This window comes from Pseudorca crassidens, chromosome 4 (genome assembly GCF_039906515.1).
Source record: "Pseudorca crassidens isolate mPseCra1 chromosome 4, mPseCra1.hap1, whole genome shotgun sequence".
Taxonomy (NCBI): domain Eukaryota; kingdom Metazoa; phylum Chordata; class Mammalia; order Artiodactyla; family Delphinidae; genus Pseudorca; species Pseudorca crassidens.
The window spans coordinates 17,202,102-17,346,280 of record NC_090299.1 but is presented as its reverse complement, the minus strand read 5'-3'; the positions used below and the strand labels follow the sequence as shown (position 1 = coordinate 17,346,280).

The following is a 144,179-nucleotide window of genomic DNA, read 5'->3' as shown; positions in this document are numbered from 1 at the left end:
AGTGGTTTGAGTCTATTTTTATATTCTAAAAGAACATGTGAAAGATAATTCATTAATTATCTTTATCAGAATGCTTCCTTTTTAATATTTGATTTATAAACTTATTTGGGAAAATTTTCAATATTGAGCAGGGACAAAAAACATTTTTTAGCCCTATATTGAGAAATGAATAAAAATTCTCTCTCCACTTGTATGTAATTTACTTGTATGTAATTTATGTGAGTGAAGGGGAAGAACATAGGGAGGTTTAAATTAATTCTTCTTGAATCTGTGATATCTATAGTTTTCAAGGCTTTCTGCTGGGTTTTCACATTTCACTACAAGGGACAAGTCCAAGATATAAACAATCTATTTCTTTTTTGTTTTGTTTTGCTTTGTTTTATTTCTTTTTTTTCACATCTTTATTGGAGTATAAATGCTTTACAATGTTGTTATGTTAGTTTCTGCTGTACAATAAAGTGAATCAGCTATATGTATACATATATCCCCATATCCTCTCCCTCTTGAGCCTCCCTCCCACCATCCGTATCCCACCTCTCTAGGTGGTCACAAAGACCCGAGCTGATCTCCCTGTGCTATGCAGCAGCTTCCCACTAGCTATCTGTTTTACATTTGGTAGTGTATATATGTCAATGCTACTCTGTCACTTCATCCCAGCTTCCCCTTCCCCCACCCTGTGCCCTCAAGTCCATTCTCTACATCTGCATCTTTATTCCTGCCCTGCCACTAGGTTCATCAGTACCACTTTTTAAAATCCCATATATATGCAGTAGCATACAGTATTTGTTTTTCTCCTTCTGACTTACTTCACTCTGTATGACAGATTCTAGGTCCATCCACCTCACTACAAATAACTCAATTTCATTTCTTTTTATGGCTGAGTGATATTCCATTGTATATATGTGCCACATCTTTTTTATCCATTCATCTGTTGATGGACACTTAGGTTGCTTCCATGTCCTGGTAATTGTAAATAGAGCTGCAATGAACATTGTGGTACATGAATCTTTTTGAATTATGGTTTTCTCAGGGTATATGCCCAGTAGTGGGATTGCTGGGTCATATGGTGGTTCTATATTTAGTTTTTTAATGAACCTCCATACTGTTCTCCATAGTGGCTGTATTAATTTACATTCCCACCAATAGCACAGGAGGGATCCCTTTTCTCCACACCCTCTCCAGCATTTATTGTTTGTAGATTTTTTGATCATGGCCATTCTGACCAGTGTGAGGTGATACCTCATTGTGGTTTTGATTTGCATTTATCTACTGATTAGTGATGTTGAACATCTTTTCATGTATTTGTTGGCCATCTGTATGTCTTCTTTGGAGAAATGTCTATTTAGGTCTTCTGCCCATTTTTGGATTGGGTTGTTTGCTTTTGTGATGCTGAGCTGCATGAGTTGCTTGTATATTTTGGAGATTAATCCTTTGTCAGTTGCTTCATTTGCAAATATTTTCTCCCATTCTGAGGGTTATCTTTTTGCCTTGTTTATGGTTTCCTTTGCTGTGCAAAAGCTTTTAAGTTTCATTAGGTCCCATTTGTTTATTTTTGTTTTTATCTTCCTTACTCTAGGAGGTGGGTCAAAAAGGATCTTGCTGTGATTTATGTCATAGGATGATCTGCCTATGTTTTCCTCTAAGAGTTTGATAGTGTCTGGCCTTACATTTAGGTCTTTAATCCATTTTGAGTTTATTTTTGTGTATGGTGTTAGGGAGTATTCTAATTTCATTCTTTTACATGTAGCTGTCCATTTTTCCCAGCACCACTTATTGAAGAGGCTCTCTTTCCTCCATTGTATATTCTTGCCTCCTTTTTCAAAGATTAGGTGACCATAGGTGCGTGGGTTTATCTCTGGGCTTTCTCTCCTGTTCCATTGATCTATATTTCTGTTTTTCTGCCAGTACCATACTGTCTTGATTAGTGTAGCTTTGTAGTATAGTCTGAAGTCAGGGAGCCTGATTCCTCCATCTCCATTTTTCTTTCTTAAGATTGTTTTGGCTGTTTGGGGTCTTTTGTGTTTCCATACAAATTGTGAAATTTTTTATTCTAGTTCTGTGAAAAATGCCACTGGTAGCTTGATAAGGATTGCATTGAACCTGTAGATTGCTTTGGGTAGTGTAGTCATTTTAACAATATTGATTCTTCAAGTCCAGGAGCATGGTATATCTCTCCATCGTTTATGTTATCTTTGATTTCTTTCATCAGTGTTTTATAGTTTTCTGAGTACAGGTCTTTTGCCTCCTTACGTAGGTTTATTCCTAGGTATTTTAAACTTTTTCCTGCTATGGTAAATGGGATTGTTTCCTTAATTTCTCTTTCTGATCTTTCATTGTTAGTGTATAAGAATGCAAGAGATTTCTGTGCATTATTATGTATCCTGCAACCTTACCAAATTCATTGATTAGTCCTAGTAGCTTTGTGGTGGCATCTTTAGGATTTTCTACGTATAGTATCATGTCATTGGCAAACAGTGACAATTTTACATCTTCTTTTCCAATTTCTATTCCTTTTATTTCTTTTTCTTCTCTTCCTGCTGTGGCTAGGACTTCCAATACTATGTTGCATAATAGTTGCAAGCGTGGACATCCTTGTCTTGTTCCTGATCTCAGAGGAAATGCTTTCAGTTTTTCACCATTGAGAATGATGTTTGCTGTGGTTTTGTCATATATGGCTTTTAATTTGTGGAGGTAGGTTCCCTCTATGCCCACTTTCTGGAGAGTTTTTATCATAAATGGGTGTTGAATTTTGTCAAAAGCTTTTTCTGCATCTATTGAGTTGATCATATGGTTTTTATTCCTTAATTTGTTAATGTGGTGTATCACATTGATTGATTTGCGTATATTGAAGTATCCTTCCATCCCTGGGATAAATCCCACTTGATCATGGTGTGTGATCCTTTTAATGTGTTGTTGGATGCTGTTTGCTAGTATTTTGTTGAGGATATTTGCGTCTATGTTCATCAGTGATGTTGGTCTATCATGTTCTTTTTTTTGTGATATCTTTGTCTGGTTTTGGTATCAGGGTGATGGTGGCCTCGTAGAATGAATTTGAGAGTGTTCCTCCCTCTGCAGTTTTTCAGAAGAGTTTGAGAAGGATAGGTGTTAACTCTTCTCTAAATATTTGGTAGAATTCGCCTCTGAAGCCATCTGGTCTTGGACTTCTGTTTGTTGGAAGATTTTTAATTACAGTTTCAATTTCAGTGCTGTGATTGGTCTGTTTATATTTTCTAATTCTTCCTGGTTCAGTCTTGGAAGGTTTTACTTTTCCAAGAATTTGTCCATTTCTTCCAGGTTATCCATTTTATTGGCATATAGTTGCTTGTAGAAGTCTCTTACGATCTTTTGTATTTCTGCAGTGTCAATTATAATCTCTCCTTTTTCATTTCTAATTTTACTGATTTGAGTCCTCTCCCTTTTTTTCTTGATGTGTCTGGCTAAAGGTTTATCAATTTTGTTTATCTTCTCAAAGAACCAGCTTTTAGTTTTATTGATCTTTGCTATTGTTTTCTTTGTTTCTATTTCATTTATTTCTGCTCCAATCGTTAAGATTTCTTTCCTTTGACTAAGTTTGGGTTTTCTTTGTTCTTCTTTTTCTAGTTGCTTTAGGTGTAAGGTTAGATTGTTTATTTGAGATTTTTCTTGTTTCTTGAGGTGAGTCTTCCACTTCATTCTCCCTTTTATCATCCTAGCACTTGAATTGCTATGAACTTCCCTCTTAGAACTGCTTTTGCTGCATCCCATAGGTTTTTGGATCATCGTGTTTTTGTTGTCATTTGTCTCTAGGTACTTTTTGATTTCCTCTTTGATTTCTTCAGTGATCTCTTGGTTATTTAGCAGTACACTGTTTAGCCTCCATGTGTTTGTGTTTTTTTACTTTTCTTTCCCCTATAATTGATTTCTAATCTCATAGCGCTGTGGTCAGAAAAGATGCTTGATATGATTTCAATTTTCTTAAATTTTCCAAGGCTTGAGTTGTGACCCAAGATGTGATCTGTTCTGGAGAACATTCCATATGCACTTGAGAAGAAAGTGTATTCTTCCGCTTTCCTGGTGGAATGTCCTAAAAATATCAATTAAGTCTAACTTGTCTATTGTGTCATTTAAAGCTTGTGTTTCCTTATTTATTTTTTGTCTGGATGATCTGTCTATTGGTGTAAGTGGGGTGTTAAATTCCCCCACTATTATTGTGTTACTGTCAATTTCTCCTTTTATGGCTCTTAGCATTTGCCTTATGTATTGAGGTGCTCCTACGTTGGGTGCATAAATATTATATAATTTTTATGTTTTCTTCTTGGATTTATCTCTTGATCATTATGTAGTGTCTTTCCTTATCTCTTTTAACAGTCTTCATTTTAAAGTCTATTGCTACTCCAGCTTTCTTATGATTTCCATTTTCATGGAATATCTTTTTCCATCCCCTCACTTTCAGTCTGTATGTGTCCCTAGGTCTGAAGTGGGTTTGTTGTAGACAGCATATATAAGGGTCTTGTTTTTGTATCCATTCAGCCACTCTGTGTCTTTTGGTTGGAGCATTTAATCCATTTACGTTCAAGGTGATTATTGATGTGTATGTTCCTATTACCATTTTCTTAATTGATTTGGGTTTGTCTTTGTAGGTCTTTTTCTTCTCTTGTGCTTCCCGCTTAGAGAAGTTCCTTTAGCATTGGTTGTAAAGCTGGTTTGGTGGTGCTGAGTTATCGTAGCTTTTGCTTGTCTGTAAAGCTTTTGATTTCTCCATTGAATCTGAGTGAGATCCTTGCCGGATAGAGTAATCTTGGTTGTAGGTTTTTCCCTTTCATCACTCTAAATATGTCCTGCCACTCCCTTCTGGCCTGCAGAGTTTCTGCTGAAAGATCAGCTTTTAACCTTATGGGGATTCCCTTGTATGTTATTTGTTGCTTTTCCCTTGCTGCGTTTAATATTTTTTCTTTGTATTTAATTTTTGCTAGTGTGATTAATATGCGTCTCGGCATGTTTGTCTTTGGGTTTATCCTGTATGGAACTGTCTGCGCTTCCTGCACTTGACTGACTGTTTCCTTTCCCATGTTAGGGAAGTTTTCAACTATAATCTCTTCAAATATTTTCTCAGACCCTTTCTTTCTCTTCTGCTGGGACCCCTATAATTCGAATGTTGGTGCATTTAATGTTGTCCCAGAGGTCTCTGAGACTGTCCTCGATTATTTTCATTCTTTTTTCTTTATTCTGCTCCCTGCCAGTTATTTCCACCATTTTATCTTCCAGCTCACTTACCCGTTCTTCTGCCTCAGTTATTCTGCTATTGATTCCTTCTAGAGTATTTTTAATTTCAGTTATTGTGTTGTTCATCATTGTTTGTTTGCTCTTTAGTTCTTCTAGAGCCTTGTTAAATGTTTCTTGTATTTTCTCCATTCTGTTCCCGAGATTGTGGATCATCTTTACTATCATTACTCTGAATTCTTTTTCAGGTAAGTTGCGTATTTTGTTTTCTTTTTTTTGGTCTTATAGGTTTTTACCTGCTCCTTTGTTTGTAACATATTTTTTTGTCATTTCTTTTTTTTGATGGGTAGGGCTGTATTCCTGTGTTACTGGTTGTTCTGCCTCAGTGGTCCAGCACTGGAGTTTGCAGGCAGTTAGATAGAGCCAGGTCTTGGTGCTGAGATAAGGACCTTTGGGATGCCTCACTCCTATTAATATTCCCTGGGTTCTGAGTTTCTCTGTTAGTCCAGCAGTTTGGAGTTGGAGCTCCCAGCACAGGAGCTCAGGCCTGACCTCCACCCTGGGAACCAAGATCCTGCAATCCATGTGGTGTGGCAGAAAAAAAAAAAAAAGAAAAAGAAAAAAAGGAGCAGTACAATAAAAAAGAATAAAAAACAAAATAAAATTAGAAAGATAAAAAATATATTAGGAAAAATAAAAATATAATTGAAACAACTGGTGGCTTGGGGTCCCTCCCACCCCCTTAGGTGTCCATGGTCCCCCACCGGTGCCTGGCAGGTGCTTTAATTGTGTGGAGACGCGAATTCCACACCTTCCTAGTCCACTATCTTGACTCTGCCCTCCCATCTATTTCTTCTAATCACATCTTAGCATGTTAGTAATTTAGTCTGATTCCTGATATGAGGGAATTGCTAGAGGTTGATTTGAGAGGTAGCAGGGAAGCAAATCAATCTCTGGCCGTTGTTTTTGTTAAGTCTTATATTTATTTTCAGAAGTATCTGCAAACTTTAGACACTCGTTTAGTTTTGCCATCCTCAATGTTCTGTTTTATTCAGTCTCACTCAAGTCCAAAGTCAACCACTTCTATTGTGCTTGTTTTTGGTCAGATAAGATTGTCAAGTAAAGGAAGAGTTTATCTCTAGACCTCAAATCTCCTTTTCCCATAAACATACACACACAAACACACACACACACACACACACACACACATGTGCGCACACACACGCACACACACAGACACACACACCACTCATATACCAAGAGATGATTTTAGCATTTAATCATTTTCTCTCCTACACCACTCTTGAAACCTTCCCTAAGGAAAAGAGCTCCTAACTTTACTTCCAGTAATACATTATTGACTGAAAAATCCAAATTTCTACTACTGAATCACTAGATTTGAATTATGCTTCTTAGGACAAGGATCTTGTCTCTTTTACTCACTGCTGTATCTTCAGTAAATAGGACAATGACTGGCATATAATATATACTCAATAAATGTTTGTTGAATGAATGCATACATTGAAGATAAGGTCTTCAGCCAAACTAATTGAACAACTGCAGGCATCAGGGGAAATTTTTAATTTCTGTCTTTTTTCCTTTCCCTGAAATACCTCTCTCAAAGCTGCTTCCAGTTTTATATAGTGTCATACATGTAGCATTCGTCCCTTCCTTACTTCCTTATCCTGATAGTAAACAGTAAAAATCTTGACCTCTACCTGAATCTATACACAAACATTGGAAACCCCTCTGGGAATACTAGAAATGCAGTGTGTTAGGTGAGTTTTGGCAAAGACTGAATTGCTAATCTTCTGAGTTCCCCAGTCCCACCAAGCCTTCAACTGCTGAAGATTAGGCCCTTGTTCAGCACAGCAAAACCTCTGTGGGGTGCATGAGATTGATAAAAGAAAAGTAACTCTGTGGCCCTCCTAGGACCACCTATTAGAGTCTTCAAACTATTTAATTAACTGCACTGCAAAGGGACCACACTGAGGCAGAGAAAGTGGGATTTAAGTATTTCTTTTTGTGCCACTGGTTCTTCACTCCTGAATCAGAGGAGCCTAAGGGAAGGAAGTGTCAAGAAATCTCGTGGTGTTGATCCAACCAGTTGTATGAGAGGAACTTTTACCATTGTCATGTAAGTGGCAGTAAACAGTCATGGGACTGGCACGCACTCACAAACTCACAAAGCAGTCCTTTATTTTCCTACTGATTTCTGGGACTAAATTCCCCCTCCTGCACCACCGCAGGACCTCCAAGAAACAGAGATACTAACATTCAAGTTCAGTGTTTTCTGGCTCAGATTACAGCCATGTAAGCCAAGTTTTCTTTTCCATAACAAATTCTAATCTTGAGTGTCTATTCATCTTAATATACCACACACACACACACACACACACACACACACACACACACACACACATATTTATGAGCCCATGGAGTTAAGCCTTCTGCCCAAGCTAGCTTTTAGTCAGTTACTGACATCCTCCCTCCCCTTGCACTGTCTGAGAATTGACAGCAGGAGCTCTTAAATGAAACCATTTCACACACACAATGGAAAGCCTTGAAGTCCCTGAGTGTCTGTGTCTGCTTTTGTCAAGGGGAACACAGCATGTTTGTAAACATGTGGCATGGAAAGAAGATTCAGGCAATGACAGCAAGCCTGTGGCCCACTGATTTCCTGTTTGTCTCTGATAGTGTGTTACCCATAGCAACGGATGGGGAAATAATCTCTGAGAGAACAGTCAACACTCCTTTTCCTTATTAAAAATTCCAAGTTTGGCAAGTAAGGTAAAATAAAACCTTCTAAGTGCGTTCTTAATTGCAGGAATTTTGTATACCCCTCTTCTTGTCTTCATTCACTTCCCTCTTTCCTTCTCTCTCAAGAAAGGAAAAAAAGAGATAGAGAGGGAGTGGGAGAGACGGAGAGAGAGGGAGATGGAGGAGAGAGAGGAGAGGGAATTCTGCTTCAATATTTTGATCAGCTGAAAACTGTACTGCATTGAGTTTATATAGGAGAAACTTTTGAACAAGATCACATGGTCCCTGCAGAGCTACAACAAATAAGCTCCACCTCCACCTCATAAAAAGTAGCACAGCTGGGTAGATCAGCGTACCTTGGATGCCTTTTATTTCTCATATAGACAGACAGAAACAAGTCACATAAATCCATTCATTCATTCAGTTGGCAGTTGCCGTGTAGGAAGCACCGTGGTCACATACATTATTGTATCCCCTTTGCAGTAGAGTTTAACCCACCGGGAAACAGAACATGAAGAGGTGAGGTAACTTGCCCTTGGTCACACTCTGGCAGATTCGGGACCTCGTCTGTTGGATTCCAAAGCTGGCATGGTACCCATACTATGAAGTGTCTCCGTACAGAGATGCCTAGTGTCTGAGGTAGAGCGGAAATTAGATAACACAGATTTTGAAGGGAATAAACCAACATAAGGAAATTATCACTGAGAAAACTGAGCAATTAAATACTTGACTGTCTTGTTCACTGCTTTTTTAATGACAGGCAAGAAAAAAAATTTAGTCAGAGGGTGATGGCTAATGACCTTTCAGAATCTAGCACATGTATTTAGTGTAAAATGGAACGAGTATTCAGTAAAAATAATCATTTGACTCATTTTTATATTTATATTCATAGTCACACAAAACAGTGCACAAAATCTAATTTTGGAGTAGTGATTTTCAGACTACTGTGTCATTAAACATTTTATATTATCCATCTCACGGCAGCCATTACTTAACAAATGGCAGCCAAAAAGACTTTACCTATATGTCAATTTCCTCTTAGTATATGTCATGTCTTTGCAGAAGTCCTCAAACAATATTGAACAATATTGCCTTATATATTTTGGCCTATTTGATAGCTGCTGTTTGTACCGTCAAAGGGTTATCTTCATATTCTGAAAACTGCTCAGATTTCTCATTATGCTGGTCAAACACTTAAACATTTTATTAGTTAATGGGTCATTTGCTCCACAACCTCAGCTGTAGGTAGTACCTTTTAAATTTTTAAAAATTTAATTTGGGGAATTTATCCTTATATTAGAATCCACTGAATTTTAAAAAATATTACCATTCCTTCATAAAAATCTTTTCTTAATATTATTAACATTACCATTCATAGTTTATATTGCTATGATACATGTTACTAAAATCAACTCAGGTCATTAATTATATGTTACATAACCAAAGAATGTCTATCAGGATGTATCTTAATTATTAGTATTAGTACTCTAAATTTTACATAAATCTGTAGCTTCACTAGTTTGTTAAATTTAGTGGAGGCAAATTGACCATGATTTAGCCTTTCACTTACACAGGCTTCTTGCCAGAAGGATTCCTAGAAACATTCACAAAGCCTTAATAATTTCTGTGCTATTTGCCTTGGTAAGACATTTTAACCACAATTGATTAAGACTGCTGTTTCCTTCCATATTAACTTTCCCTTCAATGTCAGGCAGTGTTGGAGTGGCCACAAACATATTTGGAATCTGGCTAAAGAAAAGTTACCTTGAGGATACTTTGTGTTTAGTGGGATAGATTTATGTGGTTCACGGTCCCTTAAGTGTTCAGGTAAATAATCGCTAACAATGTGGATGCAGAGATGACTTCCGGGAATCCTCTTAATGCTCCATGGCTCAAAGGAACAGAGTTAGAGGTCCTTTGACTGTGGCCAATTCAAAGAGCATCATGACTACACTGCTTATGGAAACTTGAAATGCCCTAAAATTGTAAGGTCTTATATGAGAGACACTGAGTAGAAATTTCTCCCTATATTTGACAGCAATCTTTATAATGTTATTAACAGTGATATATGGAACTAAGAGAAATTTTTAAACTATCAAAAAACACATCTTCAACTGTGCTAAAACAGAGACTAAATTATCTTCCTATTCTCTCCAGAAAATATTACAAAATTATTGTCATATAAAGAGTACATCAAAAAATTAGGGACAGACAATAAAGTAATAAAACTATTATGCTTTTGGGGGATTTTGATGCTTATTGTATTTGTAATCTTGGAAAAATTGGGGCCTTATTGTGAGTCTTTTCTTTACATATAACTAATTTTGCATTTGCAGGTTTGTGTTATCTTTCTTTGAGGCATCTCCAATTGTATAATCTTCCATACCTGCAAAACCTGGATTCAACCCTACATGACAGGAAACCAAAATAATTCAACATATTTTCCTAAGAAGATTACATATTTATTTCAAATTAAATTTAGTTACCAAAAATAAAGTTTTTTAAAATTTTTCCCTCTTTAATAGAGTTTATCAAGATGAAGGATATTTATATAGTTGCTCTTCATATAGCACTTCTGTTATGTTGTTTCATAGCCTGGCAAACTAATCCAAGCAAATGGGTTAGAAATTTTCAAAGAAAGACTCAGTATTGTTATCTGATAAATGGGTAATAAGTTAGATTGCCTACTTTCACTTCCCTCTGGTCTCTTTGGTTATGCATTTTGCTACAAGAGAAAAAAGACAAATATCTGTCACAAATAATATACAGTAGTATATTATGATATATATTAACTTAGGACAGGTTTCCAGTTTCTCTGTGGTTTAACGTTTTCAAAAATAATGTGGGACATGGGACTTCCTTGGCAGTCCAGTGGTTAAGACTTCACCTTCCAATGCAGGGGGTGCAGGTTCGATCCCTGTTCAGGGAGCTAAGATCCCACATGCCTCGTGGCCAAAAAAACCAAAAAAACATAAAACAGAAGCAATATTGTAACAAATCCAATAAAGACTTTAAAAATGGTCCACATAAAAAAAAATCTTTAAAAAGAAGAAAAATAATGTGGGACAATTGATACATGCCTCACAGGGGAGCTTAGAGGGTTAGTAACATAATACCAATATAAAAGGCTTAGAAGAAAAGTGGCCCCTAGGAGTGAGGTAGAATTATACATGATGTGTCCTGAGCAAATTGGCTTATTCCAGAATGGCTGTAGGCCCTAGTTTCATGAATAATCCTTTAAAAGCAAAGAGAGAAATCCTGGAGGTTAAGTTACAGCTTGATGAAATATTTGAAATGACCAAATTTGGAATTCAGACTTTGTTGTACTTCAGAGGTATGGAAGAGCTACAACTACCATTTCTTACAACTTGTCCAGAATAATGTCTTATTATTCTCTCCTCTCTCCATAAATTGGTGTTTATTAGGCTAAGCAACTTTTTACATAAGTTCTGCAGGCATATACAGTGGCTGCTACCAGATAAAAGGGGTGAAGACATTTTAATGCACTGCTGGTCATGGCCTTAAATTCTTCATCATTTCTATTTCTTTCCTACCCATCCAATATCTTTGTTAAAATAACAAAGCACAGCAGTTAACATTGTAAACATTTACTCATATTACTTATGTATTATAAAGTGATAATACTGGGAACAAATTTCAAAGAAGTAAAATTTTTCAGTACATATTAATTCTTACCAACTATTGCAAATTTAAATCTTGTTCTAACTCATTCAAAGCATTTTCCTAAATTCAAAGTCATTCATTGACACTCTGTGGACTCCCAGAACTAGTACTTTGGTGCTTGAGAACAGCTTGGATAGAAATAGCCCTCACAGAAAGCTCTCTTTAAATTTTTTGGGGAGAATAAGTTTTATCTTTTATAAATACCACTCACAGCTGATCAGAAACAAGGTATTAACATGCTTTTTTAGGACTAGCTGTTAGTTCACCTGGACAGGATTTCCAGATTTTTATAGCTTTCTGTTCCATGTGGCCTCAGTTTCTAAATCATTCACCTCAGTTTCTAAATCTTTTCAGGAGGCAATACCATACCCTACATTTGCCCAAACCTCTCAGAGAGTCTCTTTCAGGTAAAAAAAAAAAAAAAGTATTTTTTTTTCTCTAATTTCTCTGTTTTTCTAAGAGATTCCTATCCTTTAAAATGACCAACTGGCATAAAAGCTAATATATACTAAAGTACTTTCTTTTATAAGTTCTTCAGGATTTTGCTATTTCATAACTATTCCTTTCTAGAACCTTCTGGCACCAATTTACTTCTTAAGGGAACCTTAGATTTTTATCATAGCCTTTATTTTAAAGATGACTTGAACAGCAAACTCAAGTTTTGAAGAGTTTATATAAGTTTCCTCGCTTAACTAAAGAGCCCATAGTCTAAACAGAAACTCAAATACAAAGGCTCTTTTGAAAACCAGAGAAATGATATTGCTGGAAATTGTTTAAATTCTACTGATAATGCAACCCATTCCCAGCAAAACAAAATGAATGTTCATATGGATATTTTGTTATGAAAATAGGTTTCCTTTTGTTTTCCCTGGTATTTATTTTTTTGACAGCTCTTGGTAAGAGAAGCACAGCTACATCTAAGGATATAATTTTCTTTGATGTAAATTTCTCTTCTGTTATTTCCCTTACCTCCCATTTGCAATTTTGTGTTGCTTTATGGAGCATCTGTGATGCTGTTAACTTTATTTCTTCAAACAAATAGGGTCATTTAGTCTAGATCTGCTCCAATAGCTTAAAAAGCCCCATTAAACACCCAGGTATTCCTAATTAAAGAAAATACCGAACTCTTAAAGGGCCATTGGAAAATTCCACTGATGTTTGACACTGTGGGCAAATCAGCAATGAGGGCTTCTGCTTAAGCTTCTTTAAACTACAAAGGCATTTCTTAGAATGTAAGCCAGGTACTTAACTGGTGCAACTTTTCCAAAGCATTCCAGAAGTAACTCTTAGCTTCTTGAGTTGATAAATCAAAAGCTATAACTAAGACCTTATCTTAGGAAATTATTACTGGACGCTTACTGCACAATATTTTGTTGTATAAACAAACAAACAGTTTCGAAGGAAAAGACATCCTGAATTCGAACAAACCTTAGTGTGGGTATTGAAAATGGTCTATCCTGAAACTCTTAAAAGAGCATCATCTCAACCGGTATATTTTTATTGATTCAAGTAAACATGACCTCTGGCATAATCCTGGTTATACTCCCATTAATGGAGACAGCCAGTTGCTTTTGAATCACCTCTTCACTTAAGGTAATCATGAATAATGCCAGAGAATAATATTTCTCTTCGGGATGTTAACAAGTTTTCCCCCAAATGAAGAAAACCTGATTGCTGGAAAGGCATTGTGCTGATATAATTAAATGCCATTTTTCTTCAACGTAGGTCTATTTCAAAGTAACAATTAAAATAATTGTAACAAAAATGTACACACACACAATACCAAAATAAAAATAGATAAAAAAGAGTGGCTTCGTCGGTTTGGGCTGGTATAACTAAGTACTATAGACCAGGTGGCTTACAAACATCAGAAATTTATTTCTCACAGTTCTGGATATTGGAAGTCCAAGATTAAGGTGTCAGCATGGTTGCGTTCTTCAGAGGGTCTTCTTATAGATTGCAGAGTGCCAACTTCTTGTGTCCTCACATGGCAAGCAGAGAAGGGGAGCAGGTTCTCTCATGACTCTTACAAGGGCACCAATCCCATTCACGAGGGGCTCCATCATCATGCCCTCATCTAATCCTAATTACTTCCCAAAGGTTCCACCTCCTAACACCATCACATTAGGGAGTAGGGTGTCAACATATGAATTGAGTCCACACCCAATCAGTTCAGACACCCAATCAGACACAATCAGTTCCTACCAGAGAATAAAGTAAAAATGATGTCTACCCCACTTTTGTCCCCCATTGCTCCTTCCTGGAGGCAATTTTACCAGTTTCTTATGTATCCTCCCATAGAATTCATTGTCTCTCTCTCTCTCTCTCTCTCTCTCTCTGAATTGATCATGGTGTTCTGCCTTAAACTTAGAATGTTTGCTTGATTTGGAAGAAATGTTGGTTTTCCTTAGTTCATGTAACTACCAACAGATTCCTAAATCCATCAAATATTATCTTCAAAACAAGTAAATTTTCAGAGTGATGTTATACATCTTTGTCCTCACTGCTTCTGTTCACACACACACAGTGAGAGGACTCTTTCAGAATCTCTATAGCAGACAGAATAACAAAAAACACTGGAATTATCTCTTGAGCGTCTCCAGCGTAGCCGGTATAGCATTATATCAGGCAATCTCTATATGTTATATTATTTAATCCTCACAACAAATATAGAAATTATTGCCTCTCATCCCTAGATGCAGATTGAGGTTTAAGATTGAAAGGCTGGCCAGTAACTGAAATGCAGTTCAACACAGGTTTATCAGATAACAATTTCAAGTAGAATCTGAGGTTGTGGAGATTAAATGACTCTATTATTTTGCTCTATCACTCTCTTCCTTCTTTCGTTCCTTCCTTCCCTCCTTCCTTCTTTTTGCAGTTAATCAATATCATTATGTCATTTAGATATATTTTAGGTTACTACAGAATTATTATAAAAAATACAATTCAAGGAATATTTCTAAATAGTTTGGGAAGAAAAAATCCTAAAAATGTTCTGGACAAAATTATCCTTAATAACTCACTCCTCAATTTCAAAATCTCTAGAGATAAATTTTAAAAGTGTCCTGGAAATTCAGATGCAGTAAATATCACTTAAGAATTTTAGGGTTGTAGGCTTGTCACAAAAGTATCATGAAAGCTGATTCCTTATGAATAACCAAAAATTGATAAAAATCAATAAATACTCAGAAAAGAAAAACTAGAGTGCAATGCAATTGACCTTTTGACTTGCCTGAGTAATTGACCCGGAGTACTTTATGAGCTCTTCTTCATCTCTTTCAGTTGTTCTGTTAACACGTTGAGATATATTTAAAGTTTTGTTTTTCTTATTTAAAATTTAACTGCCGTAACAAAGTGAGGCATAAACCTAGTATTGATGTCTCTATCATTTCTCTCTTTTTAAGCGTGAGGCAATAATTAAACGATTATATATTGATTTAGCAGATATTTAAAGAGACCAAAGACAAGAAAGTATACTAGAAAATGTGTTGATTCAGTCCCAGAATGACATGAATTAAGCCTTTATTTCTATATTCCTTTAGTCTGCAAATTCATTCCATATATAAATAGGCTAAATCTATTTAGAATATGACATAGACTAAGTCATTATATATCATTATCACTGTTATTATTTTGCACCTTAGTCTCTTTATCTATAGTGAGCATTGTGCCAGCTGAGCAATCTCCAAGGTCATTTCAAGGACAAATGTTGCATCCTATTTTTGTTTTGAGAACTTGTGTTTTTAGACTCTGTGAAAGTTGGGACTGCTGGGAAGAAGGAGGATTTTATCAAAGGTGCACATGGAGCTCCCTAGCGGATAGACTTCCTAGCTTTACAGCTTCCTTGAGTTCTCAGATTGTGCCGGTTACTGAGTCCTCTTTGCTGCCTGGTCTCTAATTAAAATAAGATCTGTGATATCAGAGGAAATGAGGAACAGCGGGTTCTGGCATGAAAAGCGTTTCACATTTCCTTTGGACATTTGGGACTTTGAGTGAGTTGTGGGACCTCACCTCTGGTGACTTGATGACACCATCCATTCTAAACAATGTGCTCTCTTCTCTTTATAACACAGAACTACCATTTCGGACGTTGTTGTCTTATCTGAAAGATAGCTATGACTACCAGGATTAGCCCTGCTTTGTTATAGAATTTTTATGAAACGTGTTAAATGTTTAAATTCAGATATAATGGAGGCTTTTCTCTAACACCACATCTGGTTGCTAATCAACTAAGAAATGTTGATGGCAAAACATATAAAGCTATTATTAGTGTAATAGTTTATTCTAAATAGTTTGCATAAGAACAGTTAATGGGGAGGAATCAAGGCATTAATTTGAAAGACTAAAAAGAGATTTGACCGTCTTGTTTCTCTGAGCTGAAGAAACAGCCAGATGCCTAGAGGAGAGGCTGTCTGCTGTCCTCCTGCCATTGTGTCTTCCTACTGGAATTTCATAATGAGAAATGGATCTATGCTTACCCAGAAGACGCAGAACATCCAGAATCAATTCCTTGAGGATAAGATTAATTTGCAACATGTCAAACTCTATCACTGGAAATTTGCCACAGACATGGGATCTTTCTTCACATATTTCATACTATCTTTTATCCATAGTCTGAATGTTCTGCCAAGTATTTATTCAGTATCATTACATTGATAAATGGTCTTCAAGATATTTTCCACAAGCATTCTGTAAACTCTGCTGAAATAGCCTTTCCCAGAAGGGAGAGCTATGAAAGGCATTAGAATGCCAGTCAAATGTTAAGATTTAGCCAAAAAAGAGTTACAGACATTTAAAGCTATGAATTCTACCAAAGGCAATCTTTTCACTTTTTCCTTTGGAATTTTTAGTTTTCTTTCTGAAAGATGCATATATTAAAGTTGTACGAATGTAATAAACTCAAGTCAGTGTGGTGATATAATGGAATTACGCTTTAAATTTAATAATTGACTGGTCTTTGTGGACTCACCATGACAAACTACAGAAACTAGAAAGCTGTGTTTTTTCTATTGTGTTTCACTATGTTTCCTCCAGTGCAGTTTGATTTTTATCCATAGGGTGTTGACATCATTTCCTTTCTAAGTGGCCATTGTTTAACTCTGGTGGAGAGGGACAGGAAGAGGGCAGTATATTTATTTATATAAAAGGTTCTTGTCAGGAAAATGTTTTCGTGGGTACTTTATTTCCTCATTGTCAAATGTAAGGTTCTTATAAAAAGATAGTGGCAGTGTTTTACATCTAATACAGAAGCATGGTAGTTTGTTTCTGTTTGTGGAGATTTTCCTTACCTTCATATCACTTTTAATAGACATGTTTTATTTTGGATATTACTTTTTATCCTCTCATAAATTCCAGAAAGATATTTTGACACTAAGATTCCCTGAAATTAAAAAAAAGAAAAGAAAAAACAAAAATCAAATACACTCATGTTTAGTGAAGATTGAGTTGTCTTCCATAATTCAACAGTCTATTCTTAGAGTAAATCCAGCTAAAATGGAAAGGATTAAACTCTGAGTTGATCAAAAGATTGGAGGAAGCTTGGGGTTTCAGTTCAACTTAGAGGCTGAGTTCGAAAGCAGTGAGAATGGAATAATAATGGAAAAGTATATGATTCCCTGAAGTATGCTTTAATCCCTTTTTTCCTTCCCTTTGCCAAGGTCTTTTTTTTCAGAAATGGGGTTTAGAAAATAAGGACAAAATGTGATCTTTTGGATCAGCATAGAGGTCATTTTTCTCTATATTTTTAATGATAGTGTAGGAAGTATTTCCTTGGGCATTAGTAAATCTAAGGTTAATTTTTTCAAAGAGTAATATAAACTTTACCTGACTCCTAAGGTGTTTTAATCACTCAACGAAGTACTTTACTATCATCAGTCATTATATCCTCACAAGAACACTGGGAAAGTTTGGTTCAATTATCAACCCATTTCAGAGGACAAGGAAAACTCAGGCTTGCCTAAGATTTTGCAGCTGGTAAATTGTAGCGCTGGTATTTTAAACCCAGGCAGCCTGACTTCAGAGCCGGCACTCTTAACACAGTTATACTGCTTGCCTAATGTGAGACACTATTCACCAAGCATACTTGTTCTCAATGAACATTACTTTAAATATATTTAAGAGAACATAATATAAAAATATATGTGCTTCCATCCTTACCATCACCTCTACCTTTAAGAAAACAAAACATTTATCACCAGGGATCCAGGCACTGTGCTAAGCCTTAAGAAACACAGAGATGAATCACATAGAGATTTTTTTCTCTTACATCTCAAAGCCTGGTGATGGAAGAAACTACTCTGTTTACTTATTTGTTGGATTGTATGTTTTTTAAAATAATAACTGCAGGTTCATCTAAGATAATAAATTCAAATAATTTCAAGAATAGTTCTTAATTGACTTTACATGTGGCCAACATGAAAATCTTATTTTTTATGCAATAAACATAAGTGATGTCTATGCATGATTATGTAATGATAAATTATTCATATTGTTCCATAAAGAAAATGTGCCATTTCTTCAAGCAAACTATAATATGTGACTGACAGGTGCATGGTAATTTTAGTTCTCATAGCATCCTAATGAACTTTTCCTTAACTCATAGCCTTGATGACACCACAGGTACTGACAAAGTAGCCTTATGATGTGGAAGACATTGCAGTGGAATAGGAAAACAAACATAGGCTTAAGGATCAGAAAGTAGTGTTTTCATACCACTTCTGACCTTACAAGTACTGGGACTTTAGACTGTGTCTTCATTTGTCAAAACATAGATACATGTTTCCTATCTCAAGGACTAGGTAGTTTTAAGATGAAATGAGATATAAGGAAAGCACTTTACAATATAAGGGGGCTAGCACAGTGGCTGTCATAGCTTGGGCTGTCAGTCAACACCATTCACTTTTGCTAAGCCCCCAAATCTTTTAGTAATCGTGGCAACAACTAGGCTGACTAAGTAGAGTTTCTACAAGGAATACTACCGTCACTATCATAGTGGAAATGTATTTGATGGGAATAATATTACAAAGCTAAAGTAAAGCAGACTAGTCTCATCTCTCTTGTTTTGTATTCTCTCCAGATGCCTAGAGGAGAGGCTGTCCACTGCCCTCCTGGCATTGTGTCTTCCTACTGGAATTTCATAATGAGAAATGGATATTCAGCTGGTTATTCCTAGCTTTCAGGGCACACGGACAAAGACTCTATTTGGATGTTTCCTCTGCAGATATTGTGCCTATAAGGAGAGTATTTCAAAAGATTAAAATTAAAGAACACACACAGAAGAGAAGCTCTGGCCTAAGCCCTCATCAGTTCATTCTCTTTCCTTCTCTGTGACCACAGAATCTTTTTCAGAGGTTTTAAAATCCAACTTCTCATGAAAGCACAAACCCAGAAATAGAAAATGACTTGCTTAGAGCCTGGTGTGCAACCCAAGTGTCCTCACTTCCAAACCATCTTTCTTCCCAGGCAACACAGTCTCAGCAATGTCTACATTACTGCATACAGCTAAGCAGACCTGTGGTCTAATCTCTGTACTGTTCACATTTAACAAGATATCAGCCCAGGGACTTTGAGCAATCATCTCTACCTTTACTGTGATTTTCCCTTTGGAAGAAGTTCAGAGGATTTCTAGGGCATTTAAATCAACACATCTTCTTAAATATCATCTGGAGACATTTCTCCCATCTCCAAAGTTTAATTTTTATGACAGGAGCTAAAATTCTGCACAACCCCTACCTGCCATCCCCATGAATTGGGTTGGCCAAAAAGCTCCTTCGTTTTTTAAGTAAAAATAAAAGATACATTTTTCATTTTCACGAAGAACGTTATTGAGCAACATATTCACCGTTTCGTTCCACTACTTTGTGCCATTTTTCAGGCAACTTCGTAATTCCATCTTCCCAAAACTTTTAATCTTTTTGAGCAAAGAACTGTTTCAGGTGCCTTTTACAGTCTTCCAGGGAATTGAAATTTTTTTCCATTGAGAGAATTTTGTAAAGACCGACATAAATGGAAATCAGAAGGTGCGATGTCTGGTTAATATGGCGGATGAATCATAACTTCCCAGCCAAGCTGTAGTAACGGTTTTTGCCTGGTCATCAAACAAACATGCAGTCTTGCGTTATCCTGATGGAAGATTATGCGTTTTCTGTTGACTAATTCCAGACGTTTTTCGTCGAGTACTGCTTTCAGTTGGTCTAATTGGAACAGTACTTGTTAGAATTAATCGTTTGGTTTTCTGGAAGGAGCTCATAATAGAGGACTCCCTTCCAATCCCAGCATATACACAACATCACCTTCTTTGGATGAAGACCAGAGTTTGGTGTGGTTGGTGGTTGTTGATTTCACTTGCCCCACGATCTCTTCCATTCCACATTATTGTACAGTATCCACTTATCATCGCCCGTCACCATTTGTTTTAAAAACGGAACGTTTTCATTATGTTTCAGTAGAGAATTGCATGTAGAAATACGGTCAAGAAGGTTTTTTAGTTTAGTTTATGTGGAACCCAAACATCAAAGCAGTGAACATAACCAAGCTGGTACAAATGATTTTCAATGCTTAATTTGGATATTTTGAGTATATCAGCTACCTCCTGCATAGTATAACGTTGATTGTTCTCAGTTAATGTCTCTATTTGATCACTGCCAACTTCAACTGGTTTACCAGTTGAGCATCATGGAGCATCGTCCAGCAAGAAATCTCCAGCACGAAACTTTGCTAACCACTTTTGACATGTTCGATAAGTCACAGCACCTTCTCCATACACTGCACAAATCTTTCTCTCTTTTTAAAAATATTTTTAAAAAATACTTATTTATTTATTGGCTGCACCGAGTCTTAGTTGCCGCACGAGGGATCATCGTTGCTGAGTGCAGGATCCTCGTTGCGGCACGCGGGATCTTTAGTTGCAGCATGCAGGCTCTTAGTTGCAGCATACGAGATCTAGTCTTGCGTTTCAGTTGCGTTTCTACCTTTCTTGAAATAATAAAGCATGATATGCCAAAAATGTTGCTTTTTTCTTCCATCTTCAATATAAAATGGCTACACAAAAATTTACCAATTTTGATAATTTTTTTTTAAATGCATGCCGGTATGACATCTGTCACTATACAATCTACTAAAATTGTTTTGAATGAAGTTAAAAACAACTAAGTGCTACTAGAACCATGTTACGGAGAAAAACGAATGAACCTTTTGGCCAACCCAGTATATAGCACCTCATCGCTATTCTTCTCCATCCCCTTCCATTTACTTCTCACTCTTAACTTGTCCCACTCCCTCTAATGGGAAAAGTCATCCTCCTCTGAATCTAATGCTCTTATAGCAAGGAACACCTCCTCTATAATCAGGGGAATAGTGTCCTTCATCATCTTGTTATGGTGACTTATAATTAGTACTTATTTCAACTCTCTTCTACAAACTCTTAAATATTAACATGGAAAATAAAACTAGTCAAGTAATTATTTTCTCAGGCAATGGTCAGGGCAATGTAGGTTGTTCCAAGGAAACTCCCTCCACTCACCTGGAGCCACTAAAACCTCACTTTGATTCATTGTTGACAAAGAAATAAAACATAGCTTATAAGAGTATACTCAGGGTTACTAAGGCATATCTGGCTTGGAGTCAATACAAGTTACTTTGTTTTCTCTTTATTTTTTGACTGTCTTTCTATGTGTTTGTTTCCTCTGCTGGACTGTGAGATCCTTGGGGCAGGACTGTATCTTATTGGTTGTTTTGTGCCACAAGCCTGGTATTTTACCTACAATAAATTGGCCACTCACTAAATGTTCAAGAAAGAATAAATGGAAGAACAAATGAAAATCTCTATGGAAACTAAAATTTTGTAGGTATTGAGTACAGGGGAGAGCAAAAGGAGAAAGGATTGCCCTCCCAACTTGCTAACCCAAGCTGATGCCAGAAATCTGAGTTGAGCTGTGTTAAAGATATCCCTCCCTCCCAGACTCAATCCACTCATCTTCCTTTAAAATCCATACAGGGACTGGAGCAGAGCCGTCTCATTCACTGTCTGGGAACATCAAGGCAGCTTTCCTTTGTGGTCTGTGGTTGGCGACAGCAGAGGCTAACAGATTCCATCTGCCTGGCTCTGGGCTGTAATCCCCTTTGCTGGCCTCTCCACTGTGAGGACACGGCCCAGCAAGGCCAGCGGGGAGCCTTCATGCCTGCTCGTCTCTGCTGCCTGTTTCCCTGACAGGTTTTTATTACTTCTTCTCTGCATAAATAGCTAGTCTACCAGGCCAGCAAGTTCTTTAGATTTTACACATTATGCAGTGTCAAAAGTAGCATAAATCTGAGTCTCCCTCACCTGAACTCCCCCCATCCCCCACCCCCACCATCACCAGCTAACACAGGGTCTTTCTTTACATTGAAAGCTGCCAGCTGTGCAAAGGGAGAGAAATTAGCAGCTCTCCCAGCCAAAGACCTCGGTAAGGATGAGTGCATATTGATAAGATGGGCTGTGGCTATATCACCTAGATTACACATCCAGTTTGGAAATTGCAAAGGTGCCTTAATACCATAAGCAAACACTGTAAACTTAAAAAAAATTCCATCTCTCTTATCTGATTGAGACCGATCCAGGTTATCTCAACAGCTAAATGGCAATGCATTTTAAATGAAACAGGAGGCAAATCTAGGTACTTTGTGTAAGCAGAAGAACAGAATTGGGGGAAAAAAACACTAGTGCCTTATCTCACTTACAGGGTCCCTCGGAAAAAATAATGCTACTCTCAAAGAAAAATTTTAGCTGACAAGAGTGTCCAGTTGATAATTCCATGGCCTTTAATAATTTATGTACCTAATTTTATCTTTAAAATGCAATAAATTTAATTTTGAATTTGAGTGTAGTTTAAGATAAACTAATAAAACACAGCAAAATAACTCCCAGTGCTCTCAAAATTGCTTTTCCACCGATATCAAAATCAAAGTGAGATTGAGCATTGGATAAACTAATTTGAATTTATAACATTTTGCTCCCAAAGAGGCATTCTCCTTTTATAGATGAAGGACTAACAGCTGCATATTTATATTGTGATGTGCACTGATGTGATTTCAAGGGTTTCTCACCTGGATGCATAGCAGATATACCTGGCCCATGAAAATTCCCAAGAAATAGGTTTTTTGTCTCCTGTCTTTTTTTCCCAGTCTAAAGTTAACAATGTTGCATTGTTTACAAAAGCAGTGGTTCAGTGAAGAAGCTATTACCTACATTCAAAGAAAAGTGTTATTGAAGAATTAAATGTATCATTATGGAAGAGACAGAATCCAAAAGCCAGTCATTTTCAATGCTAACATAGTCGCGCTCTAATTTAGATTTGTTTATAATCATCTGCTATGATTCATAGTCATTGAGATAACATATCACATTACTAATAACTTTATAAATCATCAAATGTACAGCATAAAGAAAACCTATCTAATTGAAAATAGAATTAACAAAAAGCAAAGATATTTTTAACTGTTGGTGTAAAGAAATTGTGATCATTTTATGTTTTTTAAAAAGTCATTGGAAGCAGAGGTCATTTGTAAGAGCAATTTTGTGCCATACGCAGTGAACATGAATAAAAGGAAAGACACTTGATTTGCATGCCGTATAGATCACTAAGTAATTTTAGAGAACTTCTAGTCTCTGGTGCAATAAGAAAATGAGCATTACAGTCTTGAATGAAATTCACAGAAATAGTCTCAGGACAGTAAATTGCCTATAAACTCTTGACTAGTAGAAAGCACTCTGAAATACTGAATAACATCAAAGAAATATGTATATATCATGAGTTCTCCATCCAAGAATCTAAAATTGACCTACTTATCAGTTCCATAATTCTTTCACTTGATGATAATTACTTTTCACATTAACTTAATTCTTAACTCTCATCTTCAGGTCTTTTCATCTCTATCTGCTCTAATTTCTTTTAAGAGAGTTTTTCCAAATCATGTCTCTGTTGTATTGTGTTAAAGTAAATAACTATTCACCAGCCAGCTGTATGGCATTAAATGATGCAGTAACTATCTGGACCAATGTTTCTGGAGATCACTGCCATCCCTAAAACATCAACTGGCAGTTCTACAGCTTTTCCATAATATTATTCTTCATAATGATACCCTATAGGTGGTACAGGATTCTCAAATATTTTTATTCCTTTTCCAGTAAACATATGTCAGTTACCTGATGTGCAAAGGCATAATATTGGTATTATCACAGAAAGACTAAATTACTTTTAAATTAATAATTAAATAAGTCTTATAATTTGTGGAAAATGCAAAAACATGGGGAAGGTATCTTCGATTTTGATATTAATCAAATAATTTCATATTTTAAAAATGAGTTGCTGTTGTTTAAGTATTCCCAGTGATTAAACAAAATGCTGCGTTTAGGAGCATTTGAGATTATTATAATTGGCCCAGCGTTCTTGGAGGAGCATTTGGTTGTATGTTTTAAAGGCACGAAAATGTGTGCTACCCTAATCCACAGATCCCATCTCTAGGAATATTTTCTAAGGCAACATTAATAGGTATGCAAATATATATTTATAAGAATTTCATTAAAGTTTTATTTATAGACTATAAACATGGATATATATATACATGTGTATATATATCATGCTTCATTCAAATAATAACGTGATGTGATGACAAGATAACAGTCTGGAAGTTTATACATTTATTGGTAAGGAAGGATGTTTATGTTTTGTTTTGACTGATAAGAGTGGCTAATAGCAGTTGGCAAATTATAAGCAATTTGTGTAAAAATTGTTATACATATAAGGGGAAGTGTCTAAAATGTATACACTAAAATATTTACAATGGTTTTCTCTGAGTAATTGAATTATAGAAGATCCTATTTTTTTCATTTCTGTTTAATAATAGTTTTGGATTTTCTACAGTAACTATGGATGGTATGATTTTTTAAAACATTCTAAAATAAAAATTCACTTAAAAATAGGAATTTATTACTGGCATATTTGTTCATTATCTACTCATTAAAGATAATGAGCAAAAATATTTCATTTCTCAGCTAAGCTTGAAAAAATTTCTGTATATACTCATTACATGATATTGTTCCACCTGGGTGACAACCACATCCCTTACTTCTAATGGTTATCCTTAAATTCTCTTCTTCCAGGTAGTCTGTGTGGAACAATTTATAGGAATCACCATTTGTAATTGGAAGGGCAGGCAATAGCAAAAGTAGATCAACTCCAAGGAATATGAGTGTTTTGAAGGAATTAGTGCAGGGAAGAGAAAACATATTTCCAGGGCTGTGAGGAAACCCTTCAAGGCTGCCATCAGTGCTACAGCGACTCTTCAACATATTTCAGTAGGAAATGGGCCACTGTCACTAAGGGACATGGTAAGGAAAAACAGTCCAGTCATCTGAGAGTCCTTGGTTGATTAGTCCAAATCCATCATCTTTATTAGTAAAATGAAAGCACATCCTCTGCATGTGGTCAGCTTGACCTGTGAAGTACAGCATAGCATTCTTTCCTCAAGCATTGCTCCCATTGTCCCATTCACTGAGTGCTGGACATTTTCTCATGATGAGACATGTTTTGTCTTTCTAAATAGAATTCATGGAGAAATTTATACATAAATGCTGAGCACTCCTTGCGTCTATGTCACGGCACTCTGTCCAAGGCAATGCCCCTGTTAACTGCAATCTTATAGTTAGATTATTCATCAGAAAATATGTAAATTCTACAAGAACTGGAATCATGTCTTATCCACCACTTTATATCTAGCACTAGATACAAAGAAGACATTCAATTAATGCTTGTTGAATGAATGAATGGTGAATAATGAATGAGAACATGAGTTAAACAATAGTAATTGAAAGTCAAGTGTTTATACATGAACAGTCATGAAGAACTATGAAAAGTAAAAAACACCAGGTAGACTTAATTATATGTGACCATTTAAAGCATGATGAATATGATATCAGTAAATAACAGGGAATATTAAAATTATTTTCTAAAAGGTGCTAGGTTAACTAGATAGCAATTAGATAAAGCAGTTTAATCCACATTATACACTACACAACAAAATTCCATATGATCTAAAGTGCCACAGAAAAAAAGAATATTAAGTTTTCATCAATTCTCTGAAGAAGAGCTAATGAATATGTAAAATGATAAATACCTAAGCTTCCTAACATAGAAGCAGTAGAAGAAATGCTAAACTAAATAAACATTCAGTGATACAAGAATTCTAAACTACTGTAAAAGTTTAAAAGTAGTAAAACTTTGTATTTTTAAATACAAATTGATTAGAAAAAAAATTCTCCAGTGACTAGGTATAAAATATGATTAGACAATTCCCTCAGGAGAAAATGCGCTTAGAAAACCAACATACTGGGGGCTTCCCTGGTGGCGCAGTAGTTGAGAGTCCGCCTGCCGATGCAGGGGATACAGATTCGTGCCCTGGTCCGGGAAGATCCCACATGCCGCGGAGCGGCTGGGCCCGTGAGCCATGGCTGCTGAGCCCAAGCGTCTGGAGCCTGTGCTCCACAACGGGAGAGGCCACAACAGTGAGAGGCCTGCGTACAGCAAAAAAATAATAATAATAGATAAATGAAAACCAACATATTGAAAAGTCTGCAATCTCAATAATAAGGAATCAGTAGAATTAGAAAAAAACCAGCATGGCACCATTTTTCACCTGTTGAATCAGCCATTAAAAACTGTTAACAGCTAATGCTGTTTCAGAGCATACCAAAAATGGTAAAGTAAGTCATACTTTGCCCACAGCAAAGTAAATTAACACTATCCTTTTGGAAAACAATTTGGCAATATGTTTCAAGTACTATAAAAATGTTTGCATGCTTTGTTCTAATATTCCCATTTTGTAAGGCTCACCCATTTGAAAATAACACACAAGAAGTACCTCTCTGTATTCATTGCTTTTTATTTATAGAAGTGAAAACTGAGGCAAAAATGTCCAAGAATAGGGAAAAAGTTAAGTAAAAGTTAAGTAATTTTGGAACACCCATTCAAAAGAGTATGAAGGAGCAATTTCAATGAGAGCTATGGATATGAAAAAATTATGGATAAGAAAAAATACAACATTATATACATAATATGATTGCAGCTGTGTAAAATACATGCATCTGGGAAAGGTGGGATGGAATTATTTTCATATGAGGAAGGGGGAGGACACTTTTATCTCTTGCTTCTTCCATCCTGTTGTCTGGAATAGAGATTTATGAGTTCCAGAGGCTTCTGTCACCTTCATGTAGAGGGTGGCACTGAGGAACAGTCAAGCCTCAAGCTTGAAGTCTGAGGCCCTGCAGACACAATGAAGCTGCCACATCAGCCCTGGGTGGAATACTTCAGATTATTTATCTCAGCTTTTATTATTTAAGCCTCAGCTGTTTGGGGTTTTCTGTTACTGTTTGTTAGTTTGTTTTTGCTGAATGCATCTGAGCCTAATCGTAACCCATGTGTAATAAAAAATGTCTAGGATTCATTCTATATTTAGCATGAACAAGCAATTCCAAGTTCTAATTAAAATTTTAAGCTAAATATTAATATTTTTATTCTGAACATAGTCTGTTATACTGCATCATTGAATATCATACATTATGTTTTAAAATGTCCTATTTATCAAGGTGTTTACCAAAATAAGAAATGGTACACTGCAATATTTTGTCATTATTAATAATCATTAAATTCAGAAGTTTCATAAGTAGTTAATCTGACTTGATTCCTATTTTTTCTTGTTTCCAGTTTATTTCCCACCCTAACAATGAGAGCAGTTCTCTGTTTTCAGTTTTTTTTTTGCTTTGTTTCAGAACCGTCATATTCCTCTCACGGGAACTGCCTAACTCTGTTTAGTTTTGGCAGCCACAAAATATGTTCCCAGGACAAATGGCCCATGTACACTGTGAAGTGTACACAGTTCCCAGGTCAGAATAATGCTACATGCTAACAAGCAGATGCATACAGCTGGCGTTTTAAAAGGCTTGGCAAAATTCACTCTTTGTTCAGCTTTCTTAACAATCCTTATAAGATTTTTCTGAATATTTTATACTGGCCTTCTTTTATAACATCTAAATTGAGAAGAAAATTGAATACAAACACATGATACATATACAATGATTAAGTTCCAGGGCTTTATTTTATTTTTTTTTCACTTGGGTCATCAAAACCTCAGTGTCATCATTTTTAGAATTAAATATTGTGGATGATACTTATAACAAATTAGGTGTAATGAGGCATTAAGAAAAGTCAGAATTGTTTATTAACATAAGTGCTAAGTCAATGAGATAAAAAGCAAAAAGTATATTTTATTTTGGCTGGTCAGCTAGAAAATATGTGAACTGAAGAAAAGCAAACTTTGCAAAGTTCCCATTTAACCATACACAAAAAGAATAGCATGTAGGGCTTCCCTGGTGGCGCAGTGGTTGAGAGTCCACCTGCCGATGCAGGGGAAACGGGTTCTTGCACCGGTCTGGGAGGATCCCGCATGCCGTGGAGCGGCTGGGCCCGTGAGCCGTGACCGCTGGGCCTGCGCGTCTGGAGCCTGTGCTCCGCAGCAGGAGAGACTACAGCGGTGAGAGGCCCACATACCGCAAAAAAAAAAAAAAAAAAAAAAAAAAGAATACCATGTAATTTAACATATTCTTCTGTACCAATTCTGTGCTACATGGTCAAAAGAAAATAGCTTCTACTTAAGGATTTATAATCCTTAGGAAGGAAGGAAGGAAGAAAACAGGTAATGCTACGTTCAAGAAACATACAGTTAATTTCTCTAGCAAACCTATTTGAATATCCAGTAAATTCTAAAGACAACCATGTTTTATATCTATATATATACATGTACATGCATAATATACATATGTGCATATATCTCTTTGGAAGAACCATAAATGTATTCCTCATAATTTTTAGGTTATATATATGAGCAATTAAAAAAAGAGGTTCAGTTCAAAAATGGTTGATGAAATCTTTTTTAACGGGGTAAATTTTGTCAAAAATTGTACACAAGTGTCTGAGTCAATTGATTCCGCACAATTTTTCATGATAGAATATTTAGTTGAGAAACTATTCACTAGGAAGATTGGTAACTCAGTAGTCACTATTTATATCAAGCTACACTCAGGAATTTTTCAAAACTACAATCAGGAATATAGTCAGAAAAAAGTAAGACATAGGGTAGTCAGAGTTAAAGTCACAGGTTAAGGTCAAATGACCTCTTCTCTAAAGAGCCTATTTTAACAGCCTGACCTGCTTCTTCTGAACAAACATGGCAGTTGGTCGTGCCTCTGATATGATTCCTGAGTCTTCTAGCTCACGTTGTAATTTTTTGTGTAAGCCTACAGAGATTATTGCTCCAATCTCCTGCATGGTTCCTCTTCCTCCAGTCTTGCTTCTGTATGATCTAGTGGTTCTCAGACTTGAGCATGCCTTGGAATCATCTGAAAGGCTTGTGAAACCACACATTGGTGAGTCTCCTTCTCCACAGGTCTTGATTGAGTAGCTTTGGGGTGAAGTCGAAGAATTTGCATTTTTAACAAATTTCCAGGCGATAACTATTCTGCTGGTTTTGAGAATATTTGGAGAACCACTGACTGGTCTATTCTTTACTCCACCAAGGAGACAGAGAGAGCTTTAAAAACAAACACCCAAGGATGTTTAAAGAGCTCTAATATCTTAAATAGTCTATACTGCAAGATGCTTTCATTCACATGGCACTTCCCTACTGGAGCTTATTGCATTTATTTGTTTGTTTGTTTGTTTGTTTTTTATGGCTGTGTTGGGTCTTCGCTGCTGCCCGCGGGTTTTCGGGCTTTCTCTAGTTGCAGTGAGTGGGGGCTACTCTTCGCTGCGGTGTGTGGGCTTCTCACTGCGGTGGCTTCTCTTGTTGTGGAGCACGGGCTCTAGGTGCACGGGCTTCAGTAGTTGTGGCTCACGGGCTTAGTTGCTCTGCGGCATGTGGGGTATTCCCGCACCAGGGCTTGGCGGGCGGATTCTTAACCACTGCGCCACCAGGGAATTCCTGGAGCCTCTTTCTTACCAGTTCCCTCCTTCACACTCCAGAAACAGTCATGTTAAACTTTTGAGATTCTCAAATGTAATTAGCTTTCTTTCTCTTCAGGGCCTTTATGTCTCTTCTTCCTGGCACAGTCATTTCTTCCTCTACCTGGCTAACTCATACTTCCATTTCAGGCAGCACATTTTTCTTCTTTCAGGAAGTCTTTCTGTCTCCATTAGAGGTGTTGCTCCTATGTATCCCCTGAATGCTCAACTTCTATTTCAGCCTAGCGATAATACAATAGCTCCTCACTCAGTTAGAGAGTCTATAATGGGCATTGGCAGCATCTTTTTAGCTCACCACTGTCTAGCACAGGACTTAACATGTGCCAGCTGCTCAGTAAAGATCTGGAATGGGTGACTAACTTAATGAATGAATGTCCTGGTTTACCCATCAGACTTTAAGCTTGTGGGATAAGGATTTAGTGCTTGGATCTTCGTCTTCCTCATGGCATCCAGTATAGTCCCCTGCCCATGGTAAGCACTATATAGTGATGATTTGGCTAAAAGAAGAGATGAATGGATATAGGGATGGATGAAAGGAAAAGGGGGAACACAGCCAAATACCTAGAAGTAGCTACAGTATTTGGAAAGGTTAAGTAGGAATCTTCTTATATTTACTAAAACAAACAAACAAAACAAACAGGTAAACTCTCTGACATGGATTCAAGGAAGCTAACCCATAAAAGGAAAGTAATGGCAAATATCTATTCTAGAAAATTGAAAAATAAATTTTTGAGGGGTTATTCCATCATCTGAAAGTTCAGTATTAGAAGACATTAAGCCTTACTAGAAAAGTATTCCTGGAAAATGTGTAGGGAGAGATGTTCCCAACAGAAACAACATTCATATTAATAGAGGAAATGGCAATATCACAATACATTTGTGTAAGTAAAGAGCCATAACACAAGAATATTCAGACGTTAGCTTCAGCTGTGGCTGCCATCTGGTAGGTCACAGTGTGGGAAAAATGAGAGCTGTGACACAGGAAAATAAATCATAGGCCTGGGAACTGGAAAATCAGAATTCTGTTCTTGATTTTAGCTGCTGAATTGCTACATGAACTTGAATATGCTGAGTGCTTCAGTCTCCTCATCTATGAAGTGGGGCTAATAAAATTTCCAGTAAGACTATGCATGAATGAACAGATATCTGTCAATACAGAAAGCCCTCTGGACGTATTACTATTTTGAAGCTGCCTCAGATACTATTTTTCCCCAGTCTTAGTCTTCCCCTGTATTCAAGTATGGCTAAACTTCCTGTTATTTTGCGGTTTTGTGGAGTCTGTGTTTTATATAAAGCTGCATTTCCCAAGCTGCTGAGTGCAGTGATTATTCTTGCCTTCAGTGAGAAATTCTGCAGATAACAGAAATAATTGGACTGGGGCAGCTGCTAGCTTTCCCATTTTTTTAAACAATTATGAATGGTTTCATTTTGTGTATTATTTGCTTCTCTTACATTCTCTTTTCTTGCTGCCTAGAACTGAAGACTTTCTGTTATAAGCCTGTAGAGATTAAGAACATAATTAAGAAGTAGCAGAACTTGTAGTTGGCATGACATCCAGCAAAGATGTCAGAAAAAACGCCACTGAGCAGGAAAGACCACTTAAACCAGCAATCATCCACAGAAAGACAGTGAAAATATAGGGGGAAAGGAGACCTGGAGAAAAATATTTGAAGAAAAACTGTCCAATCCCTCAGGGGGAACTCAGCAACAGAAGCAGGCAGATGCAGCCGATATATAACTTGGGAAGATAAAGGTGGGCTTTTCCATACACCTCTAGCAATGTCTATATTGATTGTCTTTGACTTTGTGGCTCTTCAGGTGGGCAAGTCTTGCAGAGCATTTACTGTCTACCAGGTAGAACTTTTCAATAGTAGCTTTGCTTATGTGAGTCCCCTAGCCTAAAATGCCATTTCATTTCCTCTCTTTTCCCTAATTCTTCAGCATCTCGGTGGAGATGTGTCAAACCTTTCTCAGGTGGAAATACCTGTTCTGTCCTGATGTCTATAACAGAACAAGAATATCATTATGTCAAAATTATTTTCTCTCTCCAGCCTTATGTGAGCTTCTTGAGAATAGAGATCTTATTCTCCTTCATGTCTGTACTGCTAGTTCCTCACCCAGTATTCCTGCCACATAGTAGAAGCTATATAAATGTTGGGTAGGATCTCAACCTTTGGATAAAAAGAGAGAATGCGTGACCGTGACTCAGTGCCAGCTGACATCATCAAGTGCCACTGTCATTACCTGACATAAATCTAAGCACATCTCTGTTTTATCGGGAGTATCATCTGTGTTTATGGAAGCCTGTGTACTGCCTCTTTCAGAATTCATAAGTAGCTGTTCTCTCCTTATATTACTACAAAGTCAAAACAGTAAAAGCATCTTACATCACAGACTTGGCATTGGATTAGCTTAATGAGAGTGTTTTCCATATAAAGATCAATGAAGAAAAATCCAGAGCAATTACTAATTAAATGGAGAGAAAATGTTTTTCTGACTCAGAGCCAATCATTTTCATTGGCAAGATGTTCAGTGTCTCCCTTCATCAAAGTGCCCTGATTTTCAGGGAACTAAGGTTACTGAATTTTTAGAAAGACTTGGGGCCCCCTAATTTAGGAGATGAATCTGGGGCAGGTAGATGTCCAGATTGGGGCAGCACAATGCTTTGCTTTTTGTAGTGGACACTCAACAGATCCTTAACAAATAAATATAATATCTAGAGGATACAAATGTTTTGGAGAAAAAATCTGTTTGGGCTAATGATCTGGGTGATTTCAAATTGAAGCTACCAGATACATTACAGTCTTCAGCCAAGTCACTAATGGCAGCGTACCGTGCCAAATGCTGAATTGTAGAAATTATGACACTTTATGAAATGATACCCACTAATAACGCCCTGGTTTTCAAGAATAACTAAATAAACAATAACACTGGCAACTTGGCAACTTGACCAAAATTGCATCCTATCACAATTTGTCAGCATTAAGAGACACAATTCTACAGAAGTGACGATTTTGGTTTTTTTACATTTTTCTAACTTTTATCACATCTTCAAAATGCCTACGTCCTATGCTATTTGGGCCTCACTGCTCTCTTTTAAGTAATGATGAGCAGTAAGTTTACATAGATTTCAGCTAATGTCTAAACTAGTTTTTGTCTGTTCAGGTGATTCCTGGAGAAATCCAAATTTCTCCGGAATTGGTTTGGAACTGAACCCACAGTATCTCTGAGTTATGCCTGTATAGCTATGACATTAGTGAGAGTCTGCTTAGAATCACATTACTCTTTTCTGTGATTATATTCTCCAAGCATTAAAACAAACAAAAATCCTGGGTGGATGGTGAAGTGAGGAGGAAACCAGAATTTGGATCATATTTTCTGACATTTTCACTGGATAAAACAAGTTTTAGGCAGCAGCTCTTCCCTTTCTGTCTCATTTGGGTTTGGCTTCTTAACCTAAGGTGAATTATGATTTATTTCATAGAAATCTTCCCACAAATCTACATTCCTATTGCCAAGTCTATGATTAAGTAACTAAAAATTTTTTAATTGGAATAGGTGTTTTTCATCTAAATACATGCATACACACATAACATTCTATAATCCTAAACTTTACATTAAACATTATGCTTTCTTAAAATAGTAGATGAGCCTTAAAATAAATACCAAACCGTCAGTTGTGCCAATTATGATGTTTTCTGACCCAGATTTTTTTAAGTGAATCTTTCTTTCCACACTTTTACTGCCAAGCAGGTTCTTGTTCTGGCCAAGAAGGGTAAAGAAACCTCCATGAATACTTTAGATATTTAAGTCACAACAAATATACCCCCCAAAAGAACGAAAAGTAAAGAAAGACTTTTTTAGGTATAATGTACTGATTTTTCTCTATAAAAGAAGGGAAAACCTCCATGAAACTCGATGTTTTTCAAACCCCTTCCCCAGTTTATCCAGTAAACTCAGCACATACATGATATGGCAGAGCCTAAAAGAATACACTGCCTAATTCCTCACACCACAATCTTAAAGCCCTTGTGAATTTTGATTTAGCTTTCTTTATCTCTCGCATGGCTAAATAAAAAACAAACAAGCAAAAAAAACCTCTGCCCTGCAAACCATTTTTAAAATATACTTCCTTTCCTTGTCACCCCAATTCCCATTTTCTTAATCTTTACCAGCACACACACACACACACACACACCCCGTGATGAAAATGCAAGGGGGCACAAGACAGAACAAATAAGCAGATCTGATTTCCTTCTCCACAGACTGCAGAACAGGATACATTTGGAAATTAATTTCAGTTAACTCACGTGATCATAGCTTTTGGGAAGCGGTAGCCTAGAAATAAATCACTTTCCCTATATGTAATGTGAGAAGATTCCGAGAGACAAAATGCCACTATTAGAATAGCAAGGAGCATAAGGGTGTCTGGATGAAACCTGTCCGGAATCCCTAATGTGTCTGAAAAGCCCAAGTGTTGTTCAGCAGCCCGAATCGGTGGCTAACCTGAAAGAAGGATTTAAAGCCTGCATTTGAAGCTTCCAGAAATCACCTTGTGAATGTGTCATGGCTGAAAACTTTTTTTTTTCCATTCTGTAGTTTAAAACAGAGCTGGCAAAAACCAAGCAGAAGTATATCATAAATCAAAGCTACAAGCAGGGTACAAGTTCGAGTCAGGCCATTGTGATAAGAATTTCCACACCAAAAACCCAGTCCATCAGAATTCAAATAGATGAATGTAATCATTAACATGAGCACTTAAAAACAAAATTCTCCTGATTTTTCAATTAGTGCTTTCACTCACAATTAGAGCTATTGTGGGAATAAACATCATACTCCCAGAAACTCCATTCACAGTATGATGCATGAATAATCCAGTAGGAGAAAGAGGTGGGAACTTTGCATCTCAGTAAAGAACAAAAGTTCTTGTCTGTTTAATCTACACTGTGTCACTTATTGAAGGAAATTAGCAGAAGCAATTTTCTTCATGTCTCCCTACCCCAAAACAGGAAAACACAACAATTAAAAAATTAAAAATAGCAAAATCTGCATCGTCTCCCAAATCAATTGAAAAACTGCCACATGTTAATTTCAGGTTTAGTTCATATCTGGGCCATCAGAACTCTTGGGGCAGTCAGAGAGTGGGCACTAGCGATTTCAGCAACCCTTGGCATCTGCAAGAAGATGGTTACAGCATTGAAGGTGGCAGGGCATGTAGGGTAAGAAAAAGAAGTCCTTGAGGACCTACATTTCTGTCGGTGCACTAGAGTCACCTCTGAAGACGAACTAATGGAGCCGTCCATTATTAGTCCTGAGGTGTCAACACAATGTTATTCTAAACCAGAGGTCAGAAGATATGTTCTGTAAAGAGCCAGATAGTGAGTGTAGGCTTTGCAACCTGTATGATCTGTGTCACAACTGTTCACCTCTGCCATACGTAATACATAAATCAACAAGTGCATTGTGTTCCGATACAATTTTGTTTAGATAAGCAAGTGGCAGGCTGGATTTAGCCTGTGGATTATGGTTCACTGAGGCTGGTTCTAGACTGTTTTGTCCTGAGCATATTTCTCAGCGCTACTGAAGAAAATTCTTTATGAGTTTTCTCCATGTCCCATAAGGAACAGAAGCAAAAAACATACATACAGCATGCATGCATACAGCAAAAAACAAATAACAACAACAACAAAAAAAACGGACAAAATTGACAAGTATTTTTAAAATTGTTCACTAATGTTTCAGTTCCTTTTTTATTTAGCTCATATTTCATGACCAACCACTATAAATACTTCCATAGAAGCATTTTTATTTACCCATCTTTCTGACGGATTCATTTTAGAAAATCCTACAGGAATTAAATCCAACTATGTGCTTACTCCGTAACTGCCTATATTAAATAACAAGACCTGGCTAGAGAAAATTTTGCATTTTGACTCCACACCCTTCAAATTTAAGAGCAAAATTTCAAAAGAGCAATTGAAACCAAGACAGTCTACCTACCTAGTAACTTCACTTTCTTACTCTCTAAAACAACTAATTTTTTACCTTCTCTGTTTGGTAGATTAGGAAACCATATGAGAAACCAACATATAGAAATCTGTATACAAGATTGGACCAAAAGCTTAGGCATCACCTAGAAAGAGATAGATTTGTGGATTAGCACATACTTAAGGGTAATGCTTAAGTACACAAGCTGCCTTTTAAAAAATGTCTGTACATAGATAAACTCTGCTCTTCTCCCAGGGAAATGCATGAATTACTAAAGAAGCAGCTGTAGTTTTAAGGACTATGGCCAGCAGCTGGGCATAATACAAGCATGAAAAATAAACCACATTGTCTTGTAATGGAAGCAATTTGATAGTTTTAATTTCATACACGAGCAATATATTCTCTAAAAATGACCACGGTACTTGAAGAATACTTTTGTGGGTATTAGATAGTTGTTCTTTTTATAAGATTGTGTTTGCAGTTAGGCAGTCTCCTGTATCCTGCTTTTCTTCTTGCTTCCTGCTCCTCCATTTCTGTAACGCAGTCCATAGGGTAGAGACAGGCAGAGTTCTCTGAGTTTCCACTTTATGGTTATACTAAGATCCATCAGGCTCTTAGACAACAAATACTTGCTGGAACTCAGAAGACAGAGGTAGTTTTCAGGCTTGGCACGTTTTGGAGATGGCTTCCTTTGTTTTTGTTTTTGTTTTTGTTTTGCGGTACGCGGGCCTCTCCCTGTTGTGGCCTCTCCTGTTGCGGAGCACAGGCTCCGGATGCGCAGGCTCAGCGGCCATGGCTCACGGGCCCAGCCGCTCCGCGGCATGTGGGATCTTCCCGGACCGGGGCACGAACCCATGTCCTCTGCATCGGCAGGCGGACTCTCAACCACTGCGCCACCAGGGAAGCCCGGGATGGCTTCCTTTGAAAGAGACTTTCTGGGTAATATAAAGAAGACCAGCGAAAGGAGGGAAAGGAAAGGGAAACACCTCCACCTAAGCTTATAGAAACTGCACTCTACCCTCTTGTGAGTATAAGCAGGGGCTCTAGAGCTAGACTACCTGTGTTTGAATCCTGGATCTGGCACTTTTTTGTGACCTTGGTCAACGTAGTTTTACTTCTTTGGCCTCAATTTTCTCATCAGTAAAATGGGAATAATAATAAGGTTTATTTTCAAGACATGTTATCAAGATTAAATAATCCAATATTTGTAAAGTTCTTAGAATAGTATCTAGTAAGTAGTATGTACCACTTAAGCGTTTGTTGAATAAAACAAATATTTTTTAGCAGTATAAAGTGCAGGCTACTGTGAATATTATGCAACAGGTAGACAAGAAGGTAAGGTTCAGCCGAGGTCCTACCCAAATCAGGATCAGTTATGAACAATAACCATTGCTGTATCCTTGGGTACTAGGATTGTAGTGATCCCGAGGCTTGAATTTGGGCCAAGCAGCTACCATTTAGTCTGAAGCCAAAATTATAATCATTCAGATAAAGCAATTGAAGTGCTACTGCACCTAGGAGCAAAATCCTGAAGACAGATGTTAGGACTGGGTGATGAGAACTTGTGCTATGTGCTTATGTCACAGGAGATTACCACAAACCCAGACAGGCCCAGGAGTAGGAACAGATGGGAATTAAAGCTGGAACACAGTCAGGACAAAATGAAGTCTGGTGTTTGATGAGCAGTCAGCAGCAGACACAAAATAATACAGTCTTGGCACTTATAAGGACTCAAAATGTCATTTAAGTGTGTTTCTCCTTGTTCTTCTAGCAATGTCTACATATCCCAAAAAGTGGACATGCCTCCTTGGCTTGATTCTTTCCACATATAGGAAAAGTTCCTTCCCAAGGAAATATGCTTTGTTTTCAGATAATTTGAGTCGGTAAAGTATTATTTGTTTTAATATGCTAAACCCTAACTCTATATATTTCATTGACCCATTTTTCCTAGTTCTGTTCTCAGAAACTTCAAAATATAGCAAATATCTTTCATATATTTGAAATTACATGTATAGCTATCTTGTTTTCCATAAATCTTCTTTTCTCTAGGCTGATTATTCCCTGTTTATTTACTTCATTCAACATGGCTTCTTTGCAGCCCCTTTACCTGTCCCATCACTCTCTTCTGGATAATTGTTAGTGTACCCAGAAAAATGTAGAACCTGGAACTGAAATGGTTAATAAGAATAAAACCAAGAAATAATTCAGAAAACATTGGGAGTGATTATCTCCCTATATGTGGATGCTCCATATATATTAACAAAAACTGTCAACACAATTTTTCTGTAAATATCCTGGTAGTAAATGTTTTAGGCTTTGAGGTCCATAAAGTTCTATTACAATACTCAATTCTGTTGTAGCATGAAAGCAGCCATAGACACTGCAAATGAATGAGCATGGCTGTGTTTCAATAAAACTTTATTTACAGAAAGAGACAGTGGGTTTTGGTTTGTTAATTCCTGTATTAGATATTCATATGCTTTCAGTCAACTAAAACTCTTAAATTTTCTTCACTTCATGCCTCTAAGCTATAGATCTTCATGGTTTACCTTAAAAAGACTTTATGTTTATCCCTATTAAAATTTTGTATGATTAGATTTAGGTTATACATCTTAAAGTACCACAGTCATTTGGATTCCAATTCTGTTAGTCATTGCATCTGAAGACTCCTCCTCTCTACAGCATGCCACTTGCATATTAATTAACTATGTCCTGTCTTCATTTTAATGCAAATTATTGACTAAAATGTTGATTGGGACAGGACCAAGGAAAGAATCTTCTGTATGAAACTCTGAGTTAATAGAAATCCATTAATAAACATTCTTTGGAGACATTTCTTCAATCAGAATATTATGGGTTGATTTTACCACCCACCCATATTTTCACATCGTAGTAGCTCAACAAAAGGATTTAAATTTTCTCTTTCTTTGTAACTTAGTGTTAAGTAGCTCAGTAGTCAGGTATGTAAGTTCTTCAGTTTTCCCCACCTGTTTATGGCAAGACTAAGTGCAGTGCTTGAAATTTCAAGACGTCAAATTGCGGCTTATACAAAGAACAAGTTTCTAATAAGTATTTAGCATTGGAATGGATTGTGTCACGAGGAAATGGGGTTTCCAGTCATTGCAGGTATTCAGAAGATGAAAGATAAAATTTGAGGGTGACTTAGAGAGATTCATGTATCAAATAAATAATGGAATAGATGACAAATAAAAACACATCTACCTCTGAGAGTCTGTGAATCTGAAAGTTTGTTCGGCCAAATAATTATCAAGGATTTAGCAAGGAAACAGCCTCTTGACTCTCTGCTGATATTCAGGCTGGAAGGGAGGTTAAATACACAGCAAATAGCTGCAGCTCATACCTCACTTTCATTATCAATGCCTTGTTATCTGCAGCTCCTGAGATTGTACTGGCAATGGCCCCAAAAGACAGGATATACAATGAGATTGAATTTCTGACAGTCTGAAAGTTCATGAAATATTTATTTCTACACAGGAAAAGAGGAAGTGGAATGGTTCTTTTACTAGCTTTATTAGAAATGTAGCCATTTAAATTATGCCTTTAGCCTGAATAGGATCAGTCCACAAAGGACACCATATATCCCCGCCTCTACTTCATTTAGAATATTTCCCTGATCACAACTTGCTTCAAGGATATTGTCCTATTTTAAATAATAACACTATTGTCTGAATTGTGTGTAACATTTTGAGCTACGAGAATGGGCTGAGATAAATCTTTCATTAAGATGTAAAACTTTGGCTTATGATTATGTATAAGAATATAACTTACACAATCACTTCTCAAAGTTATTTTCATCAAAATCCATTCATTGGGTGAAAAGAGATTCTTCTAATAGCAAAATAAACACAATATATATATACACTCATTATCTACACCCTGAAATTATGACAACATTCAAAAGCAACATAGTAACATGATCATGATTAAAACGCAGTCATGAATATAGTTTTATCAGAATTTCTAACCGAAAAAATTCTGGTTGATTGCTTATTTTTTTTTTAATTCATGTAATAAGATAGACACTTGGCAGCATATCTTCTGCAATTATTTTTACCATCCATGAAAAAATCATGGTGTACATTTCCTGACAGGGAAAATGTTTTTTACTTTAGTATTTCCTCCTCCTCCTGCCTCCCACCTGAAGCCCTTATACCAAGTTCTTCAGTGTTACTACGTATCAGAGAAGTCATCATTCATAAAGTTCATGTGTAGAGTTTGGAGTTTGAATCTTGTTATGATAACAATCATGCAGTGTAGAACAAGGAAAGAAGTCAAAACAATGAGAAGACTATAACTTCATTACTGACTTTGCCATATCTTGAATGACCAGAACATCATATAATTCCTTTCTAAGAATGGTGAGCCTGATTCTGTGAATTTCTGTGAGAACTTGATTCTGATTCCATTTATCATTCATGGTTTGTTCAGAAGAACATTGCTCTACTTTGGGAAAACTGTTTCTTCCTGACTCCAATTAAACGGGCCAGGTGGAGGCTGCCAGGCACAGTTTTACTCCTCTTCCATCTGACTACAACCAAGGGGCCACATTTTCTTATCCTAGAGGTTGTATAGGACATGAGTAGATGATCCAGGTTCTGTTCATCTAAATTTATTCTAGGATTTTATGAATTAGGAGCTATGTCTTCAATAAAAGATCTGAGGTCAGAACTGGGAGCCATGAATTACACTGAGTGGAGAAGGGTTTCAGTTAAGATGCTCTTGGTTGTAATCCAGAGGAAAAAAAATAAACTCAAATTCTTATACATAAGGTGGCAAATGGGAGGTAACATCTGGGAAAGGCACAGTAAGAACCTTCAAATATTCTCTGCTCAATAAAAGCAATAAGAACACTGGCAAAAAATTTTTTAAAGAATTGTGGAAATTAACCTAAAGCTTACAACAATCCGGGAAGTGTTTACTGGGGGAAAAATGCCTGAATTTAGTAACAGCAGTGAGCCTTGTAGCATTTTAGTCTGCCCTGTTCCCAGCTCCCTCTTCTAACTTCTATGGTAGCCTTGAAAACCAACAATCCCACTCTCATGGTGATAACTAGCAATCTAGTAGCCACTGAAAGGGGCAGCATGGAGCTAGAGCACCTTTAAAGGCCCATTCCCAGATAACTGTCATTATTTGATTTACCTGGAATTTCCCTGGAAAATCCCATCCCAAAGCGTACTTTATTTAATCAGAATCAGAATTCATCCAGTGTGAACCGGGTTTTTCCTGGGTGCATTTGATAAAGATAATCATCAGCAGCAGTTCTGATGTGGCAAGACAACTGGGAAAACAACAAGGTGATCAGAAAACTTAAAAGAAAAAGCTGGAGAATGGAGTGTGTATAAAGGGCTTTTAAAAGCTCCAACATGCTCCTGGGAATCTAGAAGGCTACGTGTATGCCTAGGTCTGCGTGCATGCCCAGGAAAGATGAAGAAGGCGCTGAATGACCTTGAGGCTCTGTGTGAGCAGGAAATAAAGTCTAAGGCAAAGCTGTAAACTGCCTGTCTGAACATTGAAGGCATACCTCCACAGGTATGCAGAGCCAGTCAGCAAAGTGGGAGACTTACTGATTTGAGTCATTTAAGGAAATCGCTCTACAGTTATTACCTGACCGCTAAATTAACCATCCAAAGATTCCAGAGGCTACATACGACAAAGAATATCAATGTTAAAGAGTTAGTTTAAGAAAGTCACTGAACAAACAGTCACAACAGCAAGCAGCCACAACAATAAACTCTGCAGATGGGAAGGAATCTAATTTCCAGAGTTTCCACATTGTATCATTTAAAATGTCCAAATTTCAAACAAAAATCATAAGACATGGGGAAAAAGACCGAGCATGGACTCTACATAAGAAAAATAAATGTCTAGTCAATAGAAACTGTACCTAGGGAAACCAAGACATTGGATCTACTGAATGAAGATTTTAAGTCATTATTTTAAACATGCTCAATGAACCAAAGAAAACTATGTCTAAAGAACTAAAGGAAAATATGGGAACAATGTCTCATCAAATTGAGAATATAAATAAACAGAAATCTCAAAGATAGGTCCATTGAGATTATTCAGTTTGAGTGTCATAGTACATTAGGGTTACTGTTTAAAACAACAACAACAACATCTATTGGGTAGCTTATAAGCAACAAAAATTTATATCTCACAGTTCTGGAGGCTGAAAGTCTGAGATTAAGGCACCAGCCTGGTGAAGACCCTCTTCCAGTTGTAGACTTCTCATTGTATCCTCATAGGGCAGAAGGGCTAGGCAGATCTGTGGAGTTGCTTTTATAAAAGCACTAATCCCATTCATTAGGGCTTTACCCTGGTGGCCTAGGCGCCTCCCAAAGGCCCCAGCTGCTAATATGATCATATTGGACATTAGGATTTCAACCTATGAATTTTGAAGATATACAAACATTTAAGCCGTAGCACTGAGAGAAAACATAATGAAAATTGTACACTAGAAAAATATATTTAACACAATAGAATGTAGTGAAGGAAGAATATAGGATAAACAAAGATATATAAAAAGAAATAGCAAAATGGCACACAAATTCTACCTTTTCAGTAATTACATTACATGTAAATATATTAAAATCTCTAATCAAAAGGCAGAAATTGGCAGAATAGGTTAAAAAATATTGTTCAACTATATGCTGTTTGTGAGAGATATACTTTAAAATCAAATACACAAGTAGGTAGAAAATAAAAGGATAGAAGGAAATACACCATGTAAACAGTAACTAAAAGAGAGCTGTATTGGCTATGGTAATCTCAGACAAAGCAGAATCCATGATAAATTGTTATTAGAGGCAAAGATTGGTATTTTATAGTAATAAAATAGTCGATCCATCCAGAAGACAGAACTATTATAAATGCACCTGACAAAAGAGGCCCCCCAAAAAAGCATGAAACAAAAGCTGACAGAATTGAGCAGAGAAATGGACAATTCAGCAATAGTAGTTGGAAAAAATCAATACTATATACTTTCATAACTGATAGAACAACTAGACAGAAGGTTAGCAAAGAAATAAGAGATTTTAACAACACAATAAACCAACTAGACCCACGTAGCCATCTATAGAACAGTCCACCCAACAAGAGCAGAATACATGTTCTTCTCAAGTGTACATGGCACATTTGCAAACCCTATATCTGATAAGAGACTAGTCTCATACATAAATATTCATACAACTCAACGATAAAAATACAAATAAGCCAATAACAATGTGCAAAGGATAAGAACAGACATTTCTCCAAAGAAGATACACAGTGACCAATAAGCACATGAAAAGAAGCTCAGCATCATTAGCCACAGGGAAATGCAAATCAAAACCGCAATGAGATACTATTTCACACCCACTAGGATAGCTAGAAATAAAAAGATGGACAAAAACAAATGTTAGTGAGGATGTGAAGAAATTAGAACCCTCATACATTGCCAGTGGGAATGCAAAATAGTGCAGCAGATTTGGAAAACACTTCAGCAATTCCTCAAAAGTTAAACATAGAGGTGCTATGTGATCCAGCAATTTGACTTCTTAGTATATACTCAAAAGAAATGAAAACATGTCCATTCAAAAGCTTGTACACAAATATTCATAGCAATATTATTCATAGCACCCAAAAAGAAAAAATACTCAAATGTTCATCAACTAATGAATGGATAAACAAAAGTACATAAACTAGAATATTATTTAGCCATAAAAAGAAATGCAGTATTGACGCATGCCGCAACATGGATGAAAACATTATGCTAAGTTAAAAATACCAAACCCAAAAGATCTCATGTTGTATGATTCCATTTATATGAAAGTTCCAGAACAGACAGATCCATAAGAGACAGAAAGTAGATTAGTGATTTCCAGGATCTGAGGAATGCAGGGGAATGGAGAATGACTGCTAATGTGTAAAAGATTTCTATTCAAGGGATCTAATGTTCTGAGATTATCAGTGGTAATGGTTATAGAACTTTGTGAGTATAATAAGCACTGAATTTTACACTGTAAAAGGTGATTTTTTGTTATGTGAATTGTATCTCAATTAAAAAAAGGAAAAACAATCTTATACATAAAAGGTCAGTGGTCTAAGAGTCTAATAGCACAGTCTAAGGCTCCCTGCTGTCAAGTACATAAATTTGAACCTGGGGTGGAGTTAGCATTTCCAGAACCACACAGATTGCCAAGCAAATCTGGGAGAAGGTGACATGCTGGTGAAAAGAAGGTCCTAAGAGACTGAAGAGGACTAGCAGTTAGAAACAGAGAAAGGGACATAGAGAGGAAATCTGAGACTAAAGACTGGGTTCAGCTATTGCATTCTTTTTCATGGTTAGTTTTCAGAGCCAATAAAGTTTCCTTTTTTCCACTTAAGCCATTGGGTTGGATTTCTGTCACTTGCTAGTAAAACTCTGGAATAATAGCTGTATTTAAAGAAAAACACTACTCAAAATAACTTAAACCATTATAACACTAAAAATAGGAGTATATTGAACAGTGATGAGTGAAAGTGAAGATACAAGAGTGTTGTATTTCAATACCATCGGCCAGAAAGTTGTGAATGGATAATTTAAGCTCAAATCTTTAATACGGTTATTCTGAAATGTGAGTAAAAACTCTTGATAGGATCAAAGCTCAAAATGTTCAGGAAGAATATGATTGTGAATTATCAAGCCTGATTGTTATAAGCAACCTGTGCTTGACTAATCTCTATGTTTTAATGCAGTGATCAAGCTCTTATATTACTGCTATTGAATTATTTTCTAGGCTTCAGAATAAAGTAGCCCAAACAGTGGATATCTTTCCACATATAAATATGGTTTGTATTTCAGTTTTTTGAGAAATGAAAATTTATTTTTCACTATTACTTTCTTTACTAAATTATTTCACTTGGCAGAATTTTTAAAAATCTTCAGATATTTTCGCTATTAAGAAAATCAGTTAATCTAATGAAATAATCCTAGGAATTTCCATTATTTTTCCTCAAAAATTATACTTAAGGGATCCTGAGGGACTTCCCTGATGGCACAGTGGTTGAGAATCCGTCTGCCAATGAGGGGACACGGGTTCAAGCCCTGGTCCGGGAAGATCCCACATGCTGCAGAGCAACTAAGCCTGTGAGCCACAACTACTGAAGCCTACGAGCCTAGTGCCTGTGCTTCGCAACAAGAGAAGCCACCACAATGAGAAGCCCCGACTCGCTGCAACTAGAGAAAGCCTGTGCGCAGCAATGAAGACCCAAGGCAGCCAAAAAAAAAAAAAAGAAAAAAGAGTATAGGGATCCTGGTTATCAAATTCATTATTTTAGTATCTATTAAAAGGTGCCTGAGGAATGAAATTATAAATTATTTACTTATAGAATAATCCCTTTTATACTACATAGGTACAATAAATTTTAAAGAACAAAATAATTGAATTTTTAGGCCCCAACCCTGTAGGAGGAATCCATGATATCCTAAATTGGCCTGATCAGTTTTCTAGTAATAAATGGGTATTTAATAACTTCTTGTACCTAAACAAATAACAAATGAAATACAAGAAAGGAGTACATTCTCTTAGTTGACAAAAGAAAATGCACAGTTACCTGATTCTAAATGATATCTAGAATAAACAATCACTGATAAATGAATACGTTAATGCATAGATACACACCCACAAAACAGAAGCGGATTTGTAAATCAACTATACTTCACAGAAGCAGATGTGTTGATCAAATTTTAATGAATTATAGAAGCTCTATAAAAGAAGATTGTCTTCCCAAACTATCTAGATTAACTGAAGATCAAAACCTAATTTTCTATAAAGATACGTATGTGAGTGTTTGAGAGAGAGACAAAGACATACAGAGACAGAGATAGAAAGATAGAAGAAAAGAGATATAGAAGAGACCAGTCACCCCTCCCTCCATATCTACAGGTTCTGCATTCTCGGATTCAACCCGCCATTGAAGATGGAAAATATTCCGAAAAAAAAAAAAATCCAGAAAGTTCCAAAAAGCAAAACTTGAATTTGATGTGTGCTGGCAACTATTTACATAGCATGTACATTATATTAGGTATTATAGATTAGCCTAGAGAAGATTTAAAGTATAGGTGAATGTGTGTAGGTTATCTGTAAATACTACAAAGTTTTATTTATTTATTTATTTGGGCATCCATGAATCTTGGTATCTGAGGGGAGTCCTGGGACCACGATTACCAAGGGTGACTGTATTTTGAGAAATAAGGTTTTCATCCTGGGCTTGATAGGATTCCTGGATGGCACCAGGAAGTTCCTAATAATAATAGTCTGACAATACTGGCTAGACTAAAAGTACAAAAGATCCTTTACTTTTTGTAGGCAGAATATACTGCAATTTGGGGTAAACACACTATTTTATTTTTTAAAACATATTTGAACACTATCTTCCTGAAGTAAATTTCTCACTGTGTGCCATGTAAAGTAATTTATTGGTATCTTGAGGGTTCTGCTCCTATTTAATCTATGTGTATTGACTGATTCATACTGATTTTTTAGCATTTGGCCATTTTTTATGAAATTGAGGGACCAGTCTTCTGGTCAATTGGAGTGAGTCTTTAACACATAGAATATTTCTATTTAGTTGGATTTTTTTGTCAGGAAATAGGTTTAATTTATATATTGTGTATATTTGGGCCCCACAAAGAGCCTGCTCACCCAAGACTTCCAAAAGTTAGACTGACTCTGTATAGGTCCATGGTAAGCTTAATGCAGCAGTAAAAAATTGAACAGTACCTGTAGCATAGAAAGAATTGCCTTACATATTGGTAAGAAGAGAGCTGAGTGCTAAGGTGGCCCCTGTCCCAACCTAATGGATGGAAACACCTTCATTTCTTGGCTATTATCACTGGGCAGGATTCTCAGTACTACCTGTGGGCTGCCAGCTCCTAAACCATGAGCATGTCTCCTTAAGAAATGGAGGGTGGCCTTGCAGAGCCATTTCTAGTCAATTATTTGTATCCTCATTTTGTGCAGTCTTTGCACTACTTGTTTGCTGTTTCAGTGGTAAACTGAAATGAGACACCACTAAAGCCAGTCAGAATTAACATTCTTGCCAATCTTCAAATCCAATCCAGCAATTTGTGGTCTAACTCAGCTCATTTTTCCATTCCACAAAGTAAGTAGGATTGGTTAAAATCATTTTGTAGCCTCACTGCATTTGTCACAGTGAAGTTCAAATAAATAATCACAAGCTATATTAAGGATAACAATCATATAAGTCTAAACATACTTTGATGGAGCAAATGATGTAAGTCATACAGGGAAACAAAAATGTACATCTAAGGAGTCTTCAGCATGCTAGATGCATCTACTAGTGAAGAACATTTCTGTAGCTTTAACATCAGCAAAATGGTTTAATGAATGACAACAAAAGAAATAAGGTCAACATTGTCTCAATTTTGCCCCTGTGATTTAATCAGCATGAAAATATTCATAGAAAATCTAGCCCCCTCAGATTATTAACTACCTAATGCATAAGGGGTAGAGATGGCTTATGTCTCCTACTCTGTAGATATTGTATATAGGTATAGGATATTTATATATAAGTATAGGGTATTTATACATAGGTATAGGATATTTATACACAGATATAAGATATTTATACATAGGTGCCTTAGAGTAAGCCACAAAACAAGTCTTAGGTATCCTCTTGACACATCAATTTTAATCAAGTATTTGGTAACAAGCTAAATATTTTAACTCATCTAATATACTATGTATCAAATATTTTCTCATCAAAATCAGCATAAATATATGTGGAGTAGAAGATGACATTTATTTGAACTTTAGAGATAAAACACAGAATTTCAAAGAAATGCCAGATGTTCAGGGAGCAGTTTGCCTATGCTTCACAATATCTACTCCCTATGATATTAGAGATACATCAGTGAAATGTTTGAGAAGCATTAATACAGGATTTTAAAAGTAATATTATTGGGACTTCCCTGGTGGCACAGAGGTTAAGAATCCGCCTTCCAATGCAGGGGATGTAGGTTCAATCCCTGGTCAGGGAACTAGATCCCACATGCATGCCACAACTAAGAGTTCACATGCCACAACTAAGGAGCCCGCCAGCCACAACTAAGACCTGGCACAACCAAAATAAATAAATAAAATTATTAAAAAATATAAAAACTAAAAAGTAATATTATCAAAGAGTAATTAGTAAATACCTCTATTACTAATTAGAGAGACCAGAGAAGAATTCATCACCTTTAGTAAAAAAATACATTATAGCAGATGCGGGTGGTGCCCCACCTAGATGTTCTTTACTAGACAGTAACCACCCTGCCCAGCTCTTATAATTACTGATTGCTAGTAGCTCACAGATGCCCCCCTATCCTATTGTGGACACCTGCTCTCAGCCAACAAAAGCCATCTTACCTGGAACGTTATGGTGGCTCCCAGGCAACGGCTGAAAGCTAAGGAAGGGCCAACTCTGTGGTGGGATTCCTGTTCCAGGACTGCTTCTGCAGGGGTCAGGCTGAAGCTAGACTCCAGCTGAGAACAAATCCATGCCCTATCCCTCTACCCCTCATTCTCTTTCTCCTGAGAAGATTCCCTCAATAAATCACTTGCACAAGAATCCTGTTCAGGCTGTGCTTCTAGAGAACCAATCATAGGCATCACGTTTCTGCCTCCACACCGCTTCTCCCAATAATAGTGTGAAATGCTTAAAATCTCCACAGTTTGTCCTTATTGTGCCCAGCCAGTGTCTTCTGAGCTTTCGCCTTTCTCCTCAATTGCATCCTTGTGAACCCTTTCCTGCAGGAAATTGCCTGGATCCTTATAGTCTCTTTATCACCCTGTCTTTGACTTGGTTTTTCCATTCTCTTTGTATTAGATTGGGAGGGACATTATCCTCATGGGTCTAGAAAGGAACTTCAGAGATAACTTCAAGCAGAAGAGTATATAAGTATATGGAAACTCAACCCACTTCAATGTTTTAGCATCCTTAAAATTAGCACTTTTTTCTTTATGTCCAATAAAAATTTGCCCTTCTTTACTTCATACCCATTTTTTGGTTTTGGATCTGGTCTTCAGTGGACATAAAGAATAACTCCTTATAAAGTATTATACTTCATAAACAAAGACTACTCACATAATCTAAGACAGTCAAAATTGACCCACTAGATCTGTATCTAGGTCATTTTGCCCAAAGTCAGTTCTTTAAAAGCCACTTCACCAAACAGGCAATCCTCAAATGACCAATGCACCAAAATACTTATATCTTTAACTATTTAGTTTTAAATAGACGGTTCTTGTTTGGTTTTCAAAACAGGCCCAGGGGCTAAAACAAATAGAATATTTCTTATACCATTATAACGAGGCAAAATGCAAAACAGTCAAATAAAATTAAATGCTTAGAAGAAACAAGTAAATTCTGCAAGTTGATCATTCCAAGGATTGTATTTGGCTTCTGGGAAATTGTTGACTACTTGGCTTATATCTGTTAGATATCTAGGCTACATATACTTTTTTTTTTTTCATTCCCCAAAATTTTAGAACTGATTTCCATTCATTCATAATCATTTAAATGTCCTTAATGTTGAAAACATTGGGAGTTTATCTATCCTCAAATAGGTTTAATTTCCTGTCATTCTTCCCACTTATTAATATATAAATCACTTCCACCTTAAATTGTAGTGTAACCTGTAAGTGACTACTTGAGAAATCCGAGTTAAAGATTTTGTTTTCACCTTTAGAATTTTTTTTTTTTTTTTGACTTGGGAACGGCACTCATCCACTGATGGTAGGAATAAATAATACTATCAATGGTCTTGAAAATAGTTAGGAAGCATGTATCAAAAGATTTAAAAAATGATCTTTCCCTTTGAAACATTAACCCAATTTCTAAACTAAATAATCAGATATGTTAGAAATACTCCTATGTCCTGTGCCTTTCCTTCCTGTGTGTCTCCTTTACTCTCACACTACTACCACACTCATCACACTTCTGACACCAGATGTGTGGAGGTTTGTCCCCACACCAAGCAATACTCTGACACAAGCTGGAAGTCCTACAATTTATTGATAGCTCAATTATAACCCTATCTACCTGGAGATAGTGTTAGATCCCACAGGTTAAGGACTGGTCCCATAAGACTGCTGCCACCCTTCTTAAGATACTGATCACAAGTAGCAGGTTCCCAGGGTAACCACAACTTCTATTTACTTGACTACAAATCAGAGGTTCCCACAACCTCCTCTTCCTTTTGATTTAATTAATTTGCTAGAGCAGCTCACAGAACTCAAGGAAACATTTATATTTACCAGTTTATCAAAGGATTTGATAAAGGCTACAGAGGAAGAGTTACATAAGGCACATATAGAGCGAGGTCTGGGAGGAAGGTCCCAAAGACACGAGCTTCTGTCCTTGTGGAGTTGGGGTGTCTTACCCTCCTGGTATGTAGATGTGTTCACCAGCCTGGCAGCTCTTTAAACCCCATACTATTGGGATTTTTATGGAAACTTTATCACATAGGCATGATAAATTGTTAACCCCATTTTTAGCCCTTCTCCCTTCTCAAGAGAATTTGGGGGGGTGGGCAAGACTAAAAATCCCAAGCTTCTAATCATGGCTTGGTCTTTCTGGTCACCAGTCCCCATCCAGTAGCCCACCAGAAGTCACCTCATTAGAACAACATACACTCCTATCACCCAGGAAGTTAAAGGCTTTCAGGAGCTCTGTGTCAGGAATCAGGGTCAAAGGCCAAATATTAGAAGTGCTGTTATCACCTAGGAACTGGGGTCAGAGAACAATATAGATTTTCTTTTATCTCACATCAGACATGAGTACAAAATAAATTGCTGAGATATTAATTGCAACATTTTTAATGAAAATTTAAATGAAAAGGACGGAACTAGGACTAGTTTTGGAAATGGATGGACTCAGAATTCAAAAATTGTTGTCAAGAATTAAACTTTTCGGGCTTCCCTGGTGGTGTAGTGGTTAAGAATCCACCTGCCAATGCAGGGGACATGGGTTTGAGCCCTGGTCCGGAAGATCCCACATGCCGCAGAGCAGCTAAGCCCATGCGCCACAACTACTGAGCCTGTGCTCTAGAACCCGCAAGCCACAACTACCAAAGCCTGTGCACCTAGAGCCTGTGCTCCTCAACAAGAGAAGCCACCTCAATGAGAAGCTCGCGCACCACAACGAAGAGTAGACCCCCGCTCAGAGCAACTAGAGAAAGCCCGCATGCAGCAACAAAGACCCAATGCAGCCAAAAATAAAATAAATAAATACATTTACTTTTTAAAAAAAGAATTCAACCTTTCTTTGCCTCTCAATTCTGTTCTTCTTTATTTTTTATATGGTGGTCCCCAAGACAGTATTTCTGTGTCTACCATTCATTGACTCAAAACATTCAGATGTCCCCCCTTGAACAATTTTGTGGCCAGGGAGCAGAGATCTCTTGATTAGTTTAAACCAATAGGCTCTACCTCTGGCCCTTAGAGTAGAAACAACTCCACCCAAATCATGAGTTTAAAGTAAAGGAAATTTGATAGTTAAAAGAAAATTTATCATAAGAAGGAAGAATGTTTTCTAGGTGACAGAAACTAAAGATACCCCCTCAATGATAATTTGAAAACATGATAAATTACTATCTATATATTAAAAGTCATATTGTTAAAATATATTTTGTTATATGAGAAGATGCTTAAGGTAAAATGTCACAATCAGAAAGCAGGGGGAATAGCAAATGTGAACACCTGAGGCAGAATCAGTTTTGACCTGTGAAGAATGAAGAGTTAGATGAGCTCAAGCATAATAAAGAAGGGGAAAAAATCTTTATAAACAAGACTGGAGAAATAAGCAGAGTCCAGATCATGAAACATCTTGTAGACAATAGCACTGATTTTAGTCTTTTTCCCAAGTTCAATGAAAGACATTGTAGGATTTTTAGCAAGAAGTTTGCATGACACAATAAATATTTTTAAAGAACAATGTGACCAGTGTGTAGAAAATGGATTAGAGAGGAGCAAGTGTAGAAGCAGGAACTAACAAGATTTTTCTGGGAAAATCGGCAGTCTTGTATCTGTTTGGTTCTGTATTTAATCCATATCCAATGATCTCACCACCCCTTTATTACCTATGTTCTCCCATTTTGTACTCCATCATTTACACACCAATTCCAGGAGGACAGGGACCATGTCTACCCATACTTTACACCTCTTTCTGGACCTAAGATATACTAGGCAATGCTTGCTTGTAAATTCTTTGTGTGTGTGAGCTTCAAGACAAAGTTCAAGATGGCAAAGACTTTATAACTCTTCTTTATGTTTTATTAAAACACTGTATTTAAAATATTAAATACATTTACATGTTTTCCTATTAGCAAATATAAAATAACAAAGTGATTCCATCTTACTTAACAGGGGGTCACTTTGGATCCTAAACTATTGATTCTGTAATTTTTGAGAAATTACTGGATTCAGAGTATATTTGTGAGAATTCCACCATGAATAGTTTAAAAGTAATAGATAAGTGAAAATTGACTTGAGTTACTGCATTATCCCTGATGTTTTTCTGTGATTCACGAATTTTTTACAGACAGATTCAACGTAAAATCACCAAAAAGATAAATAAAACAGTTTATTTTTTATTGGTTCTCATGATGTTTAGGTTATTTTCCTGATATTTAAGCATATATGTACAGTTAATTTTGATTACTTCTATATACATTCAAATTTGAGAACAGAAATATTGAATTTCTTCTAAGCAAAAGGCCTCAACACTTAATATTTAGCAAATTCCTTTGTTTTCAATAGTAGATAGTAGTATTCCTATTTTTAAAAACAAAAATGTAGAAGATGAGAAAATTTCTCAACTCATCTAGTTAATTTGTGAATTTAACCTTGTACTGTGCATATATTCACAAATCATAATTTAAAACTCAGTGTTCTTGCTGTGGTTTCAGATATTTTCAGTGAGCATTAAGCATCTTTTATTGTCTAACACTGGGATTAGATGCTTCTCTTCCGAACTCATAGCATTTCATTCATACCTCTGTCACCATAATTTTACTGCGTTTTAATAACCTGTTTACTCTCTGTCTCCCAACAAGAATATGAACTTGAAAGTAGGGGTTGTTTCTTAGGCACATAGTAGACACATAATAAATGTTTTAAAATAAATGATTATTTTAAATAATTTATTTTTCCATAGTAGCAGATAGGAACAGCAAAGCCTTGTTAGTTATGGAAAATCTTCAATGACCTAGAATAATATAATTTGCTAGTACTACTCTCTGGAAAGAAGGATTTATATTAAAACACATACACACATGCAATAGATGGCATATGTATTTTTTTGAAACATGACGATTATGGTACTACTTTAACGAAGCCTCCTTGGGGCTGATCTCAAGTACATGTTCTTGAAAAAAAAAAAGTGAGATTCGGGGGATGAAGTGCATATACGCAAATTGGCATCATTTGTCTTTGGATAGAATTTCAGCCAAATGAGACTCAAGACTACATTGACATGGCCAAGTATCATTTAATGCCACTTGTGGGCATTTCAAAAATTTCATGGAAAGTATAGTTCTCAGGTTTCTTATTTAATAACATGGGCAGTTGCCAGTGATGGGAAAATGCCAAACCTATTTCAATTTTGAGGTTAAAAAGTCTAATTTACTCAAAGTCAAATTTTATCATATCTCCTAAAAACAGTTGCTACTGAAGACTTACAGAAGTGTGTTACTTACACACACATTTATACTTGCAGAAATAATGCTAAAAACATTTCAGCCTCAGTATTTTTCGTTTATGCAATCAAATTGAGTTTAAATGGGTTTTGGTTCCTTAGCAAAAATATGATACGTAGGCAAAGGAAAGGTGACGTTTCTAACGAGACCCTAGAAAACTCAGGTTTTGAGTTAAAAGACATAAAATTAATTTAATTCATTCAACAAATATTACAGAGTACTTTAAGTTGACTACCTATAAAGTGTTGCAGTTCTAATTTAGTCAGTGTGTGCCTTTTAAATCCTCACCTCATACTTTGAGTACTCAACTAAAGAGATGTTAGTATCAGAACTATGTTGTCACAATTTTTCACTTATATATGGGTTATTTCAATTGGATATGATTTTGATCTGTTGGAATAAAATTGAATACATGGCTGTTTATATGGATGTAATATTTTTTTCTCACAAAATAACAGTCAATCACATGTATTCCTCAGACTGCTCCAAGCCAGAAAAAAAAAAATCTCGTTTGGAGATTTCCTAGTAGCCTCTGAGGAAAGAATTTGGTGGAGTCAACCTCCATCTAACATTCAAATTACTTTATTATTTTCTATTTTTGCTTTATTTCCCCTTTCTTCTGGCTTTCAAAGGTCTTTTGATTGTTTGTTTTCTTTATTTACTGTTCCTCCTCCTCTATGTGTTACGATTTCTGGGGAATCTTGGATTAACGTATCTATAAAGTACTGTGCACAGCACAGACTGACCAAAATCATAAAGTCATTCAATAGACAAAGTCTGTAGCTGGCATGCTTTGGTTTCCTCGATTTTTCCACAAACTGTCAGTCCTGGGTGGGGCCCCATAATTCTCATGTTTTCTGTCTTTTGTCGTTCCTGGAAGTTTCTCTGAACTAATCCTACTTCACAGGGTTTACAGACTAAATTTCAGAACAGACGTCCTCAGAGCTGACTGACAGGAACAAAGGCTAGCTAGGAGAGAGCTGAAGACAATGACGGTAATGGTACTGCTCTTTTTTCTCTCTTTTTTGTTTACTAACTTCATGAAGCACACACCCTCCCTTCACCCTCTGTGCAGAGCTGACTGCAAATTTTCTCTAGCCTCATCCAAAATTGGGCACTGGGTGTTTTGACTACATAACTTTATTTTTGTCAAATCAGGTCACTTTGTCTGAAGCAAAGGCTCCTGTTAGGACACATTTTCCACCCTGACTTGTTTAATAATGTGTTTCTCTTTCTTATTCCCAGAACACACACACACACACACACACACACACACACACACACACACACACACACACACACACACACACACACACACACACACACACACACCCCTTCCTCCTAATGTTTTCACTCTTAAGGCAACCTGCCACTACAAAGACTAGTAGTGAAAGTTTCTTGCAATTCTACGTACTGGTCTGTGATCCTTTGAAATGTCACGGTCACTGGAATTTTTGGAGAAACCAATTCTCTGGGTTTTCCCACACTTCTTTCAAGGTATTTCCACTAGTCCTTGGGGTTGCTACACATACCCATCCTCATTTGTTTGGTGGTTCATTCTGTCAGCTTCCATAGCATTAGCTACAATCCTATTGAACCGCTTTGGCTATAGCGTAATGATTGCATTTTAACTGTTGCCTTCTGGAGATGGAAATCTCAGTTTTGATTTTCAAGCCAAAATAAAGGTTAATTTTTTTAATTCAATGTACTGGAAGAGATAAAGTTCATCTGTATCTTTTTAAATCACATCATGTAGGTAGAATTCATATCAGCTATAAATTACTAACAGGCATAAAAAGTAATAAGTATATGAAGTATTTTTAAAGTCTTCTAAAAAGTTAAGAAGGGGTAATATTACAAATGTGAGTAAAATTTCTGAGCTGCAGGATGGAAAAGGAACATGTCTAAGATGGATGCTGTAGCAGTAGGCTCTTAATCAGCTTTTAAAAGTAAATCTCTTACTTCCTCAGAGTCTCAGTTTCCTAAACTGTGAAAGGAGGATAATAGTTCTGAAGCTTAAAAGAAATCATTTTTATCAAAGGCTCTGAGAAAACAAACATAAAAACTGTCTGTTGTTATTTAGCAAGTAAGTTTAAATGACCTAGCACACACAGAGTACAGTGCTAGCCTTACTAGCAAATAGAATAATAGAAATAGATCAAAGCCCTCCTCTATGCAGATATTGTACTCACTCTAGTGGAAGAGTCAGTGTATGAAATTTCTCAAACACAGCACAGGACACACGATAGGAGGACCTCTAACAGAGGTGCTCTAAGCTGCTATGGGAACCGAGGCTTGGAGGGAGAGTGATATTTCTTGGGCTTCTGGGAAGTTTCACAGAGGAACTAATTTTCTATCTGAGCCTTAAAAGGGAAGGAGATATGGGGTAGGAAGTTTATTTACATAATGACAATTAAAGCCAGCATGCCAATCATCTCAAAATGATGAGAGCTAGCTGACTGGCTCCAGGCAGCCAACATGCTGTCTTTATTATTTTCAGGATAGAGCTGAGACTGGCATAAGGGAAAAAGACTGAACTGAAAAAAAGTGTTCACTCATAGTAAATATACACATGGCATAGTTAAAGGATCAACCAGTTTTGACAGACTTGGTAGAAACTAGGTTGCCAAATTTAATAGAATATTCTTACAGAAATTATTTGCAATAGTAAATGTCACATCATTAGGTCATACAGTAGAATAATTATACAGTAGAATAATTAAATAAAAATGGTGAATAGGTGTATGTGTGTTTCTGTACTCATGTGTTTATAATGGATCTATTTCTAGTCCCTGCTCTGTGTCCATAGACATAACTTAGGCTACTATGTCCTAACAGCCAACTGAATAAATTTGCTTAAAATTGCTTTAATTACTTAAACTAATTTTCCAACTGCAGTATGTGTACAGTGATTTCCTTTGCTTTCATGCTGAACTTTTCCCCAAGTGGTTTGCTAAGAAGCAACCTTTTTTTTCCGATTCTCAGAAAGTCCTGTGCTGGCCTATATATCTCTCCTAACAGTCCTTGAGTTCAGACAATTTGAATCCCACATGTGGAGGAAACGTTTCTAAGTGAAAACTGATCTGACCCTAAACAAACCAAGCAGTACAGGCAAGGTCTTCAGAGGGAGAGGGAAGGGCAGAGCCCAGAAAGTGGGGGCCAGGCTCTTGGACGGTGTTTCTCAGGGCAGCTGCCTATAGATTCCAGAATGTATATGTGTACACTTAGGTCGGTATATCCAACATGTATCTTGGCATATGACATCAACAGGCCAAATCTGACACCGAAAAAGACAATCCTGAATCCATTGCCACTTTTACTTTGAGGGGGGAGGAAATGCTGCAATCTAAGCTCACACCATTGTCCCAGCTGGGGTGGGAGCGCATATGGAGTAATATCCAGGTGTGTGCAAGCCTTTCTTCTTCCCTCAGTGATGTCGTTTAAATCATTTAAAATGTTCATTCTCAGTGTTCTTACATTATCATGGGAATGATATTTACACCAGTATAATAGGGCTGTTGTGAATACAAAATGTGTGCAAAGCAGTTAGCACAGTTCCTGGTACAATAAAAGTCAACCAGCATTATAAAAATTAAGTATTAAATATAAATATCATTTTAATGACAGTACATAAATGCAGGACCTATATGTTGGAAAGATAGGACAAAAGATATAACTTTGGGGAAGTTATATGGTGAATGATACATGGGGGAGATACCCCCTCATTCTGCTATTGAAGCGGAGAATATATATCAGTTATTTACCCAGAAGTAGATGTCTGTCATGCTTTAATTTTGTCTTCCTCATTACAAAAATCATATAAAAATATTTTTGGTGCTAATTAAATAAATCTATTTGCAAAGAGTTTTTAAACTAAATTCTAGGGAAATAAGAGCATCCTTAGGCATGAGCTTTAGAGATGAAGCCACTAACTTTGAGAAAATTACTGTCTTCCAATTTCTTTTTTTTAATTTTTATTTTATATTGGAGCATAGTTGATTAAAAATGTTGTATTAGTTTCAGGTGTACAGCAAAGTGATCTAGTTATACATGCACATGAATCTATTCTTTTTAAAATTCTTTTCCCATTTAGGTTATTATAGAATACTGAACAGCGTTCTCTGTGCTATACAGTAGGTCCTTGTTGGTTATCTATTTTAAATATAGCAGTGTGTACATGTCAATCCTAAACTACCAATCTATTCCTCCCCCCCACTCTTCCCCCCTGGTAACCATAAGTTCGTTCTCTAAGTCTGTGAGTCTGTTTCTGTTTTGTAAATAAGTTCACTTGTATCATCTTGGAGGGGAGGGTGCATCGCGTGGCATGTGGGTCTTAGTTCCCCAACCAGGAGTCAAACCTGCACCCGCTGCCGTAAAAGCATGCAATCCTAACCACTGGACCACCAGGGAATTCCCTGTATCCTTTTTTTTTTTTCCATTCCAAATATAAGCTATATCATATGGTATTTGTCTGACTTACTTCACTTAGTATGATAATCTCCAGGTCCACCCATGTTGCTGCAAATGGCATTATTTCATTCTTTTTAATGACTGAGTAATATTCTATTGTATATAAGTACCATATCTTCTTTATCTGTTTATTTGTTGGTGGACATTTAGGTTGCTTCCATGTCTTGGCTATTGTAAACGGCACTTCAATGAACATTGGGGTGCATGTATCCTTTCAAACCATGTTTTTCTCTGGATATATGCCCAGGAGTGGGATTGCTGGATCATATGGTAGCTCTATTTTTAGTTTCTTAAGGAACCTCCATACTGTTCTCCAAAGTACCAATTTACATTCCCACCAACAGTGCAGGAGGGTCCCCTTTTCTCCATACCCTGTCCAGCATTTATTGTTTATAGATTTTTTGATGATGGCCATTCTGACTGGTGTGAGGTGATATCTCATTGTACATAGATACCTAACTAATTCTAATAACCAATAATAATTGCAATATTTCAACAATGTTTGTTATTGTTCTGGGTGAAAATTATATAGCGTCTTCAAAAAGTTACAACTTATTAAAGGCCTTAGACTTCCCAATGTATTTCCTCCAAAAAAAAAACATCTGCTCAGAATGAAAATGTTAGTGCAGTCATCATAACATCTGAGATTTTTGAAAATTAGGAGAGACTGTATGTTGAAAGTACATTAACCAGGTACATCTCACTCACTGTTGCTTAGCAGACATCTCAGGAGAAGAATAGTGGCAAGAGACCTGGCTGACTGAAACACTGAGAGAAATCATACACAGAGGAAGTGTTCTATTTCCTTTGTTCTTTATGCGTTCTATAAATATTTCATGTATTTATTAAAGCTGTGTTATTGCTGGAAGCCAGCCTTCTCCCTTGTTTAAATCTTCCCCCACCCTTGAAGGATAGAAATGTTTGAAATATAGGGAGTCTGCATTCCACATACATGTTTTCTTAATAGACAACACATGAAAATTAGAGAGGAAAATTTCTTAAAAGAAAGAGAAGGAGAAATATTTAGGATGATTAGAAAGAAAAGTCTCACAATACCCTGGAGGTGACCTTGGAGCAATGACTTTTATCAAAATTCTATGAATTGAAAATACATGCAGTTCCAATAGAAATGAGAGTCAGCTTTTTCTTCTCACAGCTATGTTTGTCTTCCTTGGCCCATGTGGCAGGAAAGTCATGGTTTGAGGGGCTTCATTAGAAAGCTGCCTGCGGGTGGTTCATTACCAGTTATATTTATTTCAGTGTTAAAAGGGCAGATTTCCTGTTTAAATAGTATTCATCTTTAAGGGCGAGGCACCACTATTGGAAACATCAACAAAACCATTCCATTCACTAACATTTAAACCCAAAAGCTGGAATAATGGAAGGGATCAATAAATCAGAGGTCAACATGGAGTTCTCTTCCTTTGGGGACCCTGATGATCCTGTTGTTTCAATCTTGTCTGGGCTGTGAAATGAACAGAAACAACTGGGAACATTCCATCTGGTCTTTGGCGAACATAGGCTTCAGCTTCTTTCACTCATGAACATCACAGCGGGACTATGTGCTATTCTATTTAATCTCAATGTAATACCACTTGTTTCCTAAAACAGAGCATTGATAAGTTGAAAAGCTGTGATTTGCTTCACCTTGGGGGAAAAACAGTGCAGTACAAAAGCAGATACCAAAACTAATTCACACAAATTAAAAAGTGTCAAAATCTATGACGAATTCCCTGCTGTGTTGTGTCTTCTGTAGAAAGTATCTATGCTACTTAATATGTGCCAGACAATGTGACCAGCACTGAACATACATTATCTCATTTTTCTTCAAACAATTTTATGAGCCTCAGTTTTACTGAGAAGGAAACTGAGGCTTAGAGAGGTTGAGCTCCTGTCCAAGTTCCAGAGTTAATACATAGGAAAGCTGAATTCCAGGACTGTCGGATTCAGCACCTGAGCACTCAGCCACTACACATCCTCTAATTAGAAGTTATGTGGCTGTACTTGTTTAAGAACAAGGCTGGTTTAACCCTTAATACCAAAGTTCTACTAAAGACATCTGTCCTCACTGAGAGACACACCTATATCCTGGAATCGCAGAATCACAGAAGCTCAAAGGTATTTAATAGTAATGCTATCATATAATGCCCAGTCTTCCAAACTGGGACACTTTTGCAAAGTGAAGAATGTGCTAATAATACTTTGCTGAGAAAACAGGTATAAACCAGGATTGATCAAGTGAACTTGGAATGTCTGTGCATTCTACTTGTAGACAATCTTTACCAATCATCTTATGATTAATGAATTTTCTAGCATTATACTAATATTAAGAACTGCAATATAATGCTTGCTGCTAAGACCCAGATTTGTTTATATACATTGTCTCCATCATCTGCGCCGATTCTTCAGGTAGAGATTATTACCTCCATTTTGCCGTTGAGAGAACAGGGATCAGAGCAGACAGATGAGTTGCAAAAGGGCATTTAATTGTTAACAGGCAAAACTGGGATTCAATACCAGGTTTTGAACGTTACCCCTTACTGCTTTTCTTTTGTTTTCTCTTGTTTCCTATACCCCTAGGAAAATTTTAGTCATGTAAAATTCATTCCTTCTCAAGGAGGGACTTTGGTAGATAATCCATTTAAAACATTGTATCAAAATGGCTGAATAAGCAAATGTGATTATCTTCCTACCCACTTCAAATTCTTAGAAATGACAGAATTGAGTTTTTTAAAAGGAATACATCAGTATTATCACTGGCAAACTACAAATAGTGCCACCAGCAGACTAAACGTTTTGGGAAATTTTGTAAAACATGGAGTAAATGAGATCAGATTGTCAAAAGACCCGCAGCTCAAACCATTTTGGGGACAGGGCTGCTGCAGAGGCGAGTGAATCTAGGGCACAACATGCTCCGAGACAAAGGATGCAGAGCAGAGGGTTCCTTTTGGCAATTGTCAGGAGGAATCACTGGGGATCTGATTCAGAAACGTTAATAGGCTGGCACCTATGTGTTTGCTGATTGATAGGCCATGGAGGTTCCCTTCCAAGTTAAAGCAGAGAGGATGTGGCCACCTGGGAGGAAGGACAGTGCAGGACTGATCTGCAGCTGGTACAGACCAGGTAGACCAGTTGTTTAAATATTGTAGGATTTCTCTTCCAGTTATTTAATCGATGCTGCTCTCAGCCCCCTAAATACCTCCACTGCCCCAGCCTCCCAAGCATTTCTTCCAGGACCCATAGGTCCCCTCAGCACCCCAAGGGTACGTCTGGCACTACCAGGGGCTGTAAGACCCCAGTCTGGTGCTCTGGTCAGTGTCCATTCTGACTGCTCAGTACCTATGGCATGTAAGGGAGAGTAGATAGTAATCGACTTCTCAGATGTTTGCTTTCTCCTTTCTCAGTACCTATCTCTTTATGGCTGTAAGTGGCTATATGACTTGCTTTGCACCAGTAAAGTGTGTAAGGAAATGACATGTATCACTCCAGGATGGAAACATTTAGAAAATGTACTCTTCACCTTCCATCATGAACCCTGAAGCTTCATGTAGAAGTGTTAGCTCACAACCTGATGGAAACCCTGTCAGCCTGGGTGCTCAAGGGACTGTGATAATTATTTGTCATTTGATGTCATTGAGATCTAGGGAATGACTATTAAAACACCAGAACAAAGCCTGACTTAAATCTACTAGCAGTTAAATAATTTGTAGCATCCAATACGAAGGGGGTTGCTACTCAGCCAGAAGCCAGGGTCAGTGACATCAGCAGCCTACTCTGCTTTTCCACTGAAATAACCCTTAGTAGTGGCATCCACCAATGATCAGGAGTTCTCTAGTATAAAAATAGCCAGTGAATAAACAGCAACAAAAAGAGATGAAAAATATAAGGAAGGCTTAATAGACTGTGAGGTTAGATTCAAAAATTCCAACATCCATTTGAGAGACATCCAGAAGGGTTGAACAAAGGATATGAAGCAAAAGAAATAATTCTCAAGGCTCAGATAAAATCTAAGTCTTTGATTTAAAATGACCCTCTAAGAGCTACACAATATGAATAAACAAAGACAAACTCACTTATACATTCTTAAGGAATTACAAAAAAATGATAAAGAGAAAATTCTAAATGCTGCCGAGGAGCCTGAAAAAAACTACAGGCTCGCCAAACAAGAATAAGCTGTTGTTTCTGTTGTTTTATTGGAAGCTCTGGAATCTACAAGACAATGGTTTTCAATTTTTGGTGAAAAATTTTGATCCTAGAAGTCTATCCCTAATGGTGATTGCTATAGTTCCACTGAATTCAGCAGCAATAAGTCCAGCGACTTGAATAAAGGTTCGTAGTAATGCAACAACTTCTCAATACCATTAGTATCCCAAGCTCATTCTGTCTAAAGACCACTATCCTTTGGATGTGATTTTTCACCATCATAGGCATCTTACAGTCATAAGATGGCTGGTCATTCTTGTTTCACATCTGCATTCCAGGAAAGAAGAGCAAAGTAACAAAGGGAAAAAATCTTATCCTACGCTGGAAACTCTATTCAATGTGGTGCCGACATTGAAAAGGAAACTTTCCTGGACATGCCCAGAAGACTTTTACCTACAACTCTGTGGCAAGATCTGTGTTACAAGCCACACTTTGTTTCAGAAAAGGCTGGAAGTTAGGCTCTTTTAAGAAGGCACGTTCTACATTAACACAGTTGGGGTTACAATAGCAAGGAGAAATGAGAGAGTGGATATTGGGTAGGAAATTAGCAGGGTCTGCTTGTGATTTTCCTTAGCATGAGTTCTGATCTTCCTCTCCTTCAGGGCGCACGCTATCAACAAATGTTGGAAGGATGACCTGCACATTTGGAAATAAAGTTACATGACAGTCTCACAAAATACATAAAAATAATTCTTTTTGAATCATGGAACAAAACAAAGTTATGAAAATAGTATAATTTTAACATGAAGGATTTTACTAAAAAAACCCAAAACTCAGAGCGCTTAAGTAAAAGGATTAACACTCTTAACACTGACAAATATAAAACTTCTCTACAACCAAAGAAACCAGAAAAAAATGTAACTTGGAATGTTGAAGAAGGGTTCTCACATTTTTTTTCATGTACCTGTTGCTGTTTGAGTATTTTATTAAAGAGGACATATTCTTGTATTCTTTGTGTAATTATTTTAAATACAAAACAACAAACACACAAGCGTTTTATTTTACTAGGTATGAACCAACATATTTTTCCACCATCTCATCTATTTTAGTTATACAGTCTAACACTGGGTCAAAACAAATCTAATGTATTTTGTAAATTGATGGCCATCCTTCAAATATTAGATGAACACAATTATAATGTCATTCGGAGTTTCCGCCTGTCCAAACCAAACATTCTTAATCTCTTCAGTCATGGCTAATGTGGATGGTATTGAATTGCTTTACTCTGCCCTGAATGTAGCAGCTCTACCTCTTGAACCACAGAGGTTCAAACTCACACGTCAAGTGTGGTTTTTTTCAGGGGCAGAATAAATCAGGAGTATCACTCCTCTAATTACAGGTATAATGTTTCCACTAATGAAGGCTAATCATGCATTTACTTTTTAAAGCAACTCAATCATGCAGTTAGTACATGTAAAATTTACTGGTTTTGCCTTAAAGTTCATTTTCTTGGTACTACTAATTAGCTGTACCTTTTCCTTGTATTTCTCTTTATGGAGATAGTATGCTTTTCTGTCTTTCCTCAGCTACTCTATGAAGATTCACTGCTGCCTCTTATATACTGAAGAAGCCTGAAGGCCAAGTTTCTTATAATTAGAATTGAGCTGGCCGTACCCTCCAGAGACTGTGCTTTGATGTTTTGACTGTTTCTTTGAAGTCCATATTTGCATCTGGGTCAGTTCTGATGTCTCCATGGTTATCAAGGTAGGTTCCAGACCCCTGACTTTTGTCCCTTGCTTCACGTTATTGTGTGACCAATCTGCATTGCATCCAAAACAGGCTATGATTTACATATTATGTACTTGTGTAATTGGACTTTTTGCATATAAATATAGGACCTTTTATTTATCCCTGTTTAATTTCAATTTTTGCACTTACAATAGGTAGAGCTTCTTATTCTTTATAATTCCCAACATTGTATCGGGACTGTTCTTGATAAGAATTCTCAATATAAGTACATCCAAGTTACTGGTATAAGCACTGAGCAGAGGCAAGGCCAAGGACAGAACCCAAGAGCACACCCAGCAAAAGCTTTCTCCAGGGAGAGATGTGTCATTTCAAGCACTTACGTTTACTTATATTCTTATAAGAATAGGTGTATATTGGATTTATATTTTTGTGCTTCTTTTTCCTATTATAGGAGAACAACTCATAAAGCTTAACTTCTGGATTATATTCTGACTTATATCAATCCCAAGATACTGATGTGTGTTAGGTTTTATTAGGCAAGATGTTTTGGGAGAGTATACAGCTCCAAATTGAATAGTAACTTCAAGACCTCAATTTACCTATTTTATGATAATATTCTGCTTCTTTAAACTCTAAACTATTGGTTAAATGATGGATATAAATTTTCAATGGAATTTTCCCAATTGTTTGAAGAAAATCCGATTGGAACTTGGCACTTACCTGAATCAGAGAAATTCTGTCAACTGGTAAAAAATAGCATATTAATTTTCTTTTTTTTTTAACCAGTTATTTTAACATTGCATAGATATAGCTTGATTTACTTTATTCACTTGGAATGCTTAATATGATTAATTGGTTACATGCTTTATTTTGTTTAATCCCCACAAAATCTTACAATGAAGCAAATAACCCAATGAGGTAAAGTCATTTATATAAAGTTGTACAATTTGTGTTGGAAAAACTAAGGGTCAGTTTGAGGTGGGTGACATGAGAACAGTCACAATTATTCGCTAAACCATTGGCTCTTTATATACATTATTCCTATTAAGCTTTAGAACAGTTAAAGTGGAATTTTGTTATTGGTTTTGCTTTTCCAACATTTAAGAGACTTACTCTGTTGGAAGAGTTCCTCACCCTCTGAGCCTTGCTGGGAACAAGACAGCATTCTTGGTCTGTAGGAGCTTAACAAGCCAGAAGCTCTCTTTCTAGCTTTCCCTGCAGCCTCCCGTCCAACTTCCCTACTCACATCCAACCTCACCAGTGTCCGACTTAGGATGGGGAACTTGGTCCCTGGGATGGTAGCAGTAACAGTAGCTGCTGATGAAGTCGATGGGGCACAGGCGGAAGTTGTACGGGAAGTTACAGTGGTATAAGTTTACAAGCTTAGAATTGAGGTTTGGTGGCAGCAGCAATGATATCCTCATCACCATGGTTTTGAACATTGCTTCCGGCTGCTTCACCTTGAGTCTGATATACCAGCACCCCTCACATTTCTGTGAGTTACCCAATATTATTTTAATAAAGACTCAGTTTAGAGTATTCGTTAAGACCATAGGCCCAGATCTGCTACTTCCTAGCTGTGTGTGACCTTGGGTAAGTAGCTTAATTCCTGTGTGCTTCGATTTACTCCTCTGTGACAAGAAATAATAAGAATGTGGGGATTCAATGAGTATGGTACTTTGAAGACTCTGTGGCAGGTGGAAGGCACTCCATAATTGCCCACTATATTACTAGACTAATTTTCTCATTAATCAGGCAAAGTCTGTTTCTTTCAACTAAGAACTATGACTGATAATTATTAATATTTGTGGTTTTGATGAGGATACAGGCTCAGAAGAGTTACTTAAGGTTATAAATTTGTAAAAAAATGGATGCAAGAATTTTAGAATAAAATTTAGCTCTATCTGAACTCAAAACTTAGTTCAGTTCTTTGCATTTTCCTACTTAATAGAGGATGGCTTAAAATATCCTTATAACAAACAAGTAGAAAGGTAGTCATTCAAATGCAGTTGACTGGGAAAGAGAAGAGTTTGACTAGAAAATTTATCTTTCTCTATCATAATTACATATAGGAGACCTTCTACCAGAATGAAATTCCAATTCTCAATTAAACCACAAGAAAAATGTGTCTGTGTATATGATATAGCATGAACTCAATAACTTAATAATTCTGTTTATTAAAACTGTCTTGAAGTTAATCCTATTATAGATATCTAGTGCCCTGGAAGCAGACAAGATTACTAAAACAGACCGAGTGTAGTTTTTCTATAACAACTTTTTTTTTCCTTCCATCTCATTTTCTTGGCTTCAGAATTCAGTAAGCTGCAAATCTCCACTTTCTTTCTGATACTAAATGTAGCAAGGTTAGCAGAAACTCTTGATATGAGGGCTTATCTTTCTTCTTTACACTCACCAGGCAGAATTTCATCTCTCTCTCGGTGTGGCAGCAAAATAAAAATGTGTCTTCCAATCAAAACAGTCAAGCATTTCACTTTCGAGCTAATCTTCTTTTGCTGTAGTAGAAAACTCTTTGTACCTTCATCGAGGAAATCATCAGAAAAAGGGCAATCATTTTCAACCTGATATTTTCCTTTGTACAAATCTAGCCTCAAAGGAATGCATTTATCTTTTTAAAATGCTGCTATAATTTATTTCATGTCTCCACAGCTAAATGTGACGATTTGATGGGAAACCCAGGAAATAGCTTCTGATAGTACACATTATAATTGCATCACTTACATACTTGTATGCAGAGCTAATCATCAAGCATCAAATACCAAATTTTTAAAAAAATTATTTCTTTTAGAAATTGGGATATGGTTCTATTCTTTTTTTATTCTAAATTCATGTTTTAATTTTAACAGAATACCAAAATATAGCATTTCCATTTCTATCTAATTGTGTGTAACTTTGAATATGTTTAAATGGGTATGCATATTATTATTTGCAGTTTCTCCATGTCATGTGGTATTATTTTTCATGTATTCTTACAATCACCAGTAAGGCATACATTTGATAACCAAAAGCTGATAAATCCTCAACTTATTAAACCAAACCAATATAAATTATTTAAAATATTAATTTTTGTAAAGCAACTGTGAAACACATTTGTGCATTATTTGATAACGTAGTATTCCTGGAATAGAATCTGTTTTCTCTTCTATGACCTTGAAGAATAACTGTGTTGTTTGCCGTGGGTTTAAAAATATATAAAGTGCTTTTACATTGATTTTCTCATTTAATTCTAACAAATATATGAGCTGTATATAGAGGGTTTTATTGTTGCATTATAAAGTTGAGAAGATTCTGAGATGAGAGGTTAAGTTGTATCGCACAACAGGAGGGGGCGGAAGGAGACGGCAATAACTGCTGGGACTTGAATCCATTATTCTAAAGTGCGGATCCAGTGTCTTTCCTGTTACAGCCATTCCTCTCATTCTCTCGCTGAGTCGTGTTTAAGAGTTTGAAAGCGAAATGAGTTAATTTATCTCAGGAAACTTGCTCTGGCTGCTAGCCTTGCAGCAGAATGCGCAGTGCTAAGTCTCAAGCCCCACTGGAGACAAACCCCTCTCCCCGGACCCCTAGAGCCGAAAGTAAGGGTGCGTGTGTGTGCGTGCGTGTGTTTTCTCCCAGCTTCTCTTGTTGGGCCTGAGAGGATGGGGTGCAAGGCACAGTGGGAGCGCCAAGTACCTGTCCGGTGTCTGGTTGTTAAATGAGTAAGTGATGCCTGGACATGCTTGGGATCTCCTGGAAAGAACACTCGACTGAGATTCAAAATGTTTGCCGGAGGCTCAAGGAAGCCTCCCGAGCTCTGTGTTACGATGGAATTCTTTCTCTCTGAGTGGAAGTTTGCTCATACATGAATGAGGCTTGACGGAGACATTTAAATATGTTATAAATGTTATGATGTTTGTAATGGTTGTATGTCAGTTAGGGAGTGCTAGTCAGGGTCTCATTTTACCCTAGAGGTGAGCAGTCTTTTGCCCCATTCATTTATCAGGTAGTTTTGTTTGTTTATTTTACATAATGTCCTTCCCCCCTCACCTCAGCAGTGTGGAGATTACTTTGATCATTGTTTCTGTGTTTGTGGAGCACCGGGAAAAGTAAAAACTTCCCATCTCTTAGATCCGCTCTTATTACTTTTATAAAATGAACACTGCAGGCTAATTTATAAGGCTGGGTTTACCTGGCTCAGTGAATAATTTCTGCATCAGAAAACTGATATTTTGTTAAAAGGTGTATTTTAAAAATGGACTTACTGGTCTTGGCACTGCTTTTGTGTTAAAACACACACACACACACACACACACACACACACAAAACAAAACAACTCTTTCCTTCAATTTAATTTTTGGATGAGTGATACAATTTTTGCCATAGTTTAAGAGAAGTTCACACTAATGCCTGTAACATAAAAATGTAAGACAGAGTTAGGCTTTTGAGGTATGAAGTTGCTTCTGTGTTTTGAATGGCTGAAGTAAATAGATTGAGCACAGTAGTACAGGAGTTGAATAGGATTTCAAGTTTATAATGTATTTGATGCTGTGTTGTATAGCAGATAAAAGTAGAGATCATAGGGACAGATTTCTTATTCCTGAGAAGAATGGTTTTCTTTACATGTCTCTTTATCCCTATAAACCAGCCAGGATTATATATCCTCAACCTATTTTCCCTTCTGGTTCAAAAGTGAATCTTCATGTGACAACATAAAATTCCCCATTTTAAGTTATAATTGCACTACCTTCCCACAGAATCTTCAGAAACAAAACATATACACCTTTTTCAGAAAGAAAACATGGAATCAGAAATCATTTTCCTCCTTGAGAAAGAAAATAGCTCCTAGTCAACAAATTGCCTCAATAGGTAGATTTATGACAACCAAGGATGAAAAGATAAGGAACTTCTAATGACATATAGAACTCATATGTATCTATTATGAAGTACACATTATAATCATTTATACTTATTTGAAAATTCGTTTTAAGTGATTACATAGTCATAAAGTGATAGCTAGTTGTTTAATAGGAAAATTAGTGATTTATATATTGATTCTAGTTGATACATAAAACCTTCCTAGGCTCCAGTTTTCTTATCTGTAACATAAAACCTTAAACTAGATGATTTGTGTATACCTTTCCAATTCCAAACTAGAGTGATTAATCTGTCTTTCAGAAGAGCAAGTTAATTTTGTGTTATTTTCTTGTATTGTTTGTTAAATACTTCCAAGAGAGGGTATCATGTATTCTTGGAAACCTCATGAAGCTTGTCATTCATATAAAAATCAACAAATGTTAATAGTATATTAATTATGTATAAAACATTGTAAGCTATAAAAGACCCAAAGAAAAATAAGAAATCATTAATAACCCTAAGGAGCATACAATCTAATTTTAGAGACACGAATACAGGAAAACTCAAATAATACCGTACAATCATTAGATAACTGATGTCACAAGGGAATTAATGAGTATTGTCTAATTTAATTGTATGTGTAGGAGGAGCTGAGTTCATTCATTGGGGCTGAATGGAACTAGGGATTCTTATGAAAAAGTAATTTGATCTCTGTCTTGAAGGATGGGGAGAACTTGATTAGGTAAAGGGAAGAGCCATGGCCATCACAGCTATATTACTCTTAGAGCTTTTACAGTATGACAGGTGCTTTCACACAGTAACTGGACAAGATATTATGACAAGTATTCTTATACCTATTTTAAATGAAGAAAACGGGAACTATAAGAACTGAAACTCATATTCTGGTCTTTTGATTTCCAGTCTTCTGTTCTTACCTCTACTTTTACTGTAATCTTGAATATGTATTATTTAATTCTACTATTATTTTGTTTTGTTTTAGTTTCGTTTAGGAAGGGATTAGAGAATTAGTGTCTGAGTTGTCAACACTTACCCTGCATTATCTTTTTAATATAGGTGAATGTAGTATTGTTATTCTTATTTAACAGAAGAGGAAGCTGAAACTAAAGAAATTAGGCATCAAAATCAGGAATGTGGAAAACTGCACAGCATTAGACTGTGAATTTTGTCTTAAACAATTTATAGAAGGAAAAACTTCCAGAAGAGTTGATTGTAAGCTTCTCTTTCACAAATGGCTAATTGTTATCCTTTTGACCTCAAAGAGTTCATGAACCTTTATAAATCCTTAACATACATGCAAGAACTAATGTAACTAACTAGGAACTCTAATTGCTATTATTACTTAGAAATCAATAAGTAGTTTTTAAGTGCTAGCTTTGTGCCAGATGTCAAGCTCATTGCCCTCCCATCATCAAGAAAAAATCAAGAGTTGAATGATTTTTAAAATTATTTATCCATATGTTCTATAATTACTTGGAAATTTTAGTTTCCAAGTAATTAGCTATGTAGTGGGAGAAAAAATATTGAAATAACAAACAATTCTCTTACATCATCTAGGAATTCTAAAGGTCAGATTGCTAGTTGAGTGTCTGCCTTTCCCCGGGAAAACAAAGTGGGTCCTAGAGGAGGATGTGTTAGCAGCTATTGTATACATTTACAGAAAAATACAGGAAAGGCATTTTATGAAATCAATAGCTGAACTCCTTGAAAACCCTAATGAGGGACGAATGAAATTTCCAGGCCTCTCCTCAATCAAAAGAAACAAGGGAAGTGTTACTCTGACATCAAAAACTAGCTTCTACATCCTTGAAGGAATTTTCTTAAAAAAGAAAACAAAGCAGGAAATGGAGGAGAAGCTGGGGAAATGGATAACAAAATTTCTGCAGAATGAGGTGATCAATTTTAACCCTTCCAGGTCTTTGTGATACCAAAATTTCATAACCTCGTATTTCCCTGTTGCTAAAAATTCCATAATGTACTTTTATAATTTCACTTTGAAGAATTCTTTCAGACTATAAATTTTCTTTTTCAAACCAACAATTTCTTTCTGTAATAGAAAACACATTTTCTTCCATCTGTGCTCAGGTCTACAATCAATGAAAGCTTTCTTCATATGTTTAATCAAACAATAAAGAAAGACCCAGCACAAAGAGGACGAGCCAATGAGAGCAGCTCTTGTAACCAAGGATCATTTTAATCCTCCACTTTTTTTTAGCAGCACAGAATTTGGTACACAGCACCTCAGCTGTAATAATTTACACTTAACAAGCAAAGATAAGAATAGTGTCCCCTTTTGTGCAGCGGTATCACAATTATGGGGCAGTATTTACGCACTCATGCTAGCTTGGAAAGAGAACTTTTCACTAAAGAACATTTTACAGTAGGTGTTTCACCTCCCTTTGCAGAACATATTTGGGTGTGAACAGGAACTTTCAAACAGTCTGAATAGATTTCTCCGTCTGTATGCTTCAGCAATGCTGCCTGAACTATTTGTCTATGGCAGCAGTTCTCAGACATACTGGTCTCTGGACCCTTTTGATAATACTCTTAAAAATTATTGAGGATCCCCAAAGAACTTTTGTGTGTGTAGATTTTATCTGTCAATATTTAGCATATTATAAATTAAAAGATAAATTTTAATTAAAAATAACAATAATAAACCTTCTGCATGTGAATATAAATAACATAGTTTTGTGGAAAATATCTACAATTTTCAAAACAAAAAAGAATATTTGGCAAGAATAGTGACTTTTTTACACTCTTATATGCTTTTATATGTTTACAAATTTTTTTAAACACCTGTATTTATGGAGGACAGTTGGTTTCTTATATCTGCTTCTGCATTCCATCTATTGAAATATAGTTTTGGTTGAAGTATAAGAAAATATGACTTCATCCAGATTTTCAGTTGGCAAAATAAAGGATATTTTAACAGCCTTTTAAGACAATTGCATATAATCTTCTTTGCTAATTAACCAATACTTGACAGGTGGTAGTTTCTCAAAGTTTAGTTGTACTATGAAGTCTGTTCTCATATCAATCAACTTTTTGAACTCTGTTACATTAAAACCCATTAGTTTAACCTGTTCTTTGAATATTTTACCACACATGATTTTGTAAAATTATACATTGGTGGTACAGAAAATTTACAGAGCTATACAGATCTTCCTGATGTTGACACATTTCATTATATAATATAAAAAGACCAACCTTATTTAAAACGTCTAGGTATTGGAAGCTGTGGAACCATGGTGAGAATACAAGTTTTGCAAAATTCTAATTTTTACTTGATAGCTTGAATTTATTCACTTGCAACAAATGCTGTCAGTGTTTTCTTTGAAGGTACAGGCTCGCTTTATTCATTTTTGAGAAAATATCTGCCAGATACAGGTATATATATCTGAATAATCATAGTTTGTCTGCCTGCTATTCATTCAAGAAAAAATGGTGTTCCATGAAAAAAATAGCTAGTGCAACTCAAGCAGTTACACTAGTGCTTTTGCTTGTCCAACTGTTTCTTTGTGTGTCCAGCAGAAGTGTGCTCTATTCATACTCTAGTTTTATTACACAAATATTAAAGATCACATGTTCTCATGGATGAAGTTTTAATAAAAATCAGTCCTACTTACCCTTTCATCAAGGACATCCTCAACTGGAACCAGCATTTTTAAAAATTGTGATTGTGTGGTGATGAAGAATACAATGACTATAGTACAGATAGATGCCATTGCCTTGATTCATCATAAGGTACTGCATTTCACTCATCATTGCTTTTGCATCATCAGTGGAAATGTCACCACAATAAAATAGGAAAATAATGTCATCATATTATTATGAAAATAGTTTGAACTCACTCTTTTTTCTTTTTTTAGAAATTTTAAAGCTTTTTATTGTTTTACTTTTTTTCGCTTTATAAATTTCTTTTTAAAAAATTTTTATTGGAGTATAGTTGCTTTACAATATTGTTAGTTTATACTGTACGGCAAAGTGTATCAGCCATACGTATACATATATCCCCTCTTTTTTGGATTTCCTTCTCATTTAGGTCACCACAGAGCACTGAGTAGAGTTCCCTGTGCTATACAGTAGGTTCTCATTAGTTATCTATTTTATCATAGTATCAATAGTGTATATATGCCAATCTCAATCTTCCAATTCATCCCACCCCCCTTGGTATCCATACGTTTGTCCTCTACGTCCGTGTCTCTATTTCTGTTTGAACTCACTCTTGAAAGTGTCTCAAGAGCCTCTAGATCTATAATGTGAAAAGATTATAACTTCAGATCTATGTTCACTCAAGGAAGGGAATGAATTATACATGAGTAAGTAGTTTTCTATTTATACCTACAAATAGATATATAATACCCACATTAATAATAGCTCACAAAATTGCATAGGGATTGAAAATTTTATGAGCCTAAATGCAGCTAGACTTATTTAACTTTGAATATATCTGTTTATTATTTTATTAGAATAATGTTAATCCAAAGGTAATGCTTCCTAATTTTTTTTCCACGAGTCATGAAAAATACAGAGCAAGAAACTATTTTCTAAGATGCCCATGGTTGTTCACATTAGAGAGTTAAATAAAATATTATTCACAATTAATTAAACATAAGTGCTTTAGATACTAATTGAATATCTGGAAGAGAAGAGCTAGATTATTCCATATTAATAATATTATATTTATTTTTCAGTTGTCAGTGAGGACTAGTTTCATAAGCTCATTTTAATTCATTCACTCAATAATTGTTTGAGACCATGAATGAGCTGGTGGGAGGGAGTGAGGTTAGCGTGCAAAGATAAGGTACATCCTCTATTTACTGCCACACAGTGTTGGATATAACTTAAGGTGGTAAGTGCTAAAATAAAACTAAAATATAAGGAACTATGGAATTACAGGAGTAGAAGGACTAACTTGACCCCGCGTGGAGAATCAGAGACAGCTGCCTAGAAGAGGATAAGCTTGGAGTTGATTCATGAAAGACAAGTAATTAAAATAATAACAACTACCATTTCACTTATGTGCTAGGCCCTTTTCCAAGAAGTCTACGCTTTTTTCTTTAATTAATTTATTTATTATTTGGCTGCATTGGGCCTTTGTCATGGCACGCGGGCTTCTCGCAAGTTGTGGTGTGCGGGCTCTAGAGTGTGCAGGCTTAGTTGTCGCGCACCATGTGGGATCTTAGTTCCCCAACCAGGGATCGAACCCGAGTCCCCTGCATTGGAAGGTGGATTCTTAACCACTGGACCACCAGGAAAGTCCCAGTCTACACTTATTTACAGACTTGGTCCTCATAATAACCCAATGAGTAGGAACAATTATTATCCCAGTTTTACAGATGCTGAACCTGAGTCACAGGTGGTTAAAAAAAGCCTACCTGTAGTCAAACTGTAAACAAATATTTGAACCCAAGATGTCCAGCTTCAGAGTTTGTGCTTCTGTTCACTGTACCATTCTGCAGTCTCAAACCACATGGAATGTTTACCCAGTACGGGGATCTATGTTTTCTGTGTTAGCATTCATTGTGTGTGCAGGAGGAAAGGGCATGCTAAGCAAGAAATATTTAGAGTCTAGTGAGAGGGTGCCATACCCTGCTCCGTTTCCACTCTGAAGTAGGAAGCAAGGTCATCTTCCTTGGGAGGCAGAGGTGGGGAGATGGCTAATGTTGAATTTGAGTAGATATTAAAGACTAAGAATAGCCACTGCATTGCATGCAGAAAGGAAATAACTATTTATACATATAGATAATGTTTAAAACCTTACATTTTTAGTGGTCCAGGTCTACATTGTTGTTGATTTTTTTCCCAGTAGATCTCAGAAATTGAGATAGAAGAAAATATTTAGATTGGCTCCAGGGTTAGCAATAAAATAGGGTTTTAGGATATTTTTGAGGGAGTAGGTAAGATCATAGACTTTGAGGTTTAGATTAAATAGAAAAAGCCCTGACAGAGAAAGTGCAGAGCTCTGTTATTTTATTTCTGACTTTTCTACCTATGAGAAGGATGTTCAACCTGGAAACAGCAGAATATCACAGAAGCCCAAGAAAAATGGGAAGACTTTTATGAGTGCATAGAGTTTCCAAATGAATGTATGTTGCCTGTTCCAGAAAAGAAAAGAAAATGAGAATTGGTTCATATCTGGAGTTTCACCGCCTATGATGAAATGCCAGTTTTTGTGATAGTGAGCAAATAAAACTCTCTGTACCTGCACTTTCCTATCTATAAAGTGAAGATAATAGCTGTAATTTACCTCAGAGTGTTATTATAAGGATTAAGTGAGTTAAATCATGAAATGCACAGATAGATGCTTTCCCAGAATAAGTACTTAAGAAGTACACACTTTTATGACTGATATTGATATTGTTATTATCATAAACTCAAGGAATAAAGATAGAGAATATCTGTATGAAGAGTTCACTATACAAATAAAGACTGTAGTTCTTTTTCTTAAGATTCTCATTCAGGACAATTACAAATACATGGATTAATGTGCAATCTAATAATGCTTATGTTTAATCATCTGAGTCCTATAATATCAATAAAATAGGTAAGGATTCTTTATCCATTCGATTGACTTTTTTAAAGTTGTGCAAAATAGCTAATGCCTATAGCTGCAAAGTGTCTAAGGCAGAAAACTGGTAGAAAGTGAAGAATAACAACAAAACAACTACTCATTATTGAATGTTTACAGTGTACCAGGTATTATTCTAAGTAATTTTACATGTATTGGTACTTCTTAATAAATGGGCACTACTGATTTTTCTAACCTTAAAAATGAGAAAGCTGAGTCTGAGAAAGATTATACAACCACGTAAGGGAACACATCTAGGTTTTATAGGAAAGGAATTGTCAGGATTTTCAAATGTGATTATAATTACATCCCTGGGGATAATCTTCGTGTAGTATACATTTCTGCTATTATAATGGGACCAAGGTTATGACATATTTTTTGTTTTACATTCAAATATAGGTGATATAAAAATCTGAACAAAATTAACAACTTCTATTTTTTTAATGGCTTCACAGTATCCTAACATGGAACTTTCACTGCTTTTTTCTTTGGTAAGACCTTGTACTACCACCGTCAGTGACTTGAAGGTTCTCTTCTTTGATCAAATCATCATGGCACATTCCGTGTGGAGTCTTTAAGACATGCTCAGTTACCAAGACCTATCTTCCAAGGAGATATTTTGTAGGTAAATATAAAACCTTCCAAGGAGATATTTTGTAGGTAAATATAAAATCTTCCAGGAGATATTTTGTAGGTAAATATAAAACCTCATCACTCTATCAGTTTATCACTCTTGCAGCATTCTGTGCTATATATCCCCAATGGGTAGGCTAACTTTTCTTTCACCCGAGAGACTTTTCTACGTATTCCTTGTTAGAGTAGAGCTGGTCCATCCTCTGTGAGAGGTAAAACTGTGCTCTCAGCAGCTACCCAGAACCAAGCTTAATTTCTTCTCACCTTTTGGATTTCTGACATAATTATTTTATTAAGTGACTGTTTTTTAAACTTTTGGACTATGTCCAAATAAGTCTTCTTCAGGAGCAGTTCCTCATTTCCAAGTTTAGCTGACATGGCCATGGTCATTAAAGAGATGCTTTTCTTACTGCATGATACATTGCCTCAACCTTGATAAAATCAGGGGTACTTTCTGAAATCTAGGTTTCCATACCAATGCACCACCCCCCAGAAAATGGAGTTGCCAGTAAGAGTAGCTAAGTTAAATATCTTTATATATGTGGTCATTTGTAGACAATGTTCATGACCAGCAAGCTTCTTCTTCTGTTTCTTATGTAAACTCAGTATTTTAAATAGTCATTAGATTTCTCAAATGTGGTAAGATAAGCCTGTGACTGTTTAGGAGTTTCTCATGAATATCTAGACTTTAAACAAAGTTGAAGTAAATAAATCTATTTTCACACTCACGCAATCTTTATTATGGCTACTATTTGATAATTTATGAGGAAATTGTTGGTTCATATGTATTATCTTTAGCCTTTTAAATTGTGATTAGAAACTTAAAAATTTCCATTTCTTGAGTTTTACTTTATATTAGTTAAGATAAGAGTAATGGAGCATCGTAACTATAATACTAATTAATGACTAAAATATAAAATGTATGAAAACATAATTAAAGTTCAGATTTGTTATCTTCCACTTTAACAAAAGCAATATTCTCTGCCTTTTGACAAAGTATAAATTGTCTTATATGTGAAGTTTCTATGGGATAATATATTGAATAGAAGCCCAATAGCCAGTGGAAACAATTTTAAATTGGATTTTGTGAGTGTGAAATTTGGAAAAAACACAGTCAAGACTCTTTCTGTATTTTTATTTATTTTTTTGAAGAGAATTGAACTTGAACCTAGAAAATATAATTACTACAAAACAGCTAAAGATTGGCAAGTTAGCAAATGTTAGCACAAGAGTTAGAGCATGGGCAGTGTAAAATCACTGCTTTCTATGAAATTAGGAATCCAGTGATCCATAGAAGAAAAAATTGATAAATTGGACTTCATCAAAAAGAATTTTGCTGTTTGAAAGACCCTGTTAAGACAATAAAAAGACAAGCCACAGGGTGAGAGAAAATATATATAAATCATATATCTGATAAAGGATTTATATCCAGAATATATAAAGAGCTCTCAAATATTAATAATAAGGAAACTATGTGTGTGTATATATATATATATATATATATATATATATATATATATATATATATATATATATGATGGGTCTGAAGATTTGAAAGACACTTCACCAAAGATTTGTCAATGGAAAGGAGCACATGAAAAGACACTCAACATTATTAGTCACTGGGAAATGCAAATGAAAACCACAAGAACATACCACTACACACCTATCAGAATGGCTAAAAAGAGAGAAAAAAGAGAAAAAAAGACACTGACAATACTAAGTGTACTGGAAAGGAAGAAAAGCATTACATTGCTCTGTTTGGAATGCAAAATTGTACAGCCACTTCATCAGTTTCTTTCAAAATTAAATAGGCCATTATCATATGACCCAGTAATATTATTCTTAGATATTTACCCAGTGAAATCAAAATATATGTTCACATGAAAATCTGTATGTGAACTTATGTTCACATGAAAATCTTTATTCATAATTGCCCAAAACTCAGAACAACCCAAATGTACCTCAACTTGTGAGTTGATAAACAACCTATGGTACATCCGTACAATGCAACACCACTAGGCAGCAAAAAGGAACAAACTGTTAGTGCACACAACAATGTGCATGAATATCAAATGCATTATGTTAAGAAAAAGAAGCCAGATTCAAAAGACTACATACTGAATGATAGCAATTCTATGACATTTTGGGAAAGGCAAACCTATAATGACATAAAACTGATCAGTGGTTGCCGAGGTCTGAAGGTGGGTGGGAAGCAAGAGGGGAATTGTGGAGTGAATGGAATCTTTCTCTATCTTGATTTTGGTGATGGTTACATGACTGTATGTATTTATCATAACTCATGGAACTATATATAAAAAAGTGAATTTTACTGTGTACAAATTATACCTCAATTTTAAGAAACCAGAATCACAACTACCAAACTCTCTAAAACATGGGACAATCTAAATAAATCTATATAATGCAGGTTTATCAAAATCTATTATTCCATGGCCTTCTATTATGTAAAATTATAGAAATTGAGAAATTGTTTTGGTAATTCTAAACCAAAACCTTGATCCTTTTTAAGGTGCAAAGACAAAAGCTGTTCACCTGCCTTAAATACCATTAATGTGATTATGAAAACATTAATGAATGTCAAATACATTTTTCATTGAATAACATTTTCAGAATAAAAACTTGCAAAGATGTACTTTTTAAGGTAAAACTGCCCCCCTGACTGGAAGCATTCCACACAGAGAGGTTGGATGATCCTTTGTGGGGATTCTTTTTAGGGACCTGTCATCTATAGCCGTATGTAAATTAGATATTTTTCAGTTCTCCTCTACACTTTTCCACAATGGTCCTAGCCAATGTCTATTATCAGTCTGATGTTCAAAGAGTTTATTTAGAAATAAAAAGGATTTCTTGCCTATACCAATGAAACCTGCATTTTTTGTGCTGCCTATTATTTCACTGTGTGATGAAAAGATCACAAAATAATGTTTCTATCACTTCTTTTAATTAAAATAATTTAGGCGTATAGGATTTTGATTGTGTTGGGAAAGATGGAGAAATTGAAGCAATATTTCAGATTAAACCTTCACCAAACCTTGGCATCTCTTTTCTATTCAGCACAAACAGCACTTCTAACCAACAGCCTTTATTTTTTAACTTCTTATCAAGTACTCTGGTGTTATTTAGATATAATGTAATTCAAAAAATTAATTGGACATTTTGGATAAAACTTAGTGAAAAGGGAATGCTTAATGCAATTCCACTTATCTATACAATCAAGATGAATTTCTCATGAAGCAGGTTGAGAAATAATGCTATAGAATAGGAACTTGGTTTATGACCTTAGTTTCATTTATTCTTTATCTTTAATGAAAAAAATATTTAAAGTCTGAGTCATGGGGTTATCTCTCATCCCTAATAAATTAGAGCAGTGGTATGAAAGGTATCAGTTGAATAGACATAAGAAAGCTGAGCCTGGCAACTTTCTGTTTAAGAGTAAATAGCTCTTTTATGAATTACAGGAGAAAACTCACACATACACCCACAAATCTTACAGAAAACTTCTGAAAGTTGAATTGAGATCACAATAAATTACATTGAATTTTGGATCAATTTTTTGTTTTTCAGTTTTGAAGTAGTACAAAATAACATCTATCTTTAGGCTTACTAGCTTCAGGAGAAGAAACCTGCATGCACAAGGCATATCTTTCAGAGGGGCAGAAAAATAGGGCTGCATAAAAGACCTTGTGTGATTTATCAGTCATTGAGAAAAATAGTGCACTGTCTAGCCAGAGATTTCAAATAACCAGGCAAAGTTCTGAGAGGACTGAAAAGTCAAATTCCAACTTAATTGAAATGGATAGTTAAATAGATTATATAGATAGAAAAATAGATAGATATAGATAGATGGATAGATGACAGATAGATAGATAATGGTAAATGTAGTTTGAGTCTATACGTGTAAGCTTAAAATATCTGACAGGTGATAGTTCTTCTTCAACAGCCAATTAATAACTAGTTAGAAGTATCAGAATGAAGTTGTTTTTGTGGTATCTGAAGGGATTTCTAACTTTCTTCTTTTCTATACATTTTTAAAACAGTGTGAACAAGACAAAGTTATCCTGTTATTCTGGATACCAACCTAGCTCCTAAACAGCACCACTCTCATGGCCTAAAGAATAGCAGATTATATGGGAAATGACCTAAATGGGACATGAACTGCCATTCATTTGTTCTGCCCTTTTCCTGAATCAAATTGTGTAAGTGTTGCATAGGAGAATAGGAGAATTTGCATGGTTATTTGTACCAGAAGATCTTTTGGCTTTCATTAGTCACCAGTCAAGTATTCTTCCTCAAGAAAAAATTATTTCCAATAATTTACTCTTTTTTCTTGTATTCTCTCAGTCTTTCTTGTAATTTCCATTGTTATAAGGATAGGAGAAGCTGAAAGACTCATCCTTCTGATATATAGAAGACAAGGATTCAGGCTAAATCATCTTCAGTATTTCCAAAACGCATTTGCCAGCTGTCTTGAAAATCTAATAGAAGTAGTAATCTTTTATTTTTATTATTTTTCTGGAATTACATCAGCACAGGGTGTTTGTCATAATAATAGAAGACTAGATTGACAGTAAGAAGATTTGTCTTTGAAAGAGAAAAATGAGGAAACAAAATTTAATCAAATAAAGGCATTTTATTAGGTAGACCAGATCTTTCAACATATGGAGTATATGTGGGAAAACAAAATAATTAAAGAGTCACTGATGGTAAAAAGTTTAGGAAACATGTATTAGGCCATCTTCCTCTTCCAAAGAGGAAATGTTTAAGAGATGGTGTTTGTAATGTTGAATGAAGAAAGGGAACTTCAAACATCTATGCCTTCTTTAATTCAACAGGTTTATGGAAAACTTTAGCCTGTGCTATTATATTTTAAAATATTTATTGAATTATTATCTCAAATTTGACAAAATCAGCAGAGGGCTTCATTATTTTAATTATTTTTAATGAGTTTGAGACTTTTTGGTGTAATTTGGGTATTTCAATTGGATATATGTGATATACTCAATGCCATTTGTAAGTTTCAGATAAGTTGGAAACGTTGTTAATCAAAGTATCTAAATCATATTTTATGAAAAGAAAAATATGACATTTTTGTAGACATTTTATTCAGAAGTCTTGGATATTTAGTCCTCAATGATACATCATATATTTTCTTTTAGCTTCAAAAATAAATACAATTAATATGCATAAGTTCTTCGTGACTTAGGGTTTTAATTTTTTTATTTTTCTCAAAAACTAAAATATATGATAGCAGTGTTTTTTAACATCTTTTTTGAGGTAAAACTTATTTTTAATAAACTATACATGTTTGAAGTGTAAACTTATATAAGCTTTGCTATTTGTGTGCCCTCGTGAAATTACCACCACAATTAAAATAATAAGTATACTCTACAAGTCCCAAAGGTTTTCTCATGCCCCTTTGAGATCTCTCCCTCCACTGTTCTTTCTGCCCCATTATCCCTGAGCAACCACTGATTTGCTTCAGGACCAGCTACCTAATTTGCAGGACCCAGTACAAAATGAAAATGTACAAAACAATTCCTTTGTTCAGAAAGCAGAGAAATGTTTCTCTCAAAAGTACTAAAGTATAAAGCTTTTTCTTTTCCTCTGTTGTCTCTCTCTTAGCTTGTCATGGTGGGGTTTTTTGGTTTGTTTGGTTGGTTGGCTGGTTGGTTGGGTTTTTTGGGGGTTTTTTGCTATTTAATGTCATTCTAAGTAAAGAAAAATTGAATTTTGAGGGGAAGAGTCCAGAGATGGCAGCATAGGAATTCCCTGAACTCACCTCCTCTCACGAACACAACAAATTTACAGCTACACATGGAATAATTTTCCTCTGAAAAGGATCTGAGAACGAGGTGAACAGTGACTCCATAACAAAAGATAAAAGAGACTCATTGAGATGGGAAGAGAGGCAGAGACTTGGTCTCACCCAGAGCCCTACCCCAGGCACAGTGTCCCACAGTCAGGAGGGGATCCCCAAAGTATGGAACTTTCGCTGAAGGAGTGAATGGACTGTGTCTCACATCAGTTACCTCAACCTGGTCCAGCATCAGAAAGAGGAGCCCCCAAAGAATCTGGTTTTGAAAATCAATAGGGATTCAGTCCAAAGGAACCACAGAACGGTAGGGAACAGAGAACTTACTTTTTTTTTTTAAACATCTTTATTGGAGTGTAATTGCTTTACAATGGTGTGTTAGTTTCTGCTTTATAACAAGGTGAATCAGATATACATACATCACCATATCTCCTCCCTCTTGCGGCTCCCTCTCACCCTCCCTATCCCACCCCTCTAGGTGGAGAGAACTTACTTTTAAAAAACCTGTGCACAGAGCCACTCCCTCTGAGACCTCTCGAAAAAGCAACAGTTTGAAAAGCGCCTTGATCATATGTGAGGGCAACCCACTTACTAATCCTTAAGTGGCTTCTGAAGACTTTCCACAGTGACTTTCTTTGAGGACCAGAACGCTGCTGTCTATCAGCACCAGTGGGTGTGATCTGCATGCTGTACACCCTGCACATCAGCTGTGCCATGACTGGGATGGTTAGTACACCAGACCCTGCGGTCCCTACACAGCAGCCTCGGCCCTGCCACAGCTGGTGAGGGAAGCAGTTCACATGAGGGATGCCCCTTGAGCACCAGACTCTGGAGACCAGGGGAGATTGCACTTGTGGGACCCATGGATCATCTCCTACACAAAACCACACCTTCAAGACTGGTAGCAGTAGCTGTTTTGCCTAATTCATATAGACAAACTCAGAGTCAGGCAAAATGAGGTGATAAAGGAGTATGTTTCAAGCCAAAGAACAAGACAGATCCCCAGATAAAGACCTTAAGGAAATGAAGATAAGCAACCTACCTGATAAAGAGATCAAAGTATGGTCATGAAGATGCTCTCTGATCTCTGGAGAAGAATGGATAAACAGGTGAGAACTTCAACGAAGTTTTAGTTAGTTTAGGCAGGAAGGTAAATCAGGTCCCTGCTACTCCTTCTTGATGAGAAGCAGAAGTTCAGGTGATCTGACATTTCAATTTATAATTAAATTTTTTTTTGTTTCTTAATAAATATATGACTCCTTGAAATCACAGCTATTATTTCATAAACTTGTAAAAATTAACTGACTGATAACATCATGAAGTTGAAGTTTATTATTTTTACCCTGTGTCTTGCTCTTCTTTGATCAGAATTCTCTAGAGCTTTATTACTCAGTATAATCTGCTGACTAAAAGCATTGTGATCACTGCAGAGTAGATTAGAAAGGCAAAACCTCAGGCTTCACTTAGAGCTACTGAATAAAAATCTTTATTTTAACAACATCCCCAAGTTAAACATATTAAATTTCAAGAAGCACTGCAGGGCTTCCCTGGTGGCGCAGTGGTTGAGAGTCCGCCTGCCGATGCAGGGGACATGGGTTCGTACCCTGGTCCAGGAGGATCCCACATGCTGTGGAGCAGCTGGGCCCGTGAGCCATGGCTGCTGGGCCTGTGCGTCCGGAGCCTGTGCTCCGCAACGGGAGAGACCACAACAGTGAGAGGCCCGCGTACCGCAAAAAAAAAAAAAAAAAAGCACTGCACCATGAACCCTCTTGCACTGCTGGTGGGAATGTAAATTGATATAGCCACTATGGAGAACAGTATGGAGGTTCCTTAAAAAACTAAAAATAGAATTACCATATGACCCAGCAATCCCACTGCCGGGCATACACCCAGAGAAAACCATAATTCAAAAAGACACATGCACCCCAATATTCATTGCAGCGCTATTTACAATAGTCAGGTCATGGAAGCAACCTAAATGCCCATCGACAGATGAATGGATAAAGAAGATGTGGTATATATATACGATGGAATATTACTCAGCCATAAAAAGGAATGAAATTGGGTCATTTGTAGAGATGTGGATGGACCTAGAGATGTGGATGGACCTAGAGACTATCCTACAGAGTGAAATAAATCAGAAAGAGAAAAACAAATATCGTATATTAACACATATATGTGGAATCTAGAAAAATGGTACAGAAGAACTGGTTTGCAAGGCAGAAATAGAGACACAGACGTAGAGAACAAATGTATGGACACCAACGGGGGAAAGTGGGGGGTGGTGGGATGAACTGGGAGATTGAGATTGACATGTATACACTAATATGTGTAAAATAGATAACTAATAAGAACCTGCTGTATAAAAAAAATAATAAAATTCCAAAAAAAGCACTGCACCATGGGATATTTCTTCAGAAGGTACTTAGATCTCATTCTTAGTTCCTTAATGGGAATTCCTAGCCAAGGTTAAGGATCTTAACCTTGTACAACAGAGCTCCCCTCTTGGAATCCAGCCATTATGCATTTGCATTCCAGCTCTGAAAATTTCTAGATGTGTGACTTTTAGTAAGGTAATTTTTAGTCTCAGTTTCATCATCCACCAAGCAGAACTAATAAAACTGACCTCTTAGGAATGTTACAAAATCAAATTAGATGTTACATCTAGTATCTGGCACATAACAACCTCTAAACAAAAGATAATTATGATTATTATTAGATTATTATCTTGTAAGTTTCTGAAAGGAAAGGGTCATGTCAAGTTTCTCTGCATTTCCCACAACACCTAAGAGAGAAGATACTGATTCACTGATTGATTGATTGTGATGACATTTGAATACTTCTCTAGGTAATTAAGAAATAGAAGTTAATGAAACTACTTCCAGTGAGTAGAGTATATGACTCACCGAGCAGTCACAATCATTGAAGGAGAAAATAGATGCTCTCTACTTCATTCACATTTAAGGGCAGAATATGTTCATCCCACTGATTTTCAATGGTCATCAAAACAACTTCACGTGAAATTAATTTCACCTACTTCTTGTTCTTGTTCCATTTTAAGCAGGAAAGTCACTCTGCCTTAATGAAATTTTTTATTAAATACTCCTGCCAAACTTTAATTGAATGTGCAATGACCCTCATTGTAGTGCCACGACTCACCTGAATTTTATCGTCCAAATGATTTTTTTTGAGGAAATGACAATCTAGATAAGAGAGAAAGGAAATTCACCCCAACACGTCAAGATTCAGTGTGTTGCTCTTAAAATATAAAGATATGACTGCTCTGTGATTTCTATGACACTTATTTAAAGATTTTGGTTCTAGGCTTGTCCTCTTCCTCCCAATTTTGATGAAATATTGGAGCTAATCTACTGCAGTCTTTCAGGTTGTCACACTTTTATGATATGGGGGACGCATTTACGAGAGATTAATGAAAACTACACATATAATTGGACCATAGTGGACTAAAACAAGGATTACAACCACATTAAGAGAATAATCTAACAAATGGCCATTTTAGGTCAGAAGAAAATTTCTTAAGCATTATTCAAAACCTATGTACAAAGTAACATATAAGAAATATAAAAATGATTTTTTAAATTAATTTAATCTTTAAAGTTATTTTCTAAAAGCAAACACTATTATAAAATTATGTTAAGGGTAATGTACTTGTGTAATTATAATATTATAAACAAAAATTGTATCTTCTAATTGATGTTGGGAATGTTTTCTTTCATCTGAGAATATATCGACTTCGGAAAAAAAGATCAAATATAAAATGTATTGTCTTTAAAAGAATTACTTGGCAAAATAATTAGTAACTATTAAGTTTTTATTTGAAAACTTGGTCTCCCATAAATGTGAAAAATATGCAGAGCCCTTTCCCTGTACTCCCACTTTATTTGCATCTCCTTAGTCAAATTGCTGCTAGGGCCTATGAACTGTTAGAAATATGAGGCTCTGAATTTGAAGTTCTCCAGGTGATAACTAATAACTAATGTGGTGCTTTATCCTTTATGGGACTGACTGAGACCCTGGAGGCCAGCTTTAGAAAGATCCTAGACAAATATCAGAAAGAAGTACATCCTGGAAAGATCCAACCTTTCCTGTCGTTTGGGCTGAGACAGCGTTGGGAGCCTGGGGAGCAGAGATCCTTCTTCTCAGTACCTTAGCAGTAGCACCAGCAAACTTCTTGCCTGTACACTTCCAGCCTAAAGGAGTCGCTTCAGCTACCTACAGGACTAGTGCCATTTATAGTCTTCTAACAACTAGCTCTCATACTCCGTGGATTAACAAAGGAAAAAAACCAGCCATTTAAGGAACCCTAGGAAACAGAATGATCAGTCAGTATCTCAATCAGGGTCCAGTTAGGAGACAGAAATCATACCGATTGTTTTAACAGAATGTGAAATAAAGAATGGTTAATGATGTGTAAAAACAATTAGGTAACTTAAAGGCAAAAGGAGAACTCTGGGGTTTCATGGAATTCGCAAATTCAAGGAGCAGGTCCTACCCATAAGGCTGCGGGGGAAAGGAAAGCACTTAGAAATGTTAAACCTTGGAGGAGAGGCCTCACAGAGCTAAAATTCAGACCCCTGAGGGAGAGCCCTGTTCTACTGGTCATGGCATCTTTGAGCTGGAGAAGGGGTCCCATGGGGCTGGGACCCAGACTTCTAAGGAGGGGGTGTCAGCTGTCTGGTTCTGGTGTATCTGAGGCATGCTGACAAGCTGGTCTTGTCATAGTTGGAAAGACTACAAACAAGATTCAACTGCCACTATGGGTGAACACAGCTGCTACCAGGGTGATGAAGCATCACTAGGGCAACACAGGAAAAAGAAACTCAGAAAGCAACAGGAAGCCGGCAGGAAGAAAACAGAAAATAACAAGTCCCTTCTTACTCCACCTGCCTTATTGGCTCTCTCTCTCTCTAGCACCCCCTATTGACAAAACCTTAAGGGGAGTGGCTGACAAAGCAGAATGTAGTTAGTTGAATTGAAGAGGGTAGTTTGGGAGCTGAAATGCAATATATTAATAACTGACACAGTCAAAAAACAAACAAACAGAAAAAGAACACACGCACAAAAATAGAGCAACCCAGAGAGACAAATGGAGATGGAAAAAAAAGAAGAAAAATGAGGTAATTCAAATGTAGGGAAAAATAGTCTATAGATTAAAGAAATAATAATTTTTAAAACATGATCTTCTAAACAAATCACCTGATGAATTGAAAGAGAGAAGTTTTCGCTGAGATCTAAACTAGTGGCATGGAAAATCAAGTGAAATAAGTACCACAAAGCATAGGATAAAATATAACTAGATTGAAATAATGACAAAAAATGCAAGCAATGTGGAACAGAGATCTAAGAGAGTTAATATGAGTAATAGGAACTCTAGAATAAGTAAAATGAAGAAAGGGAGGAGAAGAAATAATCAGACAAATAATAAAAGACAATGTATTTGATCTGAGGAACTTGGGTCTGCTGATTAAAAGTTTCACTAAGTTCCTTAACTACACTAATGGTAAAACCTAGGAATAAAAGTCCTAAACCTAAGATAAAGAGACATTTACAAGTTTCCAGGGATATAGAAAAATTACCATCAAAATAAAAAGAATTGAAAAAAAAAAGAGAGAGACAAAAAGCATTGGGCTGGCATCAGAATTCTCATCCAAAACATAGGAAGATAAAAGCTAGAAGAGAATAAGAGTCTTATCAGTCAATTATGAAGAAAAAGGACTGTAACTCAAAAAGCCCAATAATTGAAGAGTAAATACAAACTCAATTCTTCATAAAAAATGCAATGATAAATAAAATTTTCAGCACCAATCAAGTAAATAAACAAGACAGAATTATCTAACAGTGAAGTATTTTAACAAAGGTGGACTCTCACAGACTAATTGGAATCCAATTTCTCAAGGTGAGATAAGGAATAAAAGAGAATCTAAGAAGGAAAAATAAAACACAAATTAGACACCAGAGGCTAGTTTATGTATCTTCAGTGTCTTCAATGTATTGATTAATGTCACAAATGTTTTTTAAAAAGAAAAAGAAAATCCTAGAATTTATACAAGTTAACAAGGTTATCAGATGTGGGAGAGATCTTTTTAATGAGAACAGAAACTCAGAAACTAAGAAAAATGTAGACAAACATTTACTCTTATATGAATATCTTTTTTTATATAAAAGGTGAGAAACAGTGCACAGAGTTTGGATGCACATCCAAACAGTGCACATCCCATTTGGATGTAGAGCTATCTGTAGAAGCCATTTACAGCAAATACTCTCAGACTTAAAACATTAAAATTAACCTCTAAGTTAGCAAAATTTGATGAGTATGAAGTGGAATTACTGTGTCATGTGTAGCTCTATTTTTAGTTTTCTGAGAAACCTTCATACTGTTTCCACAGTGGCTGTACCAATTTACATCTCCTCCAGTGTATGAGGGTTCCCTTTTCTCCACATCTTCACCAATATTTGTTATTTGTGTTCTTTTTGATGATAGCCATTCTGACAGGTGTGAGGTGGTATCATTATTGTTTTGGTTCGCACTTCTCTGATGACTAAAAGTATTGAGCATCTTTTCATGTGCCTATTGGCCATCTGTATGTCCTCTTTGAAAAAATGTCCATTCAGGTCTTTGTCCTTTTTTAAATCGGGTTCTTTGTTTATTTAATGTCAAGTTGTTTGAACTGTTTCTATATGTTGGATATTAATCCCTTATCAGTCACATCATTTGCAAATATTTTCTCCCATTCAGTAGGTTGTCTTTTTGTTTTGTTTATGGTTTCCTTTGCTGTACAAAAGCTTTTAAGTTTAATTAGGTCCCATTTGTTTATTTTTGCTCTTATTTCCTTTGCTTTAGGAGACAGATCCAAAAAAACATTGCTATGATTTATGTCAAAAAGTGTTCTCCCTATGTTTTCTTCTAGGAGCTTTATAGTTTCCATCTTACATTTAGGTCCTTAATCCATTTTGAGTTTATTTTTGTATATGTTAGAGAATGCTATATAGATAATCTCATTCTTTTATATGTAGCTGTCCAGTTTTCCCAGTACCACTTATTGAAGAGACTGTCTTTTCTCCATTGTATATTCTTGCCTCCTTTGTCATAGATTAGTTAACTGTACTGTGTGGATTTATTTCTGGGCTCTCTATTCTGCTCCACTGATCTGTATGTCTGTTTTTATGCCAGTACCATACTGCTTTGATTACTGTAGTTTTGTTGTATAGTTGGAAGTCAGGGAGTGTGATTCCTCCAGCTCTGTTCTTCTTTCTCAAGATTGTTTTGGCTATTCGGGGTATTTTGTGTACCATACAAATTTTAAAATTATTTGTTCTAGTTCTGTGAAAAATGCCTTTGGTATTTTGATAGGATTGCACTGACTCTGTAGATTGCCTTGGGTAGTATGGTCATTTTAACAATATTAATTCTTCCAATCCATGAACACAGTATATCTTTCCATCTGTTTGTGTCATCTTCAGTTTCTTTCATCAGTGTCTTATAGTTTTCTGAATACAGGTCTTTCATCTCCTTAGTAGGTTTATTCCTAGGTATCTCCTTTTTTTTATTGTTTCCTTCCCATGTCTGTGAAAAACTTTAACCGAGTTACCATTCTGCTTTACATCTTCCAATGTCTTTCTAATTTTATTTACCATTGTTCAGTTTCCTAAACATATGTAGAAACAGGAATTTGGGAGCTAGCTTTCTTTGCTGTATTCAGGAACATAAATACTTGAATTGGAGGGAAGAGACTGTTCGTTCACAATTGCTCAATGCTGAGTCCAATATGTCAATGAAAGCACTCTCATTTTGTTTTTTGAAAGGTTTTGACATGAGGTTTGTTTTGTTTTCAGTGGTAAGGGATGCCTGCTTACTTAGAAGGATTGCATAAAAAGAAAAATATAATTTACAATTTTATTAATACAAAGTTCAAAAAATTATATTGTTTTTAAGTTACATGTGAAACGTAAGGGAAAATAAATGAAAGACTAAGGAGCAAAGCCTCTAATGGGAAAGCCATGCTTAAAAATCAGCTAAGCTGCATGTGTTATTTATAAGGTGTCAAGGGCAAAATTGTGAAAAGGAATTTTGCCTTTTCCATTCTCTTTTCATCTGTTAGTTTCTTTTCTTTGTGAAGTATGTGTACTTAAATGCTACCTGGAACAGACCAAAGCAGTCCATAAAAGTAGTATTAATTACTAGGTAATCCAGCACTATACGCTGCCTCTTATATTGCTTAGCCTTTAGCCTTCACCTTCTCTTTATAGCTCTAGATCAATAGAGGATTCAGGGACATAGAATGTGTTCCCTAGGCTTTTATTTTAATTTTTGCATGTATTGCCTTCATTTTTAAGAAATAAGCAAAACTAATAAAGTCAACAATAATTATACTTTGTTAACATTGCAAAATATGTCATTCCAGACTTGTTTCTAAGCACATGTATATAAATAAATGAATGAGGTATGAATAAATGAATAGATGAGGAGTGAATGAATGAATGAATAAATAAATGACTAATTTAACAAAATGAAGAAGTGTATGTTTGTGAGTGTGTATATATATACATATATATGCATACATATATATATACACATATATGTATATATATATAATCTGTTCTTTCATTTGACCACAAACTCTGATTATCTCTTCATGCCAGTAAATTTAGAAACAGGTTATCATTAGGATACACTGTTAATGGTAAAGATTCACACATCTTTTCTGAACTGCAATCTGGCCACTTCTTACTCATGATTTGATTTTACTTGATTAATTGCATATAAAATATGTAGCTTTTATAGGCCTTTTGCAATATTAAATACAGAAACTACTCAAAATCCCAAATATTTATGCTCTCTCTTCATTGAATTCATAGAATAGCAATTTTTATTATCTAGTCCAGGAATCAGAAAACTTTTTCTGTAAAGGGCCAGATAGTAAATATTTTAGGCTTTGCAAGCTCTACGGTCTCTGTGCAATTTCTTGACTCTGCTATTGTAATGCAAAAGCAGCCAATGACAAGAAGTTAACAACTGAGCATGGATTTGTTTCAATAAAAATTTATATACAAAAATTGTCAGTGGTATGATTTGGACGGTTTTATCACCTAACTCCATTTTGCTGGTTAAACGAAGGCCCTGAAAGCTTAAAGAACTTTGCTCAAGTCTCAAAGCTAGTTAAAGACACAAGAGCTACTAGGATATGTGTCTATAAAACCCTAGTCCAGTGTTCCTTCTATATCCTGAAATATCAACTTTTATTTTTTGTCCCTCTCTAATTCTAATGGTATAACATCCCCCCAAAATTATAAATATACATTTTCATTCCCAATATTTTATTTATCAATTCTATTTTCAAAATATACTTAGAACTACTTCTAAACACCTCCCCTGCTACCATCGTGTTTTCCACACCACCATCATTAGTCCCTAGGGTAACTGCAATAGCCTTGCATCTCTGTCTCTGCTTCAGCCTTTGCCCCACTTCAGGCTGATTTTGACAAGGAAACAAGAGTGAGCCTTTAACAGAGGAGTCAGGGCCCTCCTAACCTGAATAAATCTTTATCACGACCTTAGTCCCTCCACGATCTGGCCATCTATGGCCTCTGACGTCATGTCCCACCACAACCTCATTACCTCTGCCTCAGCAACTCTGTTCACCCGGCTTTTCCTTCAATCACTCCAGGCCTCAAGGACAGATATCCACACTCCTCATTCCCTCACCTTTCTAGATGTTTACTCAAATGCCACATTCTTAGTGAGGTTTTTCCTGGTTGCCATGTCTAAGTTGCAATGCATCTCACACACACACACACACACACACACACACACACACACACACCACACTTTGTATCTTCTTTCTTGCTTTATTTTTCCTCTTTGCGTTTATATAAGTGTTTTTTTAGGTGTGTATTCCCCCACCCACCAGATTACAAGCTTCGTAAGTACAGGGATTTTCATCTGTTTTATTCACCACTTCACTAACACTTAAACCAATGTATGGCATACAATGATTGTTCAGTAAATAATTGTATAGTGAATTAATGAATATAAAAGTCTGGTTGTCTTTCTCTTTCTGACTTACTTCACTCTGTATGACAGATTCTAGGTCCATCCACTTCACTACAATTTTGTTTCTTTTTATGGCTGAGTAATATTCCATTGTATATATGTGCCACATCTTCTTCATTCATCCACTGATGGACACTTAGGTTGCTTCCATCTCCTGGCTATTGCAAATAAAGCTGCAATGAACATTTTGGTACATGACTCTTTGAATTATGGTTTTCTCAGGGTACATGCCTATTAGTGGGATTGCTGGGTCATATGGTAGTTCTATTTGTAGTTTTTTAAGGAACCTCCATACTGTTCTCCATAGTGGCTGTACCAATTCACATTCCCACCAGCAGTGCAAGAGTGTTCCCTTTTCTCCACACCCTCTCCAGCATTTATTGTTTCTAGATTTTTTGATGATGGCCATTCTGACCAGTGTGAGATGATATCTCATTGTAGTTTTGATTTGCATTTCTCTAATGATTAATGATGTTGAGCATTCTTTCATGTGTTTGTTGGCAAACTGTATATCTTCTTTGGAGAAATGTCTATTTAGGTCTTCTGCCCATTTTTGGATTGGGTTGTTTGTTCTTTTGTTATTGAGCTGCATGAGCTGCTTGTAAATTTTGGAGATTAATCCTTTGTCAGTTGCTTCATTTGCAAATATTTTCTCCCATTCTGAGGGTTGTCTTTTGGTCTTGTTTCTGGTTTCCTTTGCTGTGCAAAAGCTTTTAAGTTTCATTAGGTCCCATTTTTTTTTTTTCCATTTCTCTAGGAGGTGGGTCAGAAAGAGAAAGACAAATACCGTATGCTAACATGTATATATGGAATATAAGAAAAAAAAATATCATGAAGAACCTAGGGGTTAGACGGGAATAAAGACACAGACCTACTAGAGAATGGACTTGAGGATATGGGGAGGGGGAAGGGTAAGCTGTGACAAAGTGAGAGAGTGGCATGGACATATATACACTACCAAACATAAAATAGATAGCTAGTGGGAAGCAGCCACATAGCACAGGGAGATCAGCTCGGTGGTTTGTGACCACCTAGAGGGGTGGGATAGGGAGGGTGGGAGGGAGGGAGATGCAAGAGGGAAGAGATATGGGAATATATGTATATGTATAACTGATTCACTTCGTTATAAAGCAGAAACTAACACACCATTGTAAAGCAATTATACTCCAATAAAGATGTAAAAAAAAAAAAAGTCTGGTTGACTCACAACTAACCTTGAGTGCTGAGCATACTGAGTTTAAAGTTCAAAGTAATTTGGGGTTTGCTTCCCTTAATGGTCCAAGAAAGAGATTTGAAACAACTATTTATTTATATATTGGAAAAGGTGAAGAAATGAGGGGTGTGGAAATCTGCTCCTGAGACAGGCGTGCCTGGAGTGTTTGAGGGAAGAGCCGGGTGACCAGGGTTGCTGAAACAGAGTTAAGGACGCTGTGGTAGCAGGTGAAGTGGAAACGCAACAGGTGGCCAGATTGTGGAGGGGGCCTTAATGCAGTGATAAAGATTTATTCAGTATATGTAAATAATATTTTTAAAAGTCTCCGATTTCAGGTATTCTTTCCTAAAAAACACGTGAAATAATAAGGATGGTAGTCTGAGTCTCCAATAAACTTGAATTCTTGAAGACAGGTACATAATCCTTAAGAAGACTGTTATTTGAGAAGTAAAGAGCCTTACTCCTAACTTTTGAAGGTACATTTCTGCAGATCTAAGCGTTATATATTAATTTGAGGAGTACAGAAATCTTGAATTTAGATTTGAAAAATAGTTTCCTGAAATGTATACTAAAAACATTGCAATAATCTGAACACAGTTTGACCTTTGGGCTGAAGAGGATGGAGGAGCGTTGTAGAAATCACCCTGCAATCATATACCCTTGGTATTTTGCCACGTTTAATTTTGAAGGCATTTTCTGGCATCCCTCTCAGATTCTTCCACATACCATATTTACATTAATTATACTAAGAGACGTAATTATAACTAATGGCTAATTTGTTTTTAAAAAGAAGAGAAAGAAGCACAACAAGAAGCATGTTAAAAATAACACTGAGAATATAATTTAAGTATTAGACTTAAACCATTTAGTGTCAAAATACAGGCTTCTATCCCTAAGCTGCTTTAAATCTACATCATTACAACATGACTTGATTTGCCTGAACAATAAAAGACTAAACTTTTACAGGAAGTGACCGTTTAAAAAACGTATCTGTGCTTTTATAGTGTTTTAAGGAAAAAGATTAGCTTCATCTGAGTGTTTTCTATGTGTATATACAGTTTCACTTTTGAAAAAGATTTGTCATTCGTTATGCTTATTCTTAAGCCAGTCAGTAGCTTGCCTGAAATTAACAGATGAATTTTCAGATACGGAAATAGATTAGTTTTGCACCAGACGTGCGGTACAAAAAATACCGTAACCATTGATGTTTTTTAAAGTTGTTTGAGGTTTTGAAGTGTTTTTTTAATATCATAATACATTCAATATATAATACATTTTTAACTTTAAATTTATTGCGTAATAAATTTTTTAATCTGATTTGTGTCATTGTGCTATGTTTATGAAGATTAGAATTCTCAGTTTATGTTTTATATATGGAAGTTTTAAATTATATATTTTCACATTTAACAATTTAGTATTAACGTTTCTAATTGGATTTATTTTTTTCCAACATGTGACACATTTAATATCCTTAATATGTAAATTACTCATACAAATTGAAAAGAAAAGCATTACAATCCAATTAGGCAAAAGCACAAAAGGTTTACACAGAAAGTTCATGGAAATAGTATAATTAACCAATGAATTTAAGATACAATAGTTTTAACGGTAATCATCTTCAGGACATTTAGTCATAAATATAAATATAATACATATAAAAATGTTATGTTATGAAAATATGCTCTAAAATGAACTAATAGTCTTGATTACCTAATTTTAAGGTTGCCATACATCCGTGGATATGAACTGTGTTCTTTTACCAACTGAACCATTTGAAACCACTGCTTGCTCCTGCCAGATAGCTCCTTAGTATATATCCCTAATTGGGGGGCCTCTTTCCTTCATTCTAGAAATTAAATTTTTAAAAAGTTTGCTGTCTATACCCCAATAAAGATGTTAAAATAAATAAATAAATAAATAAATAAAATAAAAAATAAATTTAAAAAAAAAGTTTGCTGTCCTTAAGTATGGTTGCCTCTAAAACTATAGTGATATCTGTATGTGCACCCTTAACAGAATTCCTGAAAAGTCTAGTTAAGTGAAAATACACTAGTTATCAAAATGGGTAGATAATACAATATTATAGTTTTTAACAAGCTATATATAGTGCTGCATATATAAAGACATATGTAGTAGATGTATAGTGACAAATGCATAGAAATTGTGTTGATAAAGCATGTTGTTTTTTTCCCTTGAGCAAAAATTAAAGCGCTGGGTTTCAAGTTCTTATGATAAAACAAACAATCTAGTGACAATATTTATCATTTAAAAAGAATTTAACTAGGTTCATCTTCTAGTTTTTCAAATCCAGAATAAGGAACTCAGGTTACCAAATAATCAGTGATGATGAGCGTTACATCAATTAAAAGTAGGTATGTGTTGGGACTTCCCTGGCAGTCCAGTGGTTGGGACTTCGCCAAGTGCAGGGGGTGAGGGTTTGATTCCTGGTCAGGGAGCTAAGATCCCACATGCCTTGGGGCCAAAAAACCAAAGCATAAAACAGAAGCAATATTGTAACAAATTCAATAAAGACTTTAAAAACGGTCCACATCAAAAAATCTTATAAAAAAGAAAAAAGAAAGTAGGTATATGTTAAAAATTTTAGAAAATCAGGGGAAATTGTTTAAGACAAACTTGAAAACATTCTTGAACTAGATGTAATGGCACTAAAGTCACGTGACTTAAATTCAAAACTATTTGGTTAAAAAGAAAAATAAAATTCAACTAAATAAAACCCACAGGGCTCTTACCATTCCCCCCAAAAAGATGGGTGAGAACATTTTGTGTAAAAACGAACATTCTTAAAGCTGTACAGCTGGGAAGCCACTCTGTATGGATGCTGGAGAGCTGAAAAGGCCAGGCTGTAGTGCACGCTGAGACAGCTCCCTCCATACCTATTCTGTAAGCCACCCACTGAGCAGCTGATGTGGAGTTTAAAGAATTAATATCAGCTTAGGGGATAAACTTGATTGATCTAAGGATAAATATATACCTCAACACACCTGTCATTGGCTCACTTAGGTATGAGCATGTGTCCTAATCCTGACCAAAGAGATATGAGAAAACCCCAGCCAGTTCCATGATACTAAATCCAGGTCTGCGTTGGCCCAGGGCAGGAGTGTAACATCCTCTGTGTTCCTGCGTCTTGTGTGTTTGTACACTTACTTTCTTAACCAGTGTGCTAGAGGCCACCCTGTCGTCTTCTGGTAGGTGTGTGTGGGATCCTCTGTCCATACCTCCTGGGAGGGGCCCCTGCCATCTGGTCCCATTACTTTTGTCAGTAATGTATTCGTCAGGGTCCACACCAGGCATGGATGGGGGCTTGGAATGTTTTGTCGTGTTTCTTCAGTACCATGGATTTGAAATGAACTCATCCTTGCTGTGAGCATCAGAATCCCTGAAGAGTTTGTTCATAATTGGGAAACATTTGCAACGTCACCCCAGAATTAGTCAGCCTTATTCCCCTTCACTTCCAAGTAGAAGTTAAGAAGTATCAAAACAAGCAAAGAGCTATTTTTAGAAGAAATATGTTACACTCAGAAATGGTGAGATTTCTGGAAACTTTTTTCTCAAAGATAACAATGGGAAGCCATGCACTTTTTCCCACTGTACGCAAAGAAGAATGAAGCTCAGACCCTAATGCCACTGGCAGCAATAACCATAAAGTCATTCAGCCTTAGGATGAAACCAGCTTTTATATTTGAACTGAAGAATCAACTAATCCTGAAACAAGGCCTGCTTCTGGAGTACTAGTCATATGAGTTAAGACATGTCTTTACTCTTTAAGTCAATTTGACTTGTGTATTACTTGCAGCTTCAGGCATTGTAACTGATATAGAACTTGGTAGATATTTGGCTCAAGATGAGAACTAAGCATGAGTTTGTAAAAGCTATGACCCATGAAAGAAAAAGTCAGAGTAACAATTTAAAAACACCTAGAATCTGTAAAATAAAGCATGAAGTGAAAGCACATGTTCATTCTTCTCTGTAAAGAGTCCTGGAAAGCTACTTAAAGCAACAGCTGCCATTTGATCTTAAGTGATCACCAACTCTGTGATTACCTCCTACCTGGGATTTAGTGTGCAGATTCACCTCTAATCTGGATTGTAGGGAGAATTTCATGGTTTAGATTTTGAACTCTGCTTGGAAACCTCTTTGAAGATCAGCCAGAAGATTATGGTAGTACAGATAACCTGCAGAAGCTTACAGCTGTCCGCCTGTAGTTCATGCTGAGCAAGTAGTCATTTTCCCAATGTGATAAAAATCGGATTACATTGAACATCACCTTCTACAGGTTATTATGTTCTCATCACCAAAATACACTAATCTCCTCTCTAATTTTTCTGATTTTCACAGCAGGGGAGTTCTAAAAGTGTTTTCCTCTTAAAATGTGTATGTGCTTCTTACTAAGAATGAAGTGTTCTTTTTTATTTGGGGTAGCAACTGACATACATGGTTCTACAACACTCAACATTTGCTATTTTGTTTTGCCTTATGTATAGATGATTGGCTATAATATATTATAATTTTTATTAAATTGAGCTATATAATGTAATCTTTATAATGGTTTTCTTTAAGAAAGTATTATAAAGTTTTTTCTTGGCCCAATTTTGAAAACCTGTTGCTTTCAGATTGAATAAAAATGTATTTTTATTAATGCATATTTGAGTATTTTTATGAATACTATTTTCTTCAAAAATTACTTCATTTTTAAAGCCAAAATTGTGTGAGCACAGAAAACTATGAGTAGTCACAGTGGAACATGTTTAGCAAGTGTAAATGTATAGTAATTTAAGTCTAATTAAATTAAAATAAATCATAATTAAAGGTAATAAGTCAAATTAAACTTCCAAGTAATTTCAGTTACCAAGAGGAATGCCCCTTTATCACATATCAAAAACCAAATTACTCCCTTCTATTTATGTCATAAAACAAAAGTGACAATTTAAAAGCTAGTGATTTCTGCTCTTAACAACACAAACATCAGGATAACAAATAATCCTCTTAAAAAACAAAAATGAAAAAATAAACTATTTTCATAAATAAAAATAGATTTTGCACACACATTCAGGTTTCAGTGACAGAAAAATGAACATACCTCCATTTGTATTTTATCTAAAAAATAGATTATTAAAGACCAAATTTACAAAAATTGTGCATAGGAAAAGTTAACCAAACTATATAATTACATTTGTCCCTATTATATACCTCTTATTTTTGTGTTTTTTTCCTCACAGCACTAAATATGGAACTTCATTAAATCTCAGCATTTATATATTAATCATGTAAATAATTTTTTCATTATGAGTTACCACTTCATACTAGAATCTTTTTTGGGAGGGAGGAGATGCGAATGTTAGCATTTTGTAAAATACCTGGGCATTGTCTCTCTTCCATTAAAATAAATTAAAAAATTTAAAATTCTGCATAATCAGTATTATTATCTACTGTTCCCTTAAACACTGGGAAAAAAAAATACCTGAAAAGTTACTTTGCATTGTAATATTTACCTCTAGTGTGTAGAAACACAGAATCTATAAATACGAAAAATAAATATTAACAGTGAATAATTTTATGTTGGTTCTTTTACCGTCAATTAAAAGTAGTATTTTTCATATATCAAAATTTAATTTATATTAGGAGAACAGATATATAGGTAAAAATATAATGAAACAATACAAATTTTATAGGGCATTATTCATCATATTGCTAAAACTTATAAAAATAAAAATAGTGATTTGCTTGTAGTATGTGAGGCTGATGTTACTTACTCAGCCTCATGTGCTGTGTCTTGTCCTGCCAATATTGGTTAGGGGTTTCATCCATCATCTCCCATAGGGATACCTATACGCATGTGTGTCAGAATGGCTGGAAGTGGTTGTATATTCTCTAGCTAGTTTCTCCAGGTGAAACTAATGACCTCATACTGTTATCAAATCTATATTTGATAATATAGATTATTAAATAATACCACACATTAACCAAATGACTGTTGCAGTTTAGCATTACACACACACACATTTCCAAATACATCAACAAATAAAGTGCATTGCTTAATCACTAGATATATGTTAAAGTCAAAAGCATATGCATTCTAAGGAGAAAATATACATAATTGAAAACATAAGAAAACAGCAGTCAGTTGTGGGACATTAAAGAGATATAAAGAGACATTTTGGAAAAACAAAAAAACAAATTAGGTGCCTAATAAACATATGAAAAGATGCGCAATCTAATTGTTAAAAAATAAAATAACCTTCCATATTAGCAAAAATTTTAAAACTTTATAATATCCAGTATTGGTCAGGATATAGGGCAACAGTCATTAATATACGCTGCTGGTGAAATTTAAATTGGGTGCTATATTTGGGAGCAGACTTTTGACTATATAGGCCAATTTCCAGTAGTAGAGATTCCTTTACCATGTATCTTGCAAAGATATCATGTATCTTTGCAAATAAATCTTTGCAGAATTATGCCTAAATGCATATAATGAATATACTCATTCAAGATTGTTTAAAATAGCGAAAAACGGAAAAGCAACTAGTTAGATATTTTTTCCCTCTCTTTCGTTTCCTTCTTTCTTCCTTCCTTGAGTGTAAGGCTCTTTGATGATTTCATTCATCAGATATTCAGCAGAAAGTTTACTCTGTCAGGTATAATAAAAACTCATAAGGAGTCATTGCTGGATTTTACATAATGCCCTATTTTTTTTTAAATTTTTTTTAAAATTTCTAGAAGATCACTTCAGCTGCAGTGTATGTGAGAAAGCTGGTAATGGCAAGGAGATGGAAATAATGCACACGAGCAGAGCAGTTATACAAAATCAAACCTTAGGATAGTGTGCCAATAATAAAAAAATGAAGTAGATCTGTACATGTTGATTTGGACAAAGGGCCACATTATATTAAGGTTATGAAAGCAAAGAGTACACATAAATGCATGTGGAAATACATAAGCATTTCTTTTCAGAATGGTAACAAAATTTAATATTAATTACCCTTTATGAATGGAAATAAAAAGTAAAGAAACTGGAGTAAGGCAGACATTTTATTTCTTTTAATTGCAAAATTTTCTGTATTGCTCACATTCTTACAATGCTTTTGTATAACTTTTATGATTCTGTAACAGAATTAACTAGTTTAGGATTTTAGACCATTTTTTTCTTTATATGTTATAAATTAAAAGTAATTATAATTACCATTTAAAATTTGTCTCCAATTTATGTTGTTCTAACAACTTGTCTCAAAATATTCTATAATTTTTAAAATATTGTGACAATATTTTATTAGGCTTCTTCTTTTTCCTTAATTTTTCCTAATAAATAAGTAATTGACAACAGCTAAGAAAATACAACTTAAACTTTAAAAAATTAATTAAAAAGGAATTTTCATTTCAGTTTGTTTAAAGTTTATTGAGTTATCAAAGTCTATGATGACATATATACCCTCAAAATTGGGCATAACTTTTTGCAAGAATTAGATTTTACGTAGCCCCCTATAGTCCTACATTTCAGATACATGTCTGGAGTTATTTTTGTAAGACAACATAATGAATAACTTTAGTATCTTCTCTTACACTAGAATACAGGGGCTTGAAACAAGATAGATTGGCTGAGAAGGAGTTTCATGTTTAGAAAAAGATAAAATCCTAAAAAAAAAAGAAGAAGGCCATCTGCAAGAATCATTTATGTATCATTTTTGACTATTTTAATATTAATTTCATACAATATTTGTCTTTTCGTGATTGACTTAACTTGGTATAATGTCTTCAAGTTTGTTTCATCCATGTTGTAGCACTTGTCAGAATTTCCTTCCTTCTTAAGGCTGAATAATATTCCATTGTAGTATATACCACATTTTGTGTATCCATTCATCCATCGACGGACACTTAGGTTGCTTCCACCTTTTGGCCATTGTGAATAATGGTGGTATGAACGTAGGTGTACAAATACCTGTCTGAGTCTCTGCCTTCACTTCTTGGGGGTATATGTCCAGCAGTAGAATTGCTAGATCATATGACAACTGTTTAATTTTTTGAGGAAACAATTAAAAAGGTAAATTTGGGGTTATGTGTATTTTAGCACAAAAAACAAAAACAATTAATTTCTGCTTGATATAAAGATTCTTAACTCACTAAAAGGTGCCAAACTCTGATTGTGCATCAGAGAATCTCTGACAACTAAACCAGCCTAACTGCGCTTCACACAGTCTTGACTCTTCTCTGTCCTGACTTGTACTTTCAGGTCCATAATCTTTACACTGTCCAGCCTTCCCCATCCCAACAGGATGTGTCCTAATGCACATACAGCCCCTTTTTGACATAGAGAGGGTTCTACCTCCTCAGTTCCAGGAAGTTTGCTACTGTTTATTGTGTTTTCTCAGATTCAAAATAGTATAGAAGTCAGAAAGCCTGGGTCCAATTTCTATCCCTGCCTTTTACTAAAACTATGAATTTTCAAAAATCGTTTATTTTTCTTGATTTGCTATTTGCTCACCCATTCATTTTTTTAAAAAATCAGTTGAGCACCAACAATTTTCCAGGAACTATGCCAGGTGCTAAAAATGCCAAGAGATCATGATGTACCTCTTCTGTCAAGCAGTTTACAGTTACTGGGGCAAAAATAGCTCTCTAATACCCTTCAGAGGGATAAAGTAGGGAACTTCTAAAAAGTAATCCGTGAGAAATGGCTTTGTATATTTTAAACATTGAATGCATGTGGTGTGATTAATATTCACACTGGTTCCCGTCGCACTTCGGGTGCTCTCAAATCCACATAAGAAATTGGAGAAAGAGGTTATAATGGTTAAGTAGAAGAACAGCACTCCTTATTTGTACAGCAGAAACACCACCGCCAACACCAAAGAGCGCTGACCAGTAATTTATATTTTTAATATTAAAAAAATTTCACCCAATTTAAAATATTTGACGTCTCCAAATTCTTGTTTCCTTTCCATAAAGCAGTCTACTGATGACTCTCACGGTGTGTGGACATAAAGGGAAGGGCTGCATAGCTTTCTCTCCCTTTAATTAAAAATGGAAACAGGGCTTCCCTGGTGGCGCAGTGGTTGAGAGTCCACCTGCTGATGCAGGGGACATGGGTTCGTGCCCGGGTCTGGGAAGATCCCACATGCCGCGGAGCGGCTGGGCCCGTGAGCCATGGCCGCTGAGCCTGCGTGTCCGGAGCCTGTGCTCCACAACGGGAGAGGCCACAACAGTGAGAGGCCCGCATACCGCAAAAAAAAAAAAAAAAAAAGATATAGAAGCTTCTTGCTCTGGTCACTTTTTATGAAACAAGATGGGATGTGAAATACTTCTGGTCACTCTGGAGAATGAGATGGCCTCAGAGTGTGGATGAAATCTACTAATGTTGATAAAGAAAAATATTCAAAACAGACAAATCCAATCAGTGGATGTGGAGTTGGGATATTAAGAAGTGCAATTTTATTGTAATGCTCTAGAAAAATGTGTGTGATAAGACTAATTTGGGAGGAAATGCATAAACCAATAGTTCTACCAATGGGATTTAAAGTAAAATATTCCATCAAATTGTTAGTAACCGGTGCATCTTAAGCAGATGACAGACACATAAAATTGGTTTCCTTATTTGTGCAATGTAGCAGGTTCCAAAAATTTCTTTGGATTGTTGTTGACAGTAAGTGAGATATAGTGGGAAAGCATCCAGGTGATGTCTGATGCAAAGTTGATGCTTAATAAATCCATCTATAGCGCCCCACCAACCTTGCCTGTGCTCCTCCATGATGACAACAATGAAATCCTATCCAATTCCTCTTGCAGTAAAGAAAGTTAAGTGTATTTCTTTAAAATGCAAGCAAGTAGAAGTATAGCATAATAAGCCTTAACGACGTGCGTGTTGAAGTAGAGTTCAATTTTGTTTCATCTGAAATGGGAATAATACTAATTACTTTATAGAAAGAGTATAAGGAGTAAATGAGATAATGAAAGTTACTTAACACTTAGCTTATTATATAGTATGTGTGAGATAAATCTTAGTGGATAAAGGATCCTAATAGAAACAATGATAAGAACAGAATTTCCCTGAAAAAAACACAGTAAAAAATTCTTGGGAAAGAAGAATCCATTTGACAAGTCATCTGGATTCTGGCTAATTTATTCTAGATACAAAATTGGCTTCCACATAAAATGGGAATGTGAGTTTTTATAGTTCTCCAGTATTACCCTTATTCAGAAATTTTTTTTTCTCTCCCGCATCTCTCCTGTTAGTGCTATTGCCTATCCACAGTTATCACACCTACACGAGAAGGGAAGTGATGGAGTTCCTTATTGTCAGGGTCAAAATTGACCATTCGAGCTGTCTCTGTGGCCTCTTTGGGTAGTAGAGCTAGGGTGCTTTGTCATAAAATATGAAGTCTTGCCTATAAAATCTATCTAGATTGAAATATTTCTACTTGAGACAAAGTTTGATTAGAGTTCTAAACCTTGGGCTTTCAACCAAATTTGGGGATTTGATATAAATTTAATTTCCTTTTGGAAAGACTGAAAAACAGACTTCCTGTGTACTTACATTAAACCCAAACAGATTTCAATTATTCAGGTTTGCTTTATTTTGAGATCCAGTGCCTTCTTCCTGTAATTTTTCAGGTAAGCGCATCTTGCTCTTCAGGGCTCTTGTGTGCTCTGTACCTTTATTTCATGTCTTCTTATGTGTGCTGCAGCTGACTTTACAGACCCTCTAAAACTGACTCAATGCTCTCTTCTTTTGCTAAGAGTTTGCTGCTCTAAGAATAAATTGCGATTACACATTTCCTTTCCCTCCAGCTTTTTCTTTTTTGTAGTATCCTTTCTCCCCTCTATTTTTTCCTCCTTTTAAAACCATTCCTTTACTCTAGTCTTTGCATCCTCACCCTATGACACAGCATTCATTGTCTCCTCTACAATTTCCCCTTTCTGCAGGCTGTATCAACGTGCTGTTCGGTGAGCAGGTACTCATTAAACACCTACCACGTGTCAGACACATATGTCTGGAAAGACATCTTTGCCATTCTGTGGCTTCCTTTTTAATAAGTGCATATCTGGCTTCCTTTGGTTGCTTTTCCATCTTGCAGTTTCTTCCCGACTGCCTCTTTGTGGTGGGAGGGGGCTTTATTTTCTGATGCAAATTCTATTATTTTGGCGGGAAAGACACACTCAGTTTCCAAGCACAATACCTCTGACATAACCATCTCCACAGGACACTGAAATATTATCACAATTTAGGTCTCTTGGTTTCAGGCTAGTGGGTGCATTTCAAAGATGGTTGAAAAAAACCCACAATCATCATCCTACTCTTTTTGTCACACCAGGTCAAAAGTCACTCTTGGCTATAGGTTTTGGACATTTTTATTGCTTGAGAAAAAAGTCAAAACTCCTTAGTGGACTACAGGTTCCTTTTTGATCTGCTCTCTGATAACTCCCCAGTTTTATCTATCAAATATTCCTCCTTTGCCTTCAATGTTCAAATACTGAGTTATTCCCAACTCTAAGATGTGTCCCTTCTTGCTTACCTCTTGTCCACTGTACCTGCTGTTATGTATATGCTGGAAGCACTTTCGCACTCTTCTGAATTTGCTGGTATAACTTCTCTTTTTGTCTCAGTATGTGTGTTCCTTTCTCCATGAAGCCTTCCTTGAATTTCCAGGATTGGACTACATGCCTAGTCTTGTGCTTCCGTGGCAGCTGATGTGACACTTATTCTGGTGTAGAGGGGGTGTTCAGGAAACATTCTTTCAAGGAATGGGGATAAATTTTAACATTGATCATAACTAATGCATATTTTATTGTTTTAATACAGACATACTAATGATCAGTCCAAATCTAATTCTTGAAACTGAAACCAAGTAGCAAATTTGTCTCTACATTTCTCTAGAATAATACAACTAAAACATTTTGTTTTCCCCAACTGCTTCCCCCTTCTTGTGCAAGTTGATTCACTATTTGACTGGCTCAAGTTACATTGTTTTATGCTGGCTTCTCAGTGGCAAGGCATCTTTATATGTTAGCAAAGTAGTAACGAGGATAAAACATTTTAATTGTTTTAGTGCATTTTAATAAAGACCAGTGCCGCTTTATTTTGGCATTGTTTAATAGAATACCCAAGACTAAGATAATGGGGACATCTAATTGCTCTTTGATAATGGATATTAACCATGCAACTGATATTTCCATTTGACTGCATAGAAAAAAACAGACAAGAAAATTAATAAAGAATGGAAAATGTTGGCTGATTGCCACTTTTTTTATTCAACTCTTTATGTATGAGATCAGTTAAGGTAATACCCATAGACAGTGGCCTATAGGACCTCTTCTGACGTGTTGAATGTCCTCCTAAGGCGGGATTATTTCCTCTATTATTTTTTCTAATTACTGTTTCCTTTTTTTTTTTTTTGCGGTACGCGGGCCTCTCACTGTCGTGGCCTCTCCCGTTGCGGAGCACAGGCTCCGGACGCGCAGGCCCAGCGGCCATGGCTCACGGGCCCAGCCGCTCCGCGGCATGTGGGATCCTCCCAGATCGGGGCACGAACCTGTGTCCCCTGCATCGGCAGGCGGACTTTCAACCACTGCGCCACCAGGGAAGCCCTTCTATATCTTTTAAACAAAGAAACAATAAATTTATGAAGAACGTGCAAGACAAAGGGGTTTAGGCTAGGGGTAGTAAAGGATGAGGTCATAACTAGGAAGTTGAGGATTAGCTTGACATGTTTGTCTGTACTGATTTCTGGGCCCTACAATCCTCATCTCTGGTGAATGTCTTCCATCCTCCTGGTACAGGGAGGGGACCTTTCACATAACCTGTTTTGGGAAGAAGAGCAAGCGTGTGTCTGTTTGGGGGCGGGGTGGGAGGATATCACAGTGACCTTCCTGCTTCTGCCATTTTCTCAAACTCCTTCAGAGTAAGCTATTTACTATGCCAAGGTGTCACATTTTGGGGTCGTGTGTCCTGAACCCCATCACCACCCTACCCTGCTTTACCTCTCCCAGAAACCACAGCAAAGGCACCTGCATACAGTTCTTCTTCCCCCTCAGCCTCGTAACTGCACCCGGGCTTACCCCTCAGCGGCCCTGTGTGAACTGTGGGTGTGACGAAGAACTGCAGACCCTCTCCGTTTTCTCTCTCTTGATCTGCATCCATCCTCACCAAACCTCAGCCAAGGGAATATGGTCATATGGTTAGAATACCTGGCCTCTACTCCCTAAAGCAGGAAAACCTTCCCCACCCCAGTCATGACAATTAAAAAAAATCTCAAGACTGGGGCAAAAAATCACCCTCAGGGGAGAACCACTGCTCAAATATTCCCTGTCGACCTCTGACCATCCGTAGTGCTTTCCTGACATCCGTTATCCCAGCTCTTCTAACAATAGAATAAGCACTTAATTCTCAATTAAACTCTTTATTTCTGGCTTCCATGAGCTTCTGTATTCTAACCAAAACTGACTGAGAAGGAGGACATAACAGATCGATTATTTTCTGCACGGGAGTAATCCAAAATAGATAAAATTTAGCCACATAAAATATTTAAGTAGAAGTTAAAAATTCACATGGTTTATGCTTCTTCCCCGCAGATAATTTTTCAATGTAATAGAATCCTTATTTTTTAAAAGAATGCTCTCTTAATTTTTGGAAAAATACCCATCTTCTACAATCAATTGTTTTTTTAAAGAAAATGTGACCTATTTGGCAAGGTTATTTCTTGGGAGATAGTTGCTGGCTTATATTTTTAGAATGTGTTTATGCAAGAGTTAGATTGTAATTTACCAAAATGTTACATACAAAAAGGCCAAGCAAAAGTAAGAGTATGGGTCGTGGTTGGGGTAGAGGTTATTTTGTACTGTGGATGCATAGGTAAGACACACGAGAGAGAAAGTAGTATTTTCCCTTAATTGTCAATGGCCTAACTGGACTAGAGCAAAGAAGAAGTAAACAGAAAAAGTGAAGGCTTTGATGCTTCCTAAACAGGGTTAGGTCTAGTTGACATTAGATTGTATTGACAAAACAAACAAATGAACAAAAAGAGCCCCTTCTTTTTGTTTGTTTATTACAATTTCACATTCAATGCAGTTTGATTAATTTTCTCACAGATAATAGTTTTAAAATTTTATGTATTATGAAATTGTGAGGCTGCACAGACTTTGAAATTCTCCAATGAAGGGTATTATAGAGGCGCCAGGTAACTAGAGATACAATATAAATCTTGACTGAATGTTTCAAAGTATAGAATTTCATGCCTTTCTTCTCCCATCTGTGCCCTAATCCTGCCTCTGAGAAACAAAGCATCAGGGGCACTTCACAGTGTGGTGCAAAAAATATAAATAAAACTTAAAAAAAAAATCTCTTTAGTAAGTCGGCATCCACTGAAGTCATGCCAGCCTGTGAATTACAGTTTGCAGAAGCTTTAGAAATGAGGATAAATTGCAGCATATCATATCCCATGTGAAATGAAGAAATGTTTTTTCTTGTATATGCCATATAACAAAACAATACTCTGACCTAAACTGATTCACTTTCTAAAACACTATGTTTCTCGGCTTCCGAAATCTTTCATCCATATTCTTCAGTCTGCTGCGCACATTTTATAACACTCAAGCCATGGACTGAACATGGTGCCGCAGTTCTGGCTGTGGCTCCAGCCTGACCCAAGAGCATATGCATTTTAAGCTTAAGAAGGAGAAGCAATTGCAGCATGTTGAAATTTACATATTTGTTTTGTTCTTGGAATCTGTTAATATACTAGTTGCTAAATGCATGTTGTAGGTCTTACAGACTCTGAACTTGTGTAATGATGTAAAAACACCATAGCATGAAATTTCTACTAAAGGTATCATAAACAGCATCTTGACCTTTAATAAATCCCCACTGTAAAAACTTACACTTTAGGGTATGAAGAGTTGGTAGGATAATATTTTGATATATCAGCCTTGGCATTTTTTCCCCCTTCATGTAAATCTGTGGCTTCCCCACAATCCAGACTGCATTCATTACGTGAAGGAAATGATGTTACAACAGAATCAGAGACAGTTTCTTTAATGTCAAATCCCTACTCCTTGAAAAGGGTTAGAATATAACGAGCACAAAAGGAGTAGAAGAAATTCCTTTTTCTCCCAGCCTAGCTAAAGTTTTCTGGGAGGAATCTAGGAGTAAGTAGACCTTGGATGTCCCTAGGAGGGCCTCACCCTTGTCTGAGCTGAGCCCTCCACCTCTAATGGTAGGGTACAGTCAGAAGTTTTGGGGACAAAGTGAGAAACAGAGGCCCCATTGTGCTGATTTAAATAGAACCCAGTGAGGAGCAAGAGCCAGATTATCCTCCTACACTGTGGTAGGTAGCAGGGCATAAATGATCCACCTGGAACAGTCTCCCAGATTCCCCCCCCGCCGCAGGGCACAGGAAGAACCACTAAAAAGTACATTATTTTAATGTATAAATAGGTTGAAAGTGGAGATAAATGGAACATAAAAATTCATCGGTTAACCTAAGGGAAAACAGAGGAAAAAGAAGCAAAGAACGGATAGAACAAATAGAAAATATCTTCCAAGTTGGTAAATTTTAATCCAACTATAGCCATAATTACACTAAATGTAAATAGTCTAATGACATCAATTAGAAGAGACAAATTAAGTTGAATAAAAAAATTTAGACCCCAATATAGGTTTTCTACAGAAACCCAATTTAAATATAAAATACAAAGATGTTAAAATAAAACAAAATTTAAGTACTAATAGAAGGCAGGAGTAATATTAATTAACATTAAAATAGACTTTAGAACAAAGCATATGACTACATATAAAGAAGGATATTCCGTAATGGAAAAGTGGTCAGTTAACCAAGCAAGCATAACCATCCTAAATGTGCATGCACCCAACAACAAAGTCTTAAAAAACAAAAAGCTTTAACTGAAAGAACTGAAAAAAAAAATAGACAGTTATAGTTGGAGATTTCTACGTTTCTCTCTCTGATCAATAGAAATGCTAAACAGAAATTCTGAGGGATGTAGAACACCTGAACAACACTATCAACCAAATTGAACCAATTGACAATTACAGAACACTACACTCAATATCATCAGAATGAATATTCGTTTAAATTGCACATGTAAATTAACATTCACAAAGAGAGACCATAGTCTGGACCAAAAAAGAAAAAAAGATTTAAAAGTATAATTTGAAATGAAACTCAATTAAACAAGAAATCAGATAACTGGAAAATCCCCAAATAGTTGTAAATTAAATAGCACATCCATGTATAACTGACAGGTCAAAGTCACACAGGAAATCAGAAAATATTTCTAATCAAATAAAAATGAAAACATAATATATCAAAGTTTGTGGGATGTGGCTAAAGCAGGGCTTAGAGGGAACTTTATGGCATTGATTGCTCATATTAAAAAAGAATCAATGTCCAAAATGTCTTATCTTAAGAAATTATAAAAAGAAGAGCAAATTAAACCAAATGAAATCAGAAGAAGGGATATAATAAAGATAAAAAGAAAACTGGAAGAGAATAACAACAGAGAAAATCATTTAAATCAATAGCTGTTTTTTTTTAAAGAAGTCAATAATTTTGATAACCTCTAGTCTGAGAAATGAACAAAAATGAGAGAAGACATAAATTACAACTACCAGGAATAAAAGAGGTGACATCACTAGATATTCTATAGATATTTAAAAATGAACAACAGTATGTTAGTTTGCTAGAGCTGCCATAACAAAGTACCACAAACTAAGTGGCTTAAACAACGGAAATGTATTGTCTCACAGTTTTGGAGGCTAGAAGTCCAAGACCAAGGTATCAGAAGAAGTCATGCTCCCTCTGAAGTTGCTAGGGAGAGGTCTGTTGCCGAGCTCTCTCCTAGTTTTGTAGTTCCTTGACTTGTGGAAGCATAACTCTAATCTTCACGTGGCTGTCTTCTTGTGTGCCTGTCTGTGTCCAAATTCCCCCTTTTTATAGTGACACCAGATATTTTGGATTAAGGGCCCAACCTACTCCAGTATAACTTCATTTTAACTAATTATATCTGCTGATACTTTATTTCCAAATAAGGTTACATTCTGAGGTACTGGAGATTAAGACTTTGCTATGGTCTGAATGTTTGTTCTCCTTCCCCCGAATTCATACGTTGAAATCCTAACCTGCAAAGGTGATGGTATTAGTTAGTGGGGCCACTGGGAGGTGCCTAAGTTATGAGGGTGGAGCCCTCATGCATGGCGTTAGTACTCTTAAAAAAGGAGACCCGGCAGAACTCCCTTCCTCTTTCACCATATGAAGACACAATGGAGAAGTCTGCGACCCCCCAAAAATGCTCTCACCTGGCCATGCTTCCAGCCTCCAGAACTATTAGCAATAAATGTCTGTTGTTAGTTAGTTTGAGGTATTTTGTTATAGCAGCCAGAATGGACCACGACAGACTTCAACATACAGATTTGGAAGGCATAATGCAACCCATTACACACATTCTGCCCATAAATTGGACAACTCAAATGAAATGGATACATTAGACATCAACTGTCTAAGCTTTCCCAAGAAGATATAGGTAAGCTCAATAGCCCTATAATCTGTAAAATAAATTGAATTTGTAGTTAAAAAACTTTAAACAAAGAAAACTCCACACATAGTTTCCTATGCTGACCAAGTCTACCAAATATTTAAGGAAGAAATAATACCAATTCTACACATTGTTCCAGAATAAAGAGGAAAAAAACACTTCCCAACTCACTTTACTAGTGAGCATTTAACTCTGATGCCAAAACTGGGCAAAGGCATTATAAGAAAATTGCAGACCAATATCCCTCATGAACATAAAAGCAAAATCTTTCAAAAAATGCTATTAAAACAAATTCAATAATATATAAAAAGGGTAATACTTCATATCCAAATGAGTATTATCCTAGGAACTAGGCATTTGTTCAATATTCTAAAATTAATTGATATAATTCACCATTTAAAAGACTAATTAAGAGAAAAAATATGAAATTTTCAATTCAGAAATAGTCTTTTACAAAATTCAATATCCATTCTTCATCAACACTCGCAGAAAATGTGTGTTGCATATATATAGGTAGATATAGATAGGGATATATATAATAGAATTCTCAAAAGTTAATAATAAGGAAACAATAAGCTAAATAAATGGGCAAGAAATTTGGATGCTTTCCCAAAGAAGATATATGAATAAAAAATAAGTACATTAGTTATTAGGACAATACAAATGTCAAAATCTCAAAGAGATATTACTCTTAACCATATCACAATGGTTAATATAAAAACGGGAGCGGGTAATACCAAGTGCTCATCGGGATGCAAAGCACTGGAACTGTCACATAGTGCTGACAGATTTGCAAAATGGCACAGTTACTTTAGAAAACAATTTGGCGAATTCTTATAAATTAAACACAGGGGCCATATAGCCCAGGGATAGCATTCCTAGGTGTTCACATAAACTGAAATCCTGTGCCCACACCAAAGCCTGTACATTAGTGTGTGTAGCAGTTTTATTCATAATATCCTAAAACGTAAAACAACACAAATGTGTCTCAGCAGGAAAATAGATAAACTATGGTACCTCTGTATAATTGAGTACTACTCAATAATATAAAAGAAAGAACTAGTGATGTAGTCAGCAATGTAGATAAATAGTCCATGCATTTTGCTAAGTGAAAAAGCCAGACACAAAAGGTTACATTCTACATGATTTTACCCCAGATGACATTCTGAAAAAGGTACAGCTATAAGGGCAGATTTCATAATTTGTTGCCAGGGACTGTGTGTGTGTGTGTGTGTGTGTGTGTGTGTGTGTGTGTGTGTGTGTGTGTGTGTGTGTGTGTGTGTGTGTGTTTGTGGTGGGATGGGGTTGAGGTAGGTGTGGGTGACCACGCAGAAGAATAAGAGAATTTGGGGGTGGCGTGGAACTCCTTAAATCATCCTGAATGTGGTGACAGTGGTTACTCAAATGTACGCATTTGCCAAACTTCACAAAAATGTACAATAAAAACAGAAAACTCTACAGTATATAAATTATATAATAATTTTTAAAATAAGCTATTGAAACGTATAGAATAGGCATCCAAATTAGTCCCATTTGCAAAGAACTATCCTCGTGAATAGTTACTGTATTGACTTGGCTTTTCTACTAAACACCAAATTCCCAGAAAGTAGAGATTTTGTTTCATTTGTCTCTGCACCCCAGCACTCAGTATGATGTCTGGCAAAAACAAAGTTCTCAATAAAAGTTTGTCGTGCGTAAAAGTCAAGTGGCTCAATTAAGTGTTTTAAAGCTCAGCCAACAATCTGATTGACTGATTCTATATAACAATATCAGAAAAAATTAATCGATGCAAAATAAGAGTTGTACTACACATGGGTGATAGAAACATTAAACCAAATTTAAAAGTCCCAAATGGCCCTTGATGAAAGGTTTATTACAGGCGTAGAGTATTTATTTTAAGTAAATTCTGGATCTGTCACCTAAAATTGATGTGATTAACAGTAAGGGGGAAAATAATGGCTACACCTCAAGTTGGGACCTGAGAGAAGTGAAATCACATATCTTAACATAAATTATCAAGATCCTAGGAGGTCTAAATGAGTCTTGTAGAATCACTCAAACACAGAAAAGAGAAGGAGTTCTCCTGGGAAGGTGATAAGCCCGAGTCTGAAAAGCTCATGCAGACCTGAAGCTTGATGAAAGCATTTTTATTTGAACCAGCTTAAGCACAATGGGATGCTGTGAGATTCTCACTGCACAGCTGTCCTCTTCCTTCACAGTGTGTTTGATGTACAGAGTGGTGCCTGGAGCCCAGAGCTTTCAGATGCCCACTCAGGACCATGTGCACTTTTCCAGACTCATTTGCTGACGGAAATAATAGTGCTGTGAGTCAATTTAGTCGATGAGAAGCACTTTAGCAAGTTTCTTTCTCTGGAACCACAGATGAGAGGGAAAGAAAAGATTCTACTTGCTTTGGGCATTCAGTAAATTACTTGGTGAAAGAATAAATGGGTGAGTGAAGGAATCAATGAGAGAATGCATAAATGAACAGGGCTATAATTTGTGTTATTTGGTGCTGAAAATAGCAGACGCTATGAGATTAACAGTAATGATGATGAACTTGTACGAAACAGCCTTTTAGAATTCAAACCTGCTCTTTACTAATCCCCCTCATTTACACTTGGATTTGCTGGTGGCATGGTCCATTAGCCTCTTCTGTTTTTAGTTTCCAAATTCTAGAGTTATCCCTTAGGAATGCTCTTCTGATACTCTCTCATTCTCTGCATTTCTCTTTGTCTTTCTCTCCTGTAAATATATTCTTCTCGCATGACTTTTCAGGAAGAAGATTCACGCCCTTATGTGCCCATAGGCTGTTTTTGTGTTTTATTCTTATGATCCAAGGAAAACAATACAACACACTTGTTTTCTTGGTATTTAATTAGATATTATATCCACTATCTTTGTGATCGCATTCTTATTCTTACAGCTTTAAAATAAAATAGAAAGAAAAAAAAATCTCCTCTTTACAAATTTACCAACTTCATACTCCCATTTTATTTATCAAGAAGACAACTGATGATAACAGAATAGATGTGTTTGGAACTATTGTCCAAAGGGAATTCTAGTAAACAAATTAGACTCCTATGATTTCTCCAAGGTGATACAGATGGCTTCCTGCTACATATTAACCTAAAATGATAAGTACATTTTCCAGGATTTTTAATGTGTACATCCGAAAAAAGCTAATACCATCTTATTTTGATAAATATGGACAGCACAATGGTTTAAAAGATTTAGAGAGAATTTCATGACACCATTATTAAATTATCTGACAGTGAAAGATCCTTACTGTGTCCATAATGCTTTGGATCATATTTTGCCATTTCCTCCACCCTTCCATTGCTTCACATTTTCAACTTTGGCTATTGGAATAATGATCACTTCTTGTTTTTAACACCGGAAAGATTTGAGGATTTTTTTTTTTTTTACATTGTGTCTTTTCAGTGGTTCACTCCCAGAAAAATTAGGCATGTTCTAGCATTAGAGTTTATATTAAAAATGGGTCCTTTAAAAAATATATTGATGTGGGGTATGTCAAAAGGCACAGTGGCCAACTGAAAGAGCTCCCAGTGGCCAAAGCTGCAACAATTTGAGCAACAAAATAAAGTAGTGTTGGATTGTAACGCAAAGTATAAAGTAAATATTCATGAGTTCATACTGATGTGAATAAATTAATAAATGAGGGAGAAGAGTCAAATCTGTGCAGAAGAATTCCAAATAAACTATATAGATACTTCTTCATCTTAAAGAATGTAGAGCTTTACTCTACACTCCCTAAATTTGGGCTTCCGTCCAAATGAGGAAAGTCACAACCTGTCACATCCAAAGGAGAAACTGTCACTGCCAAAACACATCCTAAAGAGACATGATAACTAAACGTAATGTGGAATCTTAGATGGGATCCTGAAACAGAAAAGTATGTTAGGTTTAAACTTGGGGAATCTGAATAAACTATAGCTTTAGTTAATAATAATATATCAATAATGTATAATGTATAATAAGTTAATAATAATGTGTTGGTTCATTAACTGTCAAAGGTGCCATACTAATGTATAAGGCTAACAATAGGTGAAATTGTGTATATGGAACTCTATTTTCTCAGTTTTTCCTTAAATCTAAAACTGTTCTAAAAATAAAGTCTATTTATTTTAAAAAATTGAGTAGAGTGAAACTAACAAAATACTTTAAGCCCTGGGGAAGGTTGAAGTCAGAATATTCCACAGAGAAGTAAAGCCCTAATTAGATGACAAATTACTTGAAAATCATGTCTCCTTGTTATAGATTTTTAACATCTCCTTGTTATATTATTTTAAAAATCTTTAAATATATATTTTTATTTTACAAAATATTTTATGGTGACACTAAAGGCTGTTTAAATTGGGTGGAATAAACATCTCCTCCTTGAGACTTTTCCTGATATTACTTTTCTTTGTTTCTTTCAGTCTTTGTTTACAGGCATATACTCACAAAGTGGGCTTAAGTTTAGAAATGTCTGGCTTGTTCACTAATATTATGTATTTCTCTGTTATATATATCCCTTATAATTGTAAGTTAAATGGCTGAATAACAGTCGTTCCAGGTCATTTAAAAAAGCAAATTATTTTTGAAAACTTAAATAGAAAGAAAATGAACTGAAAGAAGCATGGTATCATTCAGGAATGAATTTTTATTTCATATGACTCTCGAAAATAAGGGCAGCATAGCTTCCTAAGGTATTTTTCTTTTGTTTTTTACTTAAGTTAAACTATGTTGAACTCATTTTCTTAATAGCTGACTGAAAAAAATTCAGAACAAGTGATATTTTTATTTACCATAGACATCAAAACATTTGTGGTCACTTTGAATTACAATCTTGCTGCTCTACTAAATAATGTTTTTGATCTCCAAATTATTCTTGTATTATTACACTGTGGGAAAATTATGGTTATAATCAACTTAGAAATATAGTAAAGAAAACAAAAGAATAAAACAGATAAAATAGTAAGTCAAGCCAAAAATACATCCTCAGATCTGTGCTTTTTTTATCATTAGACATTTATTCATATTTTCTACATATTTGGAAGATGCAGCCTTGTGTACATATTTTAATTGGAATGATATATTAATGTCATTTTTTATCTGCTCTCACTGGTTTAGTCATAATATTTATATACCGGAAAATAAAACAGTGGTTAAGTTCTGAATATCAGATGCATGTTGATTTCAACATACAAACTAAAATATTTATTTTTCAGACCTTCTTTGCGAGGCAACATTTTAAAAATGTGGCTTTTTTTGTCATTTGATATTCGATGCTTTTAGAATTTAAAGAGCATAATGTATGAATCTTAAAACTTTTGTAATATAAAATGCTCTGCTGCTATTAGCCAAAGACATTTTCACATAATCCAGTAATCTTGTGGAATTCATAAAAAATAACAATACTATTTTTTAATATGATGTGTCAGAACCTCTGATAAGAGTTTTTCTTTTTATATATTATTCTTTTAAATTTTAACAAGTTTGTAACATCTGTACTGTGTTACTCATTTCATTTTACAAATAAGAAAACTTAGGTAAGAAGGGCTAAGTAACTTGTTAAGATAATAGAGACATAATTTCATAACAGGCTGCAGGACTCCAGAGCTTACACTTTATTGCTTCACCAAATGTAAAAGTTTGAACAATATATAAGTAATTCTTTCAAATGAAAATACTTATGAAGGGCCCTGAAAATGTCTGGGCCCCCAGAATTACACAGATCACTGCCAAAGTGGTTTTGTTTCTGTGACTGACAAAAGAATGAGTTGAGTGAAACAGTGCTTAATTAAGTTCTCTGCTATTCAGTCTTACAGCATACAAACTTTTCCTTAATTACACTTTTCACACTGTTAAATTCTATTTTGATTTTTTTGTATGTTTAAGGTCTAACCTCCCTCATTGTTCTGAAAACACCATGAAGCACCATGGGGTTTTTTTGCTCACTTTTCTATTCCTATATTCTAGCAAGGTGCCTGGCCAGAGTCAGCCAAGCCACCTGGCTCATTCATCAGGACACCTTCAATTTCAAATGATAGATCTTACTAAGAGTTCTCAGACGATTAGGCACATTTAATTATTTTACATAACAAGAAGACTAGAGCCAGCTGGCTTTGAAGGAGGAGTTTGGTAGCTTCCAGGATATCAGGACACTGGCTGAGCATCTCTGTGTATGCTAGGTAGCAAGTGCAAGTATATTCTAATTGGGAAGACAAAAACAGGCTGACAGATGGTGTCCCAGAGAAGGAGAAACTCTAAAGAGTTAGAGAATCATGAAATCTTGGCTTGAGAAGGAGCATCAGAGATCTGATTGCCTCACCCAGCTTTATTCCTGTATCGTCTTTTGACAAGTACCTACCTAAGACAGCCCATGCTTCATCACTCTCAATTCAGTGTCCAGGAATGTATTACTTCATAAGTAACCCATTCCATTCTTGAACAATCCTAGCTATATAAAGTTATTACATCAGGGTGGATTTTCTTTGGTCTCACACATTTCACCGATTCTCTGATCCTTCTCTTTCCTGTCTGAACGCCTCTTTGTGACTTCACCTTCTAAGCTTGTCTCCATGGTGCATCCCTTCACTCACATGTTTGCAAACGCATTAAGTTTCCTTTCCCCTTTGTCTTTCTTCCGCACTTCCTGTGCACACAACTTTGGCTTCAATCAATTCTAACATCTTGCAGAAATCTTGAAATTGAGCAACACATAACATAAATCAGTCTGGAAGCAGCTTATTACTATAGAACTATGGGATTGCTTCTTTTATTTTTTTTTAACATCTTTATTGGAGTATAATTGCTTTACAATGGTGTGTTAGTTTCTGCTTTATAACAAAGTGAATCAGCTATACATATACATATGTTCCCATATCTCTTCCCTCTTGCGTCTCCCTCCCTCCCACCCTCCCTATCCCACCCCTCTAGGTGGTCACAAAGCACCGAGCTGATCTCCCTGTGCTATGCGGCTGCTTCCCACTAGCTATCTATTTTACATTTGGTAGTGTATATATGTCCATGACACTCTCTCACTTTGTCCCAGCTTACCCTTCCCCCTCCCCGTGTCCTCAAGTCCATCGTCTAGTAGGTCTGTGTCTTTATTCCCATCCTGCCCCTGGGTTCTTCATGACCATTTTTTTAATTTTTTAAATTATTATTATTATTTTTTAGATTCCATATATATGTGTTAACATACGGTATTTGTTTTTCTCTTTCTGAAATACTGCACTCTGTATGACAGACTCTAGGTCCATCCACCTCACTATAAATAACTCAACTTCATTTCTTTTGTTTTTTTTTTTTTGCGGTACGCGGGCCTCTTACTGTTGTGGCCTCTCCCGTTGCGGAGCATGGGCTCCGGACGCGCAGGCTCAGCGGCCATGGCTCACGGGCCCAGCTGCTCCGCGGCATAGTGGAATCTTCCTGGACCGGGGCACGAAACCGTGTCCCCTGCATCGGCAGGCGGACTCTCAACCACTGCGCCACCAGGGAAGCCCCTGGATTACTTCTTGATCATAGCAATGATGGAACAAGCTCTAAACTAAGTTAATGAGCCTCAGGTTTTATAGAGACAAAGCAGACACTCAGATTTCATTACATCACCTATCATATGATTTAGCTGAATTTTCACACATATGCAACTCAAATTTTGATTAACTTCTTTGAGAAAAGAGGGATGTTGTCTCATTGATTCACTAGGAGTTGTTTGACGTTTGTAGCTGAACTTGGATGGACCAGATTTTGTAACCAATAGAATGTGTACTGTTTAGCCACCTGAGCTACTTCTAAGCAAGTGTCCTAAACTAGTTAAAAAAAAAAAAAAGTTACTTGTAAAAAAATCCATAATGACTTTTTAAACATGGGGTGGGGGTAAGAAGAATGTCTCACTTCCAAACCTTTTTACTTACTTTCTTATTTCCCACTACACATCCCAACAATTTTGTTTTTACACCCAAGCTGCTGAGAGATGAAAGGATGAAACCAAAACTGAGTCATGCTTTCAGGTTTAGCCGGGCTTCTCAGCACTGCTCCAATACCTCCTGCATGTCCCTGGACAGAGTTCCTGTTGTCCACCAAAGTTATTAAAAATATTTACTCTTTACTCCTATTTCCTCCTAGACTTTTCATCATCATTAAAAGAAAAACACAGCGTTTGTCGTTCATTGAGAAAATTGATGCTAAAGCATAAAATTCCTAGCCCCTGTCTAAAAGCAGTGACTTTTATCTTCCCAGCTCTCAAGCCGGTGCCCCCAATCCCCGAGGAAGAGGCATATAGCATCACCCCGTGGGACACTTTCTGGTTTCCACCTCAAAGACCTGAATAAAGCACGTATTTCTTCCCTCTCTAGGATCTCAACCCCTCCTCTACGTGGGATTTCCACATATATAAATGCAATCATGAGTCTCCTATCTGAACAAATATTTATACTTGTCTCCAATTTAATCATCTGACCTCAGTCTTTTGCCTCTACCATTCCACTGGAATGACCTGGATCACGGTCACAAATGACATCTTAGGAGTTAAAAACAAAGTGCTCTTCATAATTTATTGCTCAGTAACATTTGGCACTGTTGAGCAATCTTTTCTTGAAACCAACACCTCTCTATGTAGTAGTCCCTTCATTCATCCAACAAATATTTTCTAAGCACTTACGTTCAGCAAGGGCCTGTCCTCTACACTTGGAAATGTATCACTGAGCAGAATAGTTAAGGATTTCTGCCCACATGGAGATTATAGTCTATTGAGAGGAGACAGAAACAATCAATATATATAATTGTATATATACAATACAAATAGTATATATATATACTAAACCTTTTTAGTATTTTAGAAATTGACAAGTTTTATGGGAAAAAAATGAGAGCAGAGAAAGGGTATCAGAAGTATGAAGGATGAGATTAGCTGCCATATTACATTTAGTGGCCAGTGTAGGCATTATTGAAAAAGTGAGATGTAAACAAAATGTGAAAGATGTGAGAAAGATAGTCAAGAAGAAATATGGGGGACTTCCCTGGTGGCGCAGTGGTTAAGAATCCGCCTGCCAATGCAGGGGACACGGGTTCAAGCCCTGGTCCAGGAAGATCCTATGTGCTGCGGAGCAACTAAGCGTGTATGCCACAACTACTGAGCCTGCTCTCTAGAGTCCATGAGCCACAACTACTGAGCCCACGTGCCACAACTACTGAAGCCCACATGCCTAGATCCCGTGTTCCACAACAAAAGAAGCCACTGTGGTGAGAAGCCCGTGCACCGCAACAAAGAGTAGTCCCTGCTCTCTGCTACTAGAGAAAGCCCGCGCAGAACAACGAAGACCCAATGCAGCCAAAAATAAATAAATAAATAAATTTATTTTAAATAAAAGAAACTAGAAAATCTGTATTACAAACTATAAATCTTAAAAAAAAGAAGAAGAAGAAGATATATGGGAAGAAGAACAGCTAGGAAAATGGCAAAGCTAGACAAAGACCCTATGACGCATGCCTGTGTGTTGAGGAATGACAAAGACACAGTGTCACTGTAGAGGAGTAAGGGACAGGAAGAGAAGGAGGAGGGGGGAGCAGAGAGTGATGGGGCCAGAGGAGGCAGATCTTTTTAGGCCTTTGTAGGGACTGTGACTTTTCCTTCAGATGAGCAGATGAGTGACATGTTTTGACTTGGCTTTGAAAGTTGTTCTCAGGATACAATGAGAATATATTGTATATTGTTGTGGGTAAGACCTATTTCAGTGATCCAGTAAGAGATGATGGTGGGTTGGACCAGGGTGGTAGCAATGAAGGTGGTAAGTGGTCAGATTCTGGCATATTCAGAAGGCAGAGAACTTAGGTTTTAAGAGAAATCAAGAGAGCAAAGATGAACTAAGGTGTTTTGGCCGGAGCAATAGGAAGAATGGAAGGGTCATGAAATGAGAAGGTGAAAGCTTCAGATAAAGCAGATTTGACACAGAAGAAGATCAAGTCCTCCTTAAACATCCTGCTGGATATGTAAAGTTGACATATGGACATGTCAGATAAGCAGTCGGATATGGGTCTGAAATAGGAAACAGCGTCTGAGCCAACAATGTGTATTTTCAAGTCATCAGAATATAGATGATATTAAAAGCTCTGAGACAGTATGAGATCACCAAGGGAGAAATACAGAGAAGACAAGAGGATCAAGGATGGAGGCCTAGAACAATGCAACCTCATGTGTCAGGCAGAAGAGGAGGGTCTAGCAGAGGTTACTGAGTAGAGGGAACCAGTGAGGTAGAAGGAAAGCAAAGAGAATGTAAAGTCACAGAAGCCAAGCAAGGAAAGTGTGAAGGGGAGGCGTGAGTTAGAGTCCTTGATTTGAGAGCATCTCTCTTGTGTCTCTCAGCATGACTTGACTGACTGTTTTAGCAACTAAATCCCAATCTTGGCTCTTAGTGTTCTTAGTGACAACTAAAACCCTCAAGTGTTTTCTTCATTTAAATAACTCTGCAGAGTTGGGGCTTGGGGGTGGATGAAGGTGGTCAAAGGTACAAACTTCCAATTATAAAATAAATAAGTCATGAGACTAATGTACAGCATGGTGACTATAGTTAACAATACTGTATTGTACATCTGAAAGTCACTAGAGGGTAGATCTTAAAAGTCTTATCATAAGAAAAATATATATATAACTATGTGAGGTGATGGATACTGAAAAAACTTGTAAACATTTTTCAGTATATACATTGATCAAATCATTATGTTGTACACTTAAAGCTAACACAATGTTATGTGTCAATTATGTCTCAGTAAAAGTGGGGAAAAAAATCTTAAAAGCACTAACGATTTTACCTGTGCATACCCATACAATAACAATTCACCACTTCAAAAAAAAAAGAAAAAAAAAACTCCACAGCCCACTTTCCTTCATTCAATTCTACATTGTTTTAAAGTTAAAATATTGAACTTCCTATCCATCAATATTATTTATTTTATTACCTTTTATTAGACTGTTATATTTTTATGGATACTGACAATGTGGTGCTGAAAACTGGGGGTATAGGAAACCCTGAAAGTAGAAAGGAACTAAAAGCATCCTCAAATGTAAATGTTATATGCCATATTTTCTAGAGTCTTAAGACATTTTTACAATTTCAACTTTTCAGAATCAATGTCTTGCAATTCACGTGTATATATTTGATATGATAATGTTTTCATTTTTCCAACAAATCTGTTTTCAAATTGGTGGCAAATCTTAAACTAAATTAGTGGCATACTAGAAGCAAAACATTATTGAGAATTATCTCTGGGGGAAATAATAATAATAGCTAATATTTGTTAATACTTAGGCACCCTGCACCATGCCTAACAGACTAATTATCTCATTTGATTCTAAACACAACCATATGAAATAGAAAATGTGATTACAGCAATATGAGAACTAAAGCTTAAAGATGTTGTTACTTACACACAATTATAAAATTAGTAAATATTAAAGCCAAAAATTGATCCAGGTCTTTCTGACAAGTCTATGCTCTTAGCCATCATGTGATCTAAGGTTCATTCCCGTATTAGTACAGCCTTTGTTTACTGCCCCACTTTATTCTTCAATGATTTCAACTTTACTCTAATAACTTACATGATTCTGTGACATAATATACAACGAATCCTTTAAATGGAACCATTTCCTATTTAGTGATGTGAATTTCGTTGCAAAATTGTTAACAATTTTATTGTAACCATAAAGAGTTACTGTGATTCCTTATTACTGAACTATATGCTGCAATTTGTTGGATGCCTTTGTTTAAGCTTGTGATTGTGGGATGCATACAAGACAGAATAATAGTTTTCTCAGAATTCTCAGCTAATACAGTTTTAGGCAGTCGATTCGAAAGAGATTATAGGTAGCATAACTCAAATTCTAATTTAAAAGCAGAAATTGTCCTATGTTTACATTTTTATTACCTAGCATTTATCTTCTAATTACAGTTACCAGTTATAATATTTATGGTAATTTCAAAGTCATGCAGCTTTTTAAGCCCTCTAGCTCAAATCTTCCACATCATTTAATGGAAAAATTGCAACCCGAGGCATACAGAAAGAAACTGGTATATTTATAGTGAAGTTTTTCTCTTCATCTAGATTTTTAATTTGGGGGTTGTAAATGGAATTGTGGGAATAACCTCAAACGGTTACTAAGAATAAGCATAAAAACTTACTGGTTATTCAAATATATCAAGCCCTTTCATCTGGAAATACAGATGAAAACTAGGAACCAGATTATTCAACAATTAATCCTTCCAGATTGTTTTTAGCAATAGTCCAAATATAGCTAGCAAAGTTGTTTTTCCTTTTTTCCCCCCAAATTTAATTATTTTAAAACACTGCAATATTTTAACTTAAAATATTGTTGTTAAGTTGACATCTTTATACTTTAAGAAAGCTGTTATGAATGAGCTAAATGAACTCCAGAATTTTTAATGACCTTTATTCTTTGGACTCAAAAGTTCAGAGAAAATTGAAAAGAGAAAATTAGATGGAATTTCCTTACAAACAGGAAAAGTAAACATAATCGACTCTACTAGTGTACCACTTATGGATCTGAGAAAGCATATTTACTCTTTGAATGTACATTCACCTAAGAACATAATCATTACCAAGCCGGAATTCACCATGTAGAGCCCAAAACCCTTTAGTCACTAGAAATGGTATATTGAAAACAGTCAACCACAATCAGTTATGAACTTTTCTGGGATCATGACTGATGAATCACCAACCAGTTTTATTAGAATACTTAATACTACAGTTCTTTTTAACTTACACTAAAGAGTCTATAATTTATCTATATGGAATTGAAATTTTTATTTTACAAAAGCATTTTATTTTACAAAATTTGAATATTTTAAGATTTCACAGAATAAGTCAAACAATTTAAAATATTAAAAGAATAGTCCTAAGACTATTCCATGGCAAATTTTAATTCTCCAACATAGCAGTCTATTTATTTCTACCTGTGTCAGGTAAGATTAGGTTCAGCTCCAAGTGTTAAAAAGTTCAAAATAGCAGCAGCTTAAACAAGATACAACTCCCTTTTTGGATGTAAGCAGTCCTGGCCCACAGTTACCAGGACATAAGGCCCTTCACATCTTGTTGCTTCCTGTTCTCAACAAGTGGCTTCCATTTTATGGTTTGAGATAGCTGCTCAAGCTGCAGCAGTCGCATTTAGTTTCAACCAGCAGAAAGCAAAAAAGAGACAAAGAAAGACACTTCACTTTCATTTAAGGGCACTTTCCAGAAGTTGCCCACAAATTCTGCTTACATTCCATATCAAAAAATTAAGTCCCACGTCTATATTTAACTGTAGATGAGGGTGAAAAACGTATTCTTTATTCCAGACAATCATATGCTCAGCTAAAAATCAGTTCTAGAGCCAAGGAAGGGGAGAGCAAACATTAGGTTCTAATCAGCCAGATTACTTTTCATTGTTAACTCTAGGTGTGTTGCATAAGTATGGCAAACTATCCCGCCCCCATTTCAATGGTGATTTATTATTCAGCAGTAAACGTTAATTACATGACATCATATACCTATTTATCCCTTCCAAAATGAGTCCAGTTTAATCAAGTGGATATGAATGTTTCCGTATAGAAATTATGTTAAGTTTATCTTAATAACATTATTGCCAGTGACTCCTACATTGAAAAGTCTGTGAACTTGAGCCCCTGAGTAACAATAGTTTGTGTAAATGGCTGAGCGTGTGTTTCCACCATGTCACCCTGTTGCTCTGCTTATGACTAGCTCTAGGTCTGCTTAAATAACCAGTGGCCTTAGACTTTATTATACACTCCATCAAATTGCATGATGCTGAGTTAAAATTCATTAATAAAATAATTGCAGAAGTTTCCCATTGGAGATGTTCATACAATTTCCTAACACCTGGTAAATTTGCTTTCTCTGACTTAATTAGTCTTGTTCTAAGTCGGTTAGTTGCTCCACATCACATCTAGAATAAATACATCAGAATCCAGTCACTTCTCAAAAATCTCCACTGATGGCCATCATCATCTCTCACCTGGATTGTTGCAAAAGCCTTCTAACTGATCTCGGTGCTTCAGTTTATTTTTCAACACTAAGAGTTATTTCAACAATGAGACTTATTCTTTTAACATATATATCAGATCATGTCCCTTCTTGGCTCAAAACCGTCTCAATAAGAGTAAATGGCCAAGCCCTTACTTGGACCTCCAAGACCCTACATGACCTGTTGCCACCACTCCCATGCACACAGTCGCAAGTTTATCTCCTACTTCTTTTCTCTGACTCTCTCTCTGTACTCCAACCAAGAAGGACCTCTTGTATGTCAAACACATCAAGCATGCTCCTACCTCAGGGCCTTTGCATCTTTTTTTCCCTCTGACTAGTATGCTTTTCTTCTGGTTATTTGTGTGTCTCAAACCATTACTTTGTTTTCAATCCTCTACTCAAATGTCATCTCACATGAGATGGCTTTCCTTACCATCCTAAATAAAAATATAAGCCCCTACCAAGACATCCTACTCCCCTCACCTTTCTTCACTGTCCTCCATAGAATATATCATTATATGATGTTTTTATTGCTTTGTTGAATGAATTGTTTATTGCTGTGCCTCTGCTGGAATGTACGTTCCATGAGGGCAGGGACTTTGTTTTATTTACTGCTGTATCCAGTGACTAGAATAGTGCCTGGCATGCACTGGTGCTTAAACACAATGAATTACTAAATGAAAAAAATCAATGTATATCCCAGAATTCTTTCAAACTCCTGGAAAGGGCATTGTCTGATTCTATTTTTCAACATCTTTGGTAAAAAGGTATAAAACCTCCTAGGTTTTCTTCACCATTTATTTAGGAAGCATTAGCTGAGTGCTTCAAAAGAGAAGAAATAAAAATATCCAAACTCATCAGGTTAATATCCATTAAAAATATACAGCATTTTGGGTTTTTGGTTTTGTTTTGTTTTGTTTTGTTTGCGGTACGCGGGCCTCTCACTGTTGTGGCCTCTCCCGTTGTGGAGCACAGGCTCCGGACGCGCAGGCCCAGCGGCCATGGCTCACGGGCCCAGCCACTCCCGGACCGGGGCACGAACCCGTGTCCCGTGCATCGGCAGGCGGACTCTCAACCACTGTGCCACCAGGGAAGCCCTGGGTTTTTTTTTTTTTTCTTGTTTTATTTTTTATTTTTTCTGAGATGACTTAGACATATGCCACTCTTTCCCTCTGCTTTGGAACTTCTGTGAGGCTGGACTAAGAATTCCATTGACTTTTCTATCAGACAACTCTTGTTTCACTTCCTTTCACATCCTCTTGTCCTCACCTCTTTTTCTTTATTTTTTTAAACATCTTTATTAGAGTATAATTGCTTTACAATGGTGTGTCAGTTTCTGCTTTATAACAAAGTGAGTCAGTTATACATATACTTATGTTCCCATATCTCTTCCCTCTTGCGTCTCACTCCCTCCCACCCTCCCTACCCTACCCCTCTAGGTGGTCACAAAGCACCGAGCTGATCTCCCTGTGCTATGCGGCTGCTTCTCACTAGCTATCGATTTTACGTTTGGTAGTGTATATATGCCCATGCCACTCTCTTACTTTGTCCCAGCTTACCCTTCCCCCTCCCCGTATCCTCAAGTCCATTCTCTAGTAGATCTGCATCTTTATTCCCATCTTACCCCTAGGTTCTTCTGACCATTTTCTTTTTTTTTTCTTTTTTTAGATTCCATATATATGTGTTAGCATACAGTATTTGTTTTTCTCTTTCTGACTTACTTCACTCTGTATGACAGTCTCTAGGTCTATCCACCTCACTACAAATAACTGTTTCGTTCCTTTCTATGGCTGAGTAATATTCCATTGTATATATGTGCCACATGTTCTTTATCCATTCATCTCTTGATGGACACTTAGTTTGCTTCCATGTCCTGGCTATTGTAAAAAGAGCTGCAATGAATATTTTGGTACATGACTCTTTTTGAGTTATGGTTTTCTCAGAGTATATGCCCAGTAGTGGGATTGCTGGATCGTATGGTAGTTCTATTTTTAGTTTTTTAAGGAACCTCCATACAGTTCTCCATAGTGGCTGTATCAATTTACATTCCCACCAATGGTGCAGGAGGGTTCCCTTTTCTCCACACCCTCTCCAGCATTTATTGTTTGTAGACTTTTTGATGATGGCCATTCTGACTGGTGTGAGATGATATCTCATTGTAGTTTTGATTTGCATTTCTCTAATGATTAATGATGTTGAGCATTCTTTCATGTGTTTGTTGGCAATCTGTATATCTTCTTCGGAGAAATGTCTATTTAGGTCTTCTGCCCATTTTTAGATTAGGTTGTTTGTTTTTATGATATTGAGCTGCATGAGTTGCTTGTATGTTTTGGAGATTAATCGTTTGTCAGTTGCGTCATTTGCAAATATTTTCCCCCATTCTGAGGGTTGTCTTTTCGTCTTGTTTACGGTTTCCTTTGCTGTGCAAGAGCTATGAAGTTTCATTAGGTCCCATTTGTTTATTTTTGTTTTTATTTCCATTTCTCTAGGAGGTGGGTCAAAAAGGATCTTGCTGTGATTTATGTCATAGAGTGTTCTGCCTATGTTTTCCTCTAAGAGTTTGATAGTGTCTGGCCTTACATTTAGGTCCTTAATCCATTTTTTTTTTTTTTTTTTTTTTTTTTTTTGCTGTACGCAGGCCTCTCACTGTTGTGGCCTCTCCCGTTGTGGAGCACAGGCTCGGGACACGCAGGCTCAGTGGCCATGGCTCACGGGCCTAGCGACTCCGTGGCATGTGGGATCTTCCCGGACCGGGGCAGGAACCCGTGTCCCCTGCATCAGCAGGCAGACTCTCAACCACTGCGCCACCAGGGAAGCCCCCTTAATCCATTTTGAGTTTATTTTTGTGTATGGTGTTAGGGACTGTTCTAATTTCATTCTTTTACATGTAGCTGTCCAGTTTTCCCAGCACCACTTATTGCAGAGGCTGTCTTTTCTCCACTGTATATTCTTGCCTGCTTTATCAAAGATAAGGTGACCATACGTGCGTGGGTTTATCTCTGGGCTTTCTATCCTGTTCCATTGATCAATATTTCTGTTTCTGTACCAGTACCATACTGTCTTGATTACTATAGCTTTGTAGTATAGTCTGAAGTCCAGGAGCCTGATTCCTCCAGCTCCGTCTTTCTTTGTAAAGATTGCTTTGGCTATTCGGGGTCTTTTGTATTTCCATACAAATTGTGAAAATTTTTGTTCTAGTTCTGTGAAAAATGCCAGTGGTAGTTTGATAGGGATTGCATTGAATCTGTAGATTGCTTTGGGTAATAGAGTCATTTTCACAATATTGATTCTTCCAATCCAAGAACATGGTATATGTTTCCATCTATTATATCATCTTTAATTTCTTTCATCAGTATCTTATAATTTTCTGCATACAGTCTTTTGTCTCCTTAGGTAGGTTTATTCCTAGGTATTTTATTCTTTTTCTTGCAGTGGTAAATGGGAGTGTTTTCTTAATTTCACTTTCAGATTTTTCATCATTAGTGTATCAGAATGCAAGAGATTTCTGTGCATTAATTTTGTATCCTGCTACTTTACCAAATTCATTGATTAGCTCTAGTAGTTTTCTGGTAGCATCCTTCGAATTCTCTATGTATAGTATCATGTCATCTGCAAACAGTGACAGCTTTACTTCTTTTTCTATTTGGATTCCTTTTATTTCTTTTTCTTCTCTTGGTTGCTGTGGCTAAAACTTCCAAAACTATGTTGAATAATAGTGGTGAGAGTGGGTAACCTTGTCTTGTTCCTGATCTTAGTGGAAATGGTTTCAGTTTTTCACGATTGAGGACGATGTTGGCAGTGGGTTTGTCATATGTGGCCTTTATTATGTTGAGGTAAGTTCCCTCTATGCCTACTTTCTGGAGGGCTTTTATCATAAATGGGTGTTGAATTTTGTCAAAAGCTTTTTCTGCGTCTATTGAGTTGATCATATGGTTTTTCTCCTTCAATTTGTTAATATGGTGTATCACGTTGATTGATTTGCGTATATTGAAGAATCCTTGCATTACTGGAATAAACCCCACTTCATCATGGTGTATGATCCTTTTAATGTGCTGTTGGATTCTATTTGCTAGTATTTTGTTGAGGGTTTTTGCATCTATGTTCATCAGTGATATTGGCCTGTAGTTTTCTTTCTTTGTGACATCTTTGTCTGGTTTTGGTATCAGAGTGATGGTGTCCTCATAGAATGAGTTTGGGAGTGTTCCTCCCTCTGCTATATTTTGGAAGAGTTTGAGAAGGATAGGTGTTAGCTCTTCTCTAAATGTTTGATAGAATTAGCCTGTGAAGCCATCTGGTCCTGGGCTTTTGTTTGTTGGAAGATTTTTAATCACAGTTTCGATTTCAGTGCTTGTGATTGGTCTGTTCATATTTTCTCTTTTTCCTGGTTCAGTCTCGGAAGGTTGTGCATTTCTAAGAATTTGTCCATTTCTTCCAGGTTGTCCATTTTATTAGCATATAGTTGCTTGTAGTAATCTGTCATGATCCTTTGTATTTGGTCTCACCTCTTGATCCCAGACGTGGCTGCAGTGAACAGTTCTGTGCTGGCTTCAATTCAGGTAGGAATGACAGGGTTTCTGCTCAAGAAAGTGTCTGTTGCTTTGTGCTGTGAGGCTTCTCTGATGCCATAGCAGGGACCCTCATGGAAGCCCATTCTGCAGTCACACATGAGCAGCCAGAAGTAGCTGGAAGTTAACATCTTCAGGAGCAACCTCCATCAGCATAGGATGAGAGTGATGGATAAACACTGCCACCCCAATCATCCTCAGGCAGGTGATTCCAGGAAGCATTCAGGAGCATTTTGTGTGTCAATCACACCGCATTAAAATGGTTTTAAATATCACAATCCACTGTACTGTTTTATATGTAAGGACTAGGAAAATTTAATTCCATAATAAGAATTTCCTCCATATGTGATTATTGACAAAGAATATAACTATGTAAATTTCCTAGTTGGATGTGTATAATGGTTTTTTACTGCATCTTTTACTTGTATCCAAAAATCTAAAAATATTTACTGAAATAAAAATGTTAGTGGAATAAATATCTGTTGAAGTTATTTTCTGTATCTTTTTCCTATAATTTATGCTTTAAAATATAACTTAACTTTTTGAAAATAATAATGAATTCTGGATTTTTATTGTTGTTCTGTCTATAAGACTAGATTCTAATGACATTCAGATAACTATGTCTTAGTGCCAACCACTATATGTCATTTACACAAAAATATGCTAGAATATGAATTGATAAAGTAGCTAAATGGTATCATCATGAAAGATTTTGAATATGCATTGAGTTATGGTAGATAGTCCCATTAAAAGTATATCCAAAAGTATTGATTAATCCTTCTATGTTGAACAGAAAGGAATGTTTTACTGAAAACTATAATGATAAGCCCTTTGCTTTATCTCATTCAACAGAACTTAGATGAGTTTGTAGTTGAAATGCTCACTAAAATTGGAAATGATGCATATAATAATGGCTAACGTTGTATTGTTCCCTGTATATTAGGTGCTATACTTTATTTCAATTGATCTCTACAAAAATCTTACTAGATTTCTTATTATGTTGTACTAAATGTGAAAAAAACTGAATCTCAGCTAGGTTAGCTGGGTTATCCAACATCATACAACCAGTAAGTGGCAAGGCTGAAACATGTTTGATTAGAGCCCACAGCCCATGGTGGTAACCACTACTCCAGAATGCTTCTTATGGAAGCTAGTAGCTCTCCCTGAAAGCAGAGACCAAGAGAGAAAGTTGAAGCAAGTTTCAAAGTCTGCTCCACAGTATGTAAAGCATATTAAGTTAGGAAGCTCGTGTTTAACCCTGGCTCCATCAGTAACAAAGTATGGTCTTAGTTCCCTGAGGTTTCCAGTCTAATAAAATGAGATGACAGCATTAAATAAGTTCAATGAAGTATTCTCTAATATTCCCTGGCTCAATAGTTCTCTGAATTATTATTTTTAAAAAGTTATGTGCAATACTGACTTATACTGGCAAAAAGAAATTTGGATGTTTACATAATCACAAGTTTAATGTAAGTCAATAGTGTAATCTTGTTGCTCAAAATCAATAAATCTTTAAAGTTAGTATTTGGAGTGTGTCCACAAAACAGAAGTGATAGCCCTACTGAACTGTGCATGAGTCAGACAGCATCTTCAGTGTCCAGTAAATTCTGGACCCAGGCAAATAGGTGAACTAACTACAAATATGTTGGGTTGGAATTTCAGGGACCAAGTCAGGGTGTAAGATTTGGGTGGGACTGGCCCAGAACTACGAAGATGTGAAGGTATAATTAATTTTAATAATTTTCTATGTCACCTTAATTGGGCCATGGGGTGCCCAGATATTTGCCTAAATATTATTTCTAGTTGTGTCTGTGAGGGTGCTTCCAGGTGAGATGGGCATTTGAATCAGTAGATTGAGTAAAGCAAATGACCTTCCCCAGTGTAGGTGGGCATCACCCAATCCGTTGAGGGCCTAAATAGAATAAAAAGCAGAGGAAGGGAGAATTTGCCTCTCTGCCTTCCTGCTTAAGCTGGGCCATCAGTCTTGGTCTTCTCCTGTTTTAGGATTGAGATTTACACCATCGGCTCCCCTGGTTCTCAGGCCTTCAGACTTGGACTGGAACTATACCACTGGCTTTCCTGGATCTCCACCTTGCAGACAGCAATTCGTGGGACTTTTCAGCCTCCAAAACTGAGTGAGCTAACTCCTCATAGTAAATCTCTTTAGATAAGATATTGCCTGTTTGTTTTGTTTCTCTGCAGAAACTTGACTAATACAGAATGTGGCAGTTAAAGTGGAAATATAGTTCAAATTGGGTATCCAAAAAAGGTTTAATCCAAGAGGACCAAAGCTTTACAAACCCAGAATCAGCCTTCTCTGTCTCCCACCAGAGTCCCACCTATAGCAGGAAAGTGCACAATTGCAAGACACAATAATTTAAAAGAAAAAGGAAGGAAGGGAGGGAGGGAGGGAGGAAGGGAGAGAAAAGAAAAAAAGGAAAAGAAAAGAAAAGGTAGTAAGTTTGGCAGATAGCTGGCACAACTAGCAGGCTTTGGCTATGAAAGAATATTTACAGAGCACCTTGCCTGCAGAGAAATGCTGGGTGAAGACAGATGCTCTGAGAGAAAGGAAACCTTTTCATTCATGTCAATGCAGATTATTCCAAATATTTCCATGACATACAGGTTATAGATATGTTTTGCTAATAGCAAACTTAACTGCCAGTAAAAGATAATATTCTCCATGTACAAAAGATAGCTAAAGACACAAGTCGCACACTCTTCTTTAAAAATATTTCAGCGACTCCATTGGATAGGAGGCTTTCAAGACTTCTGTTTCTCCTTTTTGAAAGAAAAATATTGACAGTACTCATGCTACCTTGTGTGGTCTGACACAGGGAGCAACCTGGCATTTGGTAGCCCTTGCACTGGGCAAGTGGGTAGCGTCATTCATCGTAGTTACCCTAAGGCTGAGCCCAGATGGTGTTCCCTGGGAAAAGCTTGGCAAGAGCTTCACAGACAGCAGGTCCGTTGCCTCTCCCTGAGTCAGAAACAAACCTTGAAAGGTCCTGCACTGATGGTATCTTCTCTAGCTCTCCAATCACATCACTCCTTTGACTCTGTCTCCGTCTCTATCTCTGTCCTTCTCTCATCACTTCTCTTTTCCTGCAAACAAATCTGCTTACGTTCCCACACGTTCAGTCTTCTCCCCAAGACTCCTATTTGGAAATCCCTCTCTCAACCCATATCGTCCTCCCTCTTATAGGTTCATTCAATATGTATTTTCTCTAGAAGAGTTTGCTGTCTGATTCCGCAAGACCCGGATCACTCATAATGTATGCACTGCTGCACCACACACAGACAGTCTGGATGATGTTGTCAGTTAGATACACTGTATTGTTCTTGTTCTCTCTGTTATTTTCTTAGGCATAATCTCTAAAAGAGAAGGAGTAACTCTTATGCTTTCTTTTTTATCTCTTCTCTTTATTTTCTTATCATCCCAAACACACACACCCACACCCCCCCACACACACACATACTCACAGACACACCCATTTTGTCTAGTTTAGTATAGTATATTTTATTTATAAGTATACAGGATTATCGCTATTTCCCCCATTCTCTTCTGTAACTGAGATTGTGTTCATCTCAATATAGAATTACTCTCCACTATCAGGAGGACATTGAAGGAATATGTCATTTGATATGGCTCAAAAAAAAAGAGAATCTCAGATTGGAAAAAATAAGGACTACTACTTTGTTTAATTCTCAGGAAACTGGATACGTTCTATATAACAGTAGCAAGATCGTACACCTCATGTGGTCACTGGAGGAAGAATTTTACCTTCTCCCTGGAATTCCTAATGAGAATTCTTCCCACTTGGTTGTATGATTTCAGTCTCCATTAGTGGCTTAGAGACTGCAGCTATTACATGCACATAACATGATTACTATCACATAAAATGGGTAAAGCAAGTAAGTTTTCTCTAAATTCACTGTCTAAAATGAAAAAAAAATTGATTGTTTAAGGAACATTTCTAAGTCATGGGCATTTTTTTTTTTTTTAAGATGTTGGAGGTAGGAGTTTATTAGTTTATTTATTTATTTTTGCTGTGTTGGGTCTTCGTTTCTGTGCGAGGGCTTTCTCTAGTTGTGGCAAGCGGGGGCCACTCTTCATCGCAGTGCACGGGCCTCTCACTGTCGCGGCCTCTCTTGTTGCGGAGCACAGGCTCCAGACGCGCAGGCTCAGTAGTTGTGGCTCACGGGCCTAGTTGTTCTGCGGCATGTGGGATCCTCCCAGACCAGGGCCCGAACCCGTGTCCCCTGCATTAGCAGGCAGATTCTCAACCACTGTGCCACCAGGGAAGCCCCATGGGCATTTTTGAATGCGTAACTTCTTCAACAGCTGTGAGGAATATTTTATCACTTTGCTTTTCCAGGTGATAAAATGGTGTCTAAAACAAGTTACAAAAATGTCCCACACTCATGCAGATGGCAGGAAAAGGAACGGAGATTCAAACCTGTTCCTTTTACTCCAAGCTCAAATTTCTCCGTAATAATCACAGCAGCCTCAAGAGAAAGCAGCGTTATATTTTTGACACAACTTAGACAAACAGTATGCTTTAGACTTTGTTGCTTAAACAAGGATGTGGTAAGATGATTAGATAAGAGTCATATACAGGTAGGCTGATATTAAAAAAACAAGTTCAGAAATGTAGAGGAAGTCAAATGCAGAAAAACAAAAATTTTAAAAAGTTGTAGGTCAGAAAGACCCAGACTCGGGAAAGAAGTTAAAATGTTTTTTCACATTAGTCTGAAAGGTGATGCCATCTATTCCTCACTAAGAAATAAGAAGGCCGAGAGGATTAAAAGCAAAGGTGCTTCTTTCCTACCATAGTCTGCTTCAGTTTGCTGCCTTTGAAGATTGTTGATGAAGTGCTCCCTGATAAATTTACACTCTTTGTTTGTCCTAAGAGATGGCAGAAATGACTCCCAGAGTAATCCCAGATTTCTCGCTTTCTCCAGAGCCTTCAGGAACTAAGCCTCCTCGTATCATTCACTAGGACATTAGTGAATATACTGATATTCACTGGGAACTCAAATACTTTTCAGACAGAATGACTGAGGGGGAGAAGATGCAATCCAGAAACTTTGTTGGTATGAAACATATGTTGGCAGGGTTGGGGTAGGAGGGAGCACAGAATTTTTTGGTGATCCTTAAAACTAACAATTTTTGGGGGGGGCATATTATGCTTTATTACTTCAAGGAAGGTAAAAATGCAACTAAAACACAAAAAAAGATTTGTGCAGTGTATGGAGAAGGTGCTGTGAATGATTAAACATGTCAAGGGTGGTTTGTGATGTTCCGTGCTGGGGATTTCTCGCTGGACGATGCTCCAGGGTCGGGTAGACCAGTTGAAGTTGATAGCAATCAAATCAAGACATCGAGAACAATCAACATTACACCACGCGAGAGATAGCCGACATACTCAAAATATCCAAATCAAGTGCTGAAAATCACCTGCACCAGCTTAGTTATGTTCATCGCTTTGATAAAACTAATCATTTTAAACATCAAAAGTAGTAGAAGTTATGTGGGCACAATCATCCTTTTCTCTGTTTTTCTGAAGAAATCCTGGCTCCAAACTTGGATGCCACATTCAGCAAAATGTACTTAAATTGACTCAATTCCCTCTGGAAATAGATTACCAACTGTTGTTACCAGCACAGAGCCGCTGAGGAGAGAGGAGTCTGGGAGAACCTCTTCCCACTGTCCTTCTCCCTGAGAGGCGTTATAGTTAATAGGAAATCCTTAACACCCTTACATGTCCACTGATTAATGTTCCAACAATGATTTCACAACTTTTATAGGTTGAGCCTGGGGAGCTGCCAGGCTGGCCCATCCCTTAGTCACTCTGGACGCATGGGTGTGCACACATGCCCTTCTTTGTGGAGGGAGACTAGGGTAAACACAAGTAAGCACTTAAATATCTTAAGAACAGATTAATATGAGGTGGTTTTGAAGTCTTCTCATTCACCACTCTTCAGTCTTCCCAGTTTCCCGAGGTACATGTGATCCCACTTCGGATCTTACCATCACCTCTAATTGCTCCACTCCCCAAATCCCTCACTCAAACAAGTCCACTCAGACCACACCTTCCCTCCTTCCACTTGCTGGTCCAGCCATATTCACCATGAGCACTGCATGCGAATTGAGTCCTCCAGCTTTTTGATTCCTTTACTCTTTCCCAATCCATGTGCCTAGGGCCTTATTCCATTTGGATTCCATGATCCATCATTTCAACAATACCCTTGACAGTATCCTAAGGTCCTTTAATGTAATTAAGTATGTCTGTTTTTTATTTATAACCTCTGGGTTTCTAGTCTTGCTTAAGAAGCTCAGCCTCATCTCTAAATTGTACCTGTAGTCTCCTAGATTTTCTCACAAAACTTTAATTTTACATTTACCACTTTACTACCGCTGAAACTTATCTTCAGTTATTGTAATATAAAGGCTAATATTCTATCCAGATGGAAGTTTACTTTTGCAAGCACTCAATGTAAAATAATGACTGTATACTTTATATATAACTTATAATGTGTATGTTTTATACATTATAAAATACTTTCCCAATGAATTTAACTGCCACGTGTGTCATACATTAGTTTATCGTATGTCTTTGGATCTATTTCTGGATTTCTAGTCTATTCTACTAAGCCATTTGTCTAATACCAGGCGAACACCATATTGATCTGTTTAGAGTGCCTTTCTTGTATGTTCTAAGTCTGGGAAGGCATGTCTTTCTATGTTACTGTTTTCTAAAATGTTCTAGACTAATCTTTGGTATCTGTTCTGCATATAAATTTCAAGATTATTTTATACACTTTTACCTGCACATACACAAAACACATGTTATCAGAATTCTAATTAATATTTTCTTAAATATATGGCTTCATTTTGAGAAAGTTACATTTTCTAATTTTAAATCATTCTCTCTAGAGCATAAGTCTTCCCATTATGCCTACTCAAAGACACAGCTCCTTTTCATCTCCCTGTTCTCTCCTGAATCATCATTTTTTTTCCCTCTTTGGGAGATTATTCCCATCCTTATACAAATGCTTTACTTACCTTCAAAAATTAACCCATATGATTGTGGTTTCCCCTTAGTTACCAATCCATTTCTCTGTTCTTATGTATAATAAAACCCCTTCATGAGTTTTCTCTTCCCTCTCTGTAATTTCTTGCCTCTCCTCCTTCTAACCTCATTCCATTTGGGCTTTATTCTCATGCCATTCCACGGACACAGTTCTTTTCTGGCTCACCACTACCCTGCAAGTATCTGAATCCAGTGACCAATTCTTCGTTCACATCTTATTTGCCTTATCGTTAATATTTGACATGACTGATCACACTTTATACTTTATTCATTGGCTTTCACAACAACATAGTCAGGTGAATTTTCTCCTTTACTGCTTCCTATTTCGTTCTCTCACCTCTGAGAGCAACATGGCTCATTCTTTGAGTCTCTTCTTTTGTCTAAATACTCCCACTTCCTTGGTGATCTCAATGTTTGAGATGGTAACTTTAAATGCCATCTACATTATGAAGATTCTCAAATTTATATACCTCTGGCATGTACCCACCCCAGATTTGTATATCTAATTACCTCATGACCTCCCTACCTAAATACCTCATATCCAGCAAACTTACCAAATTCTCCTATTAACACAAATCTGGTCATGAAATCTCATGGCAATCAAACCTTCCATGTCTTGAATCCTACTTACTTTACCAGGCTTAGTAGCCCTTTGTAATTTCAGCCACAGCCGTCACTCACCCTACCCCAAACATTTTCTGCATGTATCCTTATGCCTCCAGGCTTGTCTTAATCTAGTCTCTCTTCCGAAAATGACACATCCTCATTTCATCTGTTGAATCCCACCTCACCTCTCAACTCTATGTCTTGCAACCACATAATGCTTTTTTTCCATGTAGTCAATCTCTCCCTTCCTCAAATTTTAGTGTCATTTATTTTGTATTTCTTGTTTACCATATACTATCTTAGATATGGACACTCTGTTTTGTTGAAATGATCTATAAGCTCTTGTGGGGCAGGGAAAGGGGCTTTATCTTTCTGGGTTTTCAACATACCTACCTCAGGGTTTTGAAAGTAGCAATTGCTCAATAAATTGAAATTATAGTCTTCCATGGTTTCTATTGATAGTGCAGACATATTTGTCTCATTTATATAAACAATAAAGCAAAGTTATCTAGAACAATGTCAATTAATTACACATTTTAGTGACCTGCCAAGAAGCTGTGTAAATCAGTTGTATTAGAAGTACAAAAGAAATCCCTGTGTTGTAACATTATAGTATCTCACAGCATACACCATGTTTAAAATTCTGTCAGTCACCCATCTTCTCTCAGTTAATATCATCAATGGTACATCACAGTGTAGTAGGAACCATGAAGAAAGTAACAAGTTTATTGCCTGGTGTATTTTTAGTACAAATAGACATGTATTCAATGATTTAATACAACATTTGGTCAGATAAATCACCGTATTATAATGATAATGAGTATTATAGACAGCCTGAAAAATCACAAGTTCTCATGATGAACCAGTATAATTTTGGAATATGTGTAAGTACCCATCTGCACAGATACTACTTAAATGGGACCCAGGGCAATTTCTGAGAGCATATATTCACTTTCTCATCTATTTTATCTGTCTGCTTTTCAGCTTCCTCTTTTTCTACAAACTTTATTAATTTTGCCCGCCTTATTCCTTCTCCCTTTCTAACCCTTGGCTTGAGCAGAACCCACATGATAGCTCCAATGCCCCTGTGTGGGGTCAGGGTCAGAGATGGTGGACACCCAATTTAGTATCCATTGTCTGGATCACCTTTTATTGTTCTTCTTGGAAACTACCTCAGAGTTATCAGTGAGTTGTCTCAGTTATTAAAGCTGAAACTTAATAAATCAAAAAGTTCCATAAATAGATTATTCCAGATTAATTGTGTTCTCATTAACTGCAAAAAAGAATTCTTGACATTCTCTCTCTTTTTTTTTTCATAATGAAGATTAGATTACTTCGTTGCCTTAGGAAGTAGATTATATTAAATACAACATTTTTAAAAGAATTTTACATATTTAAGGCATATATAAAGCTGTTACATGGTAAAGAGAATAGTAGGTTGGAAAGTTGTTTTCTGAATAGGTACAGATGTGAAAATATGCTCTGGAAGTTTTTAGTGGAAGCTTTTAAAGTAAAACTTTGATATAAGCTTATTTTTTATGTGCTGCGTCATTTTTTTTCAGCTTTTTGAGAAAAAAATAGTTAATTAAGGGTTCCAGTTAGACGAGTTAAAGTTAATCAGGATTGACTGTACTGGAACTAAATTCTTGAAATGACACACATAAACTTGGTTAACTTGTTTCTTTTGAGGCCACGTATTGCATTAAGGTCAGTGGTTACATAACCCATCCATGATAAATGGTAGTTTTCTTTTGCCAACATCATTTTAATTGCAAGTTCCAATTTCTTCAACATTTTGTTCTTTGCTGATATGAGGCCAACTTACACAGCACCTTGGTTTGCTGTTCCAGGTAATGTGTTGGCTTTCTCTCTTGCCCATAATTTACTCCAAGAAAATATAGCCCTCAACCTACAGCTTATAATTAGTAGTTAAGTATATGAAATTTTCCATTACTTATGTTTCTATATTTTAAAAATTTTAATATAAAAATTTGGGTTAGCAATCCATTTCTTGAAAGTCTAATTTATTATTTTAAATAATAACAGACTTTTTGTTGTTTTATCACAATGTAAACTCAAATCCTTTTACCAATAGTTATAGCTTTCCCTTTATGCCATATAGATAATTTCAGCTTTAGGGACAGAAATTCCAATCCTAGTATTATTTTACAGAAATGCAACTTACATTTTCCAATTTTTCTTTCTCTTTGTCTCTTTTTGCTAAATGTAGACACATCCCTATTTATTTAAACAAACAGTGGTTAAGAAAACAGTCTTGAGTTTCTCTTTACTTGATTCTGCTGTGTATTTCTTTGGTGTAAAATATGCTTTACTAAGGAAAAATAGTTTTCCCTTCTCTGCAAGTGAAATGAATCACTCAAGCAATGACATAAAAATATAGAGTAAGTTTTTGGTTAGTATATGTGACGAAGTGACACAACACCATGGCTGAGGCCAATGAGACAGAAGGATGGCTCCCTGAAAAAGATCTATCATCTTATCCGATTATCTGCTTATCTTATCATCTTATCTGCTACTGGATCAGGTAGATTACTCACTAGCACAGAAAAGGAAAACTCCCAAGGAGGGGTTGGTATATGGGCAGAATAAGCAATCATCTGGCATGCTGGCTATAAATACAAATTCACACACCTCACCTCTAGAGTTTCTGGTTAGAAAGCTTGGAGTAAGGTGCAGTTAACACCACTTTAATAAATTTATTTTTCCCCAGTACATCTACCAGATATAATTCTGAAGCAGATGGTACATGGACCAGACCCTGAGAAAAAATACACTAGACATAATACTTCTGCGTTGAAATTTTTTTTCTGCTGTTCTGGTCAAAATGGTCAACTAGTAGCAATTTCATATGATTCAAAATAATACTTTTCCTGCCATATTTATTATATTAAACCATAAAATTGGGTTGCCCAGGGGTTAGAGAACTCAGTGTTGTGGTGAAATAATATTTTGAAGTATTAACCAACATGTATCCCCTATATTTATGCTACTTGGGACACTTTGGCATTAAGGCAGCTAACATGAAGCAGCTATTGACTTCTGGAGGAAATGTACTTATCGAATCAAAGAAAGGCCTGTTGAGGATCAAAAGCCTATATTTTATTTACGGGCAAAATCTAGCCAACAAGTAAACTCAAGGCACAAAGATACTAGATGACTCAAGGGAAATGTTACTGCTCTGTCCCCTTCTCTCTCCTCTTTCCCCACCCCAAGATGAAAAGTAACTCCAAAAGGTGGAGGGAAGAAAAGAATGGAAAGGAGATCTAAGAGTGGGTGGACATAGTGGGGTCCGAGGTGGAGATATCCGTGCTATGCTGAGCAAAGTCTTGAGGGACTTGTCTTGAGGGACAGGAAGACTGCAGATAGTTTGTAGAAAACAAGTGTAGAGGGAACCTTTGCCTCATTTTTCCCGGTAGAGATGAAGAAAGGGAAAAGTCCTGAGTCAGACTGGGTTCAAATAAATCCACGAAGCCTCATACAATTTCTTTGCACTAGGCATGGATGATTTCCTTTTCCCTGGTAATCAGGAAGGGGTAAAGAGCTATATGAACCCTCATTGAATTTCTGTGGTCTCAGCATGACAAGGATAGCAGAGTGACTGTGTGCACCCAAGAGGGGCCCAAGCAGTGAGTCATCACATGACCCATGGAGCCTCTGGACAAGATTAAATGGCGTCACAGAAGCAATCTATGTGGGCAAACACACAAAGACCAGACTAAACAAGGCTGCTGCAGGAGATGCCGGGGTGGAGAGAGGGTAGCTACCTGGAACAGATGTTATCCTTAACTGCCTGGCACTATGTTAAGATCCTTGAAATAGTATAGATACAAGCCCAGAGGAGGGGACTGGGTAATTTTGCAGGTGGGTGGAGGGATGGCTACCTAGTATAATCACAGTTCATGTTAGGTATATCAGTTGCAGAAAAAAATTTTTTAATCTATTTCTTAAACATCTGAATTTTGTGGATAAAATGACAGCTTATTATGAGAATCCAAACTACACACAGTAGCAGTACATTTCAAACCAAAACAGATGATTAAAGCCTTTAACGGTCCCTTTTAACCCTGGATTGGCAATGCTTTTAGTCCATAGCCATTCTAAGCCTCTCCATGAGAAAAGTAGCCGTGCTTGCTATGTCGTCCTTACAGTCCATCTTCCAGCCCAGGACTCTACTTATTATGTCTTAGCTGCATTAGAAGCTAGCGAAATAGGTTCTCTTTGTGACTGTTGAGGAACACATCGCTTCTCTCACTACTTTAGTGATTGCCATCAAGTGCTGTCCCTCAAGAATCCAGTTTTTTACACCTTAATTCCTTCTCCTCTATTAGTGTGTGTGTATATATATGTGTTTTTACTTTTATTTTTCATATTTCTTCATCCTGCTTTATTTGATCTAAGCTCACTTTTATTGAAGTTGTATAAACACAATTATAAGAGGTTCTGCTTTTTAGAAACTAATGTACAAAAATTCAGTTTACATAAGTGTTATGGAGAAATTCTTTACACCTGTGATTTTTTTAATAGTCGGCCTCTTTCTAATACACTGAAAGAAACAATTCTTGCCATTCCACTAAAAGCACTGCTCTGCACAGCAGATCATTGCCTCTGTGCTAAGAAAAAGGAATCTTTCATATTTCTAAAGGAACTTTCTTTTCTCCTGAGGAGATACACAAAAGGGTTTTACTTGTGTTATTGTTGTTGTCATTGTTGTTTTAGTGTTTTTAGAGGAGTGTAAAGAGCAGGTATTGCCTCTACTGAATGTTTGAGGGAACTGGAATTCAATAAAGTCACAGAATAAAAATCAGAGACATGAAGCCACCTCCTGGAAAGCTTGCTTGCTCTGTGTCACAACCAGTATTAAATTCCACCTCTCTATAAGAATTAGTCATTGACAAATTTTATGTAGCCTCAATTTTATGTAGCATTAAGTTAAGTACTCTAATAGGATGTACTAACTTCTCAGTCTACAAAACGACAGCCACCTAGTTGATGTCTCACCATGCCTTGGTATAGAGATTCCATGTGAAATCTTGGCTATAACCTCACTTTTTCAAAACCCAGTATCTTTTGCAACCTAGATTTCCAGTAAGAACTATGTTGCCTGGTTGTAATACATATAAAAATCAAAGAAAATATTCAAAATTTCAAGCAGATAATCATCTTTCTCACATAAAACTATTTTTTACATGTCTTCATAGATATATAGTTGTCCTTGCCTGTACTGAAATATTTTTATCAGGTGTTGCCTAGTGGCAAATAAACACTTGCATGTCTAAATTAGAGAATAGAAATAACTGAACAAGCCTAGGAGGAAAGTGAAATTGCATTTTCAACATAATTAGCTCTTTAATTGTCAGGCCCAGCTTAGTCAATGTATCTAGAAACATAAGTAATTATGATTTATTTAAACACTGTTTAAAGTGCATTATTCTTCTTCTAAAAGCTGAATTACAGAAGGAAAAATTCAATCTTAAAATCAGCAGTGTTTACAAACATCTTATAATTTTTTAATGTTAATGCAATAATTATAAAGTTAGCAGCAATTCCCCGAATGTAATGTTAAAAAGAAAACATCATACAATATAAAGAACTATAAATTACAAGAAAAAATCAACCAGTTTATATCAAATCATCTCCTAATAGAAACATTTCTTTTTAGAGAAATCCAAACTTTTCTTTTTTTTTTTTTTGCGGTACGCGGGCCTCTCACTGTTGTGGCCTCTCCCGTTGCGGAGCACAGGCTCCGGATGCCCAGGCTCAGCGGCCGTGGCTAACGGACCCAGCCGCTCCGCGGCATGTGGGATCTTCCTGGATCGGGGCACAAACCGGTGTCCCCTGCATCATCAGGCGGACTCTCAACCACTGCACCACCAAGGAAGCCCCAGTCCAAACATTTTTACACCAACACACTCTAATCATAATTTACATATTGTGGTTAAAAAACACATAACATAAAATTTACCATCTTAACCATTTTGAAGTGTACAGTTCAGTAGCATTAAGTGTGTTTACACTGTTGTGCAACCAGTGTCCAGAACATTTTCATCTTGCAAAATCAAAGCTCTATACCTGTTAAACAACAAGTCCCCATTTCCACATCGACCCCCAAGCCCCTGGCAGCCATCATTCTGCTTTCTGTTTATATAAATCTGACTGTTCTACATACCTCATCTGAGTGGAGTCGTATAGTATTTGCCTTTTTTGTGACTGCCTTATGTCACTTGGACACATTCATTCATGCTGTCACATTTGTAAGAATTCCCTTCCTTTTTAAGGCTGAATAATATGCCATTGTATGTTTATACCACCTTTTGTTTATCCATTCATCCATTGACGGACACAGGTTGTTTCCACCTCTTGGCTATTGTGAATAGTGACGCTCTGAACATAGGAGTGCAATATCTCTTAAACTCCTGCTTTCAATACTTTTGGATACACTCAGAAGTGAGATTGCTGGATCATACGGTAATTTTACTTTTAATTATTTGAGGACTGACCATTCTGTTTTCCATAGTAACTGCACCGTTTTACATTCCCACCAACAATTTACAAAGGTTCCAATTTCTCTTCAACAAAACTTATTTTCTTTTTTTTAATAATAGTCATGCTAATGGATGTGAGGTGAAACCTCATTGTTGTCTTGATTCACATTTTTCTAATGATTAGTGATGTTGAGCATCTTTTCACATACTTGTTGGCCATCTGTATATCATCTTCGGAGAAATATCTATTCGAATCCTTTGCCTAAAGACAGTTTTTTTAATCAGCCTCGTATATTCACTACATTTTTGAAACAAAAGAGAGGAGAATTTTTTTTTTAATTGGAGCTAATTAGGTTCAATATCAGAGCAGAAGGAATTTGTGAAATTTTATTTTGCTTTACCTTTTATTTTGTCTTCAGTACTAACTGATTAAAAAGAGGAAAGAAAAAGAATTGTGCATTGTTTATTCAATTGGGTTTGCAGAAAATAAAACCTGACCTAGGTTTGACTAGATAAGGCAATTCTGGTGCCCTTAGGTGGATAAGCAGTAGGTAACAACACCACAGTCTCAAGTACTTTTAAGATCCAGAGGAAAACTGGATAGATACATGTAAAAGAATGAAATTAGAACACTCCCTAACACCACACACAAAAATAAACTCAAAATGGATTAAAGGCCTAAATGTAAGGCCAGACACTATAAAACTCTTAGAGGAAAACATAGGCAGATCATCCTATGACATAAGTCACAGCAAGATCCTTTTTGACCCACCTCCTAGAGAAATGGAAACAAAAATAAACAAGTGGGACCTAATGAAAGTTA

General features: G+C 36.3%; 1 long non-coding RNA gene across 1 annotated transcript; it reads left to right on the top strand.

Moving 5' to 3' along the window:
• The first annotated feature begins 54,309 nt into the window (after positions 1 to 54,309).
• LOC137223082 (uncharacterized) lies at positions 54,310 to 131,323 on the top strand. Its single transcript, XR_010942711.1, has 3 exons — positions 54,310 to 54,419; positions 63,624 to 63,801; positions 131,155 to 131,323. It is a non-coding gene; the product is annotated as an uncharacterized lncRNA (long non-coding RNA).
• Positions 131,324 to 144,179: the final 12,856 nt, after the last annotated feature.